This window comes from Centroberyx affinis, unplaced genomic scaffold (assembly GCF_046629955.1).
Source record: "Centroberyx affinis isolate AG114_WGS23_722 - 3 ecotype Tasmania unplaced genomic scaffold, CSIRO-AGI_Caff_v1 ptg001955l_1, whole genome shotgun sequence".
In the NCBI taxonomy this organism is placed as follows: domain Eukaryota; kingdom Metazoa; phylum Chordata; class Actinopteri; order Beryciformes; family Berycidae; genus Centroberyx; species Centroberyx affinis.
The window spans coordinates 1-132092 of NW_027280312.1; the positions used below are offsets into that span (position 1 = coordinate 1).

At 42.4% G+C, this 132092-nt stretch overlaps 12 protein-coding genes across 25 annotated transcripts; 6 read left to right on the top strand and 6 right to left on the bottom strand.

The window, feature by feature from the left end:
- Positions 1-64: 64 nt before the first annotated feature.
- On the bottom strand, positions 65-9746 carry LOC139653737 (far upstream element-binding protein 2-like). 2 transcript variants are annotated; one of them, XM_071530682.1, is made up of 18 exons: positions 9621-9746; positions 9023-9125; positions 8794-8853; positions 8528-8564; positions 8249-8301; positions 8037-8108; positions 7824-7881; positions 6870-7041; positions 6325-6423; positions 6104-6202; positions 5882-5984; positions 5521-5642; positions 4839-5132; positions 3978-4093; positions 3762-3850; positions 3010-3216; positions 2134-2297; positions 1715-1825 (listed from the first exon to the last, which is right to left on the bottom strand). In XM_071530682.1, the coding sequence occupies exons 1-18, from the start codon at positions 9744-9746 to the stop codon at positions 1817-1819; spliced, it is 1983 nt and encodes a 660-aa protein (XP_071386783.1). In that variant the 3' UTR covers positions 1715-1816. The 2 variants fall into 2 exon arrangements, with proteins under 2 accessions (XP_071386784.1, XP_071386783.1); XM_071530683.1 differs by lacking the exons at positions 7824-7881; positions 8249-8301; positions 8528-8564; ... (1 more) ...; positions 9023-9125; positions 9621-9746 and having other exon boundaries at positions 65-1825; positions 2134-2319; positions 6098-6202; positions 8037-8109.
- A 2001-nt stretch (positions 9747-11747) lies between these two features.
- On the top strand, positions 11748-24474 carry atad5a (ATPase family AAA domain containing 5a). Of its 3 annotated transcripts, XM_071530697.1 has the most exons (23): positions 11748-11843; positions 12239-12302; positions 12433-14246; positions 14365-14443; positions 14535-14693; positions 15090-15234; positions 15326-15586; positions 15720-15868; positions 16844-16994; positions 17439-17762; positions 18293-18389; positions 18688-18770; positions 18881-19017; positions 19161-19338; positions 19514-19681; positions 19841-20086; positions 20204-20268; positions 20454-20643; positions 21058-21215; positions 21444-21882; positions 21913-22372; positions 22576-22734; positions 23085-24474. In XM_071530697.1, the coding sequence occupies exons 2-23, from the start codon at positions 12252-12254 to the stop codon at positions 23161-23163; spliced, it is 5592 nt and encodes a 1863-aa protein (XP_071386798.1). In that variant the 5' UTR covers positions 11748-11843; positions 12239-12251; the 3' UTR covers positions 23164-24474. The 3 variants fall into 3 exon arrangements, with proteins under 3 accessions (XP_071386798.1, XP_071386799.1, XP_071386800.1); XM_071530698.1 differs by lacking the exons at positions 11748-11843; positions 12239-12302 and having other exon boundaries at positions 13059-14246; positions 18863-19017; positions 21444-22372; positions 22552-22734; XM_071530699.1 differs by lacking the exons at positions 11748-11843; positions 12239-12302 and having other exon boundaries at positions 13059-14246; positions 18863-19017; positions 21444-22372.
- Positions 24475-25050: 576 nt separating this feature from the next.
- On the top strand, positions 25051-30467 carry adap2 (ArfGAP with dual PH domains 2). 3 transcript variants are annotated; one of them, XM_071530693.1, is made up of 11 exons: positions 25051-25333; positions 25758-25882; positions 26057-26148; positions 26593-26681; positions 26979-27091; positions 27550-27699; positions 27782-27865; positions 28487-28549; positions 29233-29310; positions 29413-29641; positions 30030-30467. In XM_071530693.1, exons 1-11 carry the CDS (start codon positions 25246-25248, stop codon positions 30056-30058), a joined length of 1140 nt encoding a protein of 379 aa, XP_071386794.1. In that variant the 5' UTR covers positions 25051-25245; the 3' UTR covers positions 30059-30467. The 3 variants fall into 3 exon arrangements, with proteins under 3 accessions (XP_071386794.1, XP_071386796.1, XP_071386797.1); XM_071530695.1 differs by having other exon boundaries at positions 27553-27699; XM_071530696.1 differs by having other exon boundaries at positions 26593-26655; positions 26959-27091; positions 27553-27699.
- A 2914-nt stretch (positions 30468-33381) lies between these two features.
- On the top strand, positions 33382-53095 carry rhot1a (ras homolog family member T1a). 5 transcript variants are annotated; one of them, XM_071530688.1, is made up of 22 exons: positions 33382-33762; positions 35275-35333; positions 35943-36024; positions 36225-36268; positions 36374-36427; positions 36671-36723; positions 37502-37610; positions 38983-39084; positions 39346-39444; positions 39798-39906; positions 40066-40186; positions 40693-40777; positions 41640-41785; positions 41899-41999; positions 42212-42342; positions 43343-43426; positions 43758-43880; positions 44578-44780; positions 46561-46683; positions 50025-50031; positions 50382-50506; positions 51930-53095. In XM_071530688.1, exons 1-22 carry the CDS (start codon positions 33726-33728, stop codon positions 52045-52047), a joined length of 2115 nt encoding a protein of 704 aa, XP_071386789.1. In that variant the 5' UTR covers positions 33382-33725; the 3' UTR covers positions 52048-53095. The 5 variants fall into 5 exon arrangements, with proteins under 5 accessions (XP_071386789.1, XP_071386788.1, XP_071386790.1 ...); XM_071530687.1 differs by lacking the exon at positions 50025-50031 and having other exon boundaries at positions 50363-50506; XM_071530689.1 differs by lacking the exons at positions 50025-50031; positions 50382-50506.
- Positions 53096-53471: 376 nt separating this feature from the next.
- LOC139653746 (uncharacterized) lies at positions 53472-56413 on the top strand. 2 transcript variants are annotated; one of them, XM_071530705.1, is made up of 10 exons: positions 53472-53587; positions 53708-53785; positions 53994-54026; positions 54159-54245; positions 54460-54542; positions 54723-54958; positions 55428-55523; positions 55662-55760; positions 55870-55944; positions 56105-56413. In XM_071530705.1, the coding sequence occupies exons 1-10, from the start codon at positions 53525-53527 to the stop codon at positions 56227-56229; spliced, it is 975 nt and encodes a 324-aa protein (XP_071386806.1). In that variant the 5' UTR covers positions 53472-53524; the 3' UTR covers positions 56230-56413. The 2 variants fall into 2 exon arrangements, with proteins under 2 accessions (XP_071386806.1, XP_071386807.1); XM_071530706.1 differs by having other exon boundaries at positions 54165-54245.
- Positions 56414-56451: 38 nt separating this feature from the next.
- On the bottom strand, positions 56452-62347 carry cunh17orf75 (chromosome unknown C17orf75 homolog). The gene is made up of 10 exons (XM_071530703.1): positions 62028-62347; positions 61481-61555; positions 60812-60937; positions 60310-60438; positions 59933-59993; positions 59725-59844; positions 59211-59275; positions 58870-59009; positions 58662-58765; positions 56452-58488 (listed from the first exon to the last, which is right to left on the bottom strand). The coding sequence occupies exons 1-10, from the start codon at positions 62168-62170 to the stop codon at positions 58267-58269; spliced, it is 1185 nt and encodes a 394-aa protein (XP_071386804.1). The 5' UTR covers positions 62171-62347; the 3' UTR covers positions 56452-58266.
- A 539-nt stretch (positions 62348-62886) lies between these two features.
- On the top strand, positions 62887-71151 carry znf207a (zinc finger protein 207, a). Of its 3 annotated transcripts, XM_071530701.1 has the most exons (11): positions 62887-62968; positions 63440-63566; positions 63705-63843; positions 63952-64122; positions 64224-64299; positions 64655-64725; positions 66204-66364; positions 66588-66692; positions 67784-68011; positions 68269-68407; positions 68672-71151. In XM_071530701.1, the coding sequence occupies exons 1-11, from the start codon at positions 62928-62930 to the stop codon at positions 68833-68835; spliced, it is 1422 nt and encodes a 473-aa protein (XP_071386802.1). In that variant the 5' UTR covers positions 62887-62927; the 3' UTR covers positions 68836-71151. The 3 variants fall into 3 exon arrangements, with proteins under 3 accessions (XP_071386802.1, XP_071386803.1, XP_071386801.1); XM_071530702.1 differs by lacking the exon at positions 66588-66692 and having other exon boundaries at positions 63952-64134; XM_071530700.1 differs by lacking the exon at positions 66588-66692 and having other exon boundaries at positions 63952-64134; positions 67784-68407; positions 68672-68807.
- A 1241-nt stretch (positions 71152-72392) lies between these two features.
- On the bottom strand, positions 72393-82774 carry LOC139653747 (sterile alpha motif domain-containing protein 9-like). Of its 2 annotated transcripts, XR_011696007.1 has the most exons (5): positions 82738-82774; positions 81977-82041; positions 81232-81272; positions 73046-78647; positions 72393-72808 (listed from the first exon to the last, which is right to left on the bottom strand). XR_011696007.1 is itself a non-coding variant. In XM_071530707.1 (4 exons), the coding sequence occupies exons 3-4, from the start codon at positions 81254-81256 to the stop codon at positions 74035-74037; spliced, it is 4638 nt and encodes a 1545-aa protein (XP_071386808.1). In that variant the 5' UTR covers positions 81257-81272; positions 81977-82041; positions 82738-82774; the 3' UTR covers positions 72393-74034. The 2 variants fall into 2 exon arrangements, 1 of the variants encoding a protein (XP_071386808.1); XM_071530707.1 differs by having other exon boundaries at positions 72393-78647.
- A 13055-nt stretch (positions 82775-95829) lies between these two features.
- LOC139653748 (zona pellucida sperm-binding protein 3-like) lies at positions 95830-99331 on the bottom strand. Its single transcript, XM_071530708.1, has 8 exons — positions 98939-99331; positions 98700-98815; positions 98493-98596; positions 98233-98410; positions 97454-97571; positions 97284-97369; positions 96022-96119; positions 95830-95924 (listed from the first exon to the last, which is right to left on the bottom strand). The coding sequence occupies exons 1-8, from the start codon at positions 99329-99331 to the stop codon at positions 95830-95832; spliced, it is 1188 nt and encodes a 395-aa protein (XP_071386809.1).
- A 2013-nt stretch (positions 99332-101344) lies between these two features.
- LOC139653738 (zona pellucida sperm-binding protein 3-like) lies at positions 101345-103623 on the bottom strand. Its single transcript, XM_071530684.1, has 9 exons — positions 103234-103623; positions 103037-103152; positions 102855-102958; positions 102600-102777; positions 102398-102515; positions 102231-102313; positions 101964-102133; positions 101716-101874; positions 101345-101508 (listed from the first exon to the last, which is right to left on the bottom strand). The coding sequence occupies exons 1-9, from the start codon at positions 103621-103623 to the stop codon at positions 101345-101347; spliced, it is 1482 nt and encodes a 493-aa protein (XP_071386785.1).
- Positions 103624-105058: 1435 nt separating this feature from the next.
- Positions 105059-108010, top strand: LOC139653741 (uncharacterized). Its single transcript, XM_071530692.1, has 4 exons — positions 105059-105183; positions 105529-105885; positions 106462-106568; positions 106963-108010. The coding sequence occupies exons 1-4, from the start codon at positions 105135-105137 to the stop codon at positions 107173-107175; spliced, it is 726 nt and encodes a 241-aa protein (XP_071386793.1). The 5' UTR covers positions 105059-105134; the 3' UTR covers positions 107176-108010.
- Position 108011: 1 nt separating this feature from the next.
- Positions 108012-129508, bottom strand: tnrc6c1 (trinucleotide repeat containing adaptor 6C1; the record flags this gene model as incomplete). Its single annotated transcript, XM_071530686.1, has 18 exons — positions 108012-115719; positions 115816-115955; positions 116103-116176; positions 116723-116941; positions 117770-117880; positions 118358-118507; positions 118829-119005; positions 119381-119545; positions 119721-119961; positions 120202-120285; positions 120559-120678; positions 121085-121237; positions 123002-123220; positions 123908-123985; positions 124129-124295; positions 124622-124816; positions 125872-126009; positions 127022-129508. Coding segments are annotated over 18 exons (5312 nt in total), but the record flags the coding sequence as incomplete, so codon positions are not given.
- Positions 129509-132092: the final 2584 nt, after the last annotated feature.

Sequence of the window (132092 nt, forward strand, 5' to 3'; positions counted from 1 at the left end):
TGTTATATATATATATATATATATATATATATATATATATATATATATATATTCTAAAGTGGAACACATTGGAAGACTAAATTTTGACCATATTTACTTCTTTTGTACATGAACAATGATTATGACAGGGCAAAAGAACAGGACAAATTCTTGTGACGTTCATAAAAACCGAGGCATAAAAAGTGAAAACCGATGCATGCAAAGTTGCAAAGAAACAAACGCATGGCATGGTTCAACTGTAACATCAAACTACACAGACATTGTATAGTTTTGACTGTAACCTTGCATGATACACACAGGAGGCCCCTTCCCATTGTGCAAGTACCTGTATGTAGCTGTATGAACTACAGGGGGTGGACAAAATGAAAAAACTCCACATGGAGAAGACTTCAACTTTGAAGTAACTTCAACAGCTACACAGGCCACTCTTATTAAGTTGAATGCCAAGTTGCAGTATGTGTCAGTTTTAAAAGGTCTGACAATCACCACTTTTATGAGTTTTCAAAGCAACATGAGACAACACTTCAAAAGAGGTGAAACAGTTGGTATCCAAATTGCAGGTGCATTGGTGACAAAAATGCTAAATTATTTAATGAGGCAAGGGGAAAAGTCCTGAAAAATCACAACATATGCCAAATACAGACAAACCACATCGGCAAAGAGGAACAGTGGTCAACACCTCAAAACCTGGAACCCCTCAGCAATGGAGAAAAACGTAATATGGTCTGATGAGTCATCTTTCACCCTTTTTCACCCTTAAGCAAATTCAAGGGTATTTTAATTGAACATCAGCTCTCAACATCACTCAATCTTTATGGGAGGCTCTGGAACTACAAAGCAGATTTCCTCCTCATTCATCCCTCAAAGAACTGAAGGCTTTCCCTCTTGAAGAATGATCCAACATCGCACTGCAGCATCACAAGGAGAACTGAAGCTGTTCTGAAGGCAAAGGGTGGCCCCACTCATTATTATTATTAGGTGCTTGATATTCATTTATTGTTAGGTTTTTCTGTTATTTTGTCCACCTCCTGTAGCTTTCCAGTTATTCTCCCACATGCATGAATCAACACTGTAGAATTGCATTCATACACTATAAAACTGGCTCACTCATACAAAGAAGGTGAACACACTCATAAGCAAAGGGAAACAATCCGAAATTACTTAAGTTGAAATAGCTAAACACCAAGCAAGCTTAGGGCAGAGGGAATGCTTCAAATTCAACACAAAATCAAAATTCTAAGCAAAACGAATAAGCTTTAAAAGTAAATCTCTGACTTATTCCCTTTACCAGATATGCTATATAATCGTAATCTTCACAGGTCTATGTGCAATTCAGTAAATATAACACTAGGATTTGAAGTTAAGAACTTTAAAAAGGGGACTTGTATGCAAGTTGATAAAAGGAAGATGAAATGTATTGGCGGCTCAATCTCCTGGGCAATGAGGTTATTGTTTCAAGGCTTCCATGTTCATAATGGCATACATGTGGAGGGGAAGAGACAGAAGCTTTCAGATAGCGAAAGGTGTGGTAGCTGTCACGACTGGACTGGATCAGTCTTGTCCCTCCTCTCAGCAGCAAAGCACTAGAAATGTCTTTGTTCAGTTCACATTTTTATTAAAAAGTGTCCAGGTGATGGATGGCGGTGAGGAGGGGTTTCAGCTCCCCCCACAACAAATAAAAAAAAAAAAAGAAAAACTGAAACTAAATTTTAAAATAAACTAGATCCTGGTAGAGAGTTCGGGGTTACAAGATATTCTCTCTTCATCCTGGCTTCCTGATTCTCTCCGGCATCTGAGTCCCTTCTGCCATGGCGTCTCACTGCGTCTAAAACACAAGTGGTAACAGTAAGCACTTGCTACACCTGAAAACCACTGGGGGACCTACTTGTTATTTATCAACTGTAAAACCCATCACTTTAAGATAGAGATAACATGGAAACTTTCACATTCTTACAAAGAACATACTGAGATACAGCAGATAGAATGACAGCATAAGTCAATGTGTTAATACTGTTGGCACACAGCACAGAAAACATGAAACAAACAGTCTCTACACTGTAACCTTTCAGCCCACCAGACGACAATCCATCCCTTGACCCATGATGATAACCCAGCCGCAGCCTCGGTACCGACCTGTCCTTGCTGGGGAGCGGCTGGCTGGCCGGGGGCCTGTCCTGTCTGTCCATAGTAAGCAGCCTGCTGCCTGTAGTACTCTGCCCAGGCTGCGCTGTAGTCCGGCTGGCCTCCTGCTGGGGCTGGCGCCCCCCCTGCCGCTGCTGGGGCTCCAGCTGCTGGGGCTCCAGGGACTGAGGCTCCTGCCTGGGCTGGGGCAGCAGGACACAGGATACAGGGGCTTACCACCTTCCACTATCTACAGCAGACACAACCTCATGTGGACTCCTCTGATGTGGAAATAGGGCTCCCTCCTCAAAAATGCAGCACTAAAACTAATGAGCAATAACATTGTCTCATGCTCTCATGCTACTCTGATAATATCAGTAAGGTGAGAATTTGTCACCATTTCCAACTGCAATATGGGGTTACCTGCCAAATTAGTGGTGAAACCCTAATCCACAAAGCTACTTGATAAAAACTTTTAAATTGAGAGGAGATACCAGAGGCTGTCCTTGTTTTATGCTTCTCCTAACTGTTAAAGTCTGTTTGCAACGAAAGGTGCTCATTCGAGTCTAGGGAAAACAAAAACTTGAAAAAAAAGGAAGCCAAGACATTTTATGTGTGCAATAGTTCTACTCTAACCATAGGAGAAAGACAGACAGTTTTTTTTTTTTTAAAGGCTTCCCTATTTTCTTGATAAAAACATGTTTGGGGCATTTGTGTATGTGAGGATACGGCTGGAAAGATACTGGCCGGGACACCAGAAGGTTAAGGGAAACTTTACTTCAGTTTAACAATGTGCAGTACGTGTAGATTTACAGAGCAAGGAGAGAGGAGAGAACAAAAGAAATAAAGAACAAACGTCAAGGCAAGACAGGCAGGTGTTCGTCTCACCCATCTTCTTGTAGTACTCCTCCCAGGCCTTGGTGTAGTCTGGCTGGCCCCCGGGGGTCTGGGCGGGCTGGGCCTGCTCACCCGAGGCCGGGGCCCCTCCAGCCGGGTTGGCAGGGTGCTGGGCCGGCACAGCCCCTGACGGCTGCTGGTAGTACTGGGCGTAGTAGGCTGCCCAGGCTGCGTTGGGGTCGGCGGCTGCTGCCTTGCCTAGAAAAGATGCAGGGTGGAGGGGGTGAGGTCCTCATAGGGTGAGGGTGAGCCCCTGCTACTGGCCTGGAGACCGGGCTTGGAGACCAGGGGGGAAACAGAGACAGGGTTAGCCATAGCTGCTCAAGGCGAAGACATTCCATCTCATCACAATATTTCCATCAGTGCTCCTGTCGACAGTCCCAGATTCAGAGGAATTTATTGTCACTTATCTGAAATGACTGGGTGGGGTATATAGTGTAAATGTATAGCCTAGAGTAAAAATACCATAGACGGTTTTACGCGGTAATAAGGAAGACCAAAGCGCTAAGATGAGCAAGAATAAACTACAATATTCAGATAACATCATGTCATTAACCCCTGACAAGCAGCAGAGGCAGTAATATGCATTATATATACAGTATTATATGCATTTTATATTTCTTGTTTATATGCACTTTAAAATTTCTTGTCAATTGTAAAGCACATTGTGATGCTCTGAGCATGAAATGTGCTATATCAATTTTGTTTGAAGTTTGACTTGACTAAAGTCAGAGGTAACTCACTGGGGTCATGGGGTGCCTGGGGCTGCCACTGCTGGTAGGTGCTGCTCCAGCCCTGAGGGGGGTACTGGTGAGGACCTGGAGGACCACCACTGAAGAGAACAGACAGAATAATCCTTATTAAAACCTCATGAGCGTCACATCACTGACCTGATGAGCAATTTGGATGCCCTGGATCTTCTTAGATTTTCTGTGTGTAGTTGCCCATTAGCTACTCACTGTGGTGGTCCAGGGGCTCCGGGGGGTCCAGGGTTGTATGGGTTGGGGTTGTAGGGACCCATTGGACCAGCAGGACCTGGCCCACCTGGCCCCGGACCCACAGGACACAGAGGACCCTAGAACACACAACATTACCATATGTAAATGCATGTTGCATCTAATTCGCCAAGTATAAGACGTGCGCATGAATTTGACCCAGTTAAATAGTTCCTATATATAAAAAGACTCTTACACAGTACAGGTGCAGGACAAAACATATGAGGACCTCATACAGTGTAAACAAGATATGCTGTATGACAGTAGATAAAACATTAACATATTCAAGTACACATTCAAAACTAAAGAACTGTTCTGGTGCAGCAGTGTTGACAAAGTTGGTAATGGTACCAGTTCACAGAGGCAGACTAACAAGTGCCATCTTGGAAAGAATATACAGTAAACAACAGGAAATGCAACTGTCAGTGCCCTTTACATTTGTGTAAAGGCACAGCTTGTCTACTTATTGTCAACAAAGGAAGAATTCTCTCAAGCCAATAGGAGCTCCGTATTAACATGATGAAGACCTTGTAGTTCAATATGTTCAGTTGATTGTATTTCATTTATATCCTTTTCGTTGCTGCTGCAGTGATCCAATTTACCCTCTGGGATCAATGAAGTTAATTTTATTATCTTTTTACATTAATGTACTTAATAAATATATAATCTTAATTTATATAGCACTTTTCATAACACAGTCACAAAGCATTTTGCAAAAGATAAAGGTTACATTACATAAAAGCGAATCTATAGAAATTAGATTTAACGCTGGGTACTAAACAAGCACCTACTTGTTTAGTACCCAAAAACAAGGATGCAAAGTACCTCAATCTTCTCTTCAATGAGCTGCTTGGCGTGGTCAATCTGCTGCGGTGAGCCCCGGATGACAAAGAGCTTGAAGTTGGGGTCTCCGTTGGGGGGCGGCTGTCGGGAGATCTCCACAAAGGCCCCCGTCTGCTGGTTGATGGACTTGACATTCTCTCCACCCCGGCCAATCACTAGGCCGCACTTGTGGGCGGGAATGGAGAAGGTCATCTCCCCTCCAGGGGGGCCCCAGCCGCCCTGTCCCCTGCCTCGGCCCCTGTTGCCTGGGGGCATGCCCGGTGGCCCTGGGGGGCCCTGTGGATGGGGAAGCAGAGACCGAGCCTCTTCACTATAGCATAGTACCTTCTCTATGTTGGAGCTTATACAATATATATAATGAATGTACACTAGTCACTGCTTCTTAGGCTTTAGCCTTCAGGATGAGGATATTTCCATTTCTCAGGGGTTTATTTCAGCTGATGCAGGCATTCTGGAGATTAAAACAGCTCTGAGCTGCAAAGTCTGAAGTACAATGATGGCCTCAAGGCTGCTACCATACATTTATTGTTAGCCGCAACTAATTAAGACGGTGATACTTTACCACTGTACATTTCTGTAGGTTGCGAGAAGAAATATGCATACTTAAGAGTGTGTCAGTGCATGTGTGTGTGTGAGAGAGAGCAAGACGGAGAGCGGTCCATACCCCTTGTCCCTCCTCCCTGACCCTGATGCTCTGCAGCAGGTCGTTGATGATCTGGGCGGCGTGCTCACAGCGGTCGGGGGGGCCACTGATGTGGGCAATCTTATCCGGACCTGTCCCGTCATCTGAGAGGGAGATTCAAGTCACCCATACTGAGAACATCATGTCACTTCATGTCAAAAAAGAGCCGTGATTAGAAAGACTGAAATACTGTGTTGTCCTTAAACACTACTTTTTTTTGTAGGTACACTGTACCATTATTCATGTAAAGAGACAGAAACAAACATGCTTGCATTGTGTCACACCACTCATGAGAGTCTGAATGTAATGTTCAAGTCAGCAATCGACCATATGACGGTCCTACCTTGTTTGAACTGTATCCTAACTCCAGCGTCATTCTGGATTTTCTTGATCATCTCCCCGCTGCGGCCGATGACCACACCCACAGAGTGTCGCGGCACTGGGATCTGACCAGAAAATAGATGTTGGTTTCAGTGTTTTGAGTCTGGTTTGGTTCATAGACCACTGACCACCTCCCAATCTTGCTCTCTCTCTCACACACACATACACACACACTTACACTTACATCGATGCCTCCTCCCATGCGGGAGCCATATTCATTTCTTTCACCAAAGCCACCATGGTCTCTCTCCCTTAGAATCTCCTGCACCATTTCCTGGGCTTGCTGAAGAGGAGGACAACATTACATGGCAACACTGCATCACACATAATTACTTGCATTATCTTGAGGTGGGGGTGTAAACAAACGCTCATTTTGAACTTGGTAAGATGATCCCATTGCCGTACCTGGACTTTGTATGGGTCTCCGATGATGCGCAGGGGCTTGTCCATGTTGGGTCCCTGAGAGGCGTCCTGGATCAGGATCATCTTCACACCGGCACGCTCCTGGAATATCATGCAACCAAGCATTATGTTTGTGTACCACTTCAATAACACTGGTGGTTGGCCAAATTTTGTGTTTCCATGCTGTATTCGTGCAACCTTTTAATTTATAAACAGCAAAAATACTTGATCACAAAAAATTGCAATCCGACAACAGGACTCACTTTGTTGTTGTATGGGTAGCATATATGTTGATTGGACAGTGGGCAGTCCACTAACCTTTAGCATTCTTTTTATTTATTTCGACAGTAGGAAAGCAGAGAGGGAGACAGAGCAGGAGAGGCACAGGAGAGAACGATCTGGTGGGATTTGATACTATGCCATCAGGGGTACACCTGTGGCTCCATAGGTAGCAGATCTAACTACTTTCTCTGAGCACATACACGTCAAGATAATTCCATTTCCTAAAAAACGACATAGGAATAATCACACATGCATGCAGAATATACCTGTAGCTGTTTGATCGTCTCTCCTCCCTTGCCAATGACAAGACCAGCCTTGCCTGCAGGGATCATCATCTCCTGCACTGTGCCATTCTGCCCATTGGTCGACTCATGGTAAGAAGAAGGGGGCGTGCCCCGCCCTCGTGACACTATCTCATCCAACAGCATCTTGGCTTTCCTGGTCAGAGAAGAGCAAAGACAGGGATTAGCCATTTTACGAAGTCATGTCAACTTCTGACAGGTGGACTCACTTTCCTTAATGCTATTATGATATAATGCCATGGGACACCGAATGACACACTAACCTACAATTGGATAGGGTAATATTTATGAGAGTAAGCAGTGGATAATTTTAGTCTAGAAAGTCAAGTCTAGAAATGGTGTATTAGGAACGGTGCCTCCAATATATACACTGCACCATCATGAACAAAATAAATGTTTGACTAGGTCAAACAAGCAGTTTTAGAAAGATTGTGTGGATTATTTTGAGCCCCGCCCCCCACATCTACAATTTTCATCATCAGCATGTTGTCTATATTGGTGGAATTTAGGCTGTGAGAAACCAGTTTGGATCAACAAAGAAATTTGGAAACAAGTAATGGTTTGCAGGCATATACTTTAAGAAATGTATATATTCCAATTCATGTGTCCTGTTTTTTATATCTGCTGCAGCCCAAATATGAAGGCAGACAGGACTGTAAGCTTTGGGGTCTGAAGATCATTCTCCATTTCCTCGATTGCCAGAAAAGTTGACAGAAGTCACTGCCTTCAGAGGCATTTTGGTGAGGGAGATAATCATCTTTCACCAAATGTTGAGTACGCATGGTAACCTGCTCCATCATTAGCCACCAGCAGTGTACTTCCAGCATTCAGAATATATATCTTTGAAGCACATTTTCTGATTTCCTTCACATTAAAACAAACAATAATTAACCTATTTGCATTCAGTCTAAAACTTACTGAATGGAGTCGAGGGACCCTGTGAGAGAGACGCTCCTCTCTGGAAGACCTCCACTGTCTGGACACAGACACAGGTGAATGTGTAACTAATCTCAACACCAGCAGGGAGATGAGAATTGTAAACCACAATGGAAAAAACATTAAAAGCTAACTGAGTGGAGTTAACCATTGCATCGGTAAGCAATGGTTGTTCCACGAAAGGACGGACAATACCTGGGGCTATCTGAACTTTGCAGCCCGACTCCTGTTGGATCTTATTGATCTGTTCGCCTCCGCGGCCAATAACTAGGAACGAAGGAGAGAAAGGGGGTGTATTGATGATGGGTCACACTCTCAGAAGTGGCATCTATTTGGGCCTTTAATCGCAGTAAGGAATCAGTATCTCAATCTCAATATGTGCTGAGGCAGATGAGCGCTGCACTCACTGAGTCCCACCATGCTGTCTGGGACACTGTAGTCCTCTGAACTGGAGGTGGGCCTGGCACCATCAGGAAGGGAGGAGAGGAGAGAGGAGATGAGGGGAAAAAAAGAGGAAGACAAGGAGGAGACAATGTAAGAGACAATGTAAATCCAAGTCAGACGATAACACTTTGTGGACTTTTTAAAGCCATTATGCCTACATTGTTGTTAATCTCATCTGTCACAACACAAGGGAGTCCATTTTCATATATTATAAAGAGACAATAAACTGAATTAGATCTCACCTCTGTTGTGCAAGAGCAGCTAGCTGTGCTCCAATAGCTGAGAGACAGAAAGAGAGAGAGAGAGAGAGGTTTTGAATTACTGATGGTCCGTGAGATGAGAATGTGACACAGACAGTGCAGGGGAAGTGTGGACAGGCAAGGGTAAAGGGGCAGACTACTGATACAGGAATACAGCTGGAACTCTATATTAACTGCTGCTGACTGTGACTTATAAACACCACAAAGCAGGAGGCAAACAGACCAGAAAGCAGTGGGACGAAACTCACACAGTGCTGTGGCTGAATCCAAGTCACTCTGCGTGGCCAGCTTCTTACTCTCTGGTTGATCTGTCACGTGAGCAAATGACAGACATCTAGTTGGGCGTGTGTACCACGAGTGAAGACTACAAAAATACCTTCAAAACCTTTCTAAATCTACTGTCAGCCTCTAAAGCTATCTGCATGCGTCATGTCGACAAACACAGCAATGATGGTTAAGCGGTCTAATCACTGTTACCTGCATCCTCGAGCTGTCGTTTCTGTGTAGTGAATGGAAAGCCATCGGGTGCATTGCTGTTGTTCATGGGAGGACCAGCATCGCTCCCGATCTTTGCTGCAATCTGCGGGATAAAAGTGTAAAGTCACCTGAGGATACCAAACCACTCAACCGTCCAAATGCAAACACGACACTGGATTAGGCAAAATACTGGTTATACTGCTGTCTACCACTAAAATGCAAGCACACACACATATATGTACACGTTGACAGCACTATCTCGAGGCCTGCAACTTCCACAACACTGAACAAGGATGGGGTCGATGGGGCATGAGACTGTCAGTGATAGCAAGCAAGCACATCTAGTTCATAACAGACAGTGACATGGCATGTCAGAGCACTTCTGAATGTCTACACGAACTGGTTACCGTTAACTCGGCAACAGTTTTGAATACAGAACATTACGATGTTTGGGCAAAGAAGAGCAAGAACGCCATCGTTACACCATGTTATGCGCTGTGACATCTACCGTTAGTTATGACAGCGACGTTAGCCCTCAAGCTAACTGGCTAGCTACTCTCTCCGTCCATAACTCGAGGCGTAGCTCCGCTCCTCTCACCTGCCGGGCCCGCTGAACCGCGTCCGCAAAGGCATCTTTCTTGATGCCCCCTCCGTTGCCGATAGCTGCCTGTCCGCCGAGAGGAGCTCCGGCTCCGGGTGGCGGTACCGCATTGTACTCCGACATGTTGACAAAAAAGAGAGGCGAGGGAAAGGAAACACAACACCGGGGTCAGAGCTGCGCAGGAGCGGGAAGTCAGTTAAGAGATAATAGGAGGGGCGCGGCGAGGACCCGGAGAAAAGACGGCGGCCGGGAAGGTTCAACTTGTCGTTCTTGACAAAGATCACTGCAAAGATGTGGCTGTACTTACAGTAGCCTACTAGTGAGCCACTTGCATAAGCATGATCTGTTGGAGGTTAAACTCATAGTTTTACTTAATGTTTAGGCTACTTACGCAACAGTGTTTACCAACCTTTTTATGCTGACAGAAGGAAATTACATAATTCCACACATAGTTCCACACATAGTAGGCTAAGGTAGAGACAAACTGATTTATGTTGTATGGGGAAATGGCCTTTTATGCTTTTCTGACATTGGCAATCATTTTTGTTTGTCTTATGATAATCATTGACTTGAGGTCATTGTTCACCCACCTTTTACTATACTACAACACCACTGCCTGCCTGTGCCTATACTACTGTTAAACACACATAATGAGATTCAGTTTGAAATATTACTTTATTACACTCCTATTCAATGAGCATATCATATAGAATCATAATATTTAATACCACATCACATCACTTCATATCACATCATATCATATGGTGGCTCTGTGGGATAGGATTTCTGGCATGGTGCTGGTCCATTTAATTCATCTGTCAGAGTGAAAGGTTAATACCTCTCTCTAACATGATCCTCAGTGATCCTCTTTGCTCTCTAACGCCATGATTGTAGTGGGACAAGGACATTACAGTATCCCCTATTATATTGGCATCATTATCTGGTGAAAGGCCATGCCATGTTACTAATCGGCCTACTATTAAAATTACAGGGATAACCCTTGTACCTTGTGGACAGGGCCATCCTGGAAGACACTGCACCAGGAAATGCACCAACATTAGTAGTGTTGAATCACTATAACTATTCTCTTTGGGGAGACTGTGTTGGCATTTCCATTTCCATCCAAGTATTTTCCCGGGTCTTCCTTATTTCTCTCATGACACCCACACTGAAACTGCTGACTTGTGTCTACAGTGTTTAACGCATTTGTGAGTTGTTTCTTGAGTAATCCAAATATTTAAACAGCCTCTTTTGAGTTCACTGCCAAGGCAATGTGTTCAAGCTATCACAATGATAGCAGTGCAATGAAAAAGCTCAACAAAAAAAGGTATTGGCTATTTTTTTTTTTATAGAAACGTGTATTATAGCTATAATATATTATTTATGGCAGAGTTTCCATTTCTAAAACAGCTTCCTTTATTTATTGGAATCAATCACATACCATTACTTTACAAAACGAGAAAAATATTTGTCCAGTGTTTTATTGCTTTCTATCTACTTTTTATTTATAATCTTTAAAAAAAAGTGTTCTTGTAAAGTTCACGTAGTTAATTATTCATGACAATATATTTATATTTATATTTGTCATTAGTACATTATATTTGTCAGTAGGAAAATCAGTGATAATCACCTCAGAAATGGGTGCAGCCTTGATGCAGCCAGCAGGGGCAGTTGTCACTTTACCTTTCCATTTGAATGGGAAACTGGAAGCCATCTTTGTTACGGGCAAATAACGCCAAACGATGACGGAGACGATTGTCTCTCCTGTGATTGGTGGAATAGGTAAAGACAAAGGTCACGTATATTTGGCGCTCTTCATACAAGACTAGTCTGGCGCGTTTTTGAAAGAATAACGTTAGTCAAGCAACATGTATTTTATGGTCGTCCTTGGAATAATTTGGGATATATTCGTGTAACGTTTTGCGCATTACGTCTATTTATCTGGCGTTTAACGTTACGTGCGGAAAATGTTTGTACCACTTTTCGTACCTTTCGGACGAGTCCGGAGCAAAGCTGAGCAAGTCAGCTGCTTTGAGAGTAGCATCTAGCAAATTATGCTAGCCTGTTGTCTCACATTGGAAATTGTTTTCCCTGATAGCAACGCACAGCTATCCACCGTGTCTCACACAATGAACGTTGTCATTGTTGTTCTTTTACACATACGGGAACGGGAATAAGAAGGCGGCAAGACATTCTTTGAAGTTGCAATATTACAACTTGGTAAGTAGAGTTGTTTTCCTTTGTGTTGTGGTTGTTTCTCATACACAGGTTGCCTTGCTGTCATTTGGTCCGCAGTTAGTCATACTTGGCACTTAAGGTAGCAGCTCTAAGTTATTGGCGTTTTGTCAATATTTATATTTCTTGTCCTTGTGTCCATTAAAATGTTCTTCCCAGGAGTTGGACATAGGATGTTACTGGTGCACTATTAACATCAAATGATACTCCTGCTAAAGTAATAACTTGCCGGTGACTGATTGAAGCTTTTACATGCTGCTAGTCCTTGGGACATCACCACAGTTACAGTTACAAAGGTCCACCTTTAGTTAGCCAGTCATCCTTATTCTCTCCTGTTTAGTGAACTGCCACTTCTTTAACAACATTCTCTTTTCCGTTAGGTCTGTTCAAATTATGGCTGGCGTTGTGGCTATGGCATCTGTCATTGAGGACTTTGAGACTCAGGTATTTTTAAGTATTTAAAACACTGTGATTTGGATAGCGTGCACTAGCTTTCATGTTGTAGAGTGGTTTTATTAATCTTACATTCATATGCTCCCTCATATTTTATGGTCCGTTCCACTGTTTTTTACAGCCTTGCAAGAAATCACGCAAAGATGGTGGCAGTACTGTTGTCAAGACAATCACCAACTACTTCTCCCCTGTGCCCAAGCCTGCAGAGAAACCTTTTTCTCCACCCCGTTCCAACAACATTATGGACTATTTCAGCCGCAAGGCTCCGTCTTCCGGGGAGAAGACCAGCACACCAGACCAGTCCAAGGAAAATTGTCAGAAGTCTCAGTCTGCGGAAAAACACGCCTCCCTTGAGGCAGCATTGAAACAGCCCTCTCAGAAACGTGGAAGGAAGGCCAGCAAAGCTGCCAGGAGACTTCAGGTGCTTGAGACTGTTGGCTCCACTGAAGAGGAGAACTGTCTGGCTGTGGAAGAGCCAGATAGTAGCAGAGACTCAGCAGGACATGCAGTCAGAAGCTGTGGCATCCTAGGTAGTGATACAGCAGCTCTGCTGGCCCAGTTTAGTGCTGATGCTTGTATGGCTGATGGAAACTCACAGGGGAATGGCCCTAAAACTGTCAGTGTTGAGCCGGCTCAAAAAGATGAATATCATGAAGAAAGTCCCAAGTGTGAGGGCCATGTAAAGCTTCAGCCAGAATTGAACTGTAATGCTTTGTCTCCAGTTGCACCTTCAAAAGATAAGGTAAAACGGGCCAAACCTGCTGCGAGAAACCCCAGGAAAAGGCAGGAGGCAAAGCAGTCAGAACCAGAGGGGAAGGAGGTGGAGAAGTCCTTGTGTGATGTTAGCATGGAGGTCAATGTGGATGAGGCCTCTTCGGTAAACACCAGCACAGTCACCATCTCCTTTGAGGATTTCCTGCAGAGTCAGAACCAGGGGGAGGGAGGAGAGGAGATGGAAGAGAAAGAGGGCAAAGGAGACGAAAGTAAAATTACAACAGATGTAGAGGAGATGGAGACTGACCAGTTGGATATTGCTGAAGCTGATGAAAAGGTGGATTCTGGGGAGCCGTCTTTTCAAGTCTCACCCCGAACCCTCACCATCCAGGCTGAGGTGCATGCAGTCTCATCCAAACAGGAAGTAGTCAAGGCTACGGGAAAGATGTCCTCCATCTTCACCGGGAGAAAGGGGGCGGTGAGTCTTGTAGAGGAGGCGTTGTCTTCTCACTCCCAGATTAGACATCAACTCCCTTCTTCCTCACAGACGCTCAAGCGGAAATCCAATGTTGTTCTCCAAGAGGAAGATCTAGAGCTTGCTGTGGTTGAGAGTGAATCCACGCCTAAATGTAGTCAGGCAGAGAGGAAGCAGTTCATGGCTGCCTTCAAGCAGCCCAGCCTGGATGGGGCCAAAACCAAGCCTGGTAAGAGCCAGGGGAAGCAGAAGCAGCCTGGAGAGAAGAATTCAGAGGCTGGAGACAAGGCAGTGGAAGAGGACGCTGTAATTGTACCCTCTGTGGAGCAACTCAGCCCTGCTTGTCCAGAAAATCAGGGGGCTAAAAAGAAACCAGCAAAAAAAGGCAAAAAGAAGGCCAGAGAGGAAAAGGAGGCAGCCACTGCCTCACCTGCAGCTGCTACTCAAGAAGAACCTGTGGCCATGAATGTTGAAGCTGATGCTAAAACAGAGGAACCTCCCATAATTTCAGCTACCTCTATCCCAACTGTGAGGAGGTCCAGAAGAGAGCCTGTCGTAAAACAAGCACCCGAGGCCGTGGCAGCAACCCCTGTCTGGAAGACCAGGAACCGAGAAAAGTCAAAGGATGCTGCATTACCCCAGGACAGCCCTCTGCAGATGTCCACCCCAAAGACACACAAATCCAGACATGGGGTGTTCATGGCAGAGTTCGTCTCTCCAGCTGACAATAAAGGAAGCCCAATCAGGTGACACATGCATGTGGTTGTGATTTGATACTGTTAAATATTCTATGGGATGTATGTCTTTTCAATGTTGTGTAGTTTGTTAATGGTCCAATTAATGTGTTTGCTTTGTTTTTTTTAGGATAAAATTCACTAGAGTCCATAAAAATACATCAATGTCTGAGGCTGGAAGTGATATTGAAAGTACTTTGTCTACTAAGGTAAGTAGAATATTTATTTACAAAATGGCTTTGTCCATCAACCAACAACCAAAATTATGGGCTTAAGTAAAATACTCTTTCTCTCTGTCAGACATCAAACGCCTCTAAGAGGAGGAACCAGGCCAAGAAGTTGGTGGAGAAAGCCAAAGTGATCCAGCAGAGCAAGAAAACTGCTGTTGAAGTTAAGAACACCTTAAGGCGGTCCTCGCGGTCTCAGAGCTCCACCAAGAAGAGCTACTGTGAAGATGAGGTACAGTTAGAGACAACACTCAATTCTATGTTCAGTTCAAATGTTAAACATGATTGTGCCCAGAGATAGTTGTGTAGAAGCATGGATGTGAGATCCTCAAAAATAATGACAAAAGAAGGGTTTGCACGAAGACCTATAACTGAAATATGTAAATATGTATATTGCAACATGCATGATTTTTCACTATTGAATTGTTTGGCTCTTTCTTCCCTGGTCTACCTTAACTGAAGAGTAGTGAGCTCGGAGGGAGGAGAGTGTTTTTAGTTCAGTTCTCCGCATCTCAGCAGCAGTTGCCTTTGTATCTGTAATTCATTCATGTTTTTTTCTCCATCTGTATCCCTCAGTGCTTGTGTGTGAGTTTCAGCCGTGAAACTAAATAAATTATTGTTTTGTCAGGATTCGATCATCTGCCTGGAGGAGGACAAGGCTGCCACTTCTCAGATCGTACCGGAGAAGGGCAAATCCCAGAAACCGTTACGCAGTCTACATGATGTACTGGGGAAAACCACACCTGTTGGCAAAGAGACCAAGACTCCCCAAGGTATTTTTTCCCACTCTAATTGCCATGTAGTGTTCAGCATTTTATTGTAATCTCTCGAAGAACACTAACGGTGTTGTATTTTTTCCTCTAGGCTCTAAAGTGGCTCCCTTGTTCCAGGAGAAAAAGGCTCAGAGGGCATCGATGGTGGTGTCCATCTTTGACGAGAGCAGCCACGAGGGCTCCGAGAACTCCCAGGATGATGAGCAGTTCAGGGCGCGCAGAGAGTTCCTGAAGAGCGGCCTGCCCGAGTCCTTTAGGAAGCAGATAGTCAAGACTGCTGCCACCAAGGAGGCCTATTCCCTCTCCTGCTCCTCCTTTCAACCGGTTATACACATGCAGCAACCACCACAGGGTAGGCCCTTCATTCATAGCTGTAGCCATGTTTTCAGCATTATTTGATGGGGTTAATTAAGTCTATGTTTTAAAATTGTGTTACTCTGTCCCTTCCCCTCCGGTTGATCTGTATTTGTGTGTTGCATTGACAGATTGCCCTCTCTGGAGTCTTCCGTGGCCTGAGTCTTCTTTCCTTTGCTGTCTGAAAGAGCTTTGGTGCCTGGCGTCCAATCCACTCCCAACTCTCATCGGCTCCTTTTGTTTTAAGACAGAACCAGCTTGTAGAGCCGTTTTTGAAAGGGTAGGTTGAAATGCCTGTAATGAGGATGATGATGATGGTAATAATAATTGGATTCTCTTTGCACCTGCCCCCTCCAGGGAGGTCAGACTTCAGGGTCAGCTACAGAACGGCGCCCCTCGAGTTGGTAGGGGTTCAGTTACTTGCTTAAGGACGCTTCAGCAGGGCAGATATTTGCCAACACAGGACTTGAACCTGGGTCGTCCAGTTGAAAGACCACTTGGCTGCTACCCGTCTGCCAGTATAGCTATACAGTAGTTGTCTGCATTAAGTAATATTTTAGTGTTTTAGTTTGGATTTTCACTTTAACACTGGGAATTATTATTAGTGATGTACCTTGTGTTTCTGTCCATTTTGTTTGTTGCTGTATTTTCCTTCTTCCTGTGGATTATTGGCCAAAAGTAGATTGTGTTACACCATGTTGATATTTCCAGCACAGCTACAATGGAGTGTAATAGCATCTTTCTACATCCCATCTATCTAAAATGTCAGGCTGTGGTGTCAGTCCCTCAGAATCGACAACATCGTACATGGAGAAATCCACTGTAGAAGAGGCAGAGATCCCAATTTCCCCACTGACAGTAGCCTCAATAGACCATAATGCAATGCAGCCACAAGATGGTGCGACTCCCAATTTTTCTTGCCTGGAAAATCTCTGTCTCTCTTGCTCTCACTATTGCTCCCTCCTCCCACACCTAGAACCCAAAGCTGAAATGCAATAAGTTCAGGCGCGTTCTCTGGGGTTTGTCTAAAGTCATTCTGGGAAATGTAGGAAATCACTAGAGGTAGACTAGGCCTAATGAGGGAAAGTGGGTACACCAAAAAAGCAAATCACACAAAACCTCATCACAAAATATATCCTGGAATGCATTGAACATCAGATTAATTATATGTAACAGTATAAGAGAATCCGAGGATGGGAGTTTCCTTTAGTGGAAGGAAATTGTATTTGTTTTAACGGTATTTGATCTTTTTCAGGGTTCTGGCTGGAGACAGAAGCTCTCTGAATGTGTCCGTCAGCTTCTCGTGGAGGAAGTCAGCACCTCTAACCCTCCCTTCCCTGTTCAGAGGTTCATCACTCGCTTCCTGAAGAGACGCACTGACCACCTGCAGCAGTACACAGCCCCAGGTCAGACTGACGAGGCACTTAGATATGTTGCATTGCAAAGCTTCAATTCACAAGAGCTATTCATTCTAGGTTGTATTTGAACTCTGATTGATTTGATTTGAATTTATTCTGTATTTCTCCTATATTCACTCAGTAGCAACTACAACAAAAAAAGTTATACAAATGAATTGTGAAGTTAAAGTATATGAAAATACCTTTTTTAATCAAGTAATGTATGCAAGCAACTTAAAATGCACTGTAACCAAAATAAAGACCAAATTAGGGATGCACATAAAATCAAAATTTCCCTCTATCACGGCTTCAAAAATATTGAGGAAATGCTGGCTAATCATCATGTATACTCTTTGATGGCCCTATCCTCAACAATGAGTAATTACTATGTATTAATGACTATTCCATGCTGTTAGCCATCAGTCTCAACCCTCATACCTGTATGTTGCATAGAACCAGAGGCTGTGGCCAGAATCACCAGCGCCCCATTGTCGGCTGAACCAGTAGGAGGGAAGAGGAAGAGGATGGATGAAGGCGAAATGACAGTGAAGGTGGCCAAGAAGCAGCGGTCAAACCGGTCAGAGGAGAACGCTTCCACACCTGAGCCTGAGCCCGCTAAAAGGGGAGGCCGTGCGAGCCGAGCCCTGAGACGCAGGCTGGAGGAGGAGGTGAAAGAGAAAGCCAAGCCTTTAGTCGAGGCCGCTCCCATCCCTTCCCAAGATGACTCTGTGGTTGTGCTAGATGACTTGCTTTTGGGAGGGAACACTGTGAAACAAGGTGAGGGACCATTTCCACCTAGTTGTACAAGCAAGGAAGATGGAATTAGCATGACATTTGTGCAAGCTCCTCAAAAGTGTGATAGAACTGAGACAATCTCTGCACTCATTGTCAACATGATTGCTAAATATATGCAGCTAAATCTGTACATAGCGAATATTTTAGACCACACACTGAATAGTTGACTTGTGTACATCCCTACGGATACCGTCCTTTAACCAGAAAGCCTGGGTGCAAGCCTTGTGATTGCAAGCATCCACCTTGCTAAATTATCCTTGCATAAGACACTGAATCCCTACCAGCTCCAGAAGCATTATTCTGAAGCTTAGCCTATACCTGGACCTCCCTGTGGAGCAGGGTAAGCAAAGAGAGAATTTGAAATAAAACAAAAATAGATAAATAAATGGGTCTACTATAACAGCTGGATGTGCAGCACATACAGGACAGATAGCAGTTTGATCCTCTTGCAATCCATCGCTCAATGGGCTTCAATCTCTGTATGGAAACTCAATCTGCTGTTTGTTTCTCAGATGTGGTGAAGGAGGATGTGTTGTGGACAGACAAGTATCAGCCCCAGCACTCCAGTGACATCATAGGCAACACCGCCTCAGTCAGGAGGCTGCACAGGTAAGGGAATATATCTGCTCCGCTTTCACTGTACCTGAATGCAATCAGTAGGCACTCTATTGGCTTTATACAGTGCCTCTTACACTTTCACAGCCCAGGACCTAAATTTGAGAGATATGGTTTTGCTGTGTGACCCAGTCTGTTTAAAACCAATTTGACTAGCAGTTGGGACTGACTAGACAAAGGCTCATGACCCATTAGGGATTCCTATAGTCTAAGAAATTCTGCTGTAGTTCAATTCACCATGAACGAGGATTGTGGGGGGAAAAAAAGTCTGATCTGTTCTTTTTTTTTACAGTTGGCTAAGGGAATGGAAACTCCGCACTGACCGAGAAGAGAGAAAAAGGCAGAAGGAGAAGAAACAGGAGGAAGGCAGCAATGGTGAGAGAAATTCTGACAAGGTTTCTTTTTTCATTTTAATTAGGTAAGTTTGTCTATTTGCTTGGTGCATCTCAGTTCTGACCTTGTGACAGCTCTTTCTCTGTGTCCAGACTCTGACTGGGACTGCGCAGAGGAGGATTCTCAGGATGGAGAGGACATGCTGTGTAATACACTGCTCATCACAGGACCCAGTGGAGTGGGAAAGACTGCTGCAGTATATGCCTGTGCCCAGGAGCTGGGCTTCAAGGTACACAAGCACTACCCTAGAATTCAAAGTAATACGTGTATCAAGCGGACAACTAAGTGAGTGTAATGCGTGTGTTGTGATTATGTAGGATATTTTATGTAGGATTTAACCTCCTCTTCTCCAACTCCCCCTGGTCTCCCAAGGTATTTGAGGTGAACGCCTCATCCCAGCGGAGTGGCCGTCTGATCCTATCCCAGCTGAAGGAAGCCACCCAGTCCCACCAGGTGGACATCCAGGGGGTCAATGCCCACAAACCCACCTACTTCAACAGCTATGGCAGTAGCAGCAGTGCCGGTGCTCTCAGGCCTGGATCCTCTCCCAGTATGTACAGAACATTCTTACATGAATAGCAGTGTTTTTGATCCGTCGTTGGCTAGTGAGAAGATGTGTCTTATACAGATTTTGCTTGTGTGGTTGGATCAGTTGGATCAGTCTCTGTGTTCATATTACAAAATAAACACAAACAATTGGAAACTGATTTTTCTCCATCTTTCAGGAAAGGTTAACTCTCCTCGCAGGGTGGTTTCCTCTCCCAGGAAGCATCCCCAGTCCCCTAGAGGTGCTAAGAGAGGGGGCCTGGCTCCCACCTCATTGGCTAATTTCTTCAAAATGGGACGACCCACCAAAAAGGAGCCAGTTAACACTGATAAATCTCAACGAACAGGTAAAATACACTTCCAAAACTAACATGTTAAATTTTTGTTTCAACTACAGATTCCATGATGATGTAACCTTACACAGACAGCTTGATCAAGAGCTATAATAATGTATAAGTATGGTGGTTAATGGCAGTTTTTCCACTTTTTCCCATCTCTTCACGTAGCTGCTCCCAAGAAAACCATAAAAGCAAAGGAGGTTGCCAATAGATGTAAAGAGCTTCCAGTTAAAATCTCACCAACCACCACCGCCCCCAAGGAGACCCCCAGTGAGGAACAGAGCAAGAAGACAGCTACCTCGCTCATCCTGTTTGAGGAAGTGGATGTTATTTTTGATGACGACTCAGGGTTCCTGGCTGCCATCAAAACCTTCATGATGACCACCAAGAGACCAGTCATCCTCACCACCAGTGGTCAGTAGGAGGGGAGAAATCAAAGGCGGTGTCTTGACAGTGTAGCCCATGTTGATGTTACTGTCATATGTTCTGTGTCTGGACTTTGCGCTTAAATCAAATCTTGTACCTTTTTAGATCCTGCTTTCAGCACCATGTTTGATGGGAACTTCGAAGAGATCCATTTCACAACACCCTCAGTGGTGAGTGGAGGGTTTTTTTTTTACCATAAATGTGAATAAAGCAGTCCTTGATGATTATTATTACTTGATGATTGAATGGCTTGGTTAATGTGGCTTGATCTTGGGACACTAATCAAGTGAAACAGATTAGTCAACAAGGGCTTATTCAAGTGTATGATGGTGTTGTCCGCTTCCCCCTGCTCCAGCTGAATGTGGGCAGCTACCTGCAGCTGTTGTGTCTGGCTGAAGACATGAGGACAGACCGCCGGGATGTCGGCTCTCTGCTCAGTCTCAACGGCTGTGACATCAGACAGAGCCTGCTGCAGCTGCAGTTCTGGACTCGCAGCTCTGGGGGGCGCCACATAACCAGGCCGTTAGCGCACACTGGCAACAATGGTAAGGAGATGAGCCTTGGAGAGTTTGGATAATGATGTGGTGGATAACCTGGTTTTGTTTTATTGATAATTACTGCTTAGTGTATCTATGTCAGTGTTTTCTTTAGAATTTTTTGTGGGGAATTTTTGGTTTTGAGATCCAGGTTTGCTCCTGGGCCAACTCAGACTCAGTTTCAGGTGCTGCAGTTTAAGAATGTCTCTTATTTGTGATGATCTAAGGACAATTGTGCTGTAGTTGCTGCCATAATTACTTTGTGTGTGTTGGGGTGGGGGAGTGCTGCTGCCTGATGATGGATACTCACTGCCACTATAAATGATTGCAGCACTTTGTGGGGTTGACTGTCACAGAGAATTCCGTAAACAAATAAATTTGTAATAAATTGATAATTTTTTTCCACCTTTTTTGCCATAAAAGTTGAACTGAAGCCAGAGACTCCTGGAGAGACAGCAGACATATCTGTGTGTGAAGTGACCAGCCCACCCACTCTACCTCCCTGTGACACCGGCTGCACTGAGAGCATGCTCGGCCTGCTGAACATCGAACCTGAGAGAGACATTTGGGAGCTGCTCGGGGTAAACTGTTCATTCACCACATGCACAAGTTAGAGCAACACCAAGCACCAAGTGAAGTCTAAATGATTATGTCAGGTAGATCTATGTGTAGCATTAAGCCATGACCTTGTGATTTCTTTAATGTTTGTTTTTTTTTCCTTGTTGATTCATAGAATGCTTTGAGCTCTGCTTGTTTTTTGAAAACTGTTTACAGATAGATAATGATGATGTATTGTGTTGTATCCACAGAGCCAAGGTCCAGTGAAGGAGGCAGTATACTGGGAACTGCTGACAGACAGCAGGCAAAGAGGCGTGGACCTGCTCTACTCTAACATGGAGACCCTCCTACCTCTACCTCGCACCGAGTTGACAATCCCTACCCACAGACCACAGCAATCTGTCTCTGTATCACAAGACCTGCCTTGCATTAATCCAAAAGAGCTTCCCCCCTCCTGCCCACAGCCCGACACCCTGCCTTCCCATGCCAGGCTACTGCAGGTGGCGGAGTTGGCTGAGGGCTCAGACGATGGGAGTCCAGTGAAAGTGTCCAACAGGATGAAGAAGAACAAGAGGCGGCACTGTCTACCTGACCAGGACCAACTGCACTCTGACTCAGATTCAGAAGACAGCTTTCTCTCTCTCCGCAAGCCGCAGAGCGCTCCTCAGGCAAAGGAGGAAGCCAAAGAGGGTGCAGCTCAAGATGTGGAGATGGCACCAGCCCTGGCGCCGGGGCGGGTGAAGAGGAAACCCCTGACCCCTGAGCAGCGGGCAAAGAGTATCCCAGTCTCCCTCTGCCTAGAATCTATGGCCGACTTCCTCGACAACATGTCCTACCTGGACTCCTCCCTGCTTGTCCACGCATCACATCGAGTGGACGACACGCACAGAAGGATGTTCAGCTTCCCAGTCTGTGCTGCGGTGAAAGACGGGATGACGGATGAGCCCAGGGTTGAGTGTGACAGAGGGAGCTGTATGGGGCGAGAGCAGGTATTGGAGATCCAGGCTGCTGTGGAGGCTCTGAGCTTCCAGAGGTGCAGGGCTGCAGTGGCGGAGGCCTGGGACGAAGCCCAGGCACTAGAAGGGGAGCTGGGAAAGGAGGCTGCAGCGGAGCTCACCCTCCCTGTGGCCCCACACAGAGAAGGCTTCAGCTTCACTCAGGACGGCCCCTGTCAACCGAAGTGAGTCATAATTCTTTTTTTTTCACAATGTTAGTGCTCGTTTACTACTTTGTAGATGTGCTAGATGTTGGTCTTGAACATTAGAATGAAAATCTTGTCATTCAGGCTGTTCTCCTTGCTTCCAAAATAATCCTAACCCTGACCAGTTTAACCAGAGTTTATTTAATCAATTTAAACAGATGTATTTGCTGTCACTGTTCCAGACTGGTCCAACGCAGGAGGGAGGTGATGGACGCCCTGCTGTTCAGAGGAGTGTTCGGTACTCTGGGTAACAGGCCAGCAGCTGCACTGGACTATCTACCAGCCCTACGCACCATCTGCAGATCTGAACAACTCAAGGAACAAGGCAAAGTTAAACGAAGGTGAAAACACACAAACATATAGTTTATTGTTCTTCAGTTTGGAGAGGAGAGGGTTTGGTTCGCTTTATGGGCAGGATGTGGTTTAGTGCTTCTCTTAGCAGCCACTAGCTGACTCATAAGATGATGGGTTTAATTATCTGAGGTCCTGTGTGGTTTTTCGAGACCAAGGGCATGTAAGAGTGACATGCTATACTTAAATGTGTTAAAGTGCAAACTACACTTTGCGTTAAATGCAAAAGGCTTAATGTGTGCATGCAACCTATACAGATGCAGTTGAGTCTGTTCAAATGGGTCCTCCAGCTGTTGGCCTTTCCCCTGAAAATTCAGAAGTGATTTTTCTTTTCCTGCAGGTTCCTGCACTACTTAGATGCGATCCACCTGGGTCTCGACAAGAACACTCTACAACACCTAGCTGAGGACTTCCACTAAACCAGAGAGACTACTAGAGATGTCCTCGTGATCACTCAGAGGCCTTAACCAAGATTTGTCCTTTGAGTGTCTACTTTTAGGGTCTGCAAGCCTTGGCTATCTAACTTCACTGAACTGGAACAAGGAACACCGTTCACAGCTGTAAGAAGTGTCCAAGTGCGTGTTGTGGAGGCAGAGGCACAAGGATGGAAAGTCTGGCAGCACCATGAGTCAGTGTTGCCATACTTGGCTCCTTGTAATCCTGAACCAGGCATGAGATGAGCTGGTGAGATAGATCAGTAGCTGGGCAGAGGTTCAGGCACCCAAGGGGCCTCTGCAGAGCACTGTCCAGTGAACTTTGTCACATATTTATTCCAAACTGGAAATAACTGCATCACCAAGTACAGAAATGGTGCTCTGACCTAATAGGCACACAGCTAAATGACATATCATCACTGATATAGCATATCCTTATGGTGCTTTAAAAGAATGCACTAATTATTACTACTTAATATGCATTTGTAATATAAAACCGTTTGTTGTAAAATAGTGTTTTATGCTTATTGGAATTTGTAGCCTCATTTATCACTTTGCTTTGCATTTTGCAAAAAGGTTTTATCAAGTAATAGAAATTACTTTTGGAGAGCAAGTATGGAACATAACACTTTTGTAAGAGTTTAACATGTAAAATAGAATTTGTGGGTTTTTATATTTTTGTGTGTCTGAAGGCTGTTTAAATATTGTCAAACTATTGTCAGAGTCCTGTTGATCCACTCAGGATCTTGGTTCATTCTGTTCAATTTAAGTCCACAAGAAGCAGGCAGCTTTTGATGTCAAGCTCTCAAGTTCGTCAGCCCTAGTTGTCATTTTCACATTCACCACAATGGATTTTTTTTTTTATTTGATTTTTTTTTTCAGCCCTAAATATTTACACATTATTCACAATTTAAAATTTTTGTTGTGACCAAATAAAGGTTTATCACCACTGAAAAGAATTTCTAATTCTCAGTAATGAAAATAGCAGTGTTATTTATTAGTAATTCAATTATTCATTTCCCCGTGGAATATACTGTATCTGCTTGGAAGGATGCAGCTGCACTGACTAGTTTTTACTATATTAAAACTGAATGATCCCTGTGGGGAAATTATGACATCATAGCAGTAGAGAACAGGTTATAGATTGAATTATGACAGCGGACAGACATACAGCATCTTTATTGACATTTACAGAGTGAAGTGGATGCACAAGTGGGCATCACTGGCTACTGACCAACACGTGTACAGATGGAAGAATATATGTAGAAATGTGCATTGTAAGCGATTCACATGTAAAGATGGAAGAAGATGAGAAGCTACATAAATGTGTTAAGACATGTAAATGTGCATTTTAAGTTATTCATTGTCACATGTGCAGAAAGCGCAGATGTGCATTGTTGGCTATATCACCTTGTAAAATATGCAAATCGAGGTAACCAGTGATGTAGTGGTCAAGAAAGATGTGGATAAACCATCACCTCCAGTCAGTGATCACAAGGCAAACAGCCATCAATATAAACTTAAAAAAAAAAATCAGTATTATCAGAAGAGCATTTGTTCTTTATTCCCCATTCTCATATAAGTCACATGAGTTTGACACTACTTGGTATAATGTCAAATGCAATGTATGTTTACATCATATAAATGTAAACCGTTTTATCCGTAAATAAAAAGGTGGGTAAACCGAGATTAGGTGGGTTTGCCCGCAACCATTCCTGGGTGCAAATGTGCTTTATCAGCAGATGGCAGGAGGATAGGCTACAAGCAGAGAGATGTGTCATCACACCACAGTGTCAGAAAAAAAAAGGTAAACTATTGTAACGTTAACTAGGTACAAACCCCGCTGTCTAAAGCCACTGCGGTTCAGCTGCCGGTCTGTGCGCAGCAGGGAGGAGGCTGCAGCTTTCTGTGTGTTGTGACATTCAAAGGCGCTCGCTCTGTCACAAGTTCCAGTTTTCAAATCGACAGCTTGTCAGATTTATTTCGCCGCGTGTTAAACTATGTGACCGCCATGCTCAGTCCCGAGAGCATTCACGGTCGGAGAGGAGACCTTTACTTAACAACACAATGGCAAACCGGGAGCGAAACAAAAAGATTTTACTGGAATTGGTGAAACAGCCGGACAATAGTCGATGTGCAGACTGCGGCGCCCCTGGTAAGTTCATATACTGTCACTATTTAAATGCCAAGTTCAGTAGACTCAGTGTTTACACGGTGCTAAACCACTATTAGGCTGTTATGTTACAATGTCCTTATGGTCCAGTATTTATTTATTTATTTATTTATTTATTATATTGAAACTTTTTCAATATTTTAACAAAAATAATAACTCAAACCTGTGACTCTGGTTCCTAAGGCCCAACACCTAAAAAATAGTAACACACTTACATTTGCTTGAGTTCTCTCAAGTTTTGTTATAAAGCAGTTTTGGAAATTGTTCCAATCATTGTATCCATCATGAAATCAGCCAATCTGAGATGAATATGAATGTGATTGACTCTGCTTTGACACCTGGTCAAATGACCGGGTCAAACACCCCCCATGTTGTAAGTGAAAAGTGTTTGAATCCCCCCTCTCAGATCCAGACTGGGCGTCCTACAAGCTGGGTGTTTTTGTATGTCTGAACTGCTCCGGGATCCACCGCAGCCTGTCCAGCCGAGTCAAATCCATAAGGCTGGACTTTTGGGAGGATGAGCTGATGGAGGTACGGACTGTTCTCTTTCATCATGCCCTCAGACCTGCTGCAGGATCTGATACTGCTTTAAAGTTTCTGTGTCACGTCAACCATTCAGTAACTTCAGCTGAAACCTTGAATTGACTGTCCTATAGCGTAATCTTTTTGTGTGTGTGTCTTTTTCGGGAACTGGGACGACTGTAGTTCATGAAATCCAATGGCAACGGCAATGCCCGAGCTTACTATGAGAAAGCTGTTCCACCTTACTATTATCGACCCCAGCATGAAGACTGTGCGTAAGTATTTTTACTGATGGCCCCCAAAAAGACCCAGCTCCCCAGTTTACTATCTGTGTGATCTCCCAGTGTCTTTGAGATTGTGTTGGAATAAGTGGCAGCCTTTCTGAGAAATAACAGACTGCTGACAGGGCAGTGTCATGAAGCAAGGGAACAGCGTAGAGAGAAGTGGAACCACTGATCATAGAAGTGAAAAAGGAATAAATTAACTGCTGCCAGATTAGAAAGATATGAATGGTAGTCTTGTAGTGATAGCTTATTTTGACTGGTTGCCATAGAAGAAATAGTTTGGCAGCACATTTTTGGGATTTACATGGTATGCGTCCAGTTGTGTTTAGTTTAGTGCAGCATGTGTGGATTACCTTGCCTGAAAACAATGTAAAAATGTGAATGTGCACACTTTGTCTCCGATCATTTTTGTCTTTACCCTTTTCTTAACCCTAGTGTCTTGAGAGAGCAGTGGATTCGAGCTAAATATGAGAGGATGGAATTCACAGGCGAAACCAAGTATCCACCACTCTGCTATACCACAGGTGAAGTGACTGGATCCCCGTTTTTTGTATTTAAAGCTTTTACAATTTCACAATATCTTCCACATCATCAGTCTACAAATTGTGCTTCAGTCTCTACCTGTACACAAACAGCGTAGTTCCTCATACACATGCAGAACTGTGCAAGAAAAACCTGTTCTTTGCACACATGCAATAAATATTTCAAGACCCAGGAAGTGAAAACTGGAGCCAATGTCACTCTGCAGCACATATTTCACTTAAGGAAGAACCTGCGTGCATTGAAGCACTTGTGACTCAGATTTCTTGGGTCGACTCCAGGTTTCCACGAAGGGATGCTGTGGAAGAAAGGGAAGGAGAACACACATTTTCTTAAGAGGAAGTTTGTTCTGTCAGAGAGGGAATTCACCCTGGCTTACTTCAACAAGGACAATGTAAGTCCCCTACCGCTCTGATGCATCAGACATTAGACACATTTTTAAGAATATCTTTTCCCACCGCACTACAGTATGAAGAGGCTAATTCAGCTCAGTCCGGGGTGAGACGCTTCACTCCCACCTATCAAATTATCTATCACTATCACTATCAAATTGTGTCATGGTTCTCAGCATTTCAGGAAATAAACAGTGAAAAACAAAAATCCTGTGCAAAAAAACCAACAACTTAAAGTCCCAATGAAATGAACTCCCATTACTTCTTGAAAACACAGTATCTTTCATGGTGACCTCATGCCGCACTAGTAGGCGTAAATATAAATAAATAACCAATAAAACCATCAGTTTTTTGAACAACCATCAGATTTTTAATAATTATCCAGTTGTAGTATCCTGTATGTTGGTGAAATATTTCTACTTGGCTTGGTATGCAGTTCCATGTGTTATTCATGATCTAGGAGTCCAAAGGCCCGAAGGCTGTGATCTCCATCAAGGACCTGAACGCCACCTTTCAGCCGGAGAAGATCGGCCATCCTCATGGCGTGCAGCTCACCTACCAAGAGGACAACCACACCAGGAACCTCTATGTTTATCATGAGAGTCCTGAGGTGGGACAGCATGAACATTACAAGTATAGATAACAGTCACTGGCAGGCCTTGTACTGATTGTGGACTCCTCTTCTACCCCAGGAAATAGTCACATGGTACAATGCCATCCGTGCTGCTCGCTACGCCTACCTGAAGACAGCCTACCCCACTGGGAGCGACGAAGAGGTAAGTATTAGACTAATGTCTCACGATAGATCATATCTGTACTGCTGTTATGAACCAGAGGGGTTTGGACATGTCTGTTGTATTTGGATTTGGAACTGATGAAACTGATGAAAATTCTACAATGCTTGGGGTTATGAAACCTTTTCAAAAACTGATCAGATAAGCTAAAAAAATGCATGGTCATCAAGCCAAAAACAAGGCTGTTTTTCTTAGTTCTTGAAAAGTTTACATGTTAGAGATACAAGATTTTCACCTGACAGCAGCAGTATATATGTAGATTGTTTTTGCAAATAATTGTCATACATTTTATTCGTGTGTCTTTCTGCCTCTAACAAGAAAGTAGGCTTGGCATTTGTCACCATAATTAACCAATACATAATTATGGGGAAAGTCATAAGCATTGAGTTATTTGATGTGTCTTCCAGTAACTACTCATTATTTACAAGTTCAGTTTAGATGTTGATGCACTTTAAAATGTGCTGTACGTAGCTTTAACTACCACTGTCAGTCCACAGCTAAATGAAAAGAGATTTTTGATTTGGGATACAAAGATTAACTTGAATGTTTTCTCTTTTATGTTTTAAATTTTAACATTCTTACCTGTTTTCTTCTCTTTGTCAGCTGATGCCAAAGATAACAAGAAACTACCTCAAAGAGGGATTCATGGAAAAGACCGGCCCATTGGTAAGATGATATGAACAGTCAGTCTTGTATATAAACATGTTATTCAGTGAGATTTATTCATACAATATTGTCAACACTCAACAGCTACTGTGACTAATGTATTGAGTGAGAGCCAACAGTTTGACACTGTAGTAGCTCTGTTCCGCTGCCATGTGTGAGTGTGTGTGTTCCTGTTCCTCCTTCTGAATCGCTGTAAATACAAATATGTTATCACATGGTTAAATAAAGGTTTATGTTAAAAATGTTTCCAACAGCAAAGAGAGGGGAGTGTATGTGTGTGTGAATCCCCCAACTTCTCCCCCAAGCTGCTGCTGTCAAAGCAAAAATGTCCATTTTTGACCTGGACCCTGTTGTCCTTATCATTTTCAATCATACCAATTGATTCTGACCAATTCTGTCAATTGCTTCACTATTATAGAGCTACTTACATCTTGCTTGCATGGGTGCAAATGGACAAGGCCAAGGTTGCATCAAAACAAGGAAGTCATGATTTTAGATGACTTTTTGGTGAATTGACACACAGGCAAGCAAGATGTATGTAGCTTTATAGTGAAGCAGTTTTTGGTGAGAGATTTTGGTGAGAATCCATTGGTCTGATGGTTAAAGATGGGAAAATGGGGTCCAGGTTCAAAATGGACAGAGTTGTGCTTTAAACAAATTTCTATTAAATATGTTTTCAACAGCAAAAGGAGCCGTTCAAAAAGAGATGGTTCATCTTGGACTCTCAGGACCGGAAGTTGCTTTACTTCAAAGGCCAGCTGGTGAGTTACTGTCACACTCACTGCACTGCTATACTGGAAATCTGCATTTTAACCCCCATTTTGTGTGTGTGTGTTTACGTGCTTTCATTGTTGTGATTGCAGGATGCGGAGGAGTTGGGGGTCGTTTTCATCGGCACAGAGAGCAACGGTTACTCGGTGAAGGAGTGTGTTCCAAAGAGCGCTCGGGGAAACAAGTGGAAGTGCGGCGTGTCGGTGGAAACTCCCAACCGGCAGTTTGTGTTCATGTGCGAGCAGGAGAGGGAGCAGAGGGAGTGGCTGGACGCCCTCAGACAGGTCCTGTCCAGGCCCATGGCACCTCAGGACTACACCAGTGAGTACCCTAACCGTAACCACACACACACACACACACACACACACACACACCTTGTATCTCCAAAATGTCAACATTTTAGTTTTTAGCTTGATCACCATGCATTTTTGAGTTTATCCAATGGGGTTTTAAAGGGTTTTATAAGCCTATGGTAGGTAGAATTTTCTCAATCCACGGAAGATCATGTAATCTTTCAAATGAAGTGAAAAAAAAACATGGAAATCACCCCAAGTGGAGATTTTCACATTCCAACAGCATTATATTCCTGTATTCACACGTGTGTTCATGCTTGCAGAAACGTGTACACAATACACAGAGCCATATCCAATTAAAGAAAATGCATTCTGCTGCATAGTGACCACTGTCTAACACTTGTTTCTCACCCCAGCTGAAGCCAACATTAGGTGGAAGAGATGAGCTACAGAGTGATGGTGAGAGGACAGCAGTGTCTGGACTCCTGCAGCACACCAGATGAGCAGTGATCTGTCCTCGCTGCACTGTTGCTCTCAGTACAGACTGTCCCCACTGTGCTGCAGCAAAGCAGCTTGAGAGTTGACTCAGACTTTCCTCGGTGCCACAGTGTGGCTTACAGACTTCCATCCGCTCACATCAACTGACAATGGATCTGATGCTCAACGTCAGACTGGGTTTATTGGAGGTTGCTGTGTGATGCCCATTACCTTCAGGTTACTGCAAAGTTGCTGTACATGAGGGGAAATTGTTCACATCAGACTTTTTCATTAGAAGATGGCAATGACTGACACTTCAGAAAGTACTGTGTCAATATCCATTCTTGTGATCAATAAAGTACTCCCAAGTCACTGGACTAGCCTTGTTATGTGGTAATAGAGGAGAGCTTACATCACTGCACAGCGTCGTGCTATTTTTATGCAGTTTCTTGGTTCTGACGTTAATATTTTTAATTTACAAATCATTTAACTGATGATGGAATAAGTCAGAATTAGCATATAGATTTACATTGTGTGTGCACGATAAACACGATTGAATCTCTTGTTGGACGCTCGTGAGTTTCTGTTCCAGGTAACTCCACTACAACAACAGTCACAGAATTAAACATTAAACAAAGTGCATCACTTATTACTGAAGATCACAGAAGTGTGTGCGTGTCCTTTTCCTCTGTGTGTGTTTTGTGAAGCTGCGGTGAGAAGGTCTGTCAGGAGGAGGAGCAGAACAACCTGTCCTCCTTCCCTCAAAGACAGCCTCAGACTCCACTTGAAAGTCAGTATACGGAGGATTACATTTTTTGTTTCTTCAGTAATTGGAGTTGTGCATGTTTTAAGAGCTAAAACAACTCTAAACATGTGAATAGAGTTACAGAAGTTGGTTATACTCACTTCTCTGATTGAAAAGCGATCCTTTGCCTAATTCTTTTCATTGAGCTCAGCAGAATGAGTGTATCAACCTGCCTAATGGATTTGATAGTGGGGGAGGCTGACCCACAAGGGAACTATAGTCCTTCTACTGTCTGTAAAGTCTGTAAAGTGCACTGACTGCACACTTTGCTAAGGTGCAAAAACTGTTTTCTTTACACTATATCATGAATATCACATTAATCTAAATGGATGCTCTAATGTTCACCAGGGGGCAGAATAACACTGTCCCAACCACAGACTGTAAAAAAAGAGGTCCCAACAGACACCCCTCCCAAGCACAGGTAAGAGAAAGTGTGCAATTTAAACCTGTTCAAAGAGCAGCTAAGCTGACAAAAAAAGTCCAACTTTAGTTTGTAAATTTAATTTAATTTTTTTTGGTGTATTTCAGCGTCGGTCGATCAGCTGGATTGTTCGGGAGACAGGGAGATTTTACAGCAGGGAGAATCTGTGGTGAGAGAGCAACAGGGAGAAGAGACTGAAAATATATTGATAAGAAAGAAAAACAGTATTTTTTAAATGAGCTGTTGGTTACCCATGCTTTGATAGAATAGTTTAATGAGCCTCATTGAAAAGGAAATGATAACCTGATCATTTACCATGTTTTTTTTTTACAGGAGAATGACAGTAATCAGAACACGTACCGCCTCTCAGGATTTGTCTCTCACCTTGGGGAGAGCATGCACTGCGGTATTTAAAATCATTTCCATCAGACATGAACATATATCTGTAACTGACAAGCACAAACATAAACAAAGCTTTACCTTCATTGCATCTTCTGTGTCCCTTCTTCTGTGGGCACTACATCAGCGACATAGCAGAAGGACAAAGTTCACGGTTCACCCTCAGTGACTGCAGTGTGAAAAAGACTAACAAGGACACTGTGGTCAATGAATTGACCTCAAGCAAACTTGTGAGAGGCTATGGAGTTACTGCACCGTCTTCTTCGTCCCTTGTTCTTCTAGTGATCAGTATTTCCATCATCTAAAAATAAAGCTTTACAAAGTTGCGCAAATGTGTCTGTTTTACACCAAGTAACAGTTATACCAAACGTGGAATAAAGCCACCCATCACTGAAGCCGGTAACAACCTTGCAGAGGATGGCTTCAACAGACAGAATAAGATCAAGAAGAAGAGGAAAGATCTTCTGCATTCTCCAACGTCCCACCAACCAGCTCTTCTTCTGTCCCCTGGTTCATGTTGTCATTTTTCTAAATTAGGGATTGTTTGGTATTTAAGATAGCCTATAATTGTTCACTGATGACATTCTGTTATGTCACTGGCAGAGTTTTTTTTTTAGTTTGCAGGTCTCTGTAGAAGCCAATGCTTCCTGCCCCTGGTGTATGTGGTAGATTCCCATGAAATGTGGTACATTCAAATCCTGCTTTGTAGTCTAATACTAGACTAGACTATTCAGACCAGCTCATGCATTGATGCATTCTATTACTATTCCTGTGATCACTATGTTACAAACATTTTTTTGGAGGTTTCATTTTTTTCTGAACCTTCAAGGACAATCATGACATTGATCAGGATCATCAATGTTTTAGGTCAATATCCCCCCATTTACCCTCTAAAATATAAAGGTTTCTTCTTCCAAATGTCTTAAAGTTCTGAAATTACTTAAATTAATAATTAATTTACAAATTTATGACATTAAAGTTACATTTGTTTCTTATATTCTTTCAGTCAGCAGGATCTCTTTAGCCTGTAACAAGTGTAAACATTGTTATTCCTAATCCAACCACATCCCATCACCTGAAAAGCCTATAAAGTCAAACAGAGTTGTTAGAACAGAACTGTCACTTGCTGTACTGAAGTTATAGTTCCAGCAACCAAATAAATGAATTGATTTGTGGTATTTAGTTAGGCTACATCTGCTTCAAGGGACATTTTCTCTAAGGTTTTCAGACTTAGATACACTCATGGACCAGTGATGCAGTCATGGTTTTTTTGTGGTAATCATGAGACAGTTATTGTTTTTCTTTAGCCATAACTATGAAACTAACAGATTAAGATGAAAACTTGAGTCCATATCCCAAGGGTCAACAAATCTAGCGTTAACCCAATACAGATAGTCACGGAATTCTGGACAAAATCAAATCCAACAATAAAAATATTCTCCGATTTGGGTCTGAGAGACAAAATCTCATGAAATGGGGGTCCGTGGCCCTAACGTGTACTACATTTGGGGTCCTTGATATGAAAACGGTTGAGAACGGTTGACAGTCACTGTTCTAATAGACTGGTGGAGCTGCAGTTCCTCGTTTTGACGCGAGAGAGCAGTATAATGCGTTTTATAATGTCAACGTGAAGTTTGTCCTCTGCGGCTTGCTGTAGTTGCCGGGTAGTGGAGGTCAGGCATGCTCTTGAAACATCTACTGCGAAATGCCATGGAAGTGCCGAAAAGAGAGTGATTAACATTATATTATACAGATGTGTTTCACAATCGACTTTTTAAGTCGCATTGCTGCTGAGCGGAGAAGTCGCGGGTAGAGAAGAAACGAGTGAAAAACACACAGAGGAGCACAGAAAATTGTCCGTCCGTTTTGTCCTACAAAGGCGCCGAGAGTTTGACAGCGGCAGGACTTCACTGCGCAGGCCTGACATTAGATAAACTGCTGGAGGACGGCATCCAGCGGAGTAGATGAGAGAATAAGGACTCGTTTGTGGACAAAGAAGCAAGCTCAAACATGAGAAAGGACGTGAGGATATTACTCGTAGGGGAACGTAAGTGGCAGCTTCCTCCACTCAAGTCGGTTGAACGGTTTATTAGCTAGTCTGCTAGCAGCTAGCAGCTAACGTTATAGCTAGCGGTTGGGGGTTTTAGCAGATACAATGAATGACTCTGTTACCGTCCAGTGCCTGAACATGAGACGTTATGTGCATTGAGGTGTTATGAAATACAACGACTGTAATGGCTGATTACACCTCGTCTGCCAAAGTATCCCGCGATGCATTAGAATAAACACCCGGGGCTTTGCTTTATAGCTTGTGTTCATAGCCAAAATTATAAATACTTAAAAGATGGCAGTGACAATCTCATGATGAGTGTTGGTTTCCATTTACTGCCATGTTATGGTTACTGTACTACTTCCCTTCACAGTAATAAGTAGACTTAACGTTAATCTCTAGACGAGGCTTCACGTAGCTTGCTTACAACGGCATTCAAGTGTAAATGCCTCAATTTGACAGATTTTTGGAAATTCAGTTTAGTTTACCAATAGAATTATTACTTTTGGCATTGCTCGCTTTCATCCCTTATGTTTCCCACTGGAGCCATTGTCATAAGTCTTAAACTGAGTCATATAAAATAGAAATACAGTTTCACCTGTGATTGTGAATGAGGGCCAAGAAGGCAGTATATCTCTGCCTTCCTCTCCTTCACCTACTCTGTTGTTCTCTTTAAAGCATGTGTGTTGACAGTACTATTTATATTTAGGGTTAGGGTTAGTGATACAGTGTGGCCTACATTGCCACACTAGTTGGCATTGACTGTTCCTTGGAGAAGGGCAGCCAAAGTGCTACGTGCCTACAGTCTTGTAGTGTAATATAGGACAAGATTTGGGAGTATTGCAAGCAACCTACCAATCCACGAGGTCTTGTTTATGGCTGTTAAATTGCAATTAAAAAAAATGCATCTTAGCGTGGCCTCTTTAATTGGTAATCCATCCCATGTTTCCACTATTCCCAATTTTGGTTCTAGTGCAGGTTGAAGCCTCGTGTGCAAGGGAATATGTCTAAATCATTATGTGTATTATTTGCTGTTGTTTATTATTATCGGTGGTATTTTGTGGATGCACTGAAACTGGCAGAATGATCTTAGGCTTGTTATAGGAATTATGTATTTCATGCTAAAGAATAGGTACAGATAACTCACTGCTCGGCCTATAGAATTAATAGTGTCAAAGTCTAGTCCTCAACAAAGGCCACTCTTGAATTAGAGAGCACTTCCTAGACCAGTCTACCCACCACAGGCTTAATTGCAGCCCTGTCTGTTGTGGCCTCTGTCAAGTGCTGGACTTCAGTGAGCATTCCTTCCAGCACTTGGCTGCAGCTCATCACCCTCTCCAGCTGCTCTTATCTGCGCCCTCTCACTTAACACATTACCCAGAATGCTCTGTGGTGGCAGAGAGGTCAATTGTTAATGTCCCAATGTGTGTAAAAGAGTTGTATCTCTTCAGCTTGTAATAAAAAAAAAATGATGCACTAAGTCCAGTTTCTTCTCCTGTGTCCATACAGCCAAGGTGGGGAAGACGTCGCTGATCATGTCTCTGGTCAGTGAGGAGTTTCCTGATGAGGTGAGTATCAACAGGCTATCAGACTTATAGATTTGACTTATAGATTGTTCACAGAGATGTCAGAATCATGAGGATTCTGACATCTCTGCAGGAAAAACATTTCAACTTCCTTTTCACCAAGGGTCATTCCATCCTCCGTGTTTACCTAGACAGATGCCGCTAATATCCTTTGTCATTCAGGTTCATATTTCTAGCATCACAGATTGAATGATCCACCTCCTTTATCATGCACATTGCTGCTGTCCTAGACCTAAAGAAAACAAAAAAATGACTGTTTCCTAAATAATACTGTATATAATATAAGTTTGTGATTGTTTAAAACCTGGTTTAAATGCACGCTGCACATTCAAAGGTTGTGATTGGTCATGTGTAATGGAAGCGCTTCTTATGCCACACTGGGACCGTCAGGGGAATTGAAAATATAACAAACACTTCTATATCACCAAATTACACAATTTTAATCATGGAAATATACAATATACTATTATGTGCAAATAATTGTGCAGCCCTAGTACATTCTCACCTCAATAATCAGCAATCGGTTGACCTCTAATAGTTATTTAGCCCTGCTCATGTTGTCAGTAGTGATCATTGTCTGGTGTGTGCCAGGTTCCCCTCCGGGCTGAGGAGATCACCATCCCAGCCGATGTGACGCCAGAGAGAGTCCCCACACACATAGTGGACTACTCAGGTAAACCACACACTCACCACTTCATCACTGACCTCATCATCAGACAAAAATGATCAGTTGGATGAATACAGATCCACATCAATTGAGTAAATGTGATAATGAGTACTGCAAATTCTTCTCGTAACTGATAGAAATAAATCGACAGCAAGGATCGATAACATGTGTAACAGTTCACTGATGCGCCTTCTCTCACACCTCAGAGGCAGAACAGTCAGATGAGCAGCTGTATCAAGAAATATCCAAGGTTGGTTGGACTTTATTGATCCTACCTGGCTCTCAAAGTATCCATACCCAGTGTATATTTTATGTCCATTACTGTCTGAGCTTACATTGCTATTCATCTCTACAGGCAAATGTTATCTGCATAGTTTACTCAGTCAACAACAAGAAGTCCATTGAGAAGGTGAGTATGGTTTCTCCTGTGCTCACCACAGTTAATCAACTGTACTGATCTAGGCAGCTCATTTTACATCTCAAGTGCACTCAGTGTGTCCTGAATTTGAAACGGAATGCTCCTTATTGTTAATCGTAGTCCCTGCTAATCCTCTAGTCCTCTATTAAATGAGAGACAAATTCATTGGTGTATGTTTGTTATGAATGCCTGCCTGGCTACAGTGTTTGATGTTGTGCTTTCTCACTCCCCTAGGTGACAAGCCATTGGATTCCCCTCATAAATGACAGGACAGACAAGGATAGCAGGTGTGTTCATGTCACTTTGGGAGGTGTGTGTACACGTGTGTAAGGCAACTATTGGCCTGACTTTGAGTTTCTCCTGCAGGTCTACCACATTAGCAGATTTTGCTCATTAGTAACTGGGGTTGTGTGTTACCACATTTGACATTAGCTTGGAGCATGCTGACATACTGTTTGCTGGTAGCATGGTTGCTCTGGCTGTTTAAGAGCATGCTTGTATAATGATTTCTTAGCATGTTGATGTGTTGTTACATTTTGTGTGTTTGTAGCATGCTAGCTGACACAGTGGTTACTAGTAGCATGGTTGCTTTGGCCAAAAATAAATTATATCAGCTGGGATCCAAAATCGTTTGACTAAGACATAGGAAATATGAACAAAACATGAATATCTGTCTTATGTTTAAGACAGATAGATTATAGCCTAAATGCCTGTATTTTGGTATGGTTATAAAGCAGCAGGCAGGCTCACCATATCCAACTCTAGATGCTTGTAACAGCTGTACTGTAGCCTGCTGTAGTGGCTGATAGTCGGTGGGTTAGCATAACAGACATAAAGCCTCTACATACAGTAGACTGCATGCCACACTGTGTGAAGACCTGCCTTTGATCAGGTGACTCAGGAGATGCCCTAGATTATTTTAAGCCACATGAATGAACTAAGCCACAGGAATACGACAGGTTTAATAAGATCCATTATAGGCTGAGTTAGTGTTGGTATGTATTAAGCAAAATAAAGCTAAGCTATTATGAGAGGGTAATATATTAATATGTAGCGTTACTGCAGGGTACCATTGATCCTGGTGGGGAACAAGTCAGACCTGGTGGAACACAGCAGCATGGAGACCATCCTGCCTATCATGAACCAGTACCAGGACATTGAGACCTGCGTAGAGGTAAGAAATCCATGCAAATACACACACACACACACAAACACAAACGCGCGCACACACACACACATACTGTATGCACTGCCTGGATGCCAGCGGGTTTTATTGAGTTTCTTTTGGATCCAGACGGGCAGGGCTAGTCCCACGCAGAAGTAAACTTTGATGAAGCACTTGAGAGTGATGAAATGGCAAATGAAAGATGAAAAGCTCATTGAAAATCCAATAGATGCATTGACTGTCTAAGTGAGGCGGAGTGTGTGCGGGACAGATAGGCCCCAAGCTGCACTTGGGTTGCAGCCCAGCTCCTGACTCCACTTACACTCTGCTGACTGACTGACTGACTTGTTAATGGGTTTATGTTACTCAGCCTTGTGCTTTGAGGCCAAAGCCTGCTGACGGACTGAGAGTGTGCTGAGAGGCACGGGTGTCACGGAGGAGGTTGGCTTCTGTCTGCGACTCTCTCAAATTCAAATTTCCCTCTGTCCCATGTGATGGCTCAGTCATGCCCTCCTCGGCTGGATTAGTTACCAGGCTAAAAGGAGCAGACGGGGAGGACGTGAGGGAATGCACACACACACACACAGTGGATACAGTTTGGGGACAGTCGCACACAGACAGTTAGTTGGACTCATGTGAAAGACCATGTGAACCGTTCCTTCATGAGCCGGCAGTGTGCCACCTGGGCTAGGGTTAGTTGTATGTGCTCCTGCACTGAAATAGAATTGAGTCTATCTCAGATTTCTGGTGTATTTTGTTTTTTCTTGACCCTAGTTTTATCTTAGCATGTCGGTTTCATTTATGAGACCCCATCAAAATCTCATAGTTTAGAGAGTGTTTCTGGGCAATTGTTGTTTTTGCTTTATCAGTCTGTCAATTTCATCCAGCAGAAATACATTTAAGTGAAATTCAAATGGTAGAAATCCAAGGACGATAGGACTGGAGAGCTTCTTGAAACTATCAACTGTACCAAACAAGAAGGTGCTCTTTGACAGAGGATACATAAAGTAGCTTAGGAGGATACACGAAACCAAGACACTCAACTTGAAGTGAATTCAATCTTTGTCAACGGTTGACAAAGATTGCTAAATGAGAACACCTGTTCCACCTTTGTCTTGTTGAGTCTTGTTTAAGCAGCTGAAACGCGTCAGAGCTCATTTTTACTTGATTTTACTTACCAATGCAATAAAGGCATTTTAATTCTTTCTACTTAAAGTTGAGTGCCTTGGTTTCTTGTTTCCTCCTAAGCTGTGGTAGAAACCCATTTTGAACCATTCAAGTCTGTGCAGACAAGTTCAATGTTTCCTGACTTACAAGGTGAGAAGAGGAGTTGCTGTAGCCCATAGGCATTCACATGAACCTGTACTTCCTGTTTCCTCAGTGCTCTGCCAAAAACCTGAAGAACATTTCTGAGCTGTTCTACTATGCCCAGAAGGCTGTTCTCCACCCCACAGGACCCCTCTACTGCCCAGAGGAGAAGGAGGTGAGGCCTGTAGATGCACATTGTCTTGGACTGGCGCCAAGAGCGTCCATGGCAACCAGGATTACACTCTAATGCAATGGTGTAAAGAAGTCATATTTTTAGTTAACTGACACAACTTGTCCTTGTACAAGACAATCCACTAAATCCCTTTATGTGATATAGAATTGGATGACATTTTGGTGTTTTTTTTTGTTCCCTAAATTAAGGAACGGTGCTGTGGCATGTAAACAACCCAATGAATAACATTCTCTTCCATTACAGATGAAGCCTTCCTGCATCAAGTCTTTAACTAGAATCTTTAAAGTGTCTGACCTGGACAACGATGGCATCCTAAATGACAATGAACTCAATTTCTTCCAGGTAACGTCTTCCACTTCTTCCACTTCTTCCACTTCTTCCACTTCTTCTACTTAAGAGTGTCACAGTTCATTTTGATGATAATTGTACGTGATTGGCATCAGGCTTCATCAAACTCTGTCTGGTTACTGGAAAGGAAAAGGACGTGACTGGTTTAGAAGGCAGACTAAGACCTGAAACAAACCTGAAAAACCTTTTCTTCTTTTGATAACTTTGCTACTTTCCCTTATGTGCCAAATGCAACATCACACACTCCCAGCATAGGCACTGTACAGCAGCTGTCCCATGGCAAACCTCCTGAAAGCTTTGTGTGTGTGTGTGTGTGTGTGTGTGTGTGTGTGTTTGTGTATATATAGAGAACATGTTTCAATACACCACTGGCGCCCCAGGCCTTAGAGGACGTGAAGAATGTGGTCAGGAGGAACATGACCGACGGGGTTAAGGACAACGGACTCACGCTCAAAGGTCAGACGCTCTCCTATGCAGTTGTCTTCACACTCTTCCCTCTTCCTCCCTCCCTCTCTTGTCTTTATTTGTCCCTTGTCCCACATGATTATCACTTTCTCATCAACACTGACCTCTGACCCCCATCTCTTCTCCTCTCTGATTGGCTCTCTGGCACAGGCTTCCTGTTCCTGCACACCCTGTTCATCCAGAGGGGCCGACACGAGACCACCTGGACCGTGTTGAGGAGGTTCGGCTACGACGACGACCTGGAGCTCACACAGGACTATCTGTTCCCCCTGTGAGTGCAGGGTTAAAGATTATATTACAGCATTTAGGGGGGGGTGAGGGGGAGGGGGTCACAAAGTCATGAGTCAAAGTGCAAGCAAGAATAATATAACTGAGTATTTATCATTATGAGGTGACCCAAAAAAAGTTTTAGAGCTGCAAACTACACAGAAAACAAAACTTTGGCGAAATTAGTTACAGACATATAAACACAACCAGTTTTCCCTCAAACACCACTGCTATGAAAAAACATTCATATTCTTTTGAATATCTGCTTCCTTTTTTGAAATGAACTCACACAGTTGATCACAGCTGAGTTACTATGATAAGTCAATTCCTCTCCTCCACTGAAGTGATTTGGTATCTTGAAGTGGTTCAGTCACATAGTTCTTCTCTCTTGTATTACCAGTTGTGACTTGCAGCGAGGCTTCTGTGAACAGCGATCTGCGCTCCAGAGCTTTCTGCTGAGCTAATCAGAACTGCCATCCGTCTCTTTTTCTGTCCGTCTCTGTATGCCAGGATAAAGATTCCCCCAGACTGCACCACAGAGCTCAACCACAACGCTTACCTCTTCCTCCAGAGTGTCTTCGACAAGCATGATAAAGTGAGTTTGACGGGAGTGTCAATTTTTTTGTGCCCTTTTTCTCAGGACTTTGGATTTGTACTTTTGTACTGAACACGGTTCCTTGAAAGGCACTGTAAATAAAAAGTATTTTTATTTTATTTTGTTACAGATTATTTTGCTGTATTCCTACACTTATCTTGTGTTAGGCTTGGAAATAAGTGTGTGAGTTGATGCATGAATGTATGCACAATACAAGATTTTGATACACTCCCACTTATTTTGTAAGGCTGGGTATTGGCAAGGACGTCACGATACGATACGTATCACGATACATGGGTCACGATATGACTGTATCACGATACATTGCGATACGATACATATTGCGATATGTTGCAATACTCTACATAATTCACTGAAAATTTTAAAATGGAGCTGAAAATACAACTTGCTGTGTACCACCTGGGTAGTCTAATATGTACATCACATTATATTGTGAGCGTTTTGAGTCAAAACTATTTAATTCAAAGGGATTTGAGGGAAATTTAAGGACATTTTAAATCCGTTTAAAACATGAATAATCTTTTTTAATCTATCGATACGAGGGGCTGGAAAATCGATACAGTATCATGGAAAAAAATATTGCGATACTCAGCTGTATCGATTTTTTTGCACAGCCCTATTATTTTGTCCCACACAAACAAAACCATGTTTGTGCTCAGTTCAAGAAATCTTATAATGTGTATCCAGCATTTGTTTTATTTCCAAGCCTCAAACTAAATTAGTGTATGGATGATGACATATTCTGTCCGTCTGTGTTAATTTGTATGCATTCCTTAAGTCAGCCTTAACTGTCCACTCAGGGAGAATTTATTGAAAATGTGTGTATTAATGTGTGATCCAGGACAGAGACTGCGCACTGTCGCCGGAGGAGGTGAAGGACCTGTTCAAGGTGTTTCCCTACATGCCCTGGGGTCCGGATGTCAACAACACGGTGTGCACCAACGATCAGGGCTGGATCACGTACCAGGGATACCTCTCCCAGTGGACGTGAGTTGGGATCAAACACACTCATGCGTACAAATACACACACACTTAACACATGCATCTCAACTATTCATACCGTCCCAGACTCATGGCCTGTCCTCTGTCTCCTGTCCTAGGTTAACAACATATCTAGATGTACAACGCAGTTTGGAGTACCTAGGATACCTGGGCTACTCCATCATCTACGAACAGGAGTCCCAAGCAGCTGCCATGACAGGTACGTAAGAAGACATGCTGCATTTCCACCTCTCTTGTGGCATTTTTATATGCTTTTTAACTGTGCAGGCTACTAGGGCAGTATATAATATCATATAGATAGTGCCCCATAATACTGTCACAAGGTTGTGTGTGTTTTATATATGTCACTGTGTTCCCATTATTCATGCATATTCTTGTTCACTGATAAAGTATCTCGTTTCCGTGCCTCAGTGACGCGCAACAAGCGTATCGACCTGCAGAAGAAACAGACCCAGCGGAGCGTCTTCCGCTGCAACATCTTGGGGTCCCGGGGCAGCGGGAAGAGCGGCTTCCTCCAAGCTTTCCTGGGCAGGAACCTGCAGGTCAGTGGACACCGTGGATGCCGACCCCTTTGAACTCACACGACTATCTTTCACTCCATACTTTGTCTTGCTGCGCACACCCCTGGTGTTTCCCTGGTTTCAGAGGGGTTTGGGTGCTAACTTTGCCCTTGGGGAGGGTTTTGAGGGGTGATGGGGGCAACGTTTTGCACTTTATCAAGTCTCAAGTGACAGTCGATGTTTTCAAATTAATGTAATAAAAGATCACTAATCATCAGCTAGTTTTGTTTGGAATGCAGCCACATAATGAGATTCAGGGGTCTGGTCATTATTGTCGTGCAGTGGAAAAAAATGGTGCAACCAAATCATCTGTTTGTGCCACCAAACAAAAAAGTTAGTGAAAATGTTAGTTTTGTGCCCTGGAGTGAAAGATCAGTTGATTGTTCAGAAGCCTCATGTTACAAAAACATGGGCTACTTGATGTTTTCCATTAGATGGACTGGGAGAAAAAACACAATGTTGCTTTGCTTTAAGAGTTTAATATGAAATCCCTGCAGTCATACCCCGTCTGACTGCTAAATTGCACACAGTAATTTGACCAATTCTTGTTTGATTGTTAGACTGCATGTTGGGATGCTTTCACACCAAGCATGTTTAGAGCGGTTTAGTCAAACTCTGGAGCATTTACTCCTTTAGTTTAGTTTGTTTTGTTTTGGCAGGTGAGAACAATGTCCCCCGCCTCGTATCCAGTGGTTGACAGATGACACAACAAGTTTGCTTGTAATTGAGCGGTGTGGACCTAAATGAACCAAATACAAAATGCAACAACAAAACGCACAACAGTAAACCTTTCCACTATGAATTTGGACCAAAACAAAAATGAACTATAGGTTTGATCGCACCATTAGACGGTGTCTGCTTCAGTCAACCTCCATAGGTGAAGCAAAGATGAACCAAGCCAAGGCTGGAAGAGACCAGCATGGACAGAGTCAGTCTTTATGGTTAGATGTCACTGACCTTGTTTATTTCCCCCACGACCCAGCGACAGAGGAAGATCAGAGAAGATCACAAGTCTTTCTATGCCATCAGCACAACCTATGTTTACGGCCAGGAGAAGTACCTGCTGGTAAGGACCAGTCATCTCATCTGCTCTTTGAATTACTGTTACATAATCTGAGTGTATTACAGTCTTGTGCTGTGTAGCAGCATTAGTTCTCTGCACAGCCGTTAATCCTAACATCTGCATGCTTCTCTCTCTCTCTCTCTCTCTCTCTCTCTCTCTCTCTCTCTCTCTCTCTCTCTCTCTCTCTCTCTCTCTCTCTCTCTCTCTCTCTCTCTCTCTCTCTCTCTCTCTCTCTCTCTCTCTCTCTCTCTCTCTCTCTCTCTCTCTCTCTCTCTCTCTCTCTCTCTCTCTCTCTCTCTCTCTCTCTCTCTCTCTCTCCCTCCCTCCCTCCCAGCTCCATGAGGTGATGCCAGATTTTGACTTCCTGTCGGAGGCGGACCTAGCCTGTGATGTGGTCTGCCTGGTGTATGACATCAACAATCCCCGCTCTTTTGAATACTGCGCCAAGGTCTACAAGGTCTGTCAACTGATTATGTTGTCACTCCGCTTTCCCGTCCATGCCAATCCACTAAACCTCAGTGGAATGGTGTTGAGATGGAGGAAGAGTGCTTGTCAGTTTTGAACAGATACATTAAGGGTATAATGTCCTTCGCACAGCTCCAGATCTGCGAGGTGCTGGTCAAATGCAGGACAAAAACATCCAACAAAGAATTATTCAGATGACTTATCCTTTTTTAATTCATAATTCATACAAGTAAAAACATATCTGAATAAGTCGGTCTGAATTTCTCTTTACTTTCTCTTTATTTTTCTTTACCTGTCACAATGTGAGGGAAAGTCTTCTGTATTGGCACTTAAGTTAACCAACAAATGGCATATTAGCTTTGTTTCCATTCCTCATTCAAATTAAGGAATACTGTCAGACAGTATTCCTTAATTATTATAGTATTTAAGTTAGCTAGTAATGCTAACAGGCCTGTTTTTGGGCTGCAGAAGGACAAATGCAGCAAATATTTCCCCTTAACATGTCAAGTACGTTTGTTATTAAAATATCAGATGGTACCATTCAAAATGTCTCTTACCAGTGTATCCCTGACTGCAGTCAGTTAAAATGGTAAAATACAATAATGAATTAATTGTATCCAAGTAATAAGAATATGCCAAATCAAATGTGTTAAATTTCCACAGTAACATTTAACGCTTGTGTTTGGCAGCAATACTTCATAGACAGCAAGACGCCCTGCATGCTGATTGCCGGCAAGTCAGACCTGCATGAAGTGCGGCAGCACTGCAGCCTCTCGCCACTGGAGTTCTGCCGCAAACACAAGCTCCACCCGCCCCAACCCTTCACCTGCAACACGACCGAAGCGCCCAACAAAGACATCTACACTAGACTCACCACCATGGCCATGTACCCGTGAGTACTGAACCTCTTCACCAACCCTTGGTCCCATTCACCTGACCCTTTACCGCTCTGTGACTTAATTGAGACTCCTGCACCTCTCCCACTGTCCCACTGCTCCATGTCCCATCCTCCATGCCTGTGTTGTCCTATGTCTGCCCATCCACTTCTGCTTCTCTCCTAGAGTATCCAGCAGTGAAGCTTTGCCCACTGTCATTTATGTTTTCCCTTATCAGGGTGGGAAATTAATACCTGGTATGCTGGTAATGCTGGTAAACTTGTTTATTCTACTAGACTGGCACATTAAAAATCAGTCTCTGAAAGTGGCTGTTGAATTTTGGAATCCATGAGCCACGTTTGTCAATGGATGAGAAAGTTTAGGTAAATATGGCAGGAAACCTTCTGCCATGTTTACCTTGCTTTTTCAAATTTGCGGCCTTTTGGTTAGAAGCTATAGTTGGCATTTTGGTATTAAGGCCTTCAAATTGAAATCTATTGCCACTCTAAGCCCAAACCAAATTAAATGGATAGGTCTTTATCTTCACTTGTGAATTCCGTGTGTGTGTGTGCGTGCCTGGAAGTTCCTACCTGCTGTTGGCCTTCTGCCAGGTCAATCCATTGACTTTATAGTGCCAGTGGGGTGTTTTAGCTCCTCAAGGCTTTCTGATCGGATTAGACTTCAGAGCAGATTAATTGGCATTTAATTGAGCTTGCCTTCTAAATCTCAGCTTAACAGGCCAGAAATCCTGTTGTCTGATGCTAAAACCATTGGATCTGCTGCAGTCTGGAGCAGGGGTAACAGGTCTCTGCAGATTTAAAGAAAGGTGCTTACTCAGCTCGGTGCAACTGCTGCCTCAGGCTGCTTCAGCTGAGACCAAAGATTCAGATTCACCAAGGAATAGGAGTGCTGATTGAGGACTAATTCTGCCTTAAACATTGAATGAATGATTCAAAAATGGGATCAGCTCTCCCGTTCTTTGAATATTGAAAATTTTAATGGGTTTCCTACTGTAGAAGGACTATAGTCAGGATGTAGTGGAGGGTAAACGCCTAAACTCAGTTTACCCACTGTAAATTACCCATCCATATTTGCAGAATAGAGTTTAACCTGACAGAAATCTTCATGATGTAAATTCATAATATACTTTGTACAAAGTTGTATCAAACTGATATGTTTTAACTGATATTACTTTTATGGAAAAATGCATATATTAATTTAATTTACATTGAACGTAATTGAATTTTGTTTATAATGTTGGGCGTTTGCCTCAACAACTGAAAGTCATAGTTTAGACACCTTTCTATTTACTAGTACATAGATGGCTGTAGCTACTGAGGGAAATTGGTCAGAGGAAGGTTTCATTGGCTAGAGCCAAAAATCAGACTAAAGAGATTCTGGGGGTTTTTGCATTTTGTATTTAATGTGCCACCCTTAGAATTTGCCTTTTCTTTTTGTCGCTCTTCCCCTCTTTGTGGCTTTCCACTGCTTATGTTCCTTTACTTTCCTTTAAAACTATTGACTCTGAAAGTTAATTATAGAAGTTTTCTTGTTTTTTCTCCTTTTTTATTGACTTTGACTAAATGAATATAGTTAAGGAGGTGGGTGCAATGCAGCATTTAGCCCAGAAGTCCTCCTTTGATCTAGACTAGTGGTTAAACACGTGGTTGAGATTTTTGCCCACCTGGCATCCATAGGTGTGGCTTTGACCGTCTCTTCGTCTGTGTGTGTTTCATGCAGCTTGTGTATGTCTTTGTATGTGTGTGTGTATACACGCATTTTTGTGTCTCTCCGCAGCCACGCCCGTCTCCGCTGCATGTGTGCCTGCAACAGGTGCACCTATTGCCTGTGTCAGAACCTCCTCAAGTTGGAGCTGCTGCGCAGTGTTAAGGCTCAACTCCGCAGGGTCGTTTTCAACAGGTTCATACATAGAATAAACACTAGTGTTTTAACATAGACTGACTCCTCCTCTCTGCCTCCCTCCCTGGACTGGACCTCCAGGATGGGTCACAGAGAGGCTCTTGTTTAACCCAAGCTCCCTAACACTGTTGGTGGTGAAGGCTCCTCTGCTTTCCTTCAATGCTGGCCATTGGTCAGGTTTACATTGCATATCCACTGCGAGGAAAGGGGATGTTCACTGATGAAATTCACTTGAGACTGATAATAATGTGATACTTCATTGATCGTTGTTCGGGAAATCCTCGTTTCACTTGCTCCCCTTCAGGGAGGTCAGGGCGAAGACTCGGGTACAGAGCGCTCCTGGAGCTGGTAGGGATTCAGTGACTTGCTCAGCAACACTTCAGCAGGGTGGATGCTTGCTGACACGGGGCTTAGTCTGGGGTCATCCGGTCGAAGGATACTCTCTCTAACCACTAGACCACCCTGCTGCATTAAAGGTCAATGGTCTATTGTTTAAGCTGTTTTTTTTTTTTTCTTTTTACTGAGTCAGAACTAATTTTCTTGGGAAATATCTTACATCTGATTGACACGTTGCTTCACAACCAAACCAAATGTGAGCAGAGAGTCCATTCACGTGCTGAAAGAGCCCAGCAGTTACTCTAGGTTGAGATGACGTGTTTTGGTTTCTGCTCCAGCCCCACCCAGCCAACCTCCGCTCTGTACAGCCTGACACAGCGAAGCGTGACCAAACTCTCTGCCATGCTGTGCCAGCTAACACCTAGGCTCCTAGCCAGGGAGGTAACAGTGTGTGGTGTTGCATTGGAATCTGCCTGAACGGTGCATGATGTCTCAAATGAATTGCTTGTCCAATACTCACTGAATTCCCAATATTGACTCTAATAAATAACACAGACGAGTGTTGAAAGTAAAATTGAAAATTTGTTGTGAAACTGAACTGAAGCCTAACATTTTGTTATGAGGAATACATAGCTACCCAGTTGTACTTTTCAATTTAACCAGAGTCCTGCATAGGTCTGGAAAGTCTAGAGAAGTATGGAAAATTAATTTGATTGTTTTCAAATTTCCATAATTTCTGGAACATTCTGGCAAAATGCACAGAAACATACTGAAAAATAAGGATAATTTTGGTTGTTCAGGCCTGATGCACATATGACTACAGACTTTATTCAGTTATGGACCCACAGCTGTGATATTTGTTGTAATACAGAGTAATCTTATGCTATAGTGTAATATACTCTAGCCATATTGTCCAGCTGCTGTCAGCATTTCATCATATTTGAGTCAGTCAAGAAGCACCGGAAAAAGAATGCAGTTTAAAAATGGAAATGCATTGAGGCTATAACAAGTGGTTAAACCGAAGCATAGATTGCTGCTGTGCCGTATTCTTTATTTATTTATTTATTTATTTTTTTCTCAAGTTGGTCCATACTTGAGTTCAAACATGACCTAGATACCCGTGTGTAGGTCACATCTAGAATGGTGTTTGCCCCTTCCTGTCATGTGAGGTGGATATGCAAAGTGTAAATCTTGACTAACAAGCATATCATTTGCATAGTAAATGAAACACAGCCATGCTCTATAGTTTGGTTTGTGCTTCACCTGAAAACCTCATTGAAGTCTGCATGTCTACATGTTTTGGCTGTATGATTTTCTTTTATATCACATAAAAGTATTCAATTTCTTCTTGTCCATCCATTTCTCTTTGGTATTGACCTTCATCAATTATCAAAGAGTGCATGATTGTCTATGAAGTTTTCAGTCTGTTTTTGTCTTGATGTTATTCCCATTCTTACACCCAAGTCTACACCTACAAGAGAAAAGCCATTGCTGTAGCTGCCAGGCTGTTATTTTTTTGGGGGGAAAGAAAACGATGTGTGTCTCAATTTCTGGGGATCACTTATCTAGCCGATTATTATAGCTTATTATTATAGCCGATATTATACTATTATTATAGCCGATAGTTATAGCCTTTGCTGACTGGTTCTCTTGTGAGTTTAGACTTGATAAATTAGCTTAACAGACAGCTTGGTGTTCCATGTTTAAAATCAGAATGTTTTTCTTTGATGTTTTAAATTGATTTTACTGTACCTACCAATCACCCTTTAATTTCATCCCATTTTTCTATCTTGTATTGTTTCCTGTCCTTGTCTTTTTTTTTTTCTTCCCCTCTATAGGTGTTCACACAACTGTTTTTGGCTGCCCCTCTTTCTCTTCCTCTTGCATGTGTTCACCCTCTGCTAATCTGCCTGCTGTAATGTGTGCATGCCTCGTGTGTTTCCTAATTCTCGCTCTCTGGGTGGCTTAAGGCCTCAGTCCTTAGCGCTGTGTCACCATCTATTGGCAGTGGGGAATAGGTGTCTCCTCTGTGCAGCACTATACTTAAGGACACTAGAGGCTGATGGGGAGGATTTATTGAACCTCAGTGCCGGGTCTGAATGTCTGTTTAATGGTGTTATATTGTGCTTGGGCGGTAGTGCGTTTGCTGATTTTTGGCCTATTTTATTGACCGGTGATTATTAGGCCGGCAGCAGCCTGATGGACAGCAAGGCCGGGTATTCACGGACCCAGGCAGACCTAGATAGTGTTGTGTCCAATACTAACCCTTGTGGTGATGCTTTTTTAACCTTTGGGAGTTGTTGATACCATTAATGGCATGTCACTAAAGGCAGTGGAAGGAGCGGACACACCACATTGACTACAGAGTCTGTTTCCCCCAAAGTGGGTTTGGCTGGCTGGATCAGGTTCTACTTTGTTGTAAATTTACATTGTAGGTATTTAGCTGACACACTTATCCAGGTCACCTTGCATTGAGTGCATCAGTAGAATAATTTGGAATTCTTCACCAAAAGATCACCAAAATTACAACCAAGCAATAGTAAGGAGTGGAAGGGTCAGAGCCACAGAGCCCAGATAACATTGCTGTGACTGTTGAATGAACATGCAAAATATTGTGAGAAAAGGACATAAAGAAAGAGTGAGGAGAGAGGTAGAGGATATTAAATAGGATAAATGGTGTCAAGCCACTTGAGAAAGTTTTTTTTGAAGCAGGGAATGTAGATTAAGAGTCCCCCTTGACTCATTTTGGTTTACACTTCAAATCTTCATTAATGTGCATGCCTTACCTTGTCCCTTACCTTGTTCAATAAACCTAAACATAATAAACATTTATTTTCTAAGACTGGATAGGCCTAGAATTTCAAGACCAGACCTTTCTAGTCCAAAAGCCACTTTACAGTAACAGTGTTGTAGCTAGTAAATTATTGATGTCAAACAAAGTATTTCAAATATGCAGGGATGTGATCAGTAATGCAGAATGTAGGCCAAAAAAAGAAGGCAAACAGAATTGGAGTCGTATGTCTAAAGAATCTGAAACCCTAAGGGGAAAAAATGACAGTGACAATTTGTCTTTACCTGGTAGCCATGATAACCACTCCGCCATCAGACCAGTCTTCACCTCTGACTGCCATGTGGTGTGTACAGTCCGTATATGAGGTGTGTGTGTCTAGCCTGTCATTGTGTGTTGTGTGCAGTGTTGTTTGACTAGGTTTGGTCGCAGTCATGGTTTGAGTTTGTACTTTTGGGCTTTGGGTGGAGGTTGAAGTTCCCTACTGTATTTGTGTATGTGTGTGTGCGTGTGCGTACCCATGTGTGTGTGTGTTTGTCTGTGTGTGTGTGTAAGGCTGCTGGGCTGGGTGGAGGGTGTGGGGTTTTACCTGCTGGCTGAGGAGGAGTGCAGCCTGGTGCAGCAGGTCACAGCCGTCTCCGACGTGGAGGAGTCCATCTATATGGAGGCCTCCGCTGAACAGCTAAAACCCTCAGACAGGTAAAGGCGGAAACCACATCCAGAGGGAGAAAGGTGTGTGCGCGCGGCATGTGTGTGTCTGTGTGTACACTTTTATATAAATGGACGAGCGCGCTTCATTACGGCACATCGATTGCGACAGACTAATTCTTTGCTGTTGGAGAAGTGAATCTATCCTTCATTCTGCACTCAGCTTTTCCAATCATGGATAATTAATGTTCTTGTTTTTGTTTTTCCTCCTTGTTTTTTTACCTAGTTGTTTTCAAGTCATTACTATAACTTCTCCTGGCTCTTACCATTGTTGACATTTATGTCCTGGAGAGTTGTAGAGAGGCTTGGTGGAGTCTTTGTGGTTAAAGATGGCTAGACGGAGTTATGGTTGTAGGTCTGTGTGTGTGTGTGTGTGTGTGTGTGTGTTTCAGGAGGGTTTCTCTGCTGGTCCTACCAGAGCACCAGGGCTCTAATGTGTCTTTTAGGCCTAAATGTAGACCAGCTAGGCTCAGCGGACAGTGCTGTGTTGCAGGGCGGGCTTGTACGGGTGTCGGAAGTATTTAATTTTGTACGCCCAATCTGCCATTGAAGCTATGGTGTAAACAAGTATATGAAACACTTTTCTCTCTCTCTTTTCTTCTTTGTTATCTCTTTCATTTTCACAACCTTCACTTCATTGCAATCCGCATAGTTCCCCACTGTTTGTGCTTCTTGCCAAGGCAGCTGGAGTTGTGTTTGATTGGCATGAGATGGTCAGAAACATTTTGGACAGGAAGGGCAGGTGCTACCTGATTTTAAGTGTTTTCTCTGGTTTCACGCCTCTCACTGCATCTCAGACCAGCCTCCATGCTGCTTCTCATAGTTCAGCACCACTCCTTCTGTTCACCCAACCGCTTTACTGTCTGATCCTGTTCCCTAAACCTAACCAAGTGACAAAAGAAAGCATGTGTTCCTGTTCCAGGCTGGTATCACATAGACAACTCAACTGTGGACAGCGGGGGAGATTCAGGGGAAACAGGCTCAGCTATCAGTGGCTGTTTGTTTAAGGCGAAGTTTCAGGTAGTTTCCACCTGAGAGAGAACTTGACTTTGTTTTGTCATCTGGCAACTAGTCAGAATAAAGAACTTGCCCGCTCAACTCAAAACTCTTGATGCCCTCAGGTTAAAAAAAAAGAGGAAAGTCCACACTACCGAATAAATTACAAACATTTGTGTAATTGGACTCGAATGCGTTTGTTTCTTTGTCTGCTGCTGTGCATTTAAATAATCATTTGCAATTCATTCTGTAGTGCGGACCTTTCCTCTTTATTTGGCAACTACTCCCAATGCCAATGTGGTTTTACAAATGGAAAAAGGTGATACTGTGTTCATATACTTTTTCTTGCACCCTCTTTTTTTTCCCTCACCCAATCTCTCTGTCTCTCTCTCTTTCTTTCTCCCTCTCCTTCTCACAGGCACATGGCTCAGGCCGACCTGAAGAACTCCACTTTCTGGCTGAGAGCGAGTGTCGGCGCCACAGTGTTTGCCGTGCTGGGCTTCGCCATGTACAGAGCGCTTCTCAAGCAGCGATGATGAGACAGTTGAACGCATGCGACAGCTACTTCCTCCCCGGTCCCTCTGTCCACTACGCCCCTCCCCTCCTACATGAAAGACTAAAACCCAGCCAACCAACCAACCAACCAACCATCCAGGCCCCTTGCCTCAGCCCCACCTCATCCAACTCCCCTCGTTCCCATGCAATACGGGCAAGAACAAACAAGAGCGAAACCATAGATGCATTTTATATATATTTGAAAATGAGGAGTGTCGTTCTTTTGCAATTCAAGTTTTGGTTTGTCGTTTGGGGAAGGGGGCGGATTATTTTCGAAATGCCACGTCTTCATCAGTCAAACGAACTGCCGGCATTCTGGGATCTATTGGTATAGTCTAGTCCCGGTCAGACAGTAGTAGTCACTGGATGTTTTTAACAGATGGTCGTAATCCAGTCTTCTTTTTTCTCAGGTCAGTATTATTAGCTAGATGGTTGGAGACCAGAGAGTGAGAAGAGGCAGCCATACAGAAACACCACAAAAGGGACTTAAAAACCATCTGTTTATAGATGTGTATATACAGTATATATATGTATTCCTTGGGTATTTTAGGATTGGACCCAGACACCATCGCAAGGCAGAAGCAGAGCTTGCCACATTGACCAGAGTGCAGTTCTTCACACCACACCTACTGGAGGTGTTACAAAAACAAAGCCACGTCTAACACTAGAAAGGTCATGGATGTCATGTTTTTTTGTTTGTGTTAATTTATTAACCTGTTTTTTTTTTTTTCGTCTGTTTTGAGTGGTTTACTCAGCACCGCATGAAACAGATAGAGGGATTTACATTTTCATGTATTTTTGTATTTAGTATTATCAAAGCTGTCATCATGGTGTTATAACATGACTATCTGCTTCCATTTTTATTTTTCTGGTTTTCAAATAGAGCTTTGTCCTTCATATTATATTTTTATGAAGTTAGAGACACCACAAAGCTAGATTATGCTATTAACAACAGCCATTCAATGCACCTCTCCCACCTTAAAACTATGGAAATGTTTCTTCTCATTGACTTTTCCAGCATTTACAATAAAGAACTATGATCTGGCATGGCCTCATGTGTGTTATTGGGTGAAAGAACAGCGATTAAACATCAAAAATGAGGTTGAAACGGTTTGATAAATGTGTAATAAAGGACACCCACTGATGTTATTCATCTGTGTTTCCCTGAGCAAAACATTAAGTAGCATCAATTCTTTCAAAATCAACTTTTTTCACGTCCAGTTTTCAGTGGCTTCATATACTCTGTGTATATCATAGATCATCAAAAACTCAACTTCACTCTCTGTGCGTGCATCTGCGCAAAACGGGTTTTTTGTAAACCAGAATAGAGAAGCGAGTCGGCGATGGGGCTGTGAAACGTTTGCTCTCAGCCTGCGTGAGGAGGAAGTCGCACCACACACACACAGGTAGACAGAATTAAAACTAGCCACAACGCTGAACCATTTACTGTAGGCCAACATGTCAGCAGACGAGACTAAGCTATTGTTCGAGGGCTTCCTGAAGAAAAGAAAAGACACTATGGTAAGATATATGGAGTCCAAATTCTCTTGTTATTTAGACCTGTGGAAATATGTTTAACTTACCTGCAGATCAAAATCTATGTATCTATATCTATCCATCTATCCATCTTTCTATCTATAGAAAATGAGGTGGGCAAAGTATTGGTTCAGGCTCCAAAACACGACCTTGTTCTTCTACACTAAGAAGAATGGCAGCGCTGTAAGTAGAAATTTGCTGTGTTGTAAAGCACTTTCAGCTGGTGAATTACATTCAAACTGAGTCTATCAAGCTCCTGCTGTTAGTTCTATACACCCATCAAAGACTGTCAGTGTTAGGAGAAACTGATTTTGTCAGTGCGTACATATGTTTTCATGAGAGATCTCAGTGAAAGTCAAAGGTTATCATGATGACATTGCTCTTTTCACAGTCACACCTGAGAGGCCTGTACTACATTTACACTGTGAGTCCGCCACCATCCACTACACTTGATAAAGCAGAAATTCTATTGTCTAGTGATTTTTCTTTCTTTACCATATACTCTGACTGCCTCGCTACATAAGACTGATGTATGTAAGTGCACTTGTTGGGCCAGGTGCAGTCGGTGCGAGAGGTCCAGAGGGACGATGGCAAGCGCTTTGTGTTTGAGATCACCATGACCAACGGAAAGAGAAAAGTGCTGGTGAGTCACTTGTGCAGTTTGAGTGTGTTTAACTGAGACCCCGATTCAGCTAGTCTGACTGCACAGCGGCTGGTGGTGAGTGTGTGGGAGGTCAGGTTTCAGGAGATGTGCTGGTCTGTATCAACCATAACCCCATCCTGACCAGATGTTTTGCCTGCAAACCAAAGCGTGTGTGTGTGTGTGTGTGTGTGTGTGTGTGTGTGTGTGTGTGTAGGCAGCAGAGACAGCTGCTCTGAGGAAGGAGTGGATGGGACACTTATGGCAGGCCATGCATCTTTCTAGCTCTGGAAGTACACAGTAAGTAGTTGGAAGTTTATTCCATTATGACAGATCCAAAATGGGATAAAATAATAAAATTGAGGTCAGTGGGACATTAACACTATATTATTATCTATAACAGCAAGGCAGAAGAGGAACCATACTGAAACAGCTGCCCCCTTTTTTAGCCGCCAGTGATCATGTGCTTGTGTTCCTCAGCCTGGATGTGTGTGAGCAGGGAGAGAGGTTACACTCCAGCTCACACAGCTACTCAGACTGTGACAGTGTGACGCGGCGGCTGCCTGCTCGGCCCCTCTCTGCCCCCGCCGTCCCAGGCCGGCGCCTCCATGAGGACAGCGGCACCCTCTCCTCCCTCTCCTTCCCCGTGGAGCTGGACAGCAAAGAGGCCGCCTACCACAACACACTGCCAGCCTGGAAATACCAGCATCACAACGGTACAGTTTCAAACGCTTTACTAATGCAAGCTTTTTGAGTTTCAGTGTAGATTTGTTTGTTCATTTATTTACTGTTTTCATTTACATTTTGGGGATTTAGCTGACGCTCTTATCCAGAGTGACTTACAATGAGTGTAATTGTAAAATAAGCTTAAATCCCTAGATCACCAAAGTTACAAGCAACAGTTAAAGGTCAAGGCCTCGGTGTCCCGATGATATTGTTGTAACCACGTGATGTAAGAGACAATCAGATAGGGAAAGAAATAAACTGGGAATAAGAAGGATAGGAAAAGAAATAAGAACTAAGGAGAGAGATAGAAAAGAGAGGTAGAAGTGTCATGATATAAAAGATGAGCCACTGAAGCCACTTTATGTTGAAATACAAGTCATTCACTCAAGTCGCTGGTAATTCTGTCTTGAATTGAATTGCGATAGCAGCAACGTGGCGTTAAATCTACTCTGTTTCCAGATGAGAGGCTCAGCGGCACCCATGGGTCCAGCAGGTTCAGCAGAGTGGAGGAGAGACAAGAGGAGGGAGACTATGACGTTTTGCCACCTCGAAACAGTTAGTATCATCTTTAGCGTAAAGTAATTATTGTGACAGAAATTTACATAAATGTACAAAGTATACCATAAACATTTGCCGGCTGTTAAATGTCCAAACTGTCCAAGCCCTACCATGTGCCATATTATATCTCCTCAGCGATATATGAGATCAACCAGTCGTCAGGGAAGGTCTCGGATGAGGAGGAGGACCTGTATGACGTCCCTCTCTCTAACAGGAGGGCTGCTGGCCATCAGGGTGAGATCACATGTTTTGTACAGTGCAAACGCAGTAGCTTTCATATACCTTTGTTGTACCAGGATGATACAAATGTTTTATTGTTTGGCGTGAATTTCATCCATTTCAGAGCACAGAGAAATGACAGAGAGCATCTATGATGTGCCAAGCTCTCTGCTGAGGAAGATGTCTGATCACACTGTTGGTAAGTGTGGCTTCATGTTACTGTGACCTCCTTCTTGTCATCGTGTCTCTTTGTTTACAGGCGCGCTCTCTCTGAATTCACATCTCTTCCTGTACTATAAGACTACACTTTCTCTCATCTGTTTGTCTCAAGCTTCATCTATTTCTGTTTGTGGTTGCAGAGGACCAGCTGGAGGAGGGAGGGAGACTGCTGGAGGACATGATGTCCAGTTTGGCGGGACAACCGACAGACTGGGGCTTAGCTGCAGCCCCCTCTGAGGGACCGTACATGCCAATGTATGTCTAGGACCAGAGACTCAATTCTTTGTATAGTTTTCCTTCCTTAATACCTACCACTTTGTAAGTGACTCATTCACAGGTTTATTCAAAACAAACAGTAGCTATGTGATCTGATATGCTAAATGTGTTTATGACATATTGCTATACGAAATCAGTGTTCATACTGTATGTCATCTTTGAACTTTCCTTTATGATGCTACAGACAACATGCACACACTCTGACAATAAAGAGGATCAATAGTACTATTTATTTGAGCTCCTATATACAAGACCCAGATATTAATTTATAACATTATATAACGCACTGTACAGAGCCAAGAATGTATATACATAGGTCAGTCACACTACGATCACTACAACAAACTGACACACCTGCATGTCACTTGGTTCACAGTTTAAAGTACACACCACCAACATCGATATTGCTCTACTACACACTTTGGACTGGTTTCATGGGAATGGTCCAAGTCTAGTTCTAGTGGGTTTTATGGAAAAAAACCTTTAGTCTCAGATGAGGCTTGATCCATAATCTCAAACTGTCCCGCTGAGATTCAGATGCATGATGATAGGAAAATACACATATATACACACACATATGCATGCCGAGATTTACTGAGCACTTCAATAAGTGCACCCTTTTTCTTTTTTCTTAACCATCTACATTTATTCTACACTTTTTCTTACTTTTCTTCAGAATATTTTCTAAACCTGGCACAGCCTTTAGGCAAATGCTTAGTAAATCTAGTGAGAGATTGGTCTCATATGGTACAATGATGGAAGATGGACATTGTTTTGTTCTCAGCATGAACGCTTGGGCTGGTGAAGGCTGTGAAGATGACGTTTGTAAACGGAGCATCCTTTGTATACACTTGATATGCAAAAATTACACTATATCTAAAACACTGCATTCCCACAGAAAGATTAAATAGATAATGTCACTTGACAGACAAAGATAACAGTTCTCATATGACAAAATAGTAGTGCAGTTATTGGGTTGAAATATAAGCAGAAACAAGAGCTGTGTAAAAAAAAAAAAAAGGCAATGGATAAAAGTGATTCGTGCATTCTTAGCAAACTTGCAAAAATCTGCAAAATGTTTCTCCTCAAAAGAAAAAATAAAATGAAATAATATACAAAACAATAATAAAACAATTTGCACATAAATAGGCAAAAAATCCATTGATAATTCCATTGTTTAGAATCAGGATAAGCAGTAGCTTTGTAGTCTGGATCAATTAAAGCGTTGTGATCAATGTCAGTTTAGCAACAAAGTAGTAATAATAATTTTTGGTTCGTAATGTCAATAATGATTTCTAATACACTCATTCAACACATAAATTGCAAAGGGATAACATTACCATTTAGTTAGAGATACAGCATATTGGGGAAAGTGCCACACACAGGAACACAGCTGTTATATTCACTATAGAAAGGAAGCTCCAGTTGGTAGGATAAACATGGCTTCAATCAAAGCCTCTACATCTAAACAGATTTTAGCACTCAATTCAGATGGGTGTCTCTGCCAAGTCACCTTCACCCAAAGTGCAATAAACAGATCATTTTCCAATCATCCTAAAATGCATTTCATAGTCATCTTCGATTAAAAATTAACCTTAACTGGTAAGATCAACACAGTGATGTTATTGAATCAGTAAACTATGTCAAACAACCAAAAAAGAAAGACACATTTGTAGAAGGGAGTTGAGCTTTGAGGCTGTTAGTGTTTTACAGTAGATATCCTTAGTCTGACCACCAACACCCTTCTAGCTAGGAGGCATCTGTATCAGCCAGGGCAGGAAACTTACATTTTCATCCACCTACCAGAACAGCTGGTGGATTCATAATTGCCCCCAACAGCTTAAATTTACCTGCCAACTGCTATTTCAAGCAGAATGTAATGTTATATTCAGAATGATGGTTGGTTGTCTGCCAAGTGGCTGGTAAAGTAGACAATCTTACAAGCTGCAGCCAAAGTATTAAAATACCACAATTTGGTGGGCGGTTGCTGTGAGTTTCCCACCCTGGTGTGAGAGCTGTGATGGAATCAGGCCTGGGCCTGGGCCTGGGACTGTTCCCTGAGGAACTCCTCCAGGACGCTGATGATGCTGCAGGCCTCTGGCAGGTCGCTGTGCTCCGCCCGGGCGTTCTGCAGCAACACATCTCCATTTCCGCAGCCCTGCAGGAACTGGCAGCAGCGAAACAAGGCGTAGTGACTCATCTCTGCCTGCCGCACGAAACGCTTCAGGCTGTTCATGTCCTGGATGGCCTGCGGAGCGGGAGTGGTGGTTTGTGGAGAAAAAGAAAGATAAAAAGGAAAAAGGTCACAATAAAGGAAAGAGGCAGTAGGGGAGAGTGTCTTCAAACACAGCACAATAAAAAATGAGTAATATATCTGCCAAGAGAAATCAAAAGTCATAGTCTGTGTGTGTCATTTCCCACCTTAAGTTTGAAGTTCTCCAGTATCTGTCTGAGCAGGAAAGGATTACAGCGCTCTGCTGCGTTGAGGAATGCCTGAATCCAGCCATCACAAAAGCGATTAGTGACTGGGGGAGGAAAACATCTGTGTTAGACTTCTAGACTTTGTAAGATCCATCCATTTCACACCTACATTGGAGTGTGTGAGGGTGCGTCTCAGAGTAGCACCTACCAGTGTTGGAGAGTGTGGGCGGGCTGGTGGAGCAGTCTATGGTCAGGTCAGAGTGTGTGTCCTCTGAGATGGCCTTACAGAGAGAGGCTGTGGTGGTGTCTTGCTGAGAGAGGCCCTGCAAACTGGCTGCTTTGATGAACCTGATATACAACAGAAGTTCAACATTCAACAGACAGACCACTAAGTACATACATGGACACATACAACAGCACATGCACAGAGCCAGCCTGTAACACACACAGTGGTTGAGACATTATGCACTTCAAATCGGCAGTCAGAGCTGCTTTTAGCGGTCTTTGGTAATGTGGTATTGTGAGTACAGGTAAAGTTAACTAACTGACCTGGACACATCAGCCTTTGTCCTCTCATCTGAATTGATGACTTCCACGTGTGTGTGACTCAGAGCCTGGAAACAGAACGCTCAGTGGTTGCAGTGCATTGTTCTGGGAATATTTTTATGTCTTGCACACACACAGAATTTGAGTGATATCAAAATAAGTGAACTGGATCAAAGCCTGCGGAGGAAATGTTCTAATGCACAAATATACCTTTAAGTTGTCGTATGATGTAATGATACAGTGGGGGTGGCAATTTACATTTTTTTTTTATGTTTCACATTATTTTACCTTTCTTTTGCTCACAAATCGTTTACTACCAAGCAAAAACCCTCAACAGAATGACTGTTCCTATATACACAGCAGGTTATTCAAAATGTTGGTAGTTCTGCAATGACCTTGGCAGTTGTATATCATCTATTTGTAGTGTGACAGGGTCACTCAGGGAGCTGGTAAACGGGAGCGGTTTATGTCACGGTCATGGTCAGGATGGAATATTCTAGAGGTGAAAGTGACTCACGGCGTGCAGCAGGAAGCTGATGCTGCCATGCACCAGCTGCACCACACGATGAATGTGCATCACAGACTCCTCGTACCACCGGCTCAGGTAGGGACGCACCTCCGTCTCTAGGTTCTGCAGCTGAGGCACACACACAGGGACAGGAAACAATCTTACATCAACAATACAGTGATATATAATTACAGCACTCATTACACCATTCTCTTACCTCTGGGGTTTGTAGACTGCTCTGTAGGCCTTGGACGTACTTATCCAGCTCTAGTCGGAATGTGCACTGAGTCAAGGAATTGGAAATGTTTCTCTGTCCAAAGTTACAATGCTGTGGATGAAATGTAACAATGCTGGAAAGAACAACTCAATATAGCAAGGATTATGTATACAATTAATGCTGGAGGACCTTGTGTGATGCTTATTACACTTACTATTACTTCATGACAACACTATATAAAACTATTCTGAATTACTGTTTGTAGTGTTGGAAATGTCTGTATGTTTGTATTTCTGTCTTATATCGTCTTATCCGTACATGTTTTTGCTGCACCTGACTGTGAAAAGAATTTCCTCTCTATTGTCAACAAAGGATATAAGTTCAGTCCTTTTTCAGAGCCCCCCATAAAACAGATGACATATCCATTGCCATCAGCGTCCGGCTGCTCAGGCGATCTCTCCTGCTCCAGGAGACAGCAGTAGCAGCCTACTGCCTGCTCTGGGACACTGGGAAGAGTGAATCATCAGCACATTTGTGTTATTAAATATCCCAAATCACTGAGTTTGTCCACCTCTGAACTTCTCTTTATAAAGCTACATTAATTTTACTACTGCAGTGGAATTATATAAGCTGCCCACAATGTGTACTACAAAGATGAAACATGTACTGCAGCAGTCCAAAGGTAGGAGGTAAATCAGAATTAAGATCTAAGGTTATTTTGTCATGAAGTCTTGAAGGCTTGTATACTTTGCTGTCACTTGCAGACTTTATGTGGTGGCCATCCGGTTGCGCCATTTTGCATCCTTCTTAGTAACTACTGAGTGTAATTTGATTTGGGATGCAAAAGGCTGTGAGTGAATATGAAAAATCCATTGTTACCTGAGCTCCACAGTGGCGATGTTGCCCATGCCCCCAAGCAGGGCTCCTTTGCTTAGCCTCCTTGAGATGTAGCAGCGCAGCTCGGGCTCCGCCTCCGACGGCAGGCTGCTGTCAACCAGGGTCAGGCTGTGGGCAGGACAGAGAGTAACTATGGATACAGGGAGCCAGTGGGGGTTGTAAGGAATTTCGAAGCCAGTCAAGTCAATGGAGAGGAGATGGAAAAAGCGGATGACCATAAGCCACATCAACACAACACACCAATAGAGTGACATTAAGATTCTCTTTGCTCAACTGAGTCACATAGCCTTAAATAAGTCATTTCCCTTGTGTTTCTATCACAAAGTCACTAATGTTTTGCCATTATTCTATAACAATCTGCCATGACATTCAAATGCAATTCATTTCTTCATTTTCTTCAACTCCAGTTGCCAATTACACATGCCAATAGAAGAGACTGGGAGAAGCCTAAAGGCCATGTGACTCAGTATTGGAGAAACAGTCGGCACAGTAATGACCAATCAGAACACAATCAGGAAACAGCATTGATTCAATGTTGATTGGATTTCCGTAGCAGCCCCGTGGATACACCAATGCACAACAGTGAAAGCCAAAGAGGAACAACCACTGAGAGCAAGGAGAAGTAGATGGACGACTCGGCTCCTTTGTTACCTAAAGTCATCCTGACTGGTTGTGGAGTCTGTTCTTCTCTGGTTCCATGCCACATTTTCCCCAGTAGCCTCAGATCTAAGACAATTGACAGTTTACTCATCACCTGGTTAGTTTTTAATGTACAAATCTGCCTTTGCCTGAGTGAATGCCACAGTCAGCGGTTCAGGAACAAGGGCCCAAAACTAATGAAGAGTGCTTTGGGGAAAGAATGTTGGATTGAAATAGTGATCCGGCAAAACCCACAATTTATACATCAGGGGGCTTGTTATATTCAGGAAAAACAGAGTGCTTTGCATTATACTGTGAGATGTGTATGTAATCTCCTGTAGAATAATATTGAGGACCAAATAATTCTGGGCAGATATAGTTTCCAATGCATTCCACACATCTTAATTTATTTAGCCAAGAAAGTTATCTTATTGCAGAGCTAGCATGACAGCTCACGCCAACACTTGTTAACTAAAGGTCAAGAATTTGTCTTAACTTGTTACATCTAGCGGAATAGAAAGCAAACTCTAGGACGGGCATTGGGAATATTAACCGTTACCTTGTGCCTTGATAAAGGTAGATGGTGTAGTAGCAGTTCAGTTGAATTTTCTGGTTGTATCCAGCAATTTCTTCGCTGTCAAAGTCATCTCTCTCTTCCACATCAATTGAGTCTTGGAAGGATGAGGTTTGGGAGGTAAACATTATATTACTGTTGCACGTAGCAAGCTAGCAGCTGTCCGAAATGACAGATGAAAAGGTCGTATTTTTTTTTTTTATTATTATTTATGCTGGGTTGGTGTTTCTGACGCTGGGATCTCCGATTAAGACCGTAATGGTAAAAGCGCAGAGCACTAAATGTACTGGTGTAAAGTAAACAGCGTCCCCTCCTTCGTTTATAAGATTAGCTGGTTTCTGCGCGTGCGCAATATTGTTCTGCGTGTACGTCCAAAAAATGTCCGACTATGATATTGATCATTGGTTCCTGAGGATAATGTTTTCAGTAATGAACGTTCACTCATGGGGTTTTAAGTAGACGTTTTCGTGATTGGTGCAAATCTATAAATACATACCAATCAAGAAATTAGCAAAAATAATTAATCATACGGCTGTTTACAAATAATGGCTAAATTAGGCTAGAAAAAGAGATATCTGACAGATTGTCGTGGCGTGGGTATACGTCCATTCAGTAACATTCGAAGTAAAACTGAATGGTCTGTTAAGGTAGTTTTGTTTCCAAATTTAAGGTTACTATTACACAGTACACACACTACGCTACATTGAGTTCCTGTCAGTTAAACAAACAATCGTTTGTTGCGCCGCCAGAGAGCGCACTACTTCGTCTATCTTTAGTATCTAGTCCACGCCGCAATGTCTTGTGGGATGTTGGCGAACTGACGCCATCTTCAATTCGGCTGTTGTGTTATTTCAGCTGTGGCAGTAAATTGACAGAACAGAAAACATGGGAAGAAAGAAGAAAAAGCAAATGAAGCCTTGGTGCTGGTATCCTTTTCTAACTCTTACATTTAGTATTATATATAGCTTAGCTAACAAAGAAACTCATGGCGCAAGACTTGGTCCTTTGGTAGACAACGTTATCCGACGTTTGGTAACGATTGTTCAACGTTTATCTCTTAGCTAAAGTTAGCTAAGTGTGAGTTAGCCTAAGCTTTCCAGTAAGTGTCTGGCAGGCTCTCAGACTGTAGCAGCACATATCTTTATCCTCATGTTGGTAGTGTTGCAGAAGTTTACTGCCCAGCTCTGGATGAAACGTAACGTTAATAGCGTATTAAAGACACGCGATATTCGTTGTCCTATTGAGCAAGGTGTTTTCAACAAAAAGAAAAATTGTTATTTGCGTGACCATTTTTGAAACACATTTAAGTCAAATGCAGCGGTCATGTATAGTACATTGTTCAAGTTTATCGGTGACAGTGAAACACGAAACAACAATTTCCTAAACCGTGAGCTCAGGTACTGTAACAGAGATTTTGACGATGAAAAGATTCTCATTCAGCATCAGAAGGCCAAACACTTCAAATGTCACATCTGCCATAAAAAGCTGTACACTGGCCCCGGGCTGGCAATCCACTGTATGCAGGTGAGGAAACCAGTCATGCAAACAAAATGCAAATACTGTTTTATTTGTATTCCATTCATTTATTTACTAACGGTCATCTTCCATGCTAATTGACAAGCCAATTGATCATGCCACTTACACTGATCAACTCTTTCTTAGGTACATAAAGAGACCATCGATGGAGTTCCAAATGCAATACCTGGAAGAACAGACATTGAACTGGAAATCTATGGCATGGAGGGTATTCCAGAGAAAGACATGGAAGAGAGAAGAAGAGTACTAGAGCAAAAAACCCAAGGTATTGCTACTACAATAACGCCTCATTAACAATGTGATGTGTTTATTTTCCTGGCTGAAATTATTCTATCCTATTCTGATTGATTCTATTCTATTTTCTGTGTGTCAGAGTCTCAGAAGAAGAAGCAGAACCAGGACGACTCCGATGAGTACGATGAGGATGACGAGCCTGGTCCCTCCTTCCAGCAGCCTGCTGCTGCCCAGCCTCAGGCAGGCTACATCCCTCCTATGACCCAGCCTGGCATGCCTCCTGTGTCTGGTGCTCCAGGGATGCCACCAGGCAGCTACTCAGGTGGGGAACAGTGATGGGTTTGCTTAAACCTGTTTCATATGTGGGTAGTACATGCGATAATACATGGGTAATATATGTCTTTGTCTCAGGAATGCCCCCAATGATGCCAGGTGTGCCACCAATGATGCCAGGGATGCCCCCTGTAATACCAGGAATGCCACCAGGGTGAGGACATGCCATTGGATTTTAGGGATGGGACAATATGCTTCTCTCACGATACGATTCAATATGCGATATGGGGTTCAAGATACGATGTAATAAATAAAAGTTCAATCACAGGAAAGTATGACTGTGCAGAAATATGTTTATTTCTGAGACACAAATCTTTCTAGTGATGGCATTGGCTTGCTAGAAAGTAAACAACAATTTAAAAATGTCATTACAAAGTGCAAATAATATAATTTCGTTGGAGAGCTTATGAAATTGTGATGGGACAGCCGTCTCATTTACGATTACTAGAGAAGATTAAATGTAAAAAAAAAAAAAAATTAAATATATGAATATTTCTCCATGTATTCAGGATGATGCCTATGGGTGGGATGATGCCTCCAGGTCCAGGGATGCCTCCAATGATGCCAGGCATGCCACCAGGTACCCACTGCCCTGCCAGCACACACTAGTCTAGTTTATATAGCCCTTTATCATATACTTTATTACACATCATAATACACATCATATACATCCTATGTATAATAAAAAAATATTGTAATCTTCATACACATCATTTTACTAGATTGCATACATCATATACCATACTACACAAACACACTCATGCCTATGAGGCTTCTTGGTTTGTTACTCATTCACTGAAATGGCAGTCTCCTCCAGTTCACTCCAGTTTTATCTGGGCGTGTCTCTTCCTGAGTTATGAGAGCTTTTCTATTCACTCTGTCTCAATGGCACTAACTTAGTTTCTATAGCATCTACAGTATAAGCATTATTTCACTTAGAAATGTGACAATGGGCAACTTTATATTGGGCTTTATACAAACGAATCAGGCTATACCAACCAAATGTAGGATCTCACCAGAACATGCATTAGTTGTTTATGCTCTCAAATTATACTCGTCACATCATGGGTTAAGCCATATATACTTGTCACATCATGGGTTAAGCCATATCCGTTAAGCAATGGAAACTCAAGTGTGGAAACTGAACAGAGAATCGAAACTTAAGAGAAAGCAGTCAAATCAGAAGCATCCACTGACTGCTTTCTCTTAAGTTTCTATTCTCTGCTCAGTTTCCACACTAGGATGGAAGACATATTCTCAAGCACAGACATGCCTAGTCCTAGTCTAGTTTAGTCTTGTTTATTTATGTAGCCCTTAATCACAGTCAAGTTGTATTGTATACATACTACATGTATACACATCATATACACCATTTACTCATATACATACTATACATCGTACACTATGTCATATACCATACTACACACAAACACACTCACACCTACGGGCAATTTAGAGTCTTAAATCCACCTGACCTGCATGTCTTTGGACTGTGGGAGGAAACCCACACAAACACTTTCCACACTTTCACAAATCTTCCATCTCGGCTTCAGAGCCTTGAAAGTTGAATTTCTTTGAGTGTCAAAATGTTTTAAATGTGTTTTAACATTGCTGCACGTGTCGCCATGCAGGATATAGTAGGGCTGGGTGATATTGACAAAATTAAATCACAATATTTTTGACTCAATACTTCGATATCGATAATGTGCAATATTTTGGAGATGACTATTAGTACTTTCAGAAGATATTTACATGTGCTCATTTGATAAATGAGCATTAGTAAACTAATGTGGATATGATGGAAAAGCAGGTAGAGGCAGTCATTGTCCATTTCACTCTAGAACGCTAGAACAGTCAAATAAGTTCAGAAAATTGTATAACTGTAAAAGATAAATGTAACACAGCCTTTAAGACCAGGAAAACACAACGTTTAAGTTATATCACGATATTACAATAACCAAAATCCCAGAGGATCTCTAGCCTGATATCACAATATTGATATATCGCCCAGCTCTAGGCTATAGGCTAGTTAATTTGTCCTGCCATTTTGTATGTCAGGCATGCCTCCTCCAGTGGGTCACCGTCCAGGCATGACACACATGGCTCAGGGCCCCCCCGCTGCAGGACCAAACATGCTGACTAGACCTGCCATGCCTGCAGCCACTGCCCCCTCGGCTCAGCCTGCTGTCACCAAGCCTCTTTTCCCCAGTGCTGGACAGGTAAAATCATTGTCATATCATTTATTTCAGCAGCATCTCAATCTCCCTCCAACCTCCAGCTTTCTGGCAGGGCACATTTTAGATAAAATACTACAGTCCTCTCATCTTGAATAAGGGATATTTGAGTATTGTTCCATGCACATAAAAGAGACGTGACCTAGCAATTATTTTAACTGCAGGATATTTTACCTTTCCTATTCTTTACTCTTTTCCTGTGCTACAGATGGGGAGTCGGGTTGCAAGCACAAGTACAAGTACAAGTGCAGGCTCGTCGAGTGCAGACTCTCAGTCCGCCTCCTCTAAAGCTCTGTTCCCTAGCACGTCACAAGTACGCAGCTGTCTGCCTGCCCCACTCTGACAAACTACAGCTTTACAATTGGCATGCACACAATTGTATATAGTTTGCTTATAGAGTAGTAGAGCAGATTGGACAGTTTAATTCTATTTATTTATGTGCTGAAGCTGTTTTACCAAGAGATGCTGAAATCCAACTAGTTATGTGTGTAGAAACAACTTTCGAAGGGTTTTGTGATTTGACGCTACATGCCATTGTTTGCTTTTTTCTTTTATTACAAATCTGCATTTACAGAACACCACTGACCAAATTGGCTTTCTCACCTTTTGACCAAACCAAAAGTTCCATTAAACAGATGGTTCTTATGCAGATTTGTAAAGTGAGCTACTTATTTCTGAATTGGTACAGGGCAATACAGCACAGCATGCTTTTGGGGATTTGTTTTCTTGCAGGCTTGAAAGAATATCTCTGACTTTTGTCATACTTTATTAAGTTGCTCTCTTATTTGTGTAAGAGAAGTGTAACTGGTGCTGCATTAACAATGTTGTATTGACAACTAAGACCCCTTTATACACCTGGCATTAACACCTCCCCTAGGTGATAAGATTGTAATCAGTTAGAGCAAAAATGTGTAAAATCATCGCTAACCACCTCTGGAGATGGTTAGAGATGCACTTGGCCACATTAGCAACAAAATCTAAATGTGATGTGTCTCCAGTCCACATGGAAAATATGGAAATAAACCTTTGCTCACAGATCCAACCAGGATGGACATGCAAATATATCAGGTGGGAGGCAGCTTGAATAGTAGCATACCTGCACGATACTTGCGGATGGGGAACAAGTGAGGTGAGGTGTTTACTCTCAATTTTTAAGGATGTAAATGTTGCAAGAGGAAGTCATGGGTGCAGTCTGCATTGAGGGAAAGAAAGATCAAATTTGTATGCTGGAGACACATTTTTGCATATTAATGCCAGGCATAAAGGGGACCAAACATTTTCCTCACACAGCCATGGGAGTAGCCATAAAGTATGATTAATAGGGTTAATTTTCCTGTTCCCCTGTGAGATATGAATGTCTTTTAGCACAGTCTCTCTAATGGGTTTTCCTCTCTCCCTCCTCAGAGTCAGCAGACAGTGTCAGGGTCCCCCCACCCAACCCCCTCTACCTCCTCTGACCCCTCAAAGCCCACATTCCCGGCCTACACTCAGGCCACTGCTTCAGTGGCCAGCCCCAATGCTGGCAGCAGTACTGTCTCCAAACCTCCCTCTACTGTGACCAGTAAGCCTGCCACCCTCACCACCTCCAGTGCAACCAGTAAGTTGATCCACCCTGATGAGGATATCTCACTGGTAAGTAGCCCAGCTGGAACTGTCTCTCTTTCTAGTTTCTACAGTAAGTGGCTACTCGGCAGTCTGTTAATCATACCAAGTGTTTTTATAGCTGTTAGGTGCCATGACGATTTCAATAAATACTTTTTCATGAATCAGATACATTATTCATTCATTTGCTTGCATACCTATTACTATCTTTTTGTTTTCACCCTGTTGGTCTACAGAATTTTGATTTCTAATTATTTCTCCTTGTCTTTACTCTCTGTGTCCTGTAGGAAGAGTTGCGGGCTCAGTTGCCCAGGTACCAGCGTAATATTCCCCGCCAAGGCCAGGCCACTGTTTCTGCCCCACCAGTGGGTCCCATGGGGGGCATGATGGCCCCTCAGCAGCCTGGCATGAGGCATCCCATGCCTGGTATGCAGCATCTACCTCTAGTTCAATAACATTTCACATTTTAGGCATTGAGTCAGCCCTCTTATCCAGAGTGACTTACACCGAGTGGTTTCATTGTCTTGCTCAAGGACACTTCGACACTATAACTGACAATACAATACCAGATAAGAATACGTTTTTAGGAAGTAAAGGCCATTATGTTTTTTTCTGTTGATTTTGTATCGAGTAGGCTAAGCTATATTATTGGGATTACTAAAAAGCCAACAAACTCATGTGTTCTTGCAGGCCAGTACGGTGGTCCACCCCAGGGCATGCCGGGCTACATGCCAGGAGGGATGCCTCCATATGGGCAAGGCCCCCCAATGGTTCCCCCAGGGTACCAGGGAGCCCCTCCGCGGCCACCCATGGGCATGAGACCCCCTGTCATGTCTCCTGGAGGCCGCTACTGAAGCCTGCGCTCCTCTCTTCTATAGGTTTGGACACTCAACCCTTTTCTAATGTCCTCAACTGCTAGTAGACAAACCAGTATTGGTAACATAGTACCACGACGTACTGTACATTCTACTACTGTGCTATGAGGAAGAGACACTGAATAAACAGCAAACAAACGAGAGCTATAGAAGCATCACACAGCGCATGGGACATAATATTTACACTGTACCTAACCAAGACTATGAACTGTTGTTGCAAACCATCCTTGTTCTGTGGCTTTTTTTCCTTCTCATGTTTCATTTAGGTGTGTAGAAGTGTAGTAGATATGGTTCGTAGTGTTGTGAAGGCGCTGGAGTTACATGAGCAGTACCCACCTTTTATCAAGGCAAGTTTTCGTAAATACATTATTGTTCTAAGAAAAGCAGTGAGGCCTTCACAGCACATAGGTGCTGTTGGACTTTGTGTCCCCAACTTTGTTTGGTGAGGGCTTCAGATAACTGTTTATGCATTCTCTCTGTTTTATGTTATGCTTCTCGAAATTTATTTAGCAAACACTACCCTAACCCTAAATATATGAAATACATATGATTACTAAATAAACTGGTTCATGTAATGTTGTACAACTGTATTGTAATAAAATGTGCCGAAACTTTAAGACTCTTCTTTGCGGGAAGTTAGCGGGAAAAGAGACACGTCACAGCAGGTTTGTACTCCAGTCATGTACTGTAGGCTACATGACTCCAGTGGTTGTGCATTTTGTTGTCTTGAGGATCAACTGGGAAAACCAAATTCAGTTGTTACCAATTTGTTGTATCTGTGTTTTTAGCCTTTTGTTGAGTTGAAATTAAAAATGATGGTAAATAAATGTTTTTTTTTTCTTTTCATTTGATTATAAGCAGTATGTTAGATATATCCATTGATTGCTGTATTGATGCTCTCTACATGGCACTAGTCTGTTGGCCTTTGACACATTGAGTGCATTGTATAGCTGCAGAACTTTCCGGGTACTAGTGGCTGTAGTGCTAAAACCCAGATTTCTCTTCTCCCTGTAGCAATGCCATGGGGGACTGGCTGAGGCCCTGTCTCAGTGTAGCCCTGTTTCAGCCCGAGGCAAGTCTCACCATTTTCTGTCTTCTCATTCATTACCAGGGGCCCTCACAGCTTTCACGCTGTTGGATCTCAATGTCCCCAAACTTGCAGCAAGTTTGGTGAAGGCCCTTGTTTGTGTTGTTGCGTTTAGGCACCATTTCTTCAGGCATGTTAGCTCATGTAAAATCTATTCTTTAATGTAATGCTCTTATGTGCCATTGAACCTGTATTCTTCATTATTGATTGGTAGAGCACCAAGAAGCTCTGTTTTCATCTATGGATCGATACTAAAAGTTACACTCTTTCAGAAGCCTCGGACGTTAACTAGTCCTATAGTCATTTCAGCTCACTACTGTAAAAATTGATGGTATGTTCAGTAATGTTAAATCATTTGTTGGATTCCCACATATAGCACACCATCACCAGCTATCACCTACAGCCAGAAATACATGAAAAGTGTGTTGGGAGGTTTGTGATGTAAAATGAGCCTTCATAAATGGTTTTACCACTTAATCCTGTTTGTTTTATCAGCTTTCCTCAGTTGATCATTTGAATTTAACTACTTACATGAAGGAGAGTCCCTACCAGTAACAGGTTAGTTAAAGCTGTAAGTACCACTGCTAGAATTTCCCTAGACATCTGTTTTGTGTGCACACATCATGTGGGATCTTAATCTCAATCACTTGAAGGGGTGGTGTATAGTATCTTTTTGGAAAACGTTGTAAAATAAACGTCCCACCATTTTTAAGCCTTTTACACTAATGGTAACAAAATCATTCATTACCATAGATGAGTATTACAGGCAGAGTCTCCATTGGTAAGTATTGGCTTAGTATTGCCTCCGTCTTAAATATTCCAAGCCAGTCAGCATTTTCTGCCTAATCTCTCCACTGTGTCAGAAATACCAAATTATACAGTTTCCTAGATGCCGCTCAAGGACATACCTGGTAGCCTGAATTGATCTCTAAAAACACTGTTAACTTGCTGAAGACTGCACTGTTATGAAAAGGCTTCAACTGTAACATTCTCTGTTGCTTGTAATTATTTCATACCTTGCCTGAGGATAGGACTGTTATGATATTGGGCAAGAGATACTGGAACAGAGATTTGGTAGGGATATTCATACGATTTTGATTATAAGGAGAGTGAAGACGAGCAAGATTGCAACTACTGCTTACCCATGAGTATTTGTTTTAGGATCTCGCCTACAAAGTCACTCTATATGATTTTATTTGTGATGTGTATGCTGAGGTCTGGATCTTCACTGTATTCTGTCAATAAAGCAGTTCATAAACTCTGGTATGGCTTTGTTTTATTTCCCTCCACATTCTCATCAATTATAATTAAAAATTATTACACAATTGTTGCTAGATCCAATTAAAAGATTGTAAAGCTTGTGGGGCTTCAGAGCCCTTTTGATATCATCGGTTACATATAATAAACTTTTTGGGGTGAAAGTGCTATAATTACATTTTTAAAAGTAGCAGTTTAAATGCTTGTGAGACCCGTTGGTGCCTGCAATGCAATTTATAGCAAAACTTGCATTTCACAGGTGTCATACAGCAATCCTATTGCCTTGAACTATCTGCAATCTCATGATTTGACCTATAAGTATCTCACTCACTCACAGCCTATGTGACCCGTAGTGGCTGTCAGGAGGCCCGATACTGTCTGCAGACACACTGAACCAGGATCATTCACTTGCCTCCTCTCTGCAACACTACTGACCTTTGTTGGCTGATTTTTCTTAACCGTTACATATACATACGGAAAAGGGGGAAATTATGACACATTTAAAAACTTGGTAAAATTGTCCTCTCAGCCTCAGTGAGTTTTGCACTGCTTCGTCCAGGAAGGAAGGAATTCCATTACACTTCTCAGAACATTTTCAAAATGCACACAAAAAATATTACAATTAACTGAAAACGAATAGCATTATTAAAAACATTTGTGTTCTATATGTAGGATATAAATTGTAAACAAGCAAGTTCCAATAATGCACAATTATTTACAATGGTCTATCTCTGGATTTTCAATATTTACGTCCTCCCTCACCTGTTGTTCTTTTGACGGCACTCTATGTGCAACAGGCAATTAAGATAGATTCAATTAGCTTATGGTGTTTAATTTTAATAACCATTTAGATAAATCAGTGGCTAATAATTATCTTACATTACCACTGTTGCAGTTAGTTGTTGTCCAAGAGAGGCTTGATCATGACCAGAATTGGCATAATGTTAGGCTGACTAGCCACAGAAAAAACTAGCAATGGTAGCTAGCTAAGTTGATCAATAGGGGTGGGGAGCAGGAGGCATGATGAACACATGAGGATGTTGCGCAAGTTTAACTTGATTGTTACAACCCAAGAATGGGCCAGGGAAAAAGGGAAGCAACATAAGTATGGTTGAGGGAAAAATGATAAGGCAGATGTTGGAATGAAATCAGGAGGTTTATTACTGAACATAAGAATCTTAATTTAACCAGACTTCGGGGTGAACCAAGGCCAAAACAACAAACAAAAATCCAGTATTGCCTAGAACTGAAAAACTTTAAACTGCTCAATAAGGGAAGTGAAATACAGTGCAATTGTAACCTCCCTTGATAACTAAAAACAGGAGAAAAAAGGGGAAACAACTTAAATGGCAGTTCACCCCTGCAATGCTTCCAAGGAAGTGAAAACAAAGTTGCCCATCTTACAATATCATCTTACAAGAAAACTGAACTACAAAGCTGGCATCCAAAATCCACTGTGCCTGCACATTGACAGAGAGACCACACACTTAACCAGCTATCATACAGTTAAAAAAATACATGCTTAGTCCACATTGCAACACATGCAAGTATGTCAGACAGCAGGTGGCCATCAGGCACTGAAGAGAGGCTTCTCAGGTGTATCGTGGGCTGAAAGTGTTACACAAAACACTTATTCCAATATGGTCTTTGATGGAAGACAGATAACACATAGCAGACTAACTATACAGCAAAGCATTAAAAAACACATTAGAAATTAGAGGGCAAGAAGCAGTATGGCCAGCATACAATACTACATTAAACAAACAGACATGCAATGCCGAACAGGCAAACAAAAAAATAAACAATAATAAAAATAATAATAGTCCAAAAAGAGTTCATTCTTACCGAGTAGCTGTTCTAATGTCCAGCCAAAGCTTTTAATTGGAAGAGATGCTCATCCACTCCTTGACTTTGGCCTTAAAGGTATGATCACATCCTAAATATACATACGGACATAGCATTGATGTTTGGTTCTTTATATTAGGCATACTTGATCGGTTTTCTAAAACATAGGAAATATTATTTGTACTAGCAATAATCACAATAGTTTACAAGATAAACTGAATACGAAAATTCCAACATTCACACTAAATCGGCATATTTATACCAAAATAAAATAACTGAATTCAATTAGGAATCGTGGTCATAGATTAGCCTAAAAATATAGATAGGCCTAAAAAACAATTCAAGTCCACAATATTAAGCAAAAAGAAAATTGTAAACATGGGAAATAAAGCATTGACTTTTACTGGATATACATTTGAAAAACAACAAACTTAAAATAATCAACATAACCTTGACAAAAAATGCGGAGGAGCGGTCCCAGCCGCAGCAGCCATTCATTTAAAGACTGCCCATCAAACAGAGGCTCCGCAAGACTTAACCCCTTATGAGTCAGGATTGTCAACAGTCATAATAACTAGGTTAAAGTATAATATACAGTATCACTGAAAAGAGTCACTTTGGCCAGTAAGGGCAAAGTGGCTGGGGCTCAAGCCCCTGCAGCACCCCCCTCTGCACATCATCTTCATTCATTCATTCAGTTTTGATGTAGAGAAAATAAATCTTGAGAATCTTGATTTTCTTGCCCAGATTTCTTCCAAATAGCCTGCATTTTCTTTACGTCTGGCCAGAATTACATAATTAAATGTGTTTGCTCTCAAAATGCTAATGCAAAGACTGGTCTTTTACCTTTGTCTTCTGAATAGGTATCCTTTAGGATAGGTTGGCTCTAGGAAAGTCTATCAAAGTCCTTGTAGCTAATATTCATGTAATGGCCATTGTAGCTCACGTCAATTTTTTGTAGATGTTGCATTAGAAGTACTGGTAGAACATTATTTAATGACTTGAATGTCAAAGGCAACCACTCCATCAAATGAAAAGCCCAAGTAGAAGGTGACATTTTCATTTGCATGTGGCAGGGAGGCAGCATTTTGCGGAAAGGCCCTAATCTTGCTGTCTTTGGTTGCACCTTTGACAAACAAGTTTCCATTTTCGGTCCATCCTTCAACACGTTTCAATAACTGATCAACTTCCTTGGTTTTCCATACTTCCCCTCCGAGCCACTTAAGATTTCTTTCACTTAGAGTACCTTTAATGTGCTTTTCAATAGCACTTCTGTGGACAATCTTGTTAAGGCCTTGTGCCTTTGCCAGAAAGAAGTGGGACACCTTTCTACTTTTCCTTGGACAGACACGCATTTTTTGCTGAAAGACTTTCTGAAGTTCATTAATAGCTGGTATAAGAATCCTAACAGAATTGAGTTCTTCATTGCTTGTCTCAGGCCAAAATAGAAGGGAAAGAAGAAAGAGAGCACTTGCTGACGATATGTTTCTCCCCTTTGTATTAAATCTCATGCTGAGATCTTGAAGCTTTTGAAGGGACAGTAGCTTTGAGGAGCCTGGTAATGTACAGTTAAGAGCTATTTGACAAAAGATGAAGTTTGCAAGCTCTGTCTGGTCAAGGTCATTCCTTGTCAGGTTTGCTGGGTACATGCCAATTATTGTCTCAAGCTTTTTTCCTGCTCTCTCTGGTTTCTTATCATGAAGTAATGAGAGGATGGATGTAACATTTCCTCCACCAAGCTCATAAGTCTTCATCTGTCTTTGGAACGGATTAAGCTTTTCAGCTGGACAGGCCATTTCAGCATTTTTGCCCTTGTCTGGTATATTGCAGAAAAAGCCAGCATATATAGCACTCTTCCTCTTCAGCCATCTTCTAGGATTGTATACTTGTTCTGGATCCCTAGCATCAAGTTCTTCATCTTCTTCGCTGATATCTATGTGAAAGTAGCTGAGGTCCTCAGAAATGCACTCAAGTGCGTGGTACAAGCTCGTTTGTAATCCTTTCAATTTATAATGAAACTTCTGCCAGGGATTTTTTACTTCAGCTGGTATGTAGTCTGTTAACAAGTACTTCATCAACTCAGAATTTCCAGTATTGGTTGAAAACACATCTACCACTGACAAGAATTTTAACAGCCTACAGCCAACATCTACTTCCCCTTGGTAGGAACTGTTGAGACTGACAGTCTCTACCTTTGGTGTTTTTTCTGAGGCTTGGAAGGCAGAAATTCCTTTGACAGCAGTGTCAATGATTTCAACAGCTCTTTCAGGTGTTGGCTCTTTTTCCTCAAGGGTGTCATACAAGTGGTAAAACCACCTCTTGTAAACTTGTCCCAGTGTGTCGAGGATGAACATATCATATGGAAGAACAGATTTTGCTTCTTCTGCCCATTCTAAGGCCTCTTTGAACCTTAAATTTGTGTAAAGCAGACGGGCAAGCTGTTGTGCCACAAATGCATCCCTTTCCAAAGATGTGTAAGCTGCTTTCATCAGATCTACAGCTTTCTGAACACCATCTTTTTCTTTCTCAACATGCTGAATAAGACGGGAAAATGCTGTGTCCTTAAGATCCCCTCTGCTTTTTTTGTCGCGTCTGATGAAAAGAGCTCTGATGAACACCAAAAACTCATCTCTGCCGAACCTATGATTGATTAGTAGTTTGTCATTAATTAAGTCCATGGTGATGTCACTTAGAGGCAAATTTGCAGAGAGCTGAATCAGAATTTCCTTTGCCAACAGTGGATGAATTATCCGTATTGATGATATATTTGTTGAACTTTCTCTTAGGTGGATGAAAACAAGCCTAGCTTCATCATTGAGATGATCCACAAATGCGTGGTGTTGAGTTCTGTCCAGGTGCGTAGTTATGCCAAGGGACGCCTCACAGTGTGACACAGGTATGTAAGAGTCATCAATGTAGCAATTCAAGAGAGCCACAAATCTGATGAGGCGAGTGATACGTGATGAATGATCAATTTTATGCAAAAGGTTTTTGACGAAGTCCTCAATGTAACTTGACTCAAACTCTTTACTCATCAGCACAAATATGAGGATGAACTCTGGTTCAAATTGCAGTTGAAGTTGCTCACGCCTCTTTGAGAACAAATCCTTCTCTGCTTTTGTCAGTCTGTGTGTGACTGCTACTGTTTGAGATGGTGATGCTCTGCACATTCTTTCTGGATCGTGTGACCTTTTGCAGATGAGCAGGATGAAGCACAACACAGAGGGTCTTATTTTTTTGGTTGCAGTGACATTGCCAAGCTGCTGCCTGAGATCATCTATATAATCTTCATTACAGTTCTCCAACAACAAGAGCACTGGCAGACAGTTGTTTTTGTCTCTCTCTTCATATTCCCTCAGTCGCACTGCATGCTCACACACAGTTGTAATTTCCTTAGACTGTTTAACAACTGCACATCGTACTTTTTTCCTCCAACTCCAGAGGATCTGTCGTGCCACTGTACTTCCACCGCTGCCAGGTTGATGATATATATTCACACACTCTATGGATCGTTTTGCATGCTTTTGATTCACTATCTTTTCTAGAATTTTGTTTGTATCTTTGTAAGCATCTCTCTGTATGATAGCCTCACACTCTTGTTTATCAGCGAGCCAGAAGTTGATCCAGTCTATCTTCCCACCTCGATAGAAGTACATCTCTTTATTCTTGATTTCATCTTGGCTCATGATCTCCAGTTTTGTATCATCACACTGGTCAACACTGATGATTTCCAAAGAATGTATCATATCCTCTTCAACTGATTTTAAGAAGCACAGGCCTTCATTTGAGACTGGTAATGTCCTAGTGTGTTGATTCTTTGACAGCTGAATACTTTGAACTGTGGCATCCACATGACTCAGGGGCATTTCAACAATGCTGATCTCTTTGAGTAGACACATGTCACAAGACACCTGGGCAAGACTTGACCATTTTTTGTAGTTCTCCTTTGACTCTGATATGACTGCCAAATCATCATGACCATTCATCTCTGCATAGAATTCATGGAATGTCTCAACAAGTGGCTGCTCAACCTGGGACATAAGCAGGAAGAGGACTACAAATGAACGCCTGGGAAGGATTTCATTGCAGATGACTGACACTGCCTTTTTCAGTTTCTTTTTTCTGGTTTTGATCCAGTTCTTTTCATCACAGGTTTCCTCTTCACCATGGAAGTCATTCCGTCCATTGCAGAAAATCCAGCTTGTTGTATCAAAAAGCTGCAGACGATTTATGAAGTCAGCAGTGCCCAATCCATCATTATTTGCATAGTCATCAAGAAAGTGAGGGTTTGCAGCCCGGTGTTCCTTATATCTACCACATAGACCTGATGTCTTTGAATCAGGGTCAAAATCAAACACACAGAATAGATTCATGTGAACCAAGAAGCTTATGCTGTCAAGATGTTCAGGGTGAAATTTGTTTGTCACAATGATGTAAAACAGGGAGTTGTCCATGTATGTTTTTCCACATGTTAGTAGGATGGCGAGTTTCCTCTTTTGATCCTCTCTACAATCAACAGTAGTTTGATTGCTATAAGACTCTGCCTCCTCTCTCTGTCGGTCTTTCTCTCTCAGTCCTTGAATGAAATTAACAAGGTCATCATCAAGTATGCGTGGTGTGTTAGCCCCCACTCTGTGATAGGGGACTTTCTCTTCAAATTTGACTTTGTTGTCCTTCTCAAAGAATTTTGGAACACCGACACTGTAAAGCTTATCTTTTACAATACTTGCTTTCGGGACAACATCATATTCAATGACCCATGTTTTCTCAGTGGCATCCTTGTCAAGCACTTGAATGAATCTTGGATTCCTCATGCAACTCCTGGCATCACATTGTTCATTTGATCCTTTGAAGCATTTTTCAATGTAGTCTAATGCGTCCACAAAATCCTCCTGATTTTTTACAGGTATCCCTATGATTTCGCCATGCTGGTGGTTACCTCTGATTTTATCCATAATCCCAAAATGAATTGTCCCATTGGTTCGCATATTCATGCATGCACATGCAAATCTTAATACCTCACTTGCTACTTTTGTTTGAAGCCTTTTTGAGTCTAACTTGTGTGCGATCTCTAGTGACTTATATTCGTGGCATGGAACAATCATGTTTTCAATTCCAGTCTCTGGAGGTAGCACGTTGTGCTTGACATATCTGAAGTCTTGTTCATGCTCATCAAATTTCCGGTAGTCACAGAAAGGTGGAGATACTCCTGTTGAAGCCAAATTGTCATTACACTCCATATGAATTTTCTTCTTTTCCATTCCTTCACAAGGTTTCTGTGAATTAGGTTTTGGTTCTTGTCTGAAAACTTCCATGTTTTTTTGTTCTTTGTCATCTCTAGTTTTACCATATGAACTACTTTCTTTTTTCCATTTATTTGATTCCGACTGAAGTTCATCTCTTTTCTTTAGTAGATGTTCAATTTGACCACCTTTCATTCCAATTGTAGTGCTAAAGTATTTCCTTTGTAGACTCATTAGAACGGGTCCTGTGACCTCCTCCTCCTCCAGTTTCTGTGTGTACTTTTCTTTTATTCCAATGAATCTCAACCAGGAGCTCACATGAGATTCTGTCCATTGGCCATAGGGCAGTCCATGCCATCCTGTGAAATAAAATGTTAAAATTAAGTGCTAGTAAATGGCAATGATTTTTTTAGTGCACCTCTTTAGTGCATCTCTTTTAATGCTAGCCGGTCTTGGCTAGCATTAAAAACTAACTACATGTAGAATATTTACCTCAATATATCATTCTCAAATTAATTTTGATAGCATAGTATCATGGCTGTAGAAAACTAGACCATACTAGACCATCACAGTGAAAATTGGTTTATTATATGTGTTGCTTTCTATGTGTTTACTCTGTGTCCAGGGTACGAATTGGCGCAAAGTGTGCAGGACTGACTAATGGCACAAAGGAGGGGCCTCACTCTACTTGTTTGTAGCATGGAGGTATTATATTATAGGCGCCTAGCTAGGTGTGCAGCATGATGCTGTAGTTGAAGTTACTCCAGTCCTGGAATAATCAGGATAACCACATCATTAACCCAGCGTTTTGTCAAGAAGAAGAGATCCACAGCTGCTTTGCTAGTTCTATCTAGTTGTAACTGAAATATTCACCACCAAAATAGTTTTTTGTCACTCATAGATTAGCAACTGCAGTTACAAACACGATACAAATGCGATACGAACACTAGATGAGCGAGCATTACTGAATAGAATATGAGCAAGCACCGTATCATTAGCATCGGGCAAACTTCAATTCTAAACTTGATATGCAAAGAACTCTCTGCTAGCTCAATCTAGTTGTAACAAAAATATTCGCCAGCAAGAAACCCATTTTTGTTACACATAGATTAGCATACGCAGATGCAAAGCAAAATAGTAGAGCAGTATAAAATAACTGAAAAATAACTCTCCTCCAGTTCCAATATTTAGTTTGCGTTATAATAATTTCACGTCCTCTTATGTATATGGGGGATGAGTCTTTTTGAGACAGCTGTCACAAAATACTACCACTAAGGGATTTAGGGCACTTTCACACCGCAAAGTCCGCTTAAAGTCCGAACCAGTTCGCTAGGTTGTTACATTGTATTGGTCCGGTTCGTTTCACACCGACTATAATATCAAGCGGACCTATTGGACAGATATCTTGGTGGGAGTGAAAACAAGTACAGATCCTGTACAGGCCCACGGCGCGTGTATTGAATTCAAGCCCCTAGGAACAGGGGCTTGCACTAGCTGCGGCCATACTGATCCGTTGGAAAATGGACAGAATTACTGACGGATAGACGGCAGAAATACAGTAGCCTAGCTTCGCTCATAACGGTGCTACTTCATAGAAACAAGTTAAATTCACTTGAACACATTGTTTTATCACTCACATTGGGTTGAAAATAGGAGGGAATGTCTAGTTTCTTCTTTCTCTACATTTTCACAACACAATCTGTCATGCTCAGGTTAAAAGTCTGTCTGTCTGTCATTTGATTGTGCGTTTGTTTAATGTCGCCCGGCATCCTGGTTGAGCGGAGTTGTCTGTTTTTAAGCGCTGTGATTGGCCTGAAGGTCCAAACACCGCCCAGTCAGAAAACTTTCTAAAGCGTTATAAAACAAAGCCAGTACTTCAAGCTCCTAAAACAGGTACAACCACTGGTACTGCTACTGTATTTATTTTTTTTCGTCATTTCCTTTCTTTGGTTCGGACTTTATCAAAGTTGCTTTCACACTAAAATGATCCGCACCACGGTCCGAATGGAAGAGGACCAAGATGGGCGATTTTTGGCGAACCTTTTGCAAGATTTTGGTCCGCACCCAAGTCCACATGACGTGTTCACACCGGTCAAAATTATCCGAATTTAGCAAAAAGGCCACCTTAGGGTGTCGCCAAAGTCACCAAATTTAAATGTATTCTCATAGGGGCTTTAAAGAATAAGTTTGGCAATTTTGGACCTATATATAATTTGTCTCTTACAGTCCTGTAGTACTTGGATCCACAGAGAATATTGACTCCTGAGTCAGCTGTCTGTCTAAATAGCGAGCTCCTTTCAGAAAATACAGCTTAATATGGCTCTTGGTGGCTTCTAAAGAAAAATGGACCCAATGATTTAAAATGTGATAATTCTAAGAGTTGTTTTTGACTTTTTGCGATGCCCAGGATTTTTTTTTTTTTTACGGCTTTTGGGGGCCCATGGCGTCACGTGACTTGCAATTCCGAGCTTGGCCACTACACCAAAATCGCCGCACAGCCCAGAGCTCTTCCTGGGGGCTTGATCTCAACCGAGAGCCGACTCAGGAGTCAGTATTCTCTGCGGGTCCAAGTACTATAGGTATATAAGAGACAAATTATATATAGGTCCAAAATCACCGAACTTATCCTTTAAGACCAAATGAACGCTATAACAGTCTATCAGTCTAATTGTGTAATATCTTGTAATATTCTAATACCATCACAGTGTGATAAGTATGAAAAGTAAATTTTTGATAGAATTTGTCATGGCAGCACAAGGAAACACAAACATAAACACAAACAACACAATGAGTAGTAGTAGTATTTTTATCCCGTTATATGACAGGCCTTAGACACAGAGGGAACTCTCACTGTCTTCTTCAGTCTGTTTACCTGTAACTGATACCATGAACTTATTTTGTTCTACTACACTGTAGTAACATATGGTGATATTTAATACTCACCCATCTCTGAGCAACTGCTTTCCATTTTTGCGTGAATGTTCCTGAGGACAGTAAATGACAGAGGAACAACTGCAATTTTTGTTAAACTTTGATCTTTGCCTTTATTAATCATTGGCAAGCATTATCTTATTTAAATGGGTGTGCAAACCCAGCCAAACATTACACTTACCTTGTCACAAAAGCAGAAAAGGTTTATTAAGATTCTTCTGTCTATGAACTTTACCTCCACCTCCATTAAGCACTTTGTAACTTTGTTAAGATAAGTGCTATACAGATAAAGTTTTATTATTATTTATCATTATAAAATCATAATGAAAATGTTGTTTGTCATCAGTTGAGTCTTTGCATATCTCAGGTCAGTTGTATTATTCCATGATCGCATGGCTGGCAAATAAGTCTGATGGCGTTGATTAGTGAATTTACACAATGTCCATTGTGCTTAATTCATGAATTTATAGGAGATTCAGGGCTCATGAACTAAGCAGTCCTCCTGCATAAATACAGATACAGTTACAGATTGTCAAAGACTGAGTGTCAATGGCGGGAGTTTTTTTTGACAGAAATTTAAGATTTTGATTTTGAGCAAAATGTTTATAATATTTTTTTTTATGTTGTTACATTTTTATTGTCAAAAATGCAACATCATTTTAATATTGCCATTTTTCTTTGTGGTTCATGGAGATAGTTTTCATCAAGTATTCATCAAGAATTCACCATTCATCAAGTAGTAACGGAATTCACTTACCAAGAACATCTGTTGAGACAAAATCAACAAGCCAAAGAAATCCCAGTACAAGGCAAATGGGTTTCCTGCAATAAAAGTTACAAAAATGCTGTCTGAATACAATTAATCTGTGAAGCCAACTGATAAAGAATACATAACATTACGTAAACATATCAAATTATAGGGTAGGCAGAACCTAAAATGTCATACAGACATAAACTTTGGACACTTAAAGCAATAAACTGACACATAGGCTACATGATCATGGTGCATTTTTAACTGCCAAGAAAAGAGCCACTTTTTACAGTACAGTCTTTCACCCTTGTTCTCCTGTTCTGTAGCTCATATTTTCAAAACAAACAGTTCCTAGTCTAAACACTAAACAGCACAGCTAGATAGCATTGGTTCCAGCCTGGCTTAATAAGGTTTTAAATCTCATATTGGGGCCAAAAATTGTGCTATTTAGAACCTTTCAAAACCGGGGTTACAAAGTGCCTCACAAAATAAAGGACCAGCAACAATGTAAAAAACTGGACAGAGATCAAATCAAGATGGATGTCTTCTCTCCAAGGAAATACACTTGGACCTGGCCCATTGCAGATATCACCAAAACTTTGCTTTAAAAGTAGTCTCACACACATAAGAAAAAGGGTCTCACTTGAGTAAAGCCACAACAGAAAAAAACCCAACCAACCACACATTAGCACATGCTAGACCTGTAGTACCCTGAACTTCAATAATCACATTAAAACAGTATTTACTGTGATTTTCTCAGCACTTACTGTGAATTCCATTCTTCTTGGTTTGTTACTCGTTCACTGAAATGGCAGTCTCCTCCAGTTCACTTCAGTTTTATGTGGGCGTGTCTCTTCCTGTGTTATGAGAGCTTTTCTATTCACTCTGTCTCAATGGCACTAACTTAGTTTCTATAGCATCTACAGTATAAGCATCATTTCACTTAAAAATGTGACAATGGGCAACTTTATGTTAGGCTTTCTACAAACTAATCAGGCTATACCAACCAAATGTAGGATCTCACCAGAACATGCATTAGTTGTTTATGCTCTCAAATTATACTTGTCACATCATGGGTTAAGCCATATCCGTTAAGCAATGGAAACTCAAGTGTGGAAACTGAGCAGAGAATCGAAACTTAAGAGAAAGCAATCAAATCTTCTGATTTGATTGCTTTCTCTTAAGTTTCTCAAGCACAGACATGCCTAGTCCTAGTCTAGTCTCAAAGGGCTTGACATACTATCATATATACTATACTGCATTGTATACATTAGATTAGATTAGACATCTTTATTGTCCACTCACATGGAAATTTGTCTTTGGCTTCACAGACATACATACACTTAAACACTTCCTCTGCCATGGGTTAGAGTACATGAGATAAAGACAGTGAATAAGTGGGCCTGTAGTAAACGGTTGGGATGAAAAGTGCTAAAATATTAACAATTAATACATATATTAAACAGACATCGTAAAGACAGCAGCAGTCACTAATATCCAATAAAAGGTCATTTGTTTAGTAAGATGACAGAGGATGGGATAAAAGATCATATATATGTATACACATCATATACACCATTTACTACATCATATATAAACTATACATCATACACTATGTCTTATACCGTACTACACACAAACACACTCACGCCTACGGGCAATTTAGAGTCTTAAATCCACCTGACCTGCATGTCTTTGGATTATGGGAGGAAACCCACGCAAACACTTCAGCTCACAAATCTTCCATCTTGGCTTCAGAGTCTTGAAAATTGATTTTTTTTGGATGTCAGAATGTTTTAAATGTCTTTTTAACATTGCTGCACATGTCGCCATGCAGGATATAGTAGGGCTGGATATTGAGAAAATCAAATCACAATATATATATATATATATATTTTTTTTTGTGAACAATTATTTATTATTTTAACGTGAAAGGTAGCGACCAACATCCAACAGGGATTTATGTGGGGTAGACAGCTGGACAACAATAATAATACAGGGATGAGACAAGTAAAGATAAATTAATAGCAAAGAGAGGATAAAACAAGCGAAAGGAACATAAATAAAATAAAATAAAATATACATAAATAGGATAAATAAATACTTAAAAAATAAAATAATGGGAGGAGAGGTAGAAAATAATCTGTGCCGTTACATATACATACAGAATATATACAATATATGTAAATAAGTGAATATTGTAACTTTAAACATATGTATAGATGATTAATTCTGATGCATATACGCATACCGATGAGTATACAGAGTATATACAAAACCAAGTAGCAGACGACCTGTACATTAATTATTCTGCCGGTGGTAATAATATATAAAGTGGATAAGTATAACACCATATGTATACACATATACCTATACACACGTATGCCCATACACACACACATATATATATATATGTATGTATATGTATATATGTGTGTGTGTATATATATATATATATATATATATATATACTGTGTATATATGTATATACTGTGTATATATATATAGATATATATAGATATAGATATATACATACAAACAAACGTACAATACAAAATATAATATATAATATTGTGTGAAATATCCTACAATAAGATAACGTTAATAACGGGGATATAGATATAGTACTTAATATGTTCCAATGGTTATTGTTAATACTAGTTAATACTTACTCATTCATACTAATTAATACCATTATTAATAATAACTATGCAATATACCGTATTGATACATTCCCATGATATTTATGTATAGGTAATAATATTAATGATAATAACAGAACTAAAAGAAACAGTATTAACAATAATAATAATGATAACAACCCCAATGACACAATAATGACAGCAATAACAAACATTGATAACAACAGTAGTAACAATGACCATTTCCCCTGGAGTGGTGTTAAACAACAATATTAGTATTGCACTATAATAAGCACAGGGGCCTATAGCACAAGTTTGTGCAGTTGGGTAGGAATAATAAATCAGTAATATCAAATTAGAAATATCTGGTGGCAACATTTATATAAAAATAGTACTGTGAATATTATATATTATAAAGTAGTGAAGGTATTAACAATAATCATTGTATAACGTTGTAATAAACATAATGGAATGCATATCAGTAACTATCGCTTACTTAGGCATGTGTAATAGATTGGTTTAAAACATATCCTATTTATAACCTATTCCCCCCCCCCATATAGTATACCTTGGTATAAGTGTACATACAGTGCATATACAGTATACGTAGGGAAAGTGTCACCAGTCATGATAAAAGCAATAGAGTGAAGACAACCTTAATTACAATTAGAGCCATAAACTGTGGTGTAGAAGTTTGTCAACAGAACCAAAAAAACGAAAAGCAGAAAGCAGAACAACCCATGTTGCCCCAGTAAATAATTGTAGTTAACAAGCCAACCTCAACATCACTTCCCTGGTGAGAGTGATGACCAAGAAGCCAATGTTGAGGTGGTTGCTCTGTTAACCTTGGCAGTGGATTCCTCTAAGATCAATATATCACAGAAGGTACAGATCCATATTCTCTTCAGAGAAGTTCTTGTATCTGGTTCGAACCAGCTCTTAAGTATGTTTTTTTTGGCTGCCGTTGAAGCCGTTAAGATTATTTTCTTTTGCAACTCAAACCAAGTAGAAAGAGTGCCCGGCATATGGGTAGGTCCTTATCTACAATTTTGGATGTTACTTCACGCACAAAGTGCCACAGGGAGTTAACAGGGGGACAGTGCCAAAACATGTGAATATAGTTACCTACTTCTGTCCCAGAGAAAATTATGCATTTATCAGTGTCTGATACGTTTTTTTAGATCTGTTCTTAGTTGGAGGTAGACAAACAAGGAGGAACCAGGTATAGAGTACGAGTCTTTCAAATCTTGAAAGGAACGTAGCCCCTGTGCATTATAGATGTCTGCCAATATATTTATACCTTGTTTTACCCATGGAGAGAAAACAAAAGGTGATGGGCCAAGGCATAATAAATTGTTATTCCAAATGGGTGTCAATCCATGGAAGTTTTGCTCTATTGATAGGTATTTGGTATATCTGGTGCCATACGTTCAAGGAGTTGGCAATAACAGGACCAAGATGTGAATTAAAACTTTTGCTAGTCCCCAAGAACAAAAGATCTTGGAGCCTGATAGGGGGTGCCAAGGCATTCTCTAAATCCCTCCAGGGTGTAATAGACAGGGAGTTTAACCAAGTTCTAAGTGGCCTCGTCTGAAAAGACCAATAATAAAGTTTAAAATTCGGTAAACCCAGGCCACCATGATTTTTCAGACGCTGTAGAGTGGATAAGGCAATACGAGGCCGTTTCTCATTCCATAAGAATTCTCTACAGGCTTTGTCAATATCCCTAAAAAAATTGCTTGGAGGGGAGAGCGGTATCATCGGGAAAAGAAAGCTCACATGTGGCAACACATTCATTTTAATTACTGAGGCACGACCATGCAGGCTAATATGTAAGGAGGACCAATTTGATCATTTTTTCTTTATCTTGGTCATAGACATGCTATAATTCTCTCTGACAATTGCTGGAAGGCTAGGTCTTGTTTTAATTCCCAAATATGTGAACCCTTTGTGGTCGATGGTAATTTCTGAATCAGGAAGAGGGGCCTGTTTAGCCAAGGTATTTAATGGTATAAGGATGGATTTGGTCCAATTGATTTTATATCCAGAGAAAGACCCAAATTCATTAATTGTGGAGAGAACAAATGGCAGAGAGTTTAAGATATCAGACATAATTATATATGTATGTATTAATTATGTGAGCCAGGCGGCGAATGTTATCCACTTTTTAATACTAGAGAAATCAAAGCTTTTTTTTGGTCCCTATGGAAAGTACCAATCTTAATGGAGTAGTTCAGTGACTCTAGTAAAACCGACCCTATAACATCCCAGATGACAGCCAACAATTCCGGAGAGATACCATCGAGACCTGGAAATTTGCCTTTTGGCACTGAGTCCAAAGCATCTTTAAGTTCTTTCAAAGTGATAGGCACATCCATATTGTTAGCCTGGTTAATAGACAAAGATGGAAGATCAAGGGAGTTCAGAAATGATAGCATTTTAGCACCATCACCCTGACAGTCAGAAAAGTATTATTATTTATTATTTATTTGGAGAGGTAGTGTGCATAATTCACCATGTTCATTTTTAATAATATCTATGTATGAAAAATGTTCAGAATGTTTCAAACTCATTGCCAAGTGCCTGCTAGGTTTCTCTGCATTTTCGTAATATTTCTGTCTAGTTTGTTGATGAATAAATTCTGCTCTGAAACTGGATAGTCTTTTATAATCGGATTTTAAAACTGTGAGCTCTGCTTGTGTAGTTTTCAAGAAATGTACTTTCTGCTGAGATTCAAGAAAGTTAATTGATTTTTCCAGATGCGTAATTTGAGAGTTCCTTTCCCTATTAAGGTGGGAAGAAAAGGAGGTACAGATACCTCTTATGCCACATTTTATTACCTCTCAAAAGGTCTGAGGGTTTACTCCAGAATGAGAGTTCACATGTAGAAAATCTTTAAGGTCCTTGGTTAGTTGAGACATAAACTGGGGATTCTGCAGAAGAGAGGTGTTGAAGCGCCATCTCTTGGCTGTAGGGGGGGGTTCTGGGTTATCCAAGGACAGCCAGACAGGTGCATGATCAGAAAAGAGCATAGGTAGTATTGACACTTGGGAAATATGTTTGAGAGAAAGCTAGAAATAAAAAAGTCATCAATTCGTGAAAAGGAGTGGTGGTGAGGAGAGTAGAAGGTAAAATCCCTGGTACAAGGATGTAATGAATGCCATGCATCTACAATGTTTAATTCATCCAAAAAGGATTTAATATAGGTGGAGGGAGGCAGTTGTAATGAGATATTTTTGTTGGAGGAATCAATGGAAGGATCTACTAATAAATTAAAGTCACCTCCTAAAATCAATATGCTGTCAGAAAACTGTAACAGTGTATGCTTAACCTCATCAAAACAAGACTAGGTCGAAACCTAGTATATGATTGGACCGTGTATGGGTGTGCCATGTGCCACGGCCGACCAATGGTGTAACTAACTCCACTGTAGACTGTTAATATACAGAATAATAGTCCATACATCCATACTGATCTCCGTTCCAGCGCGTCCCGTCTCCTCTCTCCCCCGCTGTCCTCTCCACCGTGCCCACGGCCCGCATTGATCCTCCTGATCCAAGCCCCGGTCGCTCTGGTACCTATCGGTGCCGAAAATGCCGTTCGCCGGACACCCGGTGATGCATCGGCGTCAGTAGTCTAATGCGTTCACAAAATCATCCTGATTTTTTACTGGTATCCCTATGATTTCGCCATGCTGGTGGTTTCCTGTGATTTTTCTCCATAATCCCAAAGTGAATTGTCCCATTGGTTCACATATTCATGCATGCACATGCAAATCTTAATACCTCACTTGCTACTTTTGTTTGAAGCCTTTTTGAGTCTAACTTGTGTGCGATCTCCAGTGACTTATATTCATGGCATGGAACAATCATGTTTTCAATTCCAGTCTCTGGAGGTAGCACGTTGTGCTTGACATATCTGAAGTTTTGTTTGTGCTCATCAAATTTCCGGTACTCACAGAAAGGTGGAGATACTCCTGTTGAAGCCAAATTGTCATTACACTCTAGATCAATGTTCTCCTTTTCCATTCCTTCACAACGTTTCTGTGAATTAAGTTTTGGTTCTTGATTTTTTTGTACCCACCAGCATTAAAAACTAAATACCTTATTTTCACATGATGTCACGTGCCGAGACTCTGCTTCTGTAGCGTGAACAGCTGATGGTAGTCAGGTAAACGAGTCAACAAGTGTGTGTTGGATTGGAGTGGAGTTATATTCATAATTAAAATGTCATATGCTTGCGTTGGTTATGGTTGTTCGAACCAATCTCCTTTTCCGAACCAATTTAACCGAGAGAGAAACAAGAGTTTATATCGAGTACCAAAAGTAACTCTGCACAAGGGGGAAAGATGCCAGACAACCTCCAAAAAACATGTGGAGAAACGGCTGACAAACTCACGTCTTGCCTGTGGAGGAGCAGAATCTAAACATGCCCATGTATGCAGCGACCACTTTGTGAGAGGTTTGTGTTATACTTTCCTTTATTCTGTAATGTTGAAGTTTTTAGTTGTAGTCTTGTTTCCCCGCAAGGGCACAACAGTAGGATATTATGTGTCATGCTTTGTTGTATCACAGTTGCTAGTTGTTGATATGCTCATAAGCATTGTCATGTCAGTGTTTTGCAATCCCTGTGGCTGAATACGTTTTTATTTACCCTCTTGATAGATTCATATTCCTAACTATGTAAGTAATATTGTGTTGTTTCATTTGCTTTATGGTCAGCTCAGACTTGATTCTTTAGGCTGTCCAAGAGCGTTGTATGACATGGATGATGTAGACTGGGCCCCAACAATAAATAATGGATATCAGAAAATAAAACCAAACCTCTTTCGAACTTTGGCTACTACTGAAATAAAGCAAGTACTGCTCCTTGTCCCCTTCCATTTCAGCAGTCGACCACCAACTCTGACCATCATCAAGTAAAAAATAAAAATTGCGTCCTTGTTGCAGACCGTGGAAATTCACATACCAGGAAGTAGCTTGTGATTTTGTAACTACAAGTGCATGAATTAAATGCACTTTTGTTCAGCAATTCTAGTTATAACAACACTGTGCTACCACAGCACCTTGGTGTTAACAGGTGGATTTTTTAAAGTCAGCGTAGTTTCACTCACAATAATCATGTATAACCTCTACCCACCCTTCCACCATAACACCCATAAAGTGCTAGCGCACTTGTAAAGTGTCAGTCTGAATTGTGTTCTAATGCTTTACCGCTCTGCTTAACTTTGTCAAATAAAGAGCTTGATCATAGCTTGTCTTTATTTGTTCAATCAAACTTAACCATTACAGAAGACAGGATACAGCGGCCATCTGCCTATTGGTAACCTACTTCCTGCTTACCTCCTAATGAATTATCACATTCCTTGACAAACTTGATCTATTTTTTTGTTCATCAGCCCTCCTCCAAAATGAGGCCATGCTGAAAACATTTCACAGTGTTAGGATAAATATGTTTCACTAACTTCAAATTTCTTAATATATTGCACTAACATCAGTCCAACTGTGAAATTACTATACCACACAAGGTAACAGTGAACCTGCAACTGCAGAGCATAATGATGAGAAGGCAAGGATTTGCTTGTTAGCCTGACACCAAATGAACGCTATCACAGTCTAAGCGTGTAATATCTTCTAATATTGTAATACCATCACACACTGGCGGACTCTGGAGTGTGTGTGTGTGTGGGGGGGGGGCAGCAGGGGGGGCGACTACCCCCCCTGGTGCTCCCATGGTTGAAAAAGCGTTGCTAAAGTGCCCTCTAGAGTGGCAAAAATGAGAGGAAGGGCCCCATTGGCTGCCCTTCACATGGGAAAAAAATGATTGAGTGCCCTCTAGGGTGCCCCTTCATGCAATAAATGATGATGATGTGCCCTCTAGAGCAAGAAAATTCGATAACATGTCTTAATGAGTGCCCTTCTAGTGGAGAAAACGTGACGCAGTGCCCTATAAGGTGCCCTTACAATGGTCTAAACTTGACGTTCCCTATGGGTGCCCTTCCAATGGAAAAGAGTGCCGTTATGAAGTGCCCTCCATGCCGCCCCTACAGGACAGTGTCCCAAAGGGTGTCCTTTCCAGTAGAGAAAATGGGATGCAGTGCTGTATAGGGTACTCCTACAGGTGAGAAAACATGATGAAGTTCCCAATTAGGTGCTCCTCTAATGGAGAAGTGCCCCTCCAATGGATAAAATGTGATGCAGTGCTGTAAAGGGTGTCCCTACATGTGTGAGAATGTGGGGAAGTCTCCTAATGGATGCCCCTCCAGTGGAGAAAATGTGATGTGGTGCCATATAGGTGCCCTTACAATGGGATAAACTTGAGGTTCCCTACAGGTGCCTTTCTGATGAAAAACTCATGCAGTGCCCTCTTAGATGCCTTTCCAAGTGAGAAAACACAATCTGCACTGTCCCTGTTTTGTATTTTTCAGTGTACCCTTTAGGTTAGGTTAGATTATGTTAGGTTAACTGTATTTGATAGTAAAAGACAAAGTAAATTGTTGCCAACGATGACACAATAAAGTTTAAAATACTCATTCCCATTGTTAAAAACTTACATCTATTCCATCCATTTAAGTTTATAAACACATGACCAAAAGAAGAATTCTGCTATGATTCCACCACCCACCATCTCCCTTCCCTGACTACTAAGCTCCCAAATCATAGCTTTCTCATTGACATTATCACATCTGTGTGTGTGTGTGTTTGTGAAACAAATGTTAATAGTTCCCTCTCTGGACTGCTATTTTTCCCAGTTTTGCTCATGGGCTTTTATTTAAAAAATACTTGGCAAGATTATAATACCAAAATTAGATACCATTTGATACTGCCGTTACTAGCAAATGTGAGGCTGTTCTGCTGTTTTGTGTTTTAATAAATTGAGTAATTCACATCAGGTTACAATCTTTTTGTTCAAAATAGAGAGCGAACCCCCTCATGTAACTGAAAAGTGTGTGGTCTGTTGACTATCCCCTCCTTATGATAGTAGCAGTATTTATTTTATTTTTTTTTTTTTTACATCCCCCTCTTCAGCTTAGTTTTTGCGCTGAATGGCCATTTTAAAAACTAACTTTACCATAGTGTCTAATGCAACAAAATAACCAAAATTAATTCAAAAGTAACTCCAGTAGATTTTCAAGGAAAGGCTTGATTCACTAGGCTAACTGACGGGTGATAAAATGCATTAAGGCAAAGCATTATCTCTAGGCTATATACAATAAAACAAAGCCCCTAAACTACAGTAGGCCTACAAGTCTAACTGTTTACATTTTGGGATTATGGAGTTGATAGCTTTTTTGTTATTTTGAAGGTGATAATGGTTAGTGGTGATAGACTATAACCTATGTGAGTGCAATTTCCATATATTCTTTTTATTCACCATTTCATTTTGCATCCCTAACGAAAAATCTTTTTGGCACTTACAGTGTGCTTGTGATAGCCTACTCAGCGGTGAGTTTATAGTGACCTTGTGGCATAGCCTATAATCTCTTACAGTGGGCTATTACTTAATGCTTTTCTGTGGCATGATAGTTTTTTTTTCGCAATAATAGACTATATTCAAGTTGTAAAGTAACCTTCTAAGATGTAGTTACTGTGTTTTACTTCGGAGGTGTTTGTGAAATAAAAATTTTAAAGGTTTATAGTTCCCTGTGTGTTTTTATCATAGTGGTGTGGTTATACTTTTAATCTGGATTGCCTAATAACATAATGTTAATCTTAATCAAGGATGAAGACTATTTCATCATACATGATGCATCATAGCCTTTTGCGCGCTGGTGGGGCCCCATGTTGTGCAGTAGGTGCCCTTTTTATTTTTTTTGCCTCAAACAGCCTGAGTCCGCCACTGCCATCACAGTATGATAAAAGTACATTTTTGATAGAATGTGTCACACTAAATGTGTTTTGTGATGGCAGCACATGGAAACATACAACACAAAGTAGTTGTACTAGTGGTAGGCTTTTTTTTTTTATCCTTTTATTTTACAGGCCTTAGACAGAGGTACTCTCACTGTCCCAATGTCCCAAGACTGACTGGACAAAAGATTGTAGGCTATTTTCTGTGCCTGTAACTGATACCATGTACTTATTTGATATTTAATACTCACCCATCTCTGAGGAGCTGCATTCCATTTTTGTCTGAATGTTTCTAAGGACAGTAAATGACAGAGGAACAACAATCATATTTGTTGAACTGTGATCTTTGCCTTTGTTAATCATTGACAAGCATTACCTTATTTAAATGGGTGTGCAAACCCAACAAAATAGGCTATTACACTTACTTTGTGGAGCACTGTTTCAGTATTTCATATATCACTGCTGATCAGTCCTTCCTTGTCTACCGGTGACCTTTCACAAAAGCAAAAAAGGTTCAGCACAAATATTAGAAAAAAAGGAAATGACTGGTTGCTCTATATTGTCAAACTAGGATAAAAAAATGTGTCGGGTGCTCTTGGAAAACGGGGAAAAAAGAGTGCTACAAACAAAAGGACATAAAGCCCTGAAGAAGACCTACAGTGGTCGAAACATGTTGGCGTTTAATGATTTAGCCACTACAATGAAGGCTTTTTAAATATTTCCTTCCTCGTGGTTATATTTTTATATTTGGAGTGCCTGGATTGTCCTTTTGTTTGTAGCAAGGTTCAGCACACTTTATATTTTTAAGATTCAAAGACTGGGTGTCAATTACACTGTTTATTTTGGCAGGAATTTTGAGCAAAATCAAAGCAAAATTTTTCATTGTCAAAAATGCAAAATCCTTTTAATATAGTCATTTTTATTTTAGGTTCATGGCACACAGTTTTTATCAAGTATGAAGGACAGCTTTTGATTAATATTTTTCGTGACATTTTTCATGACACTAGCAATGACACTTAAGCAATAAAATCACTTTCCAAGAACTTTTGAGACAAAATCAACAAGCCAAAGAAATCAGTGTAACAAGGCAAATGGGTACCTGCAATAAAAGTTAAATAAAACACTCGTTGAATACAATCAATTGGTGAAGCATGTCAATACAGAATACATAACGTTGCATAGACATATCAAATTTTAGGGCAGGCAGAACCTAAAATGTCGTATACAAACTTGACTGTATGACAAGGCAATAAACTGACACAAATCAAGGAAAGAGAAACTGAAACAGAGAATTGGAACTTAAGAGAAAGCAATCAAATCAGAATCATCCCAAAGTAGAATAGGGTGGAAGACATGTTCTCAAGCATAGACTCATGTTTTGCATGCATTTCATTTTGATATTTGTACCTGAAATAAACCATCTAGTGTTACAGTACATTATTTTCCAGCTGAATGGGAAGTTTTCTTGATCTTCAGTGTGTCACTGATAGACGACAGAAACTATGCAATATTGTAATATAAGCTAGAGACCCGAAGGGACAGAAGGTCTCCAGCCCTCCTCCATCCCTTGTCACAGACTAGGCAGCAGAAAGCTCGGGACTCAGTGAATGGAATAGAGGGCCAGATGTGGACACTCCGCATCCTTTAGTTTCCTCATCATCACTACTTCTTTAAAAGCAACTTTGCTTTATCGTCACCTGAAAATGCAAAGAGAAAAATATCAGAAATCGAAGTTAGAAGGAATGGCACCAGCTGCCACTGTATTTAACCAAGACCAAAGCTTCACGCTAACCTTAACCAAAGTTTTAGTTGGCTAAAGCTCACCCTAACCAAAGTTGTTTTACTTGCCTAAACATAACTGTTAGCCAAGAAACAGGTGAAAATGACTGCTTTAAAAGTAGTCTGATTCACAAAAGAAAAAGGATCTCAGGAAGAGACAACAGAAAAAACACATTAGCACATATTAGACCTACAATACCCTGAACTTCAATAATCATATTAAAACCATGTTTACTGTGAATTTCTCAGCACTGTGTGAAATCCATTCTTCTTGATTTGACTTGTTCACTAAAATGACACTCATCCCATTCCTCTGGTTCAGTGATTTACCAGGTAAAAAGGTGTCTCTTCTTGAGTCATGACAGCTTCTCTATTCATTCCATCTCAATGACCCTAATTTAGTTTTCATAGGATCTACAGTAAAGATCATTTCATTTAAAAATGTGGCAATTGGCAACTTAATATTGGGCTATCTACAAACTAATTATGCAATATGAAGCAAATAGGATCTCACCAGAACATGCATTAGTTGTTTATGCTCTCAAATTATACTTGTCACATCATGGGTTAAGCAATATCATTTGTTTTTCTTAACAGAACAGCAAGCAATAGAAACTCCAACATGAAAACAGAAACTGAACAGAGAATCGAAACTTAACAGAAAGTAATCAAATCTGAATCATCCCAAAATAGAATAGGATGGAAGACAGAATTCGTTACACTCTTAATGAAACTTAAAATGTGTATTTCGCTCTAAAAATTAGTCTAATTCACAAAAGAAAAAGGCTCTCACTTGGGAAAAGCCATAACAGAAAAAAACACATTAGCACATACTGTATTATACCTACAGTAGCCTAAACTAAATAATTTAATTAAAGCAGTATTCACTGTGAATCTCTCAGCACTTAGTGTGAATTCCATTCTTCTGTAATTTAATCTGAGTTTATTACAGGGATCATTTGGACTTTCCTTAAATTCAAGTCAACAACACACACACACACACACATTTTGTAAAACCGTGTAAAACAGTCCAAGATGCTGTTCAAACCTCTGAGCTGGACCTAAATCTGCCTCAAGGGGGTGCCAGGTCATGAGAACATTTTTCAGATGACAATTACCATCTTATCCCTTCACTCATTGTGCTAACTTGCATTAAAATAATTGAATAAATGTATGTTAAATTAAACTACTTATTTTGCCAGAGACTCCCAACTTTTGTTCTAATCAAACTCTGTCAGGAGTCGTTTTGATGTAGTAGACGACCCGGTCTTGACCCAGAGTTGAGGTGTTGCTTTTTCTCAGATTGAAACCTGATTTTGATTCATTTCAGATTGTCAGTTGCTCTGCTGAGTACACCAGATAAATTAGGGGAATCCCTTATGGACTTCTAGAACATTGATCCACTGCTGTACAACATCATTGTGGAATAACATAGTTGAAAGAAATGTACATGACAAAAAGTGTAAACATCATATTCAGTTTCTAACCTGTTTTTTCCTTATGTTTGTTTTTATGTCACCATGCCAAGAAAAATACAACATTAGTCAAACTCTTGGCTATTTATTGTCCACAGTGCTGTGTGTTTAGCCTACTTTCTAGGTAAAATCATCACAGGGCCAAGAGTCACAATGCCGCAAACCATGGTTTCTGAAACATTAATCAAAATGTTAGTACCATAGCAGTCTAATCCAAGTACAAGCTATACAACATTACAAGTGATGAAACAAAACAGACCTTGCTTACATGCTGTGACCCTTTAGCTATATGATCTAGAGCATACCTTCAGGGCTCAGGTGTCTCAGGTTAGTCTTGGTGTTACTTTTGTAACAGGCACGTTCACAACACCTGCACACATCATTCCCGTCCACATTTTGCCATCTGAAGAGAGAAGCACATTAAAATCAGGTAACAAAAGCCATCTTGCTTTGCTTTACTCAACTTTGTCTTACATGCAAGAAGCATGCACTGTAGTTTTCCATTTGCCAATAGATTTGATTACTAGGCCTGTAATCCATGGTTTCTCTGGTTGGCCATGGCTTATTCTCTCATTTTAAGTATTGTGGAGAAACAATGTCAAATTTGGGAATAGCCAGTCGATTGAGGCGTTCATATGAGGCATTTTTATTCTGATTGGGCAACTATTCTGATTAAAAGGCTCCATGTAAACGCAGCCAGTGACGTGACTTTGCCACTTTCTTCCCCTGGCTGCATGACGCGCCGTGGGAAAAAACCTGATCTTGGCCACATATGACAATAAAAATATCTACCTGCAAGTTTAGACAATCATGGGAAAGTACTCTGCAGTAACTAACAACATACCTGACTATGGATTTCATTGTTCTGATGGCGTTCTGATGGCGATCTGATGGTAAACCTCAGCCATCTGACACTCTGACACACACCCAGTCTAAGGTCATTGCATTGGCTTCCTGTATGCCATAGGATTTAATTAAAAATTCTGCTTCTGGTATATAAACTAAATGGCCTTGCTATATATTTCTGAGTTACTTATTGGTTTTGAGCCACCTAGGCCTCTCTAACCCTAACCCTCAAAATCAAAATCTGGTGAAGCTGCTTTCAGTCATTTTGCTCCCAGTTGCTGGAATAGACTCCCAGATGACCTGAGATGTTTTTGGGCCCCCCATCATACACATTTTTAAAAGGCGACTCAAAACTGTTCTCTAGCGTATGAATAGTTGTTGTCCTTCCTTCTTCCAATGTGTGACTGTATATATGTATATGTTATTTCTGTTTTCCATGTTCAGTTTTTGCTTTTATGTGAAGCACATAAGTGAGTTTCCCTGTGTATGAAATGTGCTATATAAATACATTTGTTTACTTCCTTACTTAGCTGTTTGAAAATGCTAATTATTTACCGCTACAATTTGAACCAGGTCTATTTTCAGAATTTGAAAATGCATATTTTAAAAAATTAAAAAAATATAAATGGTGGGAGCCGTGTCTTTGCATGGTCTCAGTCACCAAATTAGATATTCACCAAAAAACAAAAATTTAAGTAATGTCAGTGTAAAATAAAACAACCTTGAATTTATATAATTGCAGGCCTTGCTGATGGGGCTGCTCCTCCACATTTCAGATGTAGCCTTCAGCTGGCATGTGATGAAAACCTAAAAAGGAACCAGAGAAATGTAATTATACAGCCTAGGACTTTTTTCCAGCGTTTTCCTTAATGATGCTCATGAATGGCTCACCGAGTCCCTTGGATCCTGGTGGAACAAGAATGCATCGAGCTGCAGTTGAAGCACGTCAAGCCTTGTTTGGGATAGGAACAGAGCATTTGATCCTTCCTCTTTTGCATCAGTGAGGCACCTGACAAATTACAAAGATCAAATTCTCACACACATGGAGAAGGGAGGCATTTCAGCTACATGCATTTGAAATACACATTTTGTTTTTGTTGTAACAGGTCTCTGAAAATCATGCAGTTTCTAACAGTTATCTTTCTTTGAGTGTACTGTGTGAGCATTCAAGCAGGGAATGGGGACATAATGCCTGTTTGCCAACGTAGAGATATAAGAGTGCAACTCTTTATTTTGGCCAATGCGACCATTTAAAAGTAAAAAACAACTGTTTACACGTGTTCATCAGATAAACCTAACTAAGGAGTATTTCCTCTCCATAGCCAGGACCATTTCAACATAATGCAAAAACCATATGACATTTGTCAGGTCTTGGATAATTCAGAGTGGTGTATTGTAACTGAGTCAGACTCAACCTTGTTTGCCAAATACCTTATGCACAACTGAACGTTGCTGGTGCACATGACTATCACACATGGTTCAAGAGACATATAAACAAAGTATATGCTGTTTGTCCCACATTTGTTTGCATTACTAATTTATGTTTGCGCATTTCATTCAGATCTTAATATTTACATGACATCTTGTCATTTAGCAGACACTTTTGTCCAAAGCAACTTAAAATAAAATACATTTGTATTATTCGTGTGTGTGTGTAGAGCTACTCATACCCATGGTTTTCAATGAAGCGGTATCTGGGGACTGATGTTGCGTCAGGTTTCAGAGTGGCAACGCAGCTGTCGATGAAGAGTCGTCTGGGTACAGCATCAGACCCACTGTAGGAAGCCTCAAGGTGCAGGACGTCTCCCAGGTAGAAGACATTGGAGTCCAGCTCACTTGTCCAGTCATCTTCATATAGTTATGGACATCACTGTACACTCTTATCAAGAAGACCCATCAAAGACTGCAGGTAGCAAATGTGCACACGTACCGGTCATCAGCTTTAGAGAGAAACCAGAATGCTCAGCTGCATACTTTGTAGATGTAGAGAGGATCAAGGCTGGCTGTTGAGCATTAGTGCTCACAAAGTGGGTCCTGTGCCAGTAAGTAATTGAGTTAGTGATTATGCAATAACCATAATAAAACATTCAGCAAGGTATTTGCTCCTTAAAAAAGGTAAAAATCTAAATTTGCATACCTTTTGTAGTGGCAGGAAACAGGAACTGCAGCATTGGTCAACCTTGTAATGCCATGGTAACTGTCAGCTGGTGAGAACATCAGCTTGTTGGCATAGACCACAGAGTCATCAGACACCTAAAGATTCAATACAAAAGATTAAAAAACAACAACAAATTTGATAACTTTCTGAAAAGCACTCAACTTAAATGGCCACAGCTAAATCCCTCAACATGCCACTAACAAACATCAACAACTTACAGTTAGATTTGAGCCGCAGTCATGCAATCCAGCTTCAATGACATATTCGGTGTCACTAACAGCAGCAGCTTGGCACTGACTTTTTTCTGAATGCATGGCTTGCCCCAAATACAGCTGTCCAGGAGACACATGGCGTCCATTATTATACAGGTCAGCCTTTATCACTATGATCATTGTTGTGTCAGTGCATTGCACACGGATGGTGGAGGCGTCACTGGACGGTGGTCCGCTGACATGTTCAGCAGTAACATCAGGTCTCAATGCAGCAGATTTATATTCCCTTCCTTCAGGCCCGATCATGGGTCCGTCTTTCAAAGTTCGAATGGTGTTTGCAACACCAAAGGCAGATGAAAACAGCAGTGCCAGAAAGGCTGAGTGGTCCACACTCACCATTGTGCTGTTGTTTTTTTCATAAGCACATCAGGAAAAGGATTTTGGAAATGAGACTGTTTTTCATACACAACAAAGCCTCCTACACTTCCTGTCCATCCAGCCAGCCCCAAAAGTAAGAAGACTAAGGACAGATTAAGAAATCAAAATGATACTGAATTACAAACCAGATTCAAAAGACACAAAATCTCTCTTAATATAAGGGGCCAACACCTAAACAAAACAACCCCCCCCAATAGCTCAAATGCTTTCCATTTCAGACCTATCAAGTCACATGGAGAGGACAGCTGGTTGCAATCACTCATCAACTCTGATGTGATGGAATTAGAAAAAGCTGTGGACGGACTGAGCTACATCAGCACGATTGGTCCAAGCTCGAAAGACAACACTGAATGGGCGAATCCCCAAAATTTGCAAGAAATTGGGACAGCTTCTGCACCCAACTGATGATCACCTCATGGCATCTAGATGTCATGAGCCTTTTTTTTTTCTTTTTTTTTTAGTTCCTTATGTACTAAAACTGAAGTTTTCACCAACTTCAGAGAAATTCTTAAATCCTACAGGTTTATATTTCAATCACTAGATTATAAAAGTTGTCCTATTTTACCTTATTGATGCCAAAATCATGTCATCTGAGAAGCATGGTTTGACTGACTGACAGGCAATTATGTAATTTACTTCTTAGACATTAAACAAATATGCGTTCTGTTTGTCTAGAACAGTTTCCCTAGAACAGGGATGCAATTTCAGTTTATATTGCAATATTACAATTGTTTGACATTTCTCCCTTTCCTAATGGAAGATTATGGTTTTCCTGTTTTGTGTCCCTTGTAACAAACCTGCAAGAAAATGTATGTGGGTCTAGAAAAGTGTGGAAAATGATTGATTTCCAGGTCTTGGAAAGTTATGGAATTGCACATAAAGTGTAGAAATGTGATATTTCATGTAGTTGTAGTCATGTATTGTCAAGAATAATCATGTAGAGTGATATGGCCTAACTGAGCATCTTGGTCAGACACTAACCACATCACAATTTTGAACACGAACCAAAATCTTCAGCCAAGAAATCAAACTCAAAATCAATATTGGCAGCACCAGTCAGGATTGTGGATATGACACATGTGAAATCATGTTTTATGTGACTATGAATAAAGTTATATTTGTATCTTTGGAACCAGCAACAATCATCTTTCAGATGTCTCTCCTCCAGCAGAGGAAATGGCATCATGCATTTCCAGAACATTGAGAAAAAGTAGTTTAAGGGTGTAGATGCCTTTTGAGAGACCAGTAGAAGTACTACTGGTGCCAGAGTCTAGGAAAATGTCAGTTTTCCAAACATGCAGGACTCTTGTAACAAAAATAAAACAACCCTGGCACTATTGCTTGATCAAGGCCTTTTAATACCAAACTCACCCTGATGAAAAGCTCAAGTTATTATTTACCTAAAGACAGTTTTGGCTTCCACTCATAAATGAGTCATCTTGTGCCGTTATGTCAAAATACACTTCAGTCTGGGTTTGCATCCCTTTTGCTAAAGCTCATACCAGCAAGGTGCTCTTTTCAAGTTGAAAGTCAAGAGATTCTCCATACACTTTGCATTTAACAGAGCATCCGGCACACTTCAGTAAGTTGCATAGTGTCCAATGTTCAGTTTAATCTATAAACAGATAGGAAGCCACAAGCATAAAGTTTTAAATTTTATTTTTTGGGGTTCTCTTTATCTGAAAGGTCAGATTCTGCAGCCGCTGTATTAGACAATGTAGTCACATCCGCCTCAGTATTGTCATCCACCTGAACAGGGGTGGAGAGGGGGGCTTCACTGGGGGCTGCAGTGGGGCGAATGTCTGCTTTGTGTGACAGCATGTCAGGTGCAGGCATCGATTTGAATGCAATGCCAAGAGTTGCATTAGCAAGAGGTGTCACATCTTTATCTTCTGTGGCCCCACCTGCAATTGGTAGAAAAAAAAAAGTTATACATCGAAAATGTTTTGTCTTAAAAATCAGTATGGCACATGATCAGTTTTTACCCTTTAAATCTGTTCCACTCTTGCCCAAATCCATGTCGGAGTGGTCTCCTTTATTCTGTTGAGAGCCATTGGTCAGAGGCATCTTGGTGGTCAAGTCCTCCAGTCTCTGTTCTGGTGTAGGCAACAGGCCAGGGAGCAGTCCCTTCTCCAGATCTGAGGAGACACCATTTAGCAGTGAGCTCACTTACCAAGCCATTTACTGCATTGATGAAAGTTAAGTACCTTTCACAGCAAGAAGTCCTTTCTGCCTGAAATCTCCATCTTCATGTACTGAGTCAAGGGGGCCTGAAAGGAGATGCCAATTAAAACCAAAGCCAATATGCTCAATATGTAAATGTGCTGTCAGAGTTAAACTTATACCGGTCTTGAAGTTTATTCCACTTCTCCACTGGCTGCCATATAGTGCTGGTCTGCTGATTTTAGAGAGGAGGGGAGGGAGCTCTTCCACAGGTAAAGGCCCACTTTTCTGCCTGGCAGGTAAGACCAGCATGGGACCCACACTTGCCACCTGTTCCCATACTAAGAAACAAAGACCCCAGATAATATCAATAAAGATGTCCATGTCACAAATTATATAAAAAAAAAAAAAAAATACAAAATCAGTATACCTTTGTCAGCCTTTAGTCCACTCCTCCAGAGGGATTCAGGTACTCTAGGCTTGCCAAAACCACGAGGACCAAGTGTGCCATAGCTACCAGGCATACTGTGGGTTTGTCCAACTTCATTTTGGCTTTGACAATATCCACACAAGTAGTCATTACCATCAGCTGACCGCCATCTAAAATTGATTGCCAGTTTCAGAGCATGAATACCTCCCCATTTACTGTTATAATGGAAAACTCATGTGCATTTAAATTAAGGGCGAGGGAACTTGCCTTCCATTTATGAAGGTGCATGCCTTATCTTGCGACTCTGCATCTTTGAGTGGTACAGCATTGAGGTGACATGTGATGTAGAGCTGTGAAGAGGAATTGGTGGGTTTGAAAACCACATAAGTCTTAATTCTGACTTAACCATGAGCCAATTAAAATGGACCCCGCACCTCTCCCCTGTCCTCCTGATGGAACCTAAAGGCATCGATGACCAGTTGGAGCTTGTCGTCCTGTGTCCTCGGTAAGAACTTAGAGTTTGAGCCTTGAAGCTGGGAGTCAACCAAGCACCTACGGGACATTTCAGAGTCATGGAATAGTACTGTCTGGCATTAAACCATTGGGTCGCAGCTGACTTGTGTTCCAATTGCTTACCCATTATTTTCAATGAAGATGTATCTGGGAACAGTGTCTCTATCTGGGGAGAGTGTAGCCACACAGCTGCTGACAAAGACTCGGAGCCCCATGTGATGACCAACCCTAACAGAGGCTTCAATGTTGATGGGTTGACCAAGATAAAACACGTTGGAGCTCCTCTCATACAGCCAGTCACCTGCACAATAAACAAAACAAGTTAAATTGGAAATAAGCAAGTTGGAGTTACAAACATCAAGTCTGAGCAAAACCCACTTGTCATGATACTCAAGCCAAAGTCCAAGGTTTCCACTGCAGCTTGGGTAGAGGTGAAGGGGATCCAGGTAGGCGTGAGTGAAGCACTGGACAAACTGTACTTCCTAGGAACCATAAAACAGCATTTTAGAGTGAACTAATGCACAGGGATCTTGATGGCCATGCGTTAGATGCAGACGGACCTTCCGTAGTGACACTCAATTGGAATTACAGCCTCGTCCATTCGGATCACCCCGTCTGGAGAGGCCATAGGAGAGTAAATAAGGAGATTTGTATAGATCAGCGAGTCCTCAGTCATCTGTGTATAGTAAGAAAGATATTTAAACCTGGACTCCATCACATACACAAGGTGCCTATATTACAAGGAATTTACTGTTACCCAGTGTTTGGTGCCACAGTCCAGCAGTCCAACAACGATTCTGTACTCATCGTGTGAAGTTGCTGTAGCTCTGCAGAAGTCAACATGCTCTACTCCAAGGCGCAGCTCGTCCCCATCAATAGGAGCTCCGACTTCGAACATATCAGCTTTGACAACAATTTCCATGGAGTCTGGATGGCACATCACACTGACAGTATTTACCCGGTCTTGTTCCTCAGTTGCAGCATTTTGTTGCTCATGATGAGCATTTTTGGAGTTCTGGCTTCCTGTAATCTGACGTCTTTCAAATGAAGCATGTTGTGTGTCATGTTTAGGGGGAAAAGCAAAAGACGACGTAATGCAGATTCCTAACAAAAAGAGTCCAACAAGAAGGTTAACTGAGGTCTCCATAGATCTCACTGTAACAGCAAACAGTTTCAGAAGGCGAAAGCTCTTCTCTGACCCACTGGATAGCATAACTGTTTGCCCAGTGGAGGCTTTTAGACCTCATGCAGCCAATCACAGCCTCACTGCAGCAGCACTGCACACCTGAACTCCATTGTCTACAAATCACAATTACATTGATCTCTCTCTCTCTCTCTCTCTCTCTCTCTCTCTCTCTCTCTCTCTCTCTCTCACACACACACACACACACACACACACACACACACACACACACACACACACACACACACAGGCCCTCTTCTCAGTCTTATGTGTAAAAACTGGAAATCTTTTGTTGACAAAATCTGTCTAATATGCAGTTTAATGTTTTTTTTCACAGTATTTAAAAAAAAGCTTTCCACACATACTTGTTTATTAAGATAAGATTGAACTTTATTGGCTGCTTACATGGAAATGTACTGTATATCCGGTGTTAAAAACAATTGCTACAGCCACATGGTTAAAAACAATACAGATGTGCAATCATGCAGTGAAAACATAAAGAGAGCATGCAAAAGTAGACTACTGCTACACAGTTAACATAAAAGAATATATAACCTAAATGCAGTTGCTTTTTTTATTGTTCTCTTAAGGGTGAATTTTCCTCTTGCTTGGAGGTCAGAGTGCACAGCGGCCCTGCAGCTGGTAGGTGTTGCTGTCATAGCGGCTTGAACCTTGGCCTCCCAGTTGAGAGACGTTCTTCCTGCTCACTAAGCCGTCCAGAAACTAAAAGATACTCTCACTATGACAGCATAGTCTCACACATGAGGTAATTTGTGAACAATTGTATCGTGAGCATAAAGCATGTAATCCTGGATTGATTCACTCTTGCTGGCCCCTCCCACAGTGCAAAACACATGAAGCATTATTTTAATTTTCCATACCAAAATGACTGTCAAGCCCCAGTCCGTACTTCCCTCAGTGTGCAGAGTTGTTAAGTGAGAGTCCTCTTGTCTCCCTCTCTGTGTGCTTTCAGGTAGCTCTTGTACACACAAGAGTTATTCAACTAATATTAAATGAAAGTGATATTCTAGATTCTTGTGTCACTTGAAAACACTTACAAGCGATACAAGTGCTGACAGAACGTGGCAACTAAACACAGATTTTAAGTATTTTGGTGCTGTGACACTTTATTTATATTAGTTGTAAATACTGGTGCAAAATCTTTAAGCATTGTGCCTAAAAGTTGAGTTTTACACATACAGTATTTACCTGAGGCTTTATCCTTATTCTGAGTTTCCAGTTCACGGAAAAAAAGAGTTATAGCTACAATCTCATTGTGCACAGGACCATCCACCCACCTTTCGGTGTCAGTTGTGACTTTGAAGCCGTCTTCCTGCTGAGATGGGGAACAATACATATAGAGACTGTTCACAGACTACACAGTCTCATAAGAGAGTGTAGGAGGGGTAGGAGTGGGTGCGTAATGATTTAGCCTTCAGTATATCTTAGTACTTGTATGAATAGCTGAAAAGGCCATGAAGACAAGCTTGGCATGCATACTCGTTTTCATTCAGCTCATTGTGGGTAAGAGTGGATTTTCTATTTAGTTTTCCACTGCATTATAAAACTGTTTATATACATATTTGTATTGTAAACTGATGAAAGTAACAGTAGTAATGGTAAATAAGTGATGTTCATGATCATGAATATTTGGCTGATTTCATAACCTGAGGATCTTGACATTTATTGAACACAGCAGCTCTTATCTAAATCAAAATATCAAATAATCAAATATACAGTGTATGCGTTGTTTGTATTTTTGTATTTACTGGGAGACAATTAGGAGAGTTTGCTTGTTTGGTTTTGCCGAGTTAAAGAGAAAGTCATCATGTGTATTTATCCAGTCTGATGTTGATTCTTTCCCTCCAGCCCATGCAGAGGTGATCTTTATTCGGCGGACAGAGAGCCAGTCACTGGAGCTGTCTTGTTCCCCTCAGCAGGCCGGCGGCACCCTGACGGGCCTCCACCTGTACCACCGCAGCACCCACAGCCAGCTCACCCTGCTGTCCGTGGCAGAGGGCGGCGAGCTCCGGGTCGACCTCGAGCACCGGGGCCGTCTGGAGGTCTCCGGAGGACTGGACTCTCAGCGGGTCAACCTGACCGTGTCCCACTTACAGTATGCAGACACGGGGGTCTATGTCTGGGAGCTCACCTACAGAGCGGACAACAAGTCCCACCACAGCGTCCTCGCTGACCGACAAGTCTTTCTGCTGGTGGAGGGGGCAGGTAGGTGGTGAGACGCCTTACAGCACCAAACCAAACCCCTTAATTTTATACCTGAAATGTCCTTCATTTCTCCATTACATAAACATCAACTAGTGGATGCTATCCATTAAAAATAACAGCTTTAAAAAAGTAAGGTTAGTATCATGGGTTTTTAAGGGATTTATTCATGGGTTGATTCATAGAGACACTAGTAATTAAGGGACTTTTCATGCCTTTGGTGCATGGTTTACAGGGTATGAGTTATGAATGGAAACTGAATTTTACATTAAATTCAAAAGGGGTCAAAAATTAAGGGGTGGTTAAGGTGGTTTTGATGGTGTCTCCTCCATTAATAACTCCCTTAATTCATTTTAATTGGATATTGCATGAATTAAGTGGTGAATTGATTTAAATGCAAGTCTATTTTAAGGGATTACTGGTTCATAGAGACTTAGAAACTACTGCAGTTCAAACCAAGTACCTCTGTTGACTGAAACGCTGTTAAAGTAGGAACGCACATGAATGCTTCAGAGTGTGACCGTTTTTGCATGTGTGTGTTGGTGTGTGTGTGCGCGTGTGTGTGCGTGTGTGGTGCAGGGAGGCCGTGCCGCTGCTCTCCCACATACCCCCCCCTGCTCTGTGCCATCTTCACTGCAATGGGGCTTCTTCTCCTAATACTCAGCTGGCTGGGCATAGACATATGTGTGAGTATTAACACTTTAGCCAAAATATCACCAACATATCAAACATGTATATTTAATGCTTATATATGCACATTATTCAATGGTGTTAACAGAGCCAGCAGTGCAAGTCTTTCCTTTATTATACTTAATTGTTTATGTTTAGTTTGTTTCTTGTCCATTATAGCTGTTTATCATTTAAAAGAGGTGCTGTGCAAATATTATACACAATCACCATGCCATCAACAGTTGAAATTGTGAGTCCTTAACATACTGCAACTAAGGCTTCTAGCATAAAGGCATAAACAGTAAATGTCAAGTATAGTGGGATGTTAACAGGCTATCAAGCGTGAAATGCAGAACACAAAATCACTTCTAAAAATACCCATGATGCACATTTGCACCATGTATGCTGCAGGTGAAGACAAAGCACCATCACAAACCACAACCTACTGCTCCTATCTATGAGGAAATGGACAGGAAGCAGCAGAGCACCGGAACCCCCCAAAATAACCACGAGGCCCCTTCACACCTGGAGGAAGCCAACTTCCCTGTGTACGCCAACCCCAACATCAGGCAAACACAGGAAAACTACTACGCCTGTCCCAGGCAGATCGGCCCGAGGATCTGACGGGACTTCTGGCATCAAACTTACGGCGGGGTCACAGCAGTGAGCACCTAGAGGAAGTGACATCAGCGATAATTATACTTATTTCTGTGTGAGAGAGCAGATGCAGACTACACACAGCTCTGTCAGCTTTGTATTGACTTTAACAGTCTACTCCTATCCACTTTGAATGGAAGCAAGATTGAGAGTCACAGAGTATAAATATCTAGGCATTTGGCTTCATGAAGAATTTACATTTAAATATCATATTAAAAATCTTTTTTTTGTACAGATACAGATCCAGCTTCCCTTTGATTAGTAGAAAGAGTATAGAGTCTCAGATTATGATATAATCTATAGACATGCTGCTGCTTCCACTCTCAAGCCCCTAGACTCAGTTTATCATTCTGCCCTCAGATTCATTACTGGAGATTACTATGATGCGTGATAAACACTTGTATTTATTCATCTATAAAGCCCTTATTGGATATTTACCACTCTATGCTGGATTGGACCACAGGACCCTACCAAACTCGCTCTAATAACTGTCTTATGCTTCAAGCCCCGCAAGTTTATTCTGAACTTGGAAAATCTGCCTTTAGTTTTTGTGCACCGAACACATGGAATTATCTTCAACACATCCTCAAGATCGACATGCTCTCTAACTTTGGACAATTGAAGAATATGATCACAAACCACTTCACTACAGTGTGCAACTGTTTTAACTGATTATTGTTCTCTTTTGATTCGTTACACTCTGCTTATCTTCTTTTTAACTTGTATCTCGACATCAGTGCAAATGAGGGAAACCTCAATGATTCTCAAGGCTTAAATAAAGGTTTTGAATTGAATTTGTCTCAGACCCATAGTCCAGGCCTCTGCATGAAAAAACCAACAATTCAGTTAGGTGGAATTAAGATGGAGAATAAACAGCAATAACCAATTGGCACCTTTTTAACAGCCAAGAAAAAAAAACTGCAATTTTATTAATATTTGAAAGAAGCTCCATAGTTCATGAAAACATTTTTTTTTCGGTGCATGTCATTTAACAATCACATTCTATGAGGAGAAAGAGATATACAGAGAGAGAAAAATAAAACATTACAAGCCACTGACTTTTCATTAAATCTCAGTACAGACATTTTTCCTTAATATTTCAAATAAAAGGCAAAAAAAAAAAAGAATAAAAATAAAAAAAGCAGCCCTAATCCCATTTTTCCCCCTCCCCGGCCCTCCCACATCCCAACAAAAATCTTTAACAACTGAAAAAGAGAGAGAAAAAAATAAAAACACAGATACCCTTGAGGGCGACAGGCTAGAATCCCACAGTGCTAAAGAGTGAGACGCTCATTGGTTTTAGGAATACACAGCATGGCGATGTAGCGCTAGGTCAATCTGAATCAGGGGAAGGAAGTGGGAGGTGGAGGGCTGTCAGTGTGGGAAGGCCTCGGACTTCTCCACCGCCTCCACCCCCTCAAAAAAAAAAAAAAAAAAAAAAAACAGAAAAAAGAAAAAAAAAAGAAAAGAAAGAAAAATAACATTGGATCCCAAAAACCCCTGCAATAAACGAGCCACATAGAAGTAGGCCATAAAATCCCCCTCTTCAGCCCCCCCCCCCCAACCCCAACACTTGTGCATAGATTCATGATCCTTTACAACCAGCTCATGTTTTAAAAACATCCTCCAAGTGTGAAAAACTTTCCGCAAAAGTCTGATTTTTCTATTATTTAATACCCGCCGTAGGAGAATGAGAGAGGAAAGAAAGAGTAATGCACAATGTTCCTGATTCAGTCAGGACGGGACCTCATTAAGAAAATACAATAAAGATTCAAACATACAGCATTTTGCATGTTATTCACTGTCTTTTTTCTAACAATCAAAATCATTGACCACTTTTTGTTTTTAAATGTAAAGCAATTTTAATATATAGATTTATATATAAAGCACTCCATTTTCATTTAAAGTCCATTATTTGGTTATTATGTAACTGCTACGGATTTAGAAACAAAAGGTATTTTCTCTTCTTCTGAAATCCATAACTTTCAGTGCTTAGAATAGTTTTTTTTTAGGTTTTTTTTTTTTTTAGATCATCCTTTTTTACTCATCATAAAAATGTACATTAAAATGGCGTGGAGTTGGTACTCTGGAACCCTGGCCTTCCTGAGACAAGATCCACTTTTTCGTGTGTGTGCAAGATAGTGAGCAATTATGTCTTCTTTTACAAAGGAAAAAATATATATATAATCAACATAAAACATACAGGCTTCAGATAGTCCATGAAATCAACATTGACATAGAACGAAGAAGTCAAAGGTCAAACAGAACATGACAACACTGTTCGATCCCAGAGTTCTGAAAGTAGCACAATGAATCTTCATTCTGCAAAGTGTTGTGGTTTACTTTTTAAATGGAAGCATTTGTCCTTTTTGTTTTTCCAACATTCCCACGGTTAAATTCCTTTTTTTTTTTTTTTTTGAACTCCAGAAAAAAAACAAAGTGTTTGTAAACTGTCGGTGGCCTTGCAGGAAACAAATGACAACATGAGAGAACCGAACATAAGTGAAACAGAGCGAAAGCTAACAAACCAAAAAGGTAGGCACCTCTGAAGTGAGCCCTAGAAACCAAGGCTCCATCTGATGTCTTGTCCTTCACTCTCTCCGTTGCTCAGATTTGGGAGAGCTGTAAGTCCCTCTACCCCAATCTATGGCCACAGGTCTGCAAAATACTTTTTTTGTTGCATTTTTTGTATATATATGATTTTTTTTTTCGCTTTTCTGATTTTTTTTTGTTTATAATCTGAAAAATGGTGCAATACTCAATTATAATCCATATTTTCTTGGATTATTCCACAATGAAAGCCACTAAGGTAGATAAACATATTACAGATTAAAAACACACTTATTTTAGTCCTTGAGTAAACATTTACACGTGAACTGTCCCCATCTCCCCTCAGTACTTGTATCATGTTGTTCGATTAGCTGGATGAGGGGTGAGGCCGACACTCAGTGCAACGCTAGAGGCTAGTAACAATAAACATCAGAATATATTTTTGACAAGCAAAAAGAAAAAAAACAAAACAAATCAATAACAACATAAAACTAATATACTGAATTGAAAAGAAACACAAAGCGGAGACTCATCCGCTGTAATCACAAGCTCACAATTGTTTGAACCTCACATACATTTTCTCACCTGACGCACTAAACATTCATCCATACAACATACAGTACAAGCAACCTTGTGCAAACACTCAAATACAACAGATGTCAATTTGCCTTTATATCGATCTTTGTTTTCAACAACACTCGTATTTCAAATTTAATTCACTCTGAACCGATGCTATCAAAAATCTCTGAAGTGTATGAATGAGACAAAAATCACTACAAAAAGTGTTCACATTACATTATTGGCGCTTCTTTTGATTCAAGTATTTGTTTTCATTATTTTGTATTACTCTGATATGTTTATGATCTTTTCTTCTGGGAAATATAACGTTGAGGAGGATACACAGGGTAAGGGCTGAAGCCGGGGCAAAGGGGGGGAGGGGGGGGCTTAGGCTAAGTGGAAAGAGAGAGATCTAGCCATATACACATATACACCCATTATGTACTCTTGATTGTATACATGTATATGAACTAGCATGTGCATATTCAACCCAGGCCTTTTTTTTTTTTTTTTTTTTAAGAAAGATTTGTTATTTCAACTCTTTTCGGGGTCCCTGCCCCAGACCCTTGCCTGATCCATGATTGAGAAGCATATTTTGCTAGAACTCCAGTTGCCTTTGAGTCCATGTGATTTTAAAAAGGGAGAGCATCCGATTTCCAACACTAGCCAGGTAGATAGGAGCGGGGCGGAGTGGAGGCGAGGGGGTGGGGGGTGGGGTGGGGGGGAGGGCCTCTCAGTGCTGGTGCTGCGCCGAGAAATCCAGGGCACATCTGAGACTCGGCTGCCGTCCCGCTCGTCCGTCCTCCCACTCTGTACGACTCCCCACTTAAATCGCCAGTTCCTTGATTCAAGTCCAGTGTGGAGTAAATGCAGGGTTTTTTCAGGAACAAACAAACAAACAAAACAGGCAATAGTGATTGTTTTGTTGAATGACACGCGAGTCTAGAGCGACTCTGGAAGAGGGTGAATCCCCTATTGGTTTTAAGACTTGGTACCGAACTTGAGGTGTGTCCCTGTTTCTGCTGATACGGTGGGTCCCTGCTCAGACCCTGACCCCAAAGCCAGATTTGAGGAAATGACCTGTAATGTTGGCTGGCGCGCCCTTCAGGTTGGAGGTCAGAAATGAACACCGTGGATACAGCTTCCCCACTAGCGGCCCAGAGAACGAGCCCAAATGGGGTGAGAAGGCGGCGGCTTGCAGAGAGAGAGAGAAGACAGGCAATCTCAGCCTTGGAGTGCACAGCTGAAACATACATTAGGACTTGTTTTTTTTTTTGTCGTAGTTTCTAGTTTTTGTGAAAACCTTCACGATAAAGAAAAAGATCATGTTTTTGGTTTTTAAAAAGATGTACCCGATGTGACCCATCAACAGTGCACAGAGACACATTCTGGGACAACCCCCTCCTGTGACCTGGTTCTCCACTCTTCTTTTAGTCCTCCCATTGGTGACAAGACCAGCACCGTTTTATCTGTCCTGCCCCTCTGCATAACCTCCCTATTCCTCCAATCTCCTACAGCCGGAGCTTGTGATGTACGCCACTGCAGCAATTAAGGAACTAAAGTCTCATTCCACTAAAGATAAATTAGGATATGGCAAGGTGGAAGTAGATATTTGTAGTTCAGTTGGCACAAGACAAGAAGAACTGCCTCCGTTTCCCAACCACTCGTGCTTCCAGCAGGTCATTTAGTGTTATCTAGTGGGAGATCAGACCCTTGAAGCTGTGCCTAACCTAGTGTTTCTCCTAGTAAAGTTAGCATTACAAGAAGGATATACAAGAGGCTCTTTCAGAGGGTCTCCTACAGGTTGTCATGGAAAGGTGGGGTTTTTCAGGGAAGCTGCCCACTACTGATGATGGGGAGATAGTGGTAGGGAAGATTGGCAGATGTGAGGGGGAGGGGGGGCGCTGTGATTTTCTAGATGGCTGTGAACGCGCACCTCCTTGTCTTTGCATAGAAATGGAAGGCTGCGATCAGTTGAGGTGGTTCTAAGTGTAACTGAGTGCTCCCAGAGTTAAACATAAAGCACCAGTGTGAGTGAGGCCCGTCAAGACTAAAAGATGCGTGTGTGTGTTGTGAGACAACATGGACTGGAGGATGAGTGGCGCAAGAGGGGCAGAGGAGGTTAGCTCACCATCCTAGAGACTTTTCACCGTTGATTATACCTTTCCCACCGTATCAGACTCTTCACCTCGCGCCCCTATGTCTGATTCTAACGACTGCGCGAGCCCACCCCAAATACAGACCCGACCCGTCCGCTGAGATCAGCAGTATTAGTATGGCCTTGCCTTTCCCCCAGAGCATGCCGTGTGGCTGAGGCACACCTCAACACCACAAACCGGTTGTGCCTAGGGGGTGGTGGGAAGGGCAGGAGAGCAGCTGAACACTGCATGGAGACCAATATCAAAAAGCCATAAAATCATTATCAGAAAACAAGCATTAACTATATCATCATCATTATCAATGATAACAGCAACAATAACAGCAAAGTTGATGACAACAATAAAAAAAAAACATCAATAACACACTGGCAATTCCAGAAGTGAAACCAAGAAATAAACACATCAAACGCCTCCATCTCTGGCTAAAGTGATCCTTGCATGAGAGAGACACAGAGAGAGAAATCGAGAGTGGAAGTGGAGGTTGCTGAGGACAGACTCTGGCGCAGTAGTAGTAGTTTTAATACAGGTGGGCCAGTTCTGAAAGAGCTGCTCTTGGCCTGGAGGCCCAGGGGGAGTGGGAGGGAAGCCAGTCTGTGGGAGAGGGCTAGGGTGGGGTGAGAGCTGCTGCAGAGCCCGACACTCTGCAGCAGGCAGGCACTCAGTGGCCACACTATCATACAGGTTGGCAGGGCCTCCGATAGAGAGAAGACAGACAGAAAGAAAGAAAGAAAGAGAGAGAGAGATGGCGATCCTCCCTGCTGGATCGTTAGAACATAAACGCTTTTAGCATTTCCAGACACCAAGGCTAAAGATTTCAAAGTAATGCAATGTAACAGTGATATTTACTTTGATATAGTAAGAGGACAAGGACAAGTGCTTCAGGTTGTTTTCCCTGCCACACCCGCCATCAGAATTTAGTCAGTTCTTTGTTTTTCCCTTCACTTTGCTACCATGTTTGACATCCTTCCTGGTCCCACCGACTTGAGGGAAGAAGGATAAAAAAAAAGAGAAAAAAAAAAGAGAGAAATCTTCTTCACATCCATGTAAAGTTCAAAAATAAGTGTACAGAGAAGCCACCAAGCAGATTGCTTTTTTTGTCTTTGCTTTTTCAGTTCAGTTTTTTTTTTTGCCAGTGTTGCTTCTCCCGTCTTCTAATTTGTTGGCATTGAAGGTATAATGAGCTGCGACGCTCTTGCTAAGTGCTATGATAAACCACCATCTTCAGAAACCAGTATCTTTGTTCCATACTTTTGTACCAATACAAACGTGGGCAAAAGAAAAAGACTGCCATCTGGTCTTCTGAGTAAAAAGGAAACAGACTCCTCATTTTGGTATGATGCCCCCTCCTCCAGCACTCACACACACTCACACACACACTCACACACACACTCACACACACACACACACTCACACACGCACACACTGACACACACCTGTCCTTCCCTCTCCCCCAACCAGTCACTGGCGTAAGTGTGGAGAGCGGGCTGGCTGGGGAAGTGCTCGGTGTGTACGTCCTTGTGTCTTGGACAGAAGATCGTTTGAGACCAGCGTGCTTCTCTCCTCAGCTCACACACTCTTGGGGGAAGATGAAGGGTAGTAGTGGCAGTTTTGGGGGAGGAGGTGGGGCAGATATGGAGTTCTTGCAGTTTAATCATTCCATATAGTCTCCTCTCCTTCTGAGAGAGGTGCAGGGTCGGGTGCTTGGACGGTAGAGTCTGTGGCTTATATTGCACGTCACTTGAAATGGTGCTTGGGGAGGAGGGGGGCGGGGGGGTTCAGTATGAACTATACACCGGTGGGACACATTTACGACTTGAGGTTTTCCACAGAATCAGTGAGAGGGTCCAGGACTGAGACCAGACTGCAAGTTGCCCGCAGATGAGTTGAGGTGCATTAAAAGTGTTTGTTTAACAGTTCCATAATAATAGCAGTGGTTAGTTTTGTCGGCCATCACATACATATACGTACATGTGACGTCCCCAACCCCCCACCAGGTAAGATTGACACATTTGAATAAAGTCATCTCTCAGCTTCGTTTGCAATGGTTCAAGAAGAAAAAAATAAAAACACTACAAAAATAAATGGCTTGAACAAGGCGAACAGAGTTGCATCATTCCCTTTGAGCGTTGTGTGGGGGAATTGAATCTGCTTGCGAAATGCACTGAAGTTGTGAGCTGTGGTTGCTTAGGTTAAGCCGCAGCAGCATGTACTCTCCACTCAGGTTTTCGCTGGCTCAGAAATGAGGGTGTGCAAGTGTCAGTATGCTTCTTCACCAAGTACAGAGTGAGTGAGGATAGCGGGGCAGGAAAGAGGTTAAGGCTAGTAATAGTGCTGAGAGAAACAAACGTTGAGTCTGGACCGGCTGAAAGTTCTACAACCATTCTGATTGGCGGTGGGGGGTTTGCTTTGGGAATGATGCGTTTTCATGGATCTCTGAGGTGCAGAATGATTGCCTCAAAGGGCAGAGAGGGATGACGCAAGTTTAAAGATGGCAGCTCGTCATCGTGTCAGTTCGACTAAAATACATGTTTCACACAGAAAGTTCTCAAATGTTCATTTCTGTAAAAAGTTCTCTTTCCTTTGTTGAGTCAAAGAGTTTTCCTCTTGTGTTTCCAAAAGTAAAAGCTGAACACTGTGACCAAAGCCTCTTACCGAGATTCACAAAAGAAATGCAACTGAAATGTCATTTTTTTTTTAAAGTAGAAGAGGTCGAGGAGGGTGAGCAGCCAGGACGTAGCCTTGTCCTCCTCTTGTCTCCTCCTTCACCGTTCCACCCACACTGATTATCTCCACATTGATTTGCTATGTTTTTGCTCCTGTCTGTGTTCGTTTAGCCTGGGCTCCGCAGTCCTACATGGACTCCCCACTCAGTAGGTCCCCAGGCAGCAGCGTATTGATTGGGGTGGGACTCCCCATGACCCGTCCCTCCTCACTGCTTGGGGGGCCCCACAGGCTGGAATACTGCTGCACGCCGCCCCATAGCAAGTCTCCGCCCGTCTTGGCTCCGGCCGCTCCCAGGCCGCCGCCGCTGCTGTTGCCACTGCCATTGTTGTTGTTCCAGTGGGGTGAGTGACCGATGGGGTGAGAGGCTCCGGGCCCGGTCCCACCCATCCGTGACTGATTGGTGCCTGGATTGGCCTGCCAGCTGGTTGTTCCCCCTAGCGACTGGCCCTGTGCAAAGAAGCGGTTCACTTCCTCCTCTCCGGCGAACTCTGCCAGGATGGTGGTGTTCCCCAGCACACACCTGCACGGACACCGAACAAGAGAGACAAACTGTTAATTCCACTCCTAAAATTTCACTTCATCTTCAGCTAAACCAAACTGCTTCTCTGAGACGTACATGTGCAGGGACTTCTGGGCCTTGGCGGCCTCATCCTTGGAGCTGTAGCGCACCACAGCGTTGCCCTGCGTCAGATTGAGGTGGAATGTGATGAGGGGGCCGTGCTGCATGCACAGTGTCCGCAGAGTCGAACCATCAATCTGGGACACACACAAGCACACAGAAACACAGTGAGGCCACTAATAGAAATTTACCGCATTTGTAAATCTACAAATAAATGTCTTCGAAGGGAATAGAGCCTAAATGGTTAAAAGGTCAAGGGAGGGGGGTTGACTGGAAACTGGTACCTGTGGAGTGAGGTTCCTCAGTACCAGCCAGCTACTGGTCCTGGTGGAGCTGTCTGTACTCCATGTGGTACCTGCTGTATTAGAGAGAGAGCAAAGGAAAAGAGAGATGTTAAGATGAAGTTCATGCTTACCAAATGAGTGTAATACCAATTTCAGCTACAATAACTGAATGGGTGGCGTCAATTTCTTCTATATGGGAAACCACCTCATGTCAGTTGACGATGCAGAGGATATGTTCAACCACAACAGTATCTTCTTGAGGCGTTGTCTGCCTGCCTACTCTACACCTACAGAGTGCCTATGGCTGTCAGCTACATCAAATCCTCTTGCTTTAACCATATGCATAACCATAAACCATACACACCAATACATTGTGCCTCCACAACCTCACCTTTAGATGACATATTCACCCCAGCAAAGGAAATGTCTTGAAATTTGGCAATCTAGCCACGCTACATGTGCAGCCAGTGGTTTCTGTGTACCTGAACCATTTTCACTTTTCATGTCCACTCTCCTCACATAGACATACAGTAAAACAAGGTTCACTTATTTTGAATGCAAGTATATATGTTACGTTGTAAAGATGATATAAAATATCTGGAATATCCCTTCAAGGTTACCTGAGGAGTAGGAGCTGCTCCAGCCTTGGGCCAGGCCCAGGGAGTTTCCCCCCCAGGTTGACGAGGGCTTGGTGTTGGTGAGGCCAGGTGGGGGGCGGGAGGGGGCCGTGTTGCTGCTCCGGGGGCCCTGGGGGACCTTCCACAGCTCGTGGGACAGAGAGCCCTGGCTGTGGGAGATGGGCCCTGGAGACCAGGTAGATTTCATGTCTGACAGTTTACCTGGATGGAAAAGGAGGAGGGAGAGGTTGGCCTGAAGAAGCAAGTGGCCGAAAGACACCTGCTCCCACAGGAGAGAGTCCTACAGAGCAAGATGCATGCTAAAGTGCCTATATTTGAGATATGGTTTAAGTGTTTATGGGTTCTTTTATCTTTGGTTTCCAGTGGAGAGTAAACAGCAAGGTCAGATGGAAGATTCAACATTCTAAGAGTAATAATAAGCTATTAACATAAGCGACACCATCAAACTCCAAAACCAAATGCCATCCCACAGCCCCTTTGCAGCATGGTATGCTAAGAAGAAAAGCTTGTTTTGAATATTACAGTACAAATCTGTCTGTTGTTCCTGTGTTTAACCTAAAGTTAAACCCAGGCAAGTCTCACACAGGTGTGTATGTGTGAGAGAGAAGAGAGAGGGAGAGAGACAGACCACAACGGACATTTAGGGCTGCACTAAAGTGGATCAGTGGGTTAGAGCTCAGTCCATGCCCAACAGTCACAATATAGCAAGGAGAAACAAGAATCTACAAACCCCTCTGTTTCACACTTCCCATGCTACACACAAGGATGAAGGAGATGCACTCACACCACCAGGGAGATATGCATTGCACGAGAGGCACAGTTGAAAGGGAGACAGCTAAAATGAGGGTCATACTTAATTAGATGCAGTGACTTGGATGGACAGGAGGGATGTGGTTGCCTAGTGAATGGTCCATGTTCTGGGAGTTAGAGCAGTAAGGAGAGGAGAGGGGAGAATGTTGTTTTGCAGTGGATGACCCACTGCAACGGGGGGAGACAAGGTTGTGGGCTGCAAGGGGATAAACTATGTACCTGCATCGTCTGTCTCCGGGGACGAAAGACTGAACGAGCTAGTGTAGGCACTGACTGGCCAATCAGTGGAGGGAGGCAGAGCCTCATTCTGAGATGAAGTGGGGGAGGAGCCTAAGCCGATGCCAGCAACACAAACAAATAGACAGAAACAAACAAATAAGGAAAAAAAGCAGAGAGAGAAAATGGAGTAAAGGAAAAGAAGCTCTACGAATGATGACAGTGAGCTCATTTAAAAAAGGAAAAAAAGAAAAAGAGTGTTGAGTATAAACTGGGTAAGTGATAGAGGCAGTTTAGAGTAGGAAAACAAAGAACAAAAGAATAAGAAGCAGGCTCTCTCTGGTGCTGAACAAAATCTACCCTACAGATTTTTTTCAAAACTTGGAAAAAAAAATATCCGCTGAATTTCTGCAGGTAAAAATGAGATGCTGGATTGCTTTGATTTTCTGGGTTTGAATATAGTGAATTGAATATAGTTTATCTGTAGTTAGTGTGGTTTACATTTTTTCACTCAAATGAATTGTGCAGCCTTACTGCAAATATTTATATCTGATGAAAACCACATCCAATATGCTTTGACCCTGTTCTCACCTCCACTCCTGTCCCGGAGCAGGTAGCGGTTGACATCCTGGATGTTGGTGTTGATGGTGGGCCCACTGGGGACACTGCCTGGGGTCACGTTGGGGTCAGTCTCAGGGTCAATGTTCTGGAGGCCCTTCCAGGGCACGCCAGGGCAGAACTCTAGAAGTCAAAATGACAATGTTGTCAAATTTTTTTCTATCAGAACCTATACGAAATTAACTAATTACTGCTATCATGATTGCATGGCTTTATATTAACAAGACTAAGTGTCTAACAGCCCTGCGACGTTGAATTTTGTGGAAGTGTCTCTGCAGGGAATCGAACTCTGGTCTCCCGCTTGAGAGTCTGAAGTCTAACTCGCTGCGGGACACGTGACCCATAAAGTGATGAACAGAGCAACCGACCGACAATACCATCCATAGAGCCCCTGCTGTCGTGGGGCTTAAAATTATTCATATAATTTAACTAAATGTTCCTAACCTGGAGGCCAGTTGATATTGGTCCCATTGGCCATCTTGTCACTGCTACTCTTGCCCTGGCCCCAGCTGTCTGGGGGCACCAGGGGGCTGGTAGGGGAGTCTGAGCTGGACATCAGGTTGTAGGGGCTGTACGAGTCCTCCAGCTGGGGGGGCTTACCTGGGGGGCCCAAGTTGGCACCTAGGAGAGAAGACACAAAACCAAAAACATTTAGTAAGGTTCACAAGAACCTATCAATGCAACAGACAAAGAAATAGTTTCGATTTTTTCCCCACTCAAGTCAACAACAACAGCCATATTCTGTGATGTGTTAATCATGCTTTTGTTTACTCACACGACTAATTTTTAGGATTGTCTATGTGTTCATTCTCAGTCTAATGTAAGAACTGAGAATAAGGTGTAATTGAGAAAAAGAAGATTGGCTTATTGTCGTTTAATCAAGGCAATGAGTAGCCATCACAATCACACAGTTTGCATCACATATGAAACACAAAATGTGTTTGTTTGAGTGACTGTTGTTATCCTCATTTCCCAGGATTCCTTTTCCTTCCTCACCATGCTTGCCCAGGTTGGGCTCCAGAGGAGAGGAGCCTCCAGAGAGGCTGTCCATGGAGTTGGGGTGTGTCCACTGCGACAAGCGCGACTGGGGCTGGGGGGACTCCTTCATGGACAGACCTCCCACCTCCATGCAGTTTACATTCATGTTTGGATTCAGTCCAGCTGAAGAGGTTCGCAAAACAGATAGATGTTAGTACACCAGCCAACAAGGATAAGAGCAGTGTTGATAATTATGTCTCGTGTACTTTTTTTTTTAGCTCATAGTGACTTAACCAATAACAAGCCAGCACTGTGTGGTTATGTATTTGCCATGGGTTGTAATGTTAATGACACTCACAGAGAGGATAGGGGCTGTAGGCGTTGGGAGAAGACTGCGGCTCTTTGGTCTGCAGGTCAGGGAGGCCTGGAGCCTGGGGGTGGCCTGGAAAAGAGTCCAGGGCTGATTTGGCCGGGCCAGGATGCAGGCCCGTGTGGGAGGGGGGAGGCTGCTGTTGCTGCTGCTTCATCAGCAGGGCCTGGGCCAGCTGACGCTGGTGCTGTTGGATCTGCTGCTGCATGTTATTGATTGTACGTGCAACCTGGGAGGACGGGATATCACAACAGAGACACGGTTACGATATATACACATAGGCATTTAAATCTAACAAGTGAAATTAGCATTGGCCTGGGCCATTCTTGTAACCACTTTATTTTCTCTTTCAACAAGCAACAAGTAGAAATACTACACCTCAGTAAGATTACGTATCTCTCTGTGATCAGTAACTAAGAAGGAAGCAGGGTGCAAGACAGAAACTCTGGAGGTTAAAAGGGAAACTCACTTGCTGCTCTTGTTGTCGAATGGGGCCAGAAACATTGCGCTGCGCCTGCAACATCTGCTGCTGAATTTGTAAACGCTGGTACGCCTGTGGAAAAACACAAACATAAGTAAACACACTTAAGTCTAGCGGGTAGCTATGTGTCAGATAGTATCCAGTCCATACAATAGATTAGGTAAACGACGCTGTACAACTACTGAAGATAGCTAAGATACTATGCAAATTTACAATTAAATTACAAATTTACGTAAATGCTTCCAGGACCCAGGTATGTGCCCTGCATGCCCACTCAGTAATCCAGAAATGTAAATCTGATGTATCTGATATATCTAATGGCAGAGAAGACCGAATGAGACTCACCAGTTGCAGCTGGTAGAGTTGGTTCAGAAGGGTCATATGTTGAGGGTTTATTGGTGAGGTTAAAAGTGCAGGATTCAGACCAATGTTTTTTGCTGCAAACTGTAAGAGCTGTGCTTGAACCTGTGGGCCGAGAACAGAACACAATCAATACATAAAAAAAAAACAAGTTTCATCAAAATGCTATAAAGGGGAGTGTGTGTTTACGTGTTTGGTGTTTGGTTTGTCTATGTGCAAATGAGGTCAAACAATCTATTTTTGAAGTTAAAGTTAAAGTTTGAACAGCAAAAATAATCTGCCTCCTATATTGATGTATAAAAAGTTGAAAGAGGCCTAAACTCATAAATAATAAATGAAAAACACATACTGGAGTTTTTTTTAAATCTGCATCTGAAATATTTATCATTGCATACTTAAAAAATGCTTCTCCTACAAATCTATTAGTATAGTAAGTGAGAAATGAGGCCGCTTGTGTGAGCGCTTGTGTGTGTGTGTGTGTGTGTGTGTGTGCACGTGTGTCTGTGTTTACCTGAGGGGAGAGAAACTGAGGCACTTGAGCACGTAGACTAGGCTGGGAGGAGCTGAGAGGTGGCACTGGCGGCTGAGGAGGCGGCTGCGGCTGCGGCTGCTGCATAGCCCGGGCTTGTGCTGCTCCACCACTGCCAAACATTCCACTCTGCATCTGGAGGACAGAGGATGAGTCAAGGGAGAGTCAGGGGACTACAGTTTCAATCAAAAACAAACAGACTTTGTTTTATTATCCACTTCCCCTGTCAGTTTCTTGTTTATTTATACATCAACACCATATTCCACTGCCAGGAGTCTGGCAACGCCACAGGGTGCCTGCAGGTCCTTAAAAGGTCTTAGTGTTTTAAGTTGGATTATCTATATAAATGCAAGGCCTTAAAATATCTGATATATCGTTAAATGTTGCCTTTGAGTCTCAGTTTCTGTTTCAGATGTGTTAAAAATGTTCCTTTTTCACTCAGTGCACTACCTCTCTTGGGTAGAAATCTTCCTGGTAGCTATATTCTAATACTGTTACTGCTTTTTGCTCCTCAGGTTTACTTTTGGGTTGAAACAGGTCTGTAATGTTATTTAAAGCTGCATAAGGCAAATTCAGATGTTGGCAGCCCCAAATGGCAGCACAAGGTAACTGTCAATATCCAGAAATCATGTAACATGACCTCAGTAACTTGTGCACTCCACGGAGCCAAGTTTACTGGCTGGTGATGGTGGAGGAATTTTTACATAAAAATCTTGGCAAGTGCAGCTTTCTTTAAATTGGCATTAAAAAGTTCTTAGGTCTTAAAAAATGTCTTACATTTAACTTATAGCCACCCTGTAGCAGCTAAGGTACTCCAGAGACCATTCAAACCTCCGAGCTACAATTTAGCTTTTCCACTGCATGGTACCGGCTCAACTCGACTCTACTCGCCTTTTTTGGTTTTCCATTGGGCAAGTACCAGGTACCAGGTACCATATTACCTGGTACCTGGTACTTTTTTTGGTAGCACCTCCGTCGAGGTTCCAAGCGAGCTGAGGCGAAACCAAAAGATGATGTGAAAACACTGCAGACTACTGATTGGTCAGAGAGACGGGACATCCTGCACAAACCCGGCATATTTAAATAGCCAAGCTACTGTAGTGGCCGCAATTTTTTTACTTAATTTAACTTAACTTAATTTTCATTTAATTAACTACTATTAAATGGCAACCCGCAAAACCACGCTGTGGTCAAATGACGAGGTGCAGACGTTCCTGTTTGGTTGCCGACGAAAGGATCCAGCGAGAGCTAGATGGGGCGACGCATAACGAGAAGGTCTACGAAGAAGTCTCTCAACTGCTGGCCACACACGGCTACCAAAGGACATTCCAACAGTGTAGTGAAAAGTTAAAAAAAACTTAAGTCACTACCGAGCTATCAGGGACCACAACGGCCGGAGTGGTTCGAACAGAAAGAGTTGGAAGTGGTTCGACCAGATGGATGCTATTTACGGCCATAGAGCAGCGAGCAATGGGAGGGAGGGCGGCCTCGACTCATAGTTTGCTGTGTTGCACAGATTTTTTTGCATCTGAACATTGGCATTGTTCTATTTATGTATATAGTTTGCTTTTTTATTTGCACATTTGTTTGTTTAATAAACTGTTTTGTTATATCCTCCGTTGTTACTGTGTGTGTCGCGTTGAATGACATCACGGCAGTTTCACGCGACGTCGCTATGACGAGCAGTTGTGTGTGTGTGTGGGTGTTGGGGGGGGGGGTACTATCTGCAGTGGAAAACCAAGTGGTACTACCAAAAGTGAGTAGAGTCGAGTCGAGGCGAGTTGAGCCGGTACCATGCGGTGGAAAAGCGGCTTTTCTTACACCTTGTGGTGCTATCCTACATTAACAGCCGTTTCATTTCACGTACATTGCGTGTGGATGTAAGAATGGCTGGCTCACCTTATCCATGAAGGGCAAGCGGGGGTCTGCCGAGGGGTCTTTGGAAAGGAGCGGAGGCCGGGGGCAGCTCATGGGCTTGTTGATGAGGCCGTTGTTATAGTCATGACCGGCCATGCCCATCCCCCGCTTGTCCAACTCCGTCTTCTTCTCCAGCAGAGCACTCATGGCCTGGTCCAGGTTCATGTTGTTGCTCTTCAGAGCCTCCTCTGCTGGATCCCTCTGCAGAACAATCCGCAAAACAGTCAACAATAGGGATGCAGTGATTAACCGATGTCACTATTAACTGCAATTTTAAATGCCACGGTTTCCTAACCAGAAGCATTTTAGAAGCTATGGTTTCCATGTCTACGGTTCTATGCTCTTTGAATGCAGCCTTGAGGTTGCATGAGATTGCACCTGCCAAAAAGTCTGATGAGAGAGAATCATGTTGTTTGTGTGCAGGCTACATTAGCTAACAGAAAGCATCAAAATCCCAGTCTTTTATCCACCAAAAAAGCCAGGGCTGTCTGTGTGAGGCGTGAGAAGTCGTGCACTGAACGACAAATCAAAAAGGCAGTTCATGTATTATTATTTTTGTTTCAAAAGGCAACTGTAAATTCTAAAAAAGCAACTACATACTTTTGTCAACTGTATTTACATGTTTTCAATATACGCTACCAAAACAAATGTAATAAAACCTTTAATTATAAAATGGCCATTTGATTTCCCCCATCTTTAGTGTTGTAAAAATAAATTACTACATAATAATCGTAAAGCGTGACGTTTCCGCAGACTATAATCCTACCATCAAAAACTCATACCATTGCATCCCTAGTTAACAGATAGCGCTTAGCAATGGTATAGAAGAATTAGTTCACACGAGTGACGAGCGGCCTTATAGGCTCCACAGAAGCTGCTTGAACTCACAGGGAAGCCCATGTCTGTCAGCTGTTTGATGAGACGGTTCATGATCCAGGCATCTTCCTGCTTCCCTGGGATCTTCCCCTGCGAGTGGAGGAGATGATGAAAGAAAATTATTACCACACTTTTTGTATTGTGAAATTTTAATATCAAATTGTTAGTGCATTTTTGTGTAAGCAAACACCATCTAAGGGGCCATTCAGTAAGTAATTGCTAGGCCCTGCTACCTTCTGTGGGCCCTTCTTGGATGCATTGCCCCAAGAGTTACAGGAGGAGTTGCTCTCCTGGGACGCAGCGCTGTTCCACATGTCTCCCTCATCAGCGTCCCACTGGCCCCCGGACAGGCTCAGCTCTTCACCTCCACCTCCCCACCCGTCTTGCATAGGTTTGGGGGCTGGACAGACAGAACAGAAGAGACGATGTGGACCAAGACATGTCTAAGGAGGAATCCTGTGATGTCCTTTTTGGTTTTGACAGTAAGCTTGTGATTCAGGTAAAGGGAGCAGTCTTAAAGGAAAAACTGTGTGTGAGGATGGCCACCAGGGGTCAGTGTGGATTTTTGCATAATATTCTCAGTGCTCTTGCCTCCCTCATGTCCTTGACTTGACTATTGATCTTTCTCAGCAGTGGAACACAGATGAGACTTTTTTATTTCTCAAAAGGTGAACACAAACTAGGTAAACACTACCTGTGAAAACCATACAAGTTCATGCTACTCACCAGGTTTGCAAGGTGCAGATGCCATAGCTGGGTTGCCCCTGCTGTAGCCATCGGGGCCGTTGTCTCCCCAGCCCCCACAGCTCCCGGTAGGTTTGCCCCAGGCAGACGTCCCATTGTCCACGCTGACAGGAGCGGGTGCAGGTTCCCCCCAGGTGCCCTCCGATTTTGCATGGGAGCTGGGTACTTCTCCCCAACCTGGAGAAGACACAAAGACAAGGACCCATCAGTGAAAGAACTAATCATACTGTATTGAACATACACCAACACAAATCAACTACAGCAAACTAGAATGCTGCTCTGACGCCTCACGCAAAAGCATTAGTTAATATTAACTATATGGCCTCATCTGACTCATAGAACAACTGCTATAGGACGTAATATGGAGAGAAAATGTACAATTATTTTAGTTCATACTGAGATTTGAACTGCAACTGCAACATCAGAGTTAAGATCGCTTAATTCTTTGTTACAAGGCTAAAACACAGATGCATTTAGGCAATTTAGGCTATTTTCAAAAGTTAATTTATAATTTATTGTAACTGGCTGAAGCACTCAACAACTGCTGAAAAATATAGCTGTCAAATAATGAAAAAGTTAGGTGCAGTTTCACAAGCCATTATCAGGCTTGAGGCGTTTGGTAAAGTTGGTTGTGTTGCTTTGCGTTGCTACAACTGTGTGACATTTTGTGCTTAGTACTGGAGTTTGCGATGCGTCTGCTCTCCTGAATGCAAAATACTGCCAAATGACTGATAATGAATTCTCTTTTGGGACCAAATCATCCTCATTTACTGAGGAGGAGGACGGAGTCCTTTCTTTCAGTTGGCGTCGACTTCTCTCCTCCACTCTTTGCTTAATGGCCATCCACTCAATCTGACTTCTAGTTAACGACTGGTAAGGAGGCATCAACATCAACTATGCATGTGCTTAGTGCATGGACACTGCAGAGTGGGAGGATCAGTCGAACAAGTATGTTTAATTGTTAATGTGTGAAAGAGAATGATAAAGAAGCCTTAGATATTGCACATGTTCAAGTCGTGATTCCAATTTCAATTTGATTAATCATACATCTATTTACTAATGGATTTACAAAAAGGCACCATTTTTTTTTTGCTTTCCTTGAAACCTAATTTTCTCCTGCCATTTGTTGATATAAAATTATGTGCTAATCTGAGCCTCTAATCAACGCCAAGACCCGCCTTTATCCTTCTGTTTTGGAGTGTGAATTGCCAGTCGTGCAGGAAGGCAGAAACCTGGGCTTGGCTCAGCAGGGTGGTGGACAGAGGGAGAAGATGCCCATTTAAGATTTGGCCCAGCCTGGTGCCTCTTGGCATGGAAGACACAGTTCCATCTCTGGGCCTGTGGCAGTGCCAGGCCCAGCTTAGCTCTCTCTCCATGGAGAGGTCAAGTCCTAAAGACATCTCCAAAATCATAGTTAACACTTTCTAGCCTGACCTTCTAGCCTGAGCGTGCAGAGCACCACACTGATCCAGGGACGACATAATTGACATGCAGGCACAAAACTTTACCCTGTCCTATTTGTGATTTTTTACATTTCCTGTCCTGTGGTATTAAGAGGTAAGTGTAAGTGGTATTAAGAGGTCATCCATATTTGTTTTTAACTTCTTCTATAACTGCTGCAAACCAGCAGTTACAGAAGAATCAGATGAATACAAAGTGGGGTCAGCATGCAGTGTCAGGTGATGAACAGCAGGGGGCACCTGACCCCTCTCAGCTCCCTGGAACCTCCTCCACCTCCTCCCTTCAACTACTGACAGATGGTGGCTCCCCTATAATCACACACTTCCGATCCGGCTCAAACGGTTTGTGGTGAATCGCTATTTTCACGAGGCGCTTTGTAAACAGCATTCTTGGGCTTCCTTCGGGTACCCACGTGAGGTTGCCAGGGTTACCCGCACAGACGGGCCCAGTGTTGTGAAATGTGAGGAGCTGTACGGAGGGATGGGGCTGGCACTGCTTGACTCATTTGGTTATTCAATTAGATGTAAATCCAAGGAGGGCAAACAAGGTCAAGATTTTACCTTTAAGTGGATCAACAGCTTGGAGCTTAGCACTGCACTGCACTAACTACCTAAACAGCTTTCATGTTACCAAGTCATACAACTAATGCTTGACACTTTTCTCTTTTATAATAAGGGGGCAAAGAAAAAGAAAACAAAGAAGACAAGAACAATATGCAATACATATTTCAAATTTCTTTACCAAATTGCCTTCTGCCTACTTTATGTCAAATCATTACAATCTGAATGTAGACAATGTAATCTAGCTGTACACTGTCAGCAGAAACAGACTGTTATGACCAAAATAGCTCCTCGGGTTCAGGTTTAGGCTATGTAGTGCAATTTAACATTGCAATATCATTACACAATGCAGTTGTCTTACCTTGAGCCATCAGAGGAGCTCTGTTGTGAGGTGGCCCAGACTGGTGTTGCGGGACGGGGTCCATGGACCCACTGGTGGGGCCTGGGTTCTGGGGGTTGTGGCCGTGGCTCTGGAGGGGTGGAGGTGGTCCATGGTAGGGGTGAGAGTGGGAGTGGGGATGGTTGTTGCTGGGGCCTGGGGGGTTATTGCCTCCTCCAGGGGTCACTTTACCCTGGGGCATTCCTGGGTTGTTCCTGTCCCACAGGTTGACTGCCTTGCTGTAGGTACCAGGGTCTCCCCAAGCTGAGGTTCCATCATCTATCTCCATTTTGCGTCGGATTGAAGGTGGGGAAGGTTCCTCCCAGCCGGTGGGCTCTCCTGAGGACTCCTGCTTACTGCCACCCCAGCCTCCACCCTGCTTCGCCATGCTCGAGCCACTCCAAGAGCCCATGCTCCCTCCTCCACTACTGCCATTGGGCCCATCCTGGGACTTTCCCCCCCAACTTTGGGCAGGGCCACTGGGGCGCTGGCTAACTGGCTCTCCCCAGCCCCCACCTCCTCCAGGTCCAGATATCCCAGGTCCTGGAGCAGGCTTTCCCCAGCCTCGGGGGCTCTCCTTCCAGCCTCCTGCCTCTCCCTCCCAGCCAGGGTTGGTGGGACTGCTCTTCTTGCTATCTTCCGGTTCTCTCCAGTCTCCTCCGCCATTGCTCCCTCCACCAGTGCCCCAGCCGTGGGATGCTTTGGGTTGCTCTCCCCAGCCCTGGGGCTTTGCTTTATTGTGAGGCTCGTCCCAGCTGGCTGATTTCTCCTCTCCCCAAGATTGACCACCATTCTTGGGTATATTGGTGGTGGGGCCTCCTGGTGGGGGGTTTCCCCAGCCACCAGAACCACCAGGGGGCTTCTTGTTGCTGGGTGGCTCTCCCCAACCAGAGCTGGGCTGGTTGGTAGCGGCCATGCTTCCACCCCAGCCTGGGGCTCCCTGAGAACCAGGCCCATCATTTTTGCTCCCAGAGTCGGTCCTCTGAGAGGGGCCCATGTTAGTGTTGGGGGGCCCCTGGGGGTCGCTAGGGGTGGTGGGGCCAGAGCCCCAGGAGTCAGTTCCTACATCATTCTTGCGGTTGGTGTCGTCCATGTCCCAGGAAGTGTGCTGGCGGACAGGGGTCTGTCCCCAGCCAGTGTTACACAACACCCTGGGGTCCAGGTCCTGGGCAGGCAGCAGTGGGGCTGGATCATCGCTGGAGGAGCGGTCTCTGTGATGGGGGCGTCCTTCCATGCTGTCACTGCTCCCCTCACTGGCGGCAGTTGTGCTCACAGCTCTGCTCCAAGGACTAGCCTGCGGATCCTGGGGAGGAGAGCTGGGGGTGTCCCAGCCTCCCTGAGCCTCTCCAGTGTGCTGCTTCCCCCAGTCTCCACTGGACTGGTCGCCCCAGCCTCCAGAGCTTCCTGCCCCACCTCCTCCATGGCCCCAGCCCGAGTCCCAGCCAGGTGCCTCCTTAGATGAAGCTGCCTTTGAGTCTCCACTGGTGCCCCAGACGGAACTACCGTCTTCTCCATTGACCTGTGGGGCCCCTGGTGGGGGCTGGCCCATGGAGCCCAAGCCCACAGGCGCACTACCCCAGCCAGGCAAGCTGCGGATGGGGCTGGGGGGCTCCTGCTTGTTAGTGTGATTTGGTCCGTCAGTTTTAAGGTTCTGAGGTTCTGAACTGAAAGACACATTCGTGGACGGGGAGGAGTGTGGCTCTGAGGGGTCAGAGGCCATCATGCTACCCCAGGCGCTGCCAATCCCCGATGGGTTGTTGTTAGTGTTGGCTCCAGTACTGGTGGTGGCCTGGGTTGGCGGTGGGCCGGGTGGGTTGCAGAGGTTGGGTGCGGGTTGAGGAGGGGAGTTGGGGTTGGCTCCCCCTGAGCTGCCTCCCCCTGTGCCAGCCCCATCATGCCCCAACACGGGCCAGGCAGACGGGTTGGCGTTAGGGTTCAGGTTCAAGTTAAAGTTGGTGGTGGAGGACACGGAGGAGGAGCCCCAGCCCCTGCTGCCTCCTCCCACTGGGCTGTCACTCTTCCCGTCGCTCCCCACTGAGGACTGAGGGGGGCAGTGGGCGGGTCCGGGCCCAGATCCCCAGCTGCGATTGGCTGCGACCTGGTTAGAGAGCATGCCGGCTGCAGTATGATTGGCAGGGTTGGGCCCAGTGTTGGCCTTGCTGCTAGGGTGGTTGGCAGGGAAGTGGCCTGTCTGGCTGTTGGCCCCCGTGGCCATACTCATTGTACTACTACTGCTGCTGCTGGCCGGAGCACCAGGGTCAGTGTCCAAAGGGCATCCTCCTGGAGGGGCCTGGCTCTGGCTGTAGGTGATGGAGGGCCAAGCCTCTGTGTCCTTCTGGTCTATGATCAGTTGATCCCAGCCACTGGGATTGGTAGAAGTTGCGGCACTAGTGGCACTCCGGTTGGCTGGCAGGTGTCCCCAGAGGGGATTATCATACTGGGCTCGCTGGCCACTCTGTGGGGGCAGTTCTGGACCAGATGAAAGAAAGAGGAGAGGACAGGAGAAGGAGCAAATGAAGAGAGAAGAGAGGTATAAGTTAAGTACGTCATCACACCCACACACACTTGGCAAGGATGAAATACCATGGCAACATTTAAGGTGTCTAAATATAGGTAAATTCACAAGATGCTTTATTAATGGAAATAAATACCACCCACACTGAAAAACACTAAACCACAAAGAGAGGAGCAGAGAGGGCTTTAATGGGAAGATAAATACAGCATTTATCCACTCAGGTGCAGATACCATACATTTTTAATTTTTTATACCGTTTTCATGATTTTATTTTCAAATACACTATGGCTCAGGATAGGAATAATGTTCTTCATGATGTATTGCAAATGGTGCACCATTAAAAGTTAAACTGAATTTGTTGAATTAATGAAGACTAAATAATCATAGGTAGAACAGTCACAACATTTGACCCCAATTCTCTAATTCAAAAGGATTTCAGTAGTTCTTTAGTGAGGGGAACCAATCAAGACCAAGATACTGGAAGTAGTCTGAACATGGCTGTAAAACAGGGATTTTTGAAAATGCAACTTCAAATTTAACCACTCAAACAAAATCTAAATTTCAAGCATTTCTGATCATGCATGTAAATAGAGGAAAATTACAATTCCTATAATATTGGACCTTTAAATTGTACTATAATTGCTTATAATTATACTACTACTACTTATAATTATAATCGCGCAGACTTGCCAAAAATGCGTATAAACAGCGTAAATTTGGGAAAATGGAAAAATCAGCTTAGTCAGTCCCTGCCTATGCCAATGCTCAATGCCCATGTGCAGTTTGATTGATTGGCCAACCCCTTGAGGAGCAAAATGGATGCAGACAGACAGAAGGACAGAGTTTTCCTCATTTTATAGTAGGATATATTTATATATATGTTTTTATTGTGCATTTTAGAGGTCTAAAAATTGTACCACATAGCCTACAAAAAATTGTACCACATACAAAAAACAAAAAACTATCTCCCAAATCATTAAATAATGCCTGCTTTTCCCCTTTTGGGTCTCTTATAACAGGGCACCCTTTGCAGCAATCTCATATGAGGGAGCCACATTAGAGGAAGCATTCAATGACAGGGCCCAGACAGCCAAATCACCCTTGACCTCTGGCCTCCAGACCCCTGCAGTCTTGACCCCTGGTTGACATGCGGCACAACTATTCTGCACGAGCCCCAGGCAGCCCGTCCCCTCACCACAAAGTCAGCCTCCATCTGCCTGTGCAACTGCTCCAACAACCCAAAGTAAATACTTGGACTTATTTTTCTCAAATAAAAAGCCCCGCAGAGTGAGTTGAGTGAACTCCCTGGAGTCCCAGTGTGCATATGGAGTGAGTTGGTATAAAAGAAGCCCGGCTCCAGAGGCTGCTTGCTGCACTAATCACCCTGGCGCCACCTCAATTCCGCTTCTCTGCTGTTCCTGTTGCTGCAGCCTCTGTTGTTGTTTATGTGTGCCATCACATGCATGCTTAGTCTGTACGCACTGATTGTGTCACAGCCACACAGGGGAGTGACAGCATTTGTGTACACCCCCCCCCTTACTCTCGAGCTTACTTACAATGCTTGCAAAAGAGTGAGGCAGAGAGAGGAGGCAGTGAGAAAGAGGGGAAAAAAAAAAGAGGGCACTGTGTTTCTGACACACACAGCGCCGTCGTTCTGTAGCGTCACTCTACTGAGAAGTGCAGGACCGCCATTTTCTCAGACCTGAACCGGAGCCAAAAAGGCTCCGAGCTACCGTCTGTATCTCCACCATTGCTGCTTCAATAGCACACATGCCTCACTTGCTTACAATAAACACAAGAAAAGAACTCAACATTACACTGGCTGCAATGCACTGCCGTCAGAGCTCTAATGTTTTCTAGTGCTTATCTACGCAGTGTGCAAAAACAACAAACCACCAAAATAATGCAGGAGACAAGAGGGAGAGAAGCCTGTTAAAACAGGGGGAGGGGGAATAGAAGAGGGAAGGAGGGGTGCAGCAGAGGGGTGAAATACCTGTGGAGAGGTGCCTCCCAACCATCCTGAAGAGCGCTAGGTTTTGTGCGACGCGGCGGCCATCCTTGTCTCAATATGTCTGCTCGGCTCGCCAAGCTTCTGAGGCTCATTTTTGAAATGCTGCCAAGAAGTTGCACAGCTCTTGCGCGGCATGAGACACCCCCCGCCCCCCCCCCTTCCCTTCCTTCCTCACCCCTCTTGCTCTCTCCCTCCCACCAACACTGCTTTGGCTGGGTCCCTCCTCTTCTATCTATTGCCTCCCTCTGGCTTTATTTATATCATGCTCTATTCCTATCCTGACGGAGGATATTCTCTCTCTGGAAAAGCACTGAGAGAAAGCTGGGTGGGGGAGGGAGGGAGAAGGAGAGAGACAGAGAGAGAGAGAGAGAGAGAGAGAGGGAGAAGGAGAGAGAGAGAGAGAGAGAGAGAGAGAGAGAGAGAGAGAGAGAGAGAGAGAGAGAGAGAGAGAGAGAGAGAGAGAGAGAGAGAGAGAGAGAGAGAGAGAGAGGTGGTGGGGGGTCTGGGTTAACAGCTGAAGGTTAAAG

Coding starts and splice junctions, on each gene's coding strand:
- LOC139653737 (XM_071530682.1), bottom strand. CDS start 9,746: ATGTCGGAGTACAATGCGGTACCGCCACCCGGAGCCGGAGCTCCTCTC. Junction 7,882..8,036: donor CAAAGTTCAGATAGCCCCAG/GTATTGTCCGTC, acceptor GTCTGTGTCCAG/ACAGTGGAGGTCTTCCAGAG. Junction 4,094..4,838: donor TCATTGAAGAGAAGATTGAG/GTACTTTGCATC, acceptor TGTGTGTTCTAG/GGTCCTCTGTGTCCTGTGGG.
- atad5a (XM_071530697.1), top strand. CDS start 12,252: ATGGCTGGCGTTGTGGCTATGGCATCTGTCATTGAGGACTTTGAGACT. Junction 12,303..12,432: donor TTGAGGACTTTGAGACTCAG/GTATTTTTAAGT, acceptor TGTTTTTTACAG/CCTTGCAAGAAATCACGCAA. Junction 18,390..18,687: donor TCAGTCAGGAGGCTGCACAG/GTAAGGGAATAT, acceptor TTTTTTTTACAG/TTGGCTAAGGGAATGGAAAC.
- adap2 (XM_071530693.1), top strand. CDS start 25,246: ATGGCAAACCGGGAGCGAAACAAAAAGATTTTACTGGAATTGGTGAAA. Junction 26,149..26,592: donor CCCCAGCATGAAGACTGTGC/GTAAGTATTTTT, acceptor TCTTAACCCTAG/TGTCTTGAGAGAGCAGTGGA. Junction 27,700..27,781: donor TTTATCATGAGAGTCCTGAG/GTGGGACAGCAT, acceptor CTTCTACCCCAG/GAAATAGTCACATGGTACAA.
- rhot1a (XM_071530687.1), top strand. CDS start 33,726: ATGAGAAAGGACGTGAGGATATTACTCGTAGGGGAAC. Junction 35,334..35,942: donor GTGAGGAGTTTCCTGATGAG/GTGAGTATCAAC, acceptor GGTGTGTGCCAG/GTTCCCCTCCGGGCTGAGGA. Junction 44,781..46,560: donor ACCACCATGGCCATGTACCC/GTGAGTACTGAA, acceptor GTCTCTCCGCAG/CCACGCCCGTCTCCGCTGCA.
- LOC139653746 (XM_071530705.1), top strand. CDS start 53,525: ATGTCAGCAGACGAGACTAAGCTATTGTTCGAGGGCTTCCTGAAGAAA. Junction 53,786..53,993: donor CTAAGAAGAATGGCAGCGCT/GTAAGTAGAAAT, acceptor CTCTTTTCACAG/TCACACCTGAGAGGCCTGTA. Junction 55,945..56,104: donor GATGTCTGATCACACTGTTG/GTAAGTGTGGCT, acceptor TTGTGGTTGCAG/AGGACCAGCTGGAGGAGGGA.
- cunh17orf75 (XM_071530703.1), bottom strand. CDS start 62,170: ATGTTTACCTCCCAAACCTCATCCTTCCAAGACTCAATTGATGTGGAA. Junction 60,439..60,811: donor ATCGCCACTGTGGAGCTCAG/GTAACAATGGAT, acceptor CACTCTTCCCAG/TGTCCCAGAGCAGGCAGTAG. Junction 59,994..60,309: donor TCTGAAAAAGGACTGAACTT/ATATCCTTTGTT, acceptor GACTCAGTGCAC/ATTCCGACTAGAGCTGGATA.
- znf207a (XM_071530701.1), top strand. CDS start 62,928: ATGGGAAGAAAGAAGAAAAAGCAAATGAAGCCTTGGTGCTG. Junction 64,123..64,223: donor TGCTCCAGGGATGCCACCAG/GCAGCTACTCAG, acceptor TCTTTGTCTCAG/GAATGCCCCCAATGATGCCA. Junction 68,408..68,671: donor CATGAGGCATCCCATGCCTG/GTATGCAGCATC, acceptor GTGTTCTTGCAG/GCCAGTACGGTGGTCCACCC.
- LOC139653747 (XM_071530707.1), bottom strand. CDS start 81,256: ATGGAAAGCAGTTGCTCAGAGATGG. Junction 78,648..81,231: donor AAGCAGTTGCTCAGAGATGG/GTGAGTATTAAA, acceptor TTTATTTCACAG/GATGGCATGGACTGCCCTAT.
- LOC139653748 (XM_071530708.1), bottom strand. CDS start 99,331: ATGGTGAGTGTGGACCACTCAGCCTTTCTGGCACTGCTGTTTTCATCT. Junction 98,816..98,938: donor ACTGCGGCTCAAATCTAACT/GTAAGTTGTTGA, acceptor TTGAATCTTTAG/GTGTCTGATGACTCTGTGGT. Junction 96,120..97,283: donor TGCAATTATATAAATTCAAG/GTTGTTTTATTT, acceptor TTCTCTCTTCAG/ATGGCAAAATGTGGACGGGA.
- LOC139653738 (XM_071530684.1), bottom strand. CDS start 103,623: ATGGAGACCTCAGTTAACCTTCTTGTTGGACTCTTTTTGTTAGGAATC. Junction 103,153..103,233: donor ACTGTGGCACCAAACACTGG/GTAACAGTAAAT, acceptor TACTATACACAG/ATGACTGAGGACTCGCTGAT. Junction 101,875..101,963: donor TGGACTAAAGGCTGACAAAG/GTATACTGATTT, acceptor TTTGTTTCTTAG/TATGGGAACAGGTGGCAAGT.
- LOC139653741 (XM_071530692.1), top strand. CDS start 105,135: ATGAAGACAAGCTTGGCATGCATACTCGTTTTCATTCAGCTCATTGTG. Junction 105,886..106,461: donor TCTGCTGGTGGAGGGGGCAG/GTAGGTGGTGAG, acceptor TGTGTGGTGCAG/GGAGGCCGTGCCGCTGCTCT. Junction 106,569..106,962: donor GGCTGGGCATAGACATATGT/GTGAGTATTAAC, acceptor TGTATGCTGCAG/GTGAAGACAAAGCACCATCA.